The 144179-nt window shown below is 43.9% G+C and overlaps 1 protein-coding gene across 1 annotated transcript; it reads right to left on the bottom strand.

Annotated features, from left to right (window-relative positions):
• Positions 1-1078: 1078 nt before the first annotated feature.
• On the bottom strand, positions 1079-59601 carry LOC148515545 (neuronal growth regulator 1-like). Its single transcript, XM_088479861.1, has 7 exons — positions 59539-59601; positions 56076-56312; positions 20592-20861; positions 8335-8568; positions 4983-5240; positions 3858-4118; positions 1079-2801 (listed from the first exon to the last, which is right to left on the bottom strand). Exons 2-7 carry the CDS (start codon positions 56137-56139, stop codon positions 2704-2706), a joined length of 1185 nt encoding a protein of 394 aa, XP_088335987.1. The 5' UTR covers positions 56140-56312; positions 59539-59601; the 3' UTR covers positions 1079-2703.
• Positions 59602-144179: the final 84578 nt, after the last annotated feature.

Here is a 144179-nt window from a genome sequence, read left to right on the forward strand (position 1 = left end):
GGACTTTGTAGCGGCATTAGTTGCAGATGGGCGACCGCCAAAAGACGCCCATAATTGTTCATTAAGTACTGAAAGGAAACCATAATCAATTTTTTATTCTCACCTCTAATATGAATGAGGTTTTCCTGGCCGGATAATCCATGTTACATTAGCACACAAGGTGACAGGAAGGTAAGTAGGAGATATCTGTGTGATATAGTTTATGCACGCCCCTGCAACGGCGTTGAAACGCACTGGCACGAAAAAGTTGATTTTGGGGTGATTTGATGCAATTTTTTAACCCCAAAAAATGACATTAATTAGTCATTAGGCGGGGTGTCCAAGAGGTTCAGCACGTGTCCCGACATTTTAACCTTACTATAAAGATTTTCCTTTCCATCTTACACCCTCAGGGAGGTGACAATGGAAAAATGCGAATTCAGTCTGACTGATTCAGTGCGAGTTGCTAATTGGACTGCAAAATGAATTCGTTGTGCGAATTTGAAGAGAAAACAGCAACTTGCACCTCGCACCTCACAATTCACACCTAACTGGATTGACCCCACTAACCTTTACTGGTTGGATATTAATTGATTTACTTAATAAATCAATGCATTTTTCAATCAAAGTCAAGAATGCATCTCCTATTATATGACCTAATTCTTACTTTCAGGGCCTGATTCACTACGGTTCGCAATTCTGCTGCACCGTAGTTTCTAATTTCAGCGGTGCTATTTAAATGTTTGCATTCACATTGCGAACGCAGCCTGACATAAGGACACCCACTTCCCGTTACTCACATCCGTATACTAGGCACCATAGCGAAACATGATTAATGGGGCATTTGGTAAAATATGTGTATGTAGTTTTCTTCACTGACTTCTATGCAATACACTTATATAATGAGGCATAAGTTATTACTGTTACATACATTTGCTGGGCTCTCTGCATTGGATACAAAAATATACCACATGGAAAAGCTGCAATATTAATAGATCAGCTTCATCGTATATCTCTGGGCACCTAAAATAAACAACTTTTTGCAGACAATAAAAAAGTGTTTATTAAACATTTTATAATATTGTGTAGGACCCAATAAAGTAACCTGACTGGGAGCAGTCCACTTAAGTGTGTACTTTGGTGATCAGCCACCGGAAAAGCCTATTATATTGATTTGTACCATTCATTGCAGTCATATTATGTTTAATTGATTGTGCTAAATGGAAAACACAAGAACAATGTAATTTGTTCTTTTTAATATGTAATACTTTAATCCAAAATTTACAAACTTCTGGGTCCCCCGCTAGAGGAGAATTTGTGGTCCTTTATTAGAAAAAAATATTTATAAATTGTCAATTTCCAGACAAATCAAAGAAAACACATAAAATATTTCTATAGGTGGCACCTGGTCACCACCAAATTGCATAGGAAGTTTGCTTCAGCCTCCTCACGTTGTTGGAGAGGGTGCGTGGAATTGGGTTCCTTTGTTCACATACAGTATGGTGGACCTGCTAATAGACTGACAGTTTAGATTATTAGAGTAGCCCTGTGTTTGATTACTTCCCACTCGAAACGCCCCTATGGCCCTTCCCTATAGTTGGTTAAAGGTAAAGTTTGGCACCTAGCTGCCATGTAAAAAAATCAATGCCAACCTCCACAACAGGTCCCCAAACATTACCCAAATATGGTGTCTATGGTTCAACTTCCATACCCCCCTCCTGTTCTTCCTCTACCCGTGGACTGTCAGATCTTTTGCTCTAACATAACATATTTACTAGCTTGTTACCAATTGTGTTGTGCATTTTTACCATATCGTATCACTATGCTAACCTCTTTCTGGACATGAAGTGGTATATTTACTAAAGTGGGGGGTTTAGGAAGTGGAGTTGTTGCCCATAGCAACCAATCAGATTCTAGCTATTGTTTTCTAGAAATTGCTAGATAAATGATAAGTAGAATCTGATTTCTTGCTATGGGCAACATCTCCACTTCTATAAACCCGCACTTTAGCTGCTACATTAGTGATCCACAAATTGGGCACTATTACCCCCTTTAACTCCTTTCTGTCCCTCTCCCATATTCTGTTCCTCTCCCACATTATAAATGAGTCTCCTTATGCTGGGCATACACTCAGATATAATGTATGTCGGACTGACAGATATTTTATCTGAGAAGCTGAAACCATTAGATATCGTGACCAAACACTGTGAGATATTTCACAGTGTATGGACATAGTATCGAGGAAACATTTCCCTATTCCTCTCCTATGAAGAAACAGGGGAGATGAGGCTGACCATATCGCATCTATCGGACATGCTGGATGATTTCAGCATTTCCGACAGACCGATAATTACTGATCGGTTGTGCAATTAACAGGCCGACTAAATGCTTATCGGCTGATCGGGCCCATAATTGGACAGTGTACACACAGCATTACTTCATGCAATTCACACCATTTCCGAGTGTATGTGCCTGTTTGTATTTTTTGTAGCAATGTTTCAGATTGTATATTTATTTCTCTTGCCCTTTCAGCCTACCATACTGCTTGTCGTGCTGTTGTTTCCCAGTTTGCCTTACACTTTGTCATGTACGAAAATTATAAAAAAAAATGTACAAACTGTAGACTAACTTGTAAGGAATGTTATTGGGTTCTCTGAGCTGGAGAAACAATAAACCAAAGGAAGTGTTGGTGTCCCTGGGAATGTATGATGCAGATGCTGATCTTTAACACAAATAGGAAATCAAAGTCATGGATATCAGAACGGTCAAGGTCGCTGCTGCAAGTTCCGCCCGTTCTCCTCTGCTGTTGTCTCCTGCGACTTCTGAAAAAGAACGTAAGGAGAATGAGGAGGATGGTGAATGAAGGAATAAAGTCCCCCTAACCCTATTCATCATCTACAGCATTCCTACACAGTCTATGTATAGAAGTTTGGGAAGTGTTCATATGGAAACGCTCATTAGTACCACTAAGGAAATGGGAATGCTGGGAAACATAAAAATGTCACTTTGAGGTGTCATTATTGTTAAACCACCCATTAATTCATTGCAACTCTTACATTTTTCTCTTACTTTAAGTGTCAGGGTGGGTACACACCCGAATGACCGGCAATCGTGCCGATGTTCAGGGCATTTTGCCTTCACCCTGCAAAGCATGATTGCCGGTACACACTACATGATTTAATGAGCGACGGAGCGATTACTTGTTCCGACCTTCATTAATATGTATGGCACTGCATGTAATATGTGATTGACCGTGCAGCCTGGCCAATCACATGATAACACATGCAACTGTGGGAACGCGCACATCGGGCATACACACTGTACGATATGCCGGATTTGGCCAAACCTGAAAAATTGGGCCAATATCGTGTAAGTGTGTTGCCAGCCTTACAGTATGTCTTTAAATCCTGAGCAGAGCAGCTATAAGGACTAAAGTACTGTAGGGTACACACTCTGACAACGGATCAATCAGCAGGGGTCGGGGACAGTGTGTGGGGGCCCCCTAAGTGTGGGGGCCCCGGGAAGACCTCCCCAGCCACCCCACCTATAATCCAGCCTTGCCTCTACTATTTAGAAGATTTGATACATCTCCCCCATATGTCTTTCCAACTACTGTCCCATTTCTCTCCATCTATTTCCTTGCAGTTCTTTCCCAATGAAATCAGGCAGTGACAATGTGAGCGGAGAGATAAACGGCCATAACCAGCTATCACGTGCAACGATCTATACAGCGAATGCTCTCCTGCAATAGCTATTACTTTTCACACTGATTTTATAAAGCAGATATAGCATTATCACTAACTGTGAATCTAGGCTGCTCAGGTCTGTGTCTTGGCGACCATTGGATAACATGAGATTTGAAAAGGGGGCGACAATACCTTCTATAGTGATACTCTGTGTCATTGTGTCTGACCCATGCTTATTTTCAACTGTGCAGGTATAATTCCCATTATGTTCCTTCTCTGCCTTCAGGATGGTAATGTTACGGTTATCCTTTGAGAACACTACATTGAGTGTTGGCTTGTGCCATCTGTACGTAGGAGGGGGGTACCCATTGGCCTCGCAGGTCAGCGTCACAGTCTTCCCTTGTAGCGCTGCCATGGACGGCTTGACTATAATATTTGATATACTTGGCTTGGCTGAAAAAAAAAAATACAAAAATGTTAAGAATCATAAAACCGATCCATCACAGTTATTGGGAATAGACTGGCTTAGCTCAAATGTATGCTCATTTTGACAAACCAGATGTTCTGGTGGGAACTATCCTTAAAAATCGACACCCTTGCAATGTTTGACCTATCTATAAAGTCACGTGTCTGTACTTACTCCTCAGACACCCGGATGTAACACACGGGCTTCCATGTTTTATACTGTTGACTACGTAGGAAAGTCCATCATTAACTGACAATGCCTATTTTATTTGTAGAATTCCTGGGGGATCACAAAAAAACCCCACCACAGTTTGACTACATTCAGCACACAAAAGAAGCAAAGAGTTCTTTTCCCCTGTGTAGAATTTAGTTTTGGTGTTAGCTCCAGTAAAAGCATTTTGAGGGTTCCAGTGCTCACAGGTCAGCGAGAGAAGATAGCAGAGAGAAGATAGCAGAGAGGAGTAGGACTTGCAGTAGAATGGCTGAAGCATCATGATGGGCCCTTCAAACTCTGTACCCCAAGGCTCCTGCTAGACTTACTGTCTCGATAATTGCACTAATATCCCCATTCTCCTGCTTCCATAGAACTTCCCCATTCTCACACTGTCCTGTCCTCACTAACATAATCACAATAACGTACAGGTCATTGCTCCCTATCCAATAAGCACACTCATCTCTTGCCACTGTGATCTTACAAATGATCTGACTGGCTGCCTTTTGTCTATCTGCCCAATACCATACAGAGGGCACACAGACAAGCAGTAGATGGGGTATAGCACAATAAGGTGCTCAGATCCTACTCTAAAGAACCATGAAAATAAATTAATACCATCTGAAAGAGAAATTGTGTACCTTCTAGAGCTATGTCCTCTTCCACCGTAGCTTTCCCGTACTCGTTCTGCACTGTGCAGATGTATCTTCCAAGGTGGCTCTTTGTCATGTTCCAGACAGTAATAACTTTATTGCCTTGAGAGAATTTTACATTGGGTGATGGGGTGCTCCAGTTGTATGTAGGAGTAGGGTTACCATCCGCCTCACAACTAATTGTCACATTGTCCCCTTCCTTGTGCAAAGAAGGGTTCACTGCAATTTTAAATTTTTCAGGTTTGTCTGAAAATAATTGATAGAAGATGTTAATAAAAATATATAGTAGGTTCAACTTCAAACATGAGAAAAAAAATCAGTTTAAACAGTTTAAGGGGTCTATGCATGAATGATCACGTACCAGCTGCGATTATTATCTACCTAACTCGCTGGGGATATTTTAATTTTTAACAAAAATATCCCCGCTTTATACAACCGGAGAACTCGCAGGGAATGTTGTTGCGGTAACCACTGTCCCAGCGTGTTATATCCCCGTCATTTAGGAGAAGTCTTTCACAGTGTCAGCTTCCGGAGCCGGCCAGGGGCTGCAAAGGAAGAGAATGAAAGACCTCTCTCCTGCCTCTGGAGACCCCATAGGCTTACAGTAGTTTACACCATCTGAAGATGGTGTAAACTACTAGGGATGTGCACAGACCCCCGTGTTTTGGTTTTGGATCTGTATCTCCTTCAAGGTTTTGGATCTGGATTTGGTTTTGTAAACCACCCTCAAGTGTTTTGGTTTTGGATCTGGATTTTTAAGTAAAAATAGATAAAAAGTTTTAAAAATAGCTAATATAGTGTAATTTATGCAATCCAAAACCTGAAATTCGAATTTAAAATCCAAATTCCAAACCGCAAAAGGATCAGAACCGCAATCCGGATTTACCCAGACCTCCTCGGGAGATTAGAACCACGACTCGTACTCAACCGGATTCACGAAATTTGGTTGGATTCAGATTTCTGGAGAACCGAAATGCACATCTCTATAAACTACCGGGACTAAACTCTGAAAAGCTTTGCTTTTTGGAGTTTATTACATAGACTTAGATCATAGTCCCCATTGATAATAATGGGGATTGCGATCTGCAGCGCTAATTTAGTAATTAGCACTCTGCAGGAGATTTCTGTGAAATATCCTGCATTGTGCTTTTAGTACATAGGGACAATACATAAAATTATGGCTCCAGTTTCTGCGTAAATTTTATGTAAAAAATGGCTTGCTACATAGGCTCCTAAGTCACTGTTACTGTCTCCCCCATCATTACCCAACATCCCACATACAGATACCTACAATGTACAGTTACTGCTACTGTCTCTTCCATCATTACCCAACATCCCACATACAGATACCTACAATGTACAGTTACTGCTACCGTCTCTTCCATCATTACCCAACATCCCACATACAGATACCTACACTGCACAGATACTGTTACTGTCTCCCCCATCATTACCCAACATCCCACATACAGATACTTACACTGTACAGTCACTGTTACTGTCCCCATCATTATCCAACATCCCACATACAGATACTTACACTGTACAGTCACTGTTACTGTCCCCATCATTACCCAACATCCCACATACAGATACCTACAATGTACAGTTACTGCTACCGTCTCTTCCATCATTACCCAACATCCCACATACTGATACTTACACTGCACAGATACTGTTACTGTCTCCCCCATCATTATCCAACATCCCACATACAGATACTTACACTGTACAGTCACTGTTACTGCCCCATCATTACCCAACATCCCACATACAGATACTTACACTGCACAGTCACTGTTACTGTCCCCATCATTACCCAACATCCCACATACAGATACTTACACTGCAGAGTCACTGTTACTGCCCCATCATTACCCAACATCCCACATACAGATACTTACACTGCAGAGTCACTGTTACTGCCCCATCATTACCCAACATCCCACATACAGATACTTACACTGCACAGTCACTGTTACTGTCCCCAGGGCCGCAACTAGGGGGGGGCTGGAGGTGCACGTGCACCGGGTGAGCCGCTGTACCTGGTGCCAGTGACCTCCAGGGCGGCGCTGCAGAGAGGCTCCAAGCCGGACGTCCGCTGGTAATATTTATTACCAGCGGGCGCCCGGCTCCTTCTCTGCAGCGACGCGGTGTAGCCGGAGCCGGAGGCTGGAGTTCTCTCCCGAACTCCAGCTTCCGGCTCTCCCCACGGGCACTATGGGGGAGACGTCATGACATCTCCCCCATAGTTCCAAGGACCAGCCGGCGGACCGGACGAGACGCTGGATGCAGGAGCGGGGTTCAAGGTAAGTATTTTTTTTTTTAATAAGCTGCACTACAGGGGCATTATTATGGGGGCAGGGGCATTACCACAGGGGCATTACTATGGGGGCATAGGCAATAAGGGGCATTACTAATGGGGCATGAGCACTATAGGGGCATTACTATTGGGGCATGGGCACTACAGGGGCATTACCACAGGGGCATTACTGTGGGGGCATGAGCACTACAGGGGCATTACTGTAAGGGCACTACAGGGATATTACTATGGGGGCATGGGCAATACAGGGGCATTACTATTAGAGCATGGGCACTACAGGGGCATTACTATGAAAGCATGGGCACTACAGGGGCATTAATATGGGAGCATGGGCACTACAGGGGCATTACTGTATGGTGGGCACTACAGGGGCATTACTATGGGGGTATTAACATATGGGCATTACTATGGGGGCATTACAATATGGGCACTACTGCAGGGGGAATTACATGGGGGGCGCCAAATTACTGTCTTGCCCCTGGTGACAAAAATCCTAGTTTCGGCCCTGACTGTCCCCATCATTACCCAACATCCCACACAGATACTTACACTGCACAGTCACTGTTACTGTCCCCATCATTACCCAACATCCCACATACAGATACTTACACTGCACAGTCACTGCCCCATCATTACCCAACATCCCACATACATATACTTACACTGCACAGTTACTGTTACTGTCCCCATCATTACCCAACATCCCACATACAGATACTTACACTGCACAGTCACTGCCCCATCATTACCCAACATCCCACATACATATACTTACACTGTACAGTCACTGCTACTGTCCCCATCATTACCCAACATCCCACATACATATACTTACACTGTACAGTCACTGTTACTGTCCCCATCATTACCCAACATCCCACATACAGATACTTACACTGTACAGTCACTGTTACTGTCCCATCATTACCCAACATCCCACATACAGATACTTACACTGCACAGTCACTGTTACTGTCTCCCCCATCATTACCCAACATCCCACACACAGATACTTACACTGCACAGTCACTGTGACTGTCTTTGAAATCATATCAAAACTTTGTGCTCTACATTTATACTTTCCAGACATATTTCTTGATGCTGTGAATTTCTGCAGTTCTTTATACTCAGTGTTGTCTTTCTTGCAGGTCACTGTTGGTGGTGGGTATCCTGTAGCATTACAGTAGAAACTGTTTATCTGTCCTTCAATCCAAATCTGTTCACCTGGACAGTGTGCGAAGGAGGGCTCAGCTGGAGAAAAGTGACAATAGATGGGAACACCGTATCTACAGTAGTAAGTGCAATAAATACAAACTACTAAACTAGGTTTATTAGTTTTATAGGTTATATGGTACTAATATGAGGAACTATAGGGAGAGGTTATATGGAGTAATAGGAGGATATATAGGGAGAGGTTATATGGAATAATAGGAGAAACTACAGGGAAATGTTACATGGAGTAATAGGAGGAGATATAGGGAGAGGTTATATGGAGTAATAGGAGGAGAAATATGGAGAGGTTATATGGAGTAATAGGAGGAGATATAGGGAGAGGTTATATGGAGTAATAGGATGAGATATAGGGAGATGTGATATGGAGTAATAGGAGGAACTACAGGGAAATGTTATATGGAGTAATAGGAGGAGATATAGGGAGAGGCTATATGGAGTAATAGGAGGAGATATAGGGAGAGGTTATATGGAGTAATAGGAGGAGATATAGGGAGAGGTTATATGGAGTAATAGGAGGAGAAATAGGGAGAGGTTAAATGGAGTAATAGGAGGAGATATAGGGAGAGGTTATATGGAGTAATAGGATGAGATATAGGGAGAGGTGATATGGAGTAATAGGAGGAACTACAGGGAAATGTTATATGGAGTAATAGGAGGAGATATAGGGAGAGGTTATATGGAGTAATAGGAGGAGATATAGGGAGAGGTTATATGGTGTAATAGGAGGAGATATAGGGAGAGGTTATATGGAGTAATAGGAGGAGATATAGGGAGAGGTTATATGGAGTAATAGGATGAGATATAGGGAGAGGTTATATGGAGTAATAGGAGGAGATATAGGGAGAGGTTATGTGGATTAATAGGAGGAGATATAGGGAGAGGTTATATGATGTAATAGGAGGAGATAAAGGGAGAGGTTATATGTGGTAATAGGAGGAGATATAGGGAGAGGTTATATGGAGTAATAGGAGGAGATATAGGGAGAGGTTATATGGCGTAATAGGAGGAGATATAGGGAGAGGTTATATGGAGTAATAGGAGGAGATATAGGTAGAGGTTATATGGCATAATAGGAGGATATATAGGCAGAGGTTATATGGAGTATTAGGAGGAGATATAGGGAGAGGTTATATGGAATAATAGGAGGAACTACAGGGAAATGTTATATGGAGTAATAGGAGGAGTTATATAGAGAGGTTATATGGACTAATAGGAGGAGTTATAGGGAGAGGTTATATGGCGTAATAGGAGGAACTACAGGGAAATGTTATATGGAGTAATAGGAGGATATATAGGGAGAGGTTATATGGAGTAATAGGAGGAGAAATAGGGAGAGGTTATATGGAGTAATAGGATGAGATATAGGGAGATGTGATATGGAGTAATATGAGGAACTACAGGGAAATGTTATATGGAGTAATAGGAGGAGATATAGGGAGAGGTTATATGGAGTAATAGGAGGAGATATAGGGAGAGGTTATATGGAGTAATAGGAGGAGATATAGGGAGAGGTTATAATGCGTAATAGGAGGAGATATAGAGAGAGGTTATATGGAGTAATAAGAGGAGATATAGGGAGAGGTTATATGGAGTAATAGGAGGAGATATAGGGAGAGGTTATATGGAATAATAGGAGAAACTACAGGGAAATGTTACATGGAGTAATAGGAGGAGATATAGGGAGAGGTTATATGGAGTAATAGGAGGAGAAATATGGAGAGGTTATATGGAGTAATAGGAGGAGATATAGGGAGAGGTTATATGGAGTAATAGGATGAGATATAGGGAGATGTGATATGGAGTAATAGGAGGAACTACAGGGAAATGTTATATGGAGTAATAGGAGGAGATATAGGGAGAGGCTATATGGAGTAATAGGAGGAGATATAGGGAGAGGTTATATGGAGTAATAGGAGGAGATATAGGGAGAGGTTATATGGAGTAATAGGAGGAGAAATAGGGAGAGGTTAAATGGAGTAATAGGAGGAGATATAGGGAGAGGTTATATGGAGTAATAGGATGAGATATAGGGAGAGGTGATATGGAGTAATAGGAGGAACTACAGGGAAATGTTATATGGAGTAATAGGAGGAGATATAGGGAGAGGTTATATGGAGTAATAGGAGGAGATATAGGGAGAGGTTATATGGTGTAATAGGAGGAGATATAGGGAGAGGTTATATGGAGTAATAGGAGGAGATATAGGGAGAGGTTATATGGAGTAATAGGATGAGATATAGGGAGAGGTTATATGGAGTAATAGGAGGAGATATAGGGAGAGGTTATGTGGATTAATAGGAGGAGATATAGGGAGAGGTTATATGATGTAATAGGAGGAGATAAAGGGAGAGGTTATATGTGGTAATAGGAGGAGATATAGGGAGAGGTTATATGGAGTAATAGGAGGAGATATAGGGAGAGGTTATATGGCGTAATAGGAGGAGATATAGGGAGAGGTTATATGGAGTAATAGGAGGAGATATAGGTAGAGGTTATATGGCATAATAGGAGGATATATAGGCAGAGGTTATATGGAGTATTAGGAGGAGATATAGGGAGAGGTTATATGGAATAATAGGAGGAACTACAGGGAAATGTTATATGGAGTAATAGGAGGAGTTATATAGAGAGGTTATATGGACTAATAGGAGGAGTTATAGGGAGAGGTTATATGGCGTAATAGGAGGAACTACAGGGAAATGTTATATGGAGTAATAGGAGGATATATAGGGAGAGGTTATATGGAGTAATAGGAGGAGAAATAGGGAGAGGTTATATGGAGTAATAGGATGAGATATAGGGAGATGTGATATGGAGTAATATGAGGAACTACAGGGAAATGTTATATGGAGTAATAGGAGGAGATATAGGGAGAGGTTATATGGAGTAATAGGAGGAGATATAGGGAGAGGTTATATGGAGTAATAGGAGGAGATATAGGGAGAGGTTATAATGCGTAATAGGAGGAGATATAGAGAGAGGTTATATGGAGTAATAAGAGGAGATATAGGGAGAGGTTATATGGAGTAATAGGAGGAGATATAGGGAGAGGTTATATGGAATAATAGGAGAAACTACAGGGAAATGTTACATGGAGTAATAGGAGGAGATATAGGGAGAGGTTATATGGAGTAATAGGAGGAGAAATATGGAGAGGTTATATGGAGTAATAGGAGGAGATATAGGGAGAGGTTATATGGAGTAATAGGATGAGATATAGGGAGATGTGATATGGAGTAATAGGAGGAACTACAGGGAAATGTTATATGGAGTAATAGGAGGAGATATAGGGAGAGGCTATATGGAGTAATAGGAGGAGATATAGGGAGAGGTTATATGGAGTAATAGGAGGAGATATAGGGAGAGGTTATATGGAGTAATAGGAGGAGAAATAGGGAGAGGTTAAATGGAGTAATAGGAGGAGATATAGGGAGAGGTTATATGGAGTAATAGGATGAGATATAGGGAGAGGTGATATGGAGTAATAGGAGGAACTACAGGGAAATGTTATATGGAGTAATAGGAGGAGATATAGGGAGAGGTTATATGGAGTAATAGGAGGAGATATAGGGAGAGGTTATATGGTGTAATAGGAGGAGATATAGGGAGAGGTTATATGGAGTAATAGGAGGAGATATAGGGAGAGGTTATATGGAGTAATAGGATGAGATATAGGGAGAGGTTATATGGAGTAATAGGAGGAGATATAGGGAGAGGTTATGTGGATTAATAGGAGGAGATATAGGGAGAGGTTATATGATGTAATAGGAGGAGATAAAGGGAGAGGTTATATGTGGTAATAGGAGGAGATATAGGGAGAGGTTATATGGAGTAATAGGAGGAGATATAGGGAGAGGTTATATGGCGTAATAGGAGGAGATATAGGGAGAGGTTATATGGAGTAATAGGAGGAGATATAGGTAGAGGTTATATGGCATAATAGGAGGATATATAGGCAGAGGTTATATGGAGTATTAGGAGGAGATATAGGGAGAGGTTATATGGAATAATAGGAGGAACTACAGGGAAATGTTATATGGAGTAATAGGAGGAGTTATATAGAGAGGTTATATGGACTAATAGGAGGAGTTATAGGGAGAGGTTATATGGCGTAATAGGAGGAACTACAGGGAAATGTTATATGGAGTAATAGGAGGATATATAGGGAGAGGTTATATGGAGTAATAGGAGGAGAAATAGGGAGAGGTTATATGGAGTAATAGGATGAGATATAGGGAGATGTGATATGGAGTAATATGAGGAACTACAGGGAAATGTTATATGGAGTAATAGGAGGAGATATAGGGAGAGGTTATATGGAGTAATAGGAGGAGATATAGGGAGAGGTTATATGGAGTAATAGGAGGAGATATAGGGAGAGGTTATAATGCGTAATAGGAGGAGATATAGAGAGAGGTTATATGGAGTAATAAGAGGAGATATAGGGAGAGGTTATATGGAGTAATAGGAGGAGATATAGGGAGAGGTTATATGGAGTAATAGGAGGAGATATAGGGAGAGTTTATATGGAGTAATAGGGGGAGTTATAAGGAGAGGTTAAATGGTGTAATAGGAGGAGTTATAAGGAGAGGTTAAATGGTGTAATAGGAGGAGATATAGGGAGAAGTTATATGGAGTAATAGGAGGGGATATATTGACAGGTTATATAGAGTAATAGAATGAGATATAGGGAGAGTTTATATTGAGTTTATAGAAAGAAATGGTTTACTAAATTTATAAAAGAAAGCAATAGTGACATCCCAATATAAAATAATTTGTTGATAGAGACAACCTATTTATACAGTAATACAATAGTTGAAATAAAATGAACTCAAGTTTACTTGCAACTCATGAGACAATTCACTTGTCACTGGTCAACAGCTAAACCCCATATCAGGCTGCTATATAATATGAAAATAAAGAGATGTAAAGTGAGGATTGCCTGATTACACACAGATTGGCAGTGGGAATAATATATCACATCTACAGCCCTGAATCAGTATACCTTCTAATTGTAACAATATCCTATGACAAAACTGTTTACATAAAAACAGAAAATATGTGTTAGTTCTATCAATATTGGAACAACTTATACTAGAAAACATTTTTTCAAAGTCAAACAACTTGGACCGTAGCTAACGCCATTATAGCCTATAGTCTACAGTACACTTTGCAACGAGAAGTAGGAAAGGGATTCATAGATTCTCTTCCGGAACTCACCACTTGCAAATGTGCAGCAGCGCGGTGGACCCTTGGCAAATGAAAGTACAGTGATTGCTGATGCAATGACTTTTCTTTTACACATCTCAGGGACGAGCTCTTATTGGAGTCACTGTCCCTGCTGCAGGTGTAGTTTAATGCATGCCAGTGGAACTTAATTTCTTATTGCCACCAATAGTGCCGATAACAAAAAATAATTAACAGGTCAAAAAAGCCAGATAGTTAATAAATGGGCCCCTTAGTAATTAAGCAGCCTAAATAGCATAACTACCCGGTGAATGTTAAAATAACACATTGTATTCAACAACTATAATATATACCTAATAAAATGAAGCTATTTAATAGGGACTAAATAACACAATGAGGCATATCCAATTGGCAGCACATGAAATTTCAGCCAGGCGAAGGTTTGTCATATTCAATTAGCTGCAAAAATTTTAGCTGTTGTCATTTCAATAGGAATTAACTAGAGATGTGCGCCGACCCCCGTGTTTTGATTTTGGTTCTAAATCATCGTCATGTTTTTGTTTTGGTTTTGCCAAAACCACCGTCACATGTTTTGGTTTTGGATCTGTATTTTTAAAATAAATAAATAAATAAATAAAAACAGCTAAAATCACATAATATGGACCTGTTTTTGTTTCTACAGTATTATTAACCTCAATAACAATTTTGACCACCTCAAAATATTGTTTTCACCAATATAAGCCAAAGGCTGCAGCTAGCTGATTGGCTAAACTAAGGGACAGAGCAGCGGCACAAACACACCACAGTTTAAAAGTATATAGGACATCTATAAAACATTGTCACACAGCAGTAGCAGACAGGATGGCAGGTTAATAAACTATAGAAATGTCTATGCAAAAAGACAGTCATCAAAACCTCAAACAGCGCATAATGCAAGGAAAAGAGGTGCAAGATGGAATTGTCCCTCCCTTATGTTGTATATTAAAAAGGACATGCACAGTTTAACAAGCCAATCACGTCAATGACAGGGACTGCCACTTTTGTGGCTGAAGTGGTTGGTTTGCTTGGGCCCCCACAAAACAAGTTACCAATGGACTTTAGGCAGCAGTGTTGCTATTAATCTCTACACTGGTAAGGGGATGTAGTTCATTCACCGGTGCCCGGAATGCCGGCCGTCGGAATCCCTACCCGGGACTAAAGTAGGCATCGAAATCCTGACACCTATCTTCAGCCCACGACGAGATCCTGACAGCCTGTATCCCGAATGAAAGTAAGCGGGGCGTAGTAATCTAATAGAAGGAAAGAAAATTGATAAGTGGATGTGTGCGCTATTCAGCTGCTGGTAGGTAGTATCAAAAAGGAAAGTGTCCCCACACCTTCACCATAATATACTGTACATGCAAAGCAAAATATTGAAACCTCCTTTCTAGCGCTGGTAATACATTACAATCGCAGGTCTTCTCTGAGGGCGTAGTAATATGTTAGCTGCTGAGGGGGTGCATTATTTTTAGAGGCCCCAGGGTGAGATTAGGGTTAGACACCCCCCCAGGGAGGGTTAGGGTTAGGCTACGGGTAGTTGGTGGGGTCAGGCTTACACCCCCAGGGGAGATTAGGGTTAGACACCCCTCCCCCGGGAGGGTTAGGGTGCGGGAAGGGGGGGTTAGGGTTAGGCACCCCCGGGGGGACTTTAGGGATAGGCACCACCGGGGAGAGGTTAGGGTTAGGCACCACTAATTGTGAGTTAGGGTGAGGCGAGGGGTAGGGTTAGGGTACTACCTGTCAACATTGTCATCCTTCGGGCTTCTGGTGTCGGTATATGAACCAGTTATTCAGCCGCCGGGACTTCATATTCATTCCCTGGTAACATATCATTATCATCCACATCATCCTCCTCCTCACCCTCATCAGTGTTAATATAGCTGTTTCCTTCCCCGCTGTGTCACCCGGTGTGGGGAGGGATGCTGACTATGCGCGCCACCAAAAGAGGGCATGGCCTCGCAGGCAGGGCGTGGCCACATGGGTAGGGGGCATGGCCTCATGCCCTAACCCCCGTGGTCCCAACACCATGCTTATTACTGGGGGGCAGGGCGGGTGCAGAGATGATGATTGCCTTTTGTACAGTGCCGGCCGGCTCCCTCACAGTGTAAGGAGCCGAGTACTGCACTTAATTATACAGTGCATTGCCCGGCTCCTGTCACTGAGGGTGGTGTCTGCACCTTGGTGTCACCCCTCGGTGCAGTTCACACCACCCTTGTGATGTCACTGTGTTAATATCATCTTCACACAATATTAACTCAGCTGCTGGAATCCACTATTGCAGAGGTCTCTGCACTTTGATGTAATTGGCAGCAAAGGTCTTTCTCGTGGTATATGTAGTGCATTTTGATGAACATCATCTTTTCCACCTTTTGAGGAAGTAGCCTCCTATGCAAATCGCTGACAGTCTCCCGACTGTGCTGAAAACTCTTTCTGAGTACACACTGGATGGTGGGCAGCTTAAGGCCTCCAAATTGCAATTTTTTTTTACTTGCAGTAGTCAAAGGGACTATCTGACAAGTCTATTTGTACACTGTCATTAAAATAATAATCCAATATTCTATGGATGGTGACAATATCAGATTGCGTTATGGTAAATGTGTCACTAATTTGGGGCAATTATTTTTGATTTGAACAGATGTCAAAATGTTGTGTTGACTCATCCGCATCACCCGTGTGTCTTTTGGGAAAGCTCAGTTTTTTCCTGGTGATAGCAGTTGCCAGAGAAGGAGGAGACATTGTCATGTCATGTGCCACTTTAGCTAACAACTTGCTTGACAGAAGCTCTTTGCATCTCTTAAGATCTGTGTCAGTTGGAAAGAAACACATGATGTATGACTTAAACCTAGGATCAAGCATGATCGCCAAACTGTAGTGATCCAATTTGAAGATGTTGATGACCCTTGGATTCTGGCGAATCAAATAAAGGACTTGATCTACGAGTCAAACATACTTAGTGGAATTGTTTCATTTTATCTCCTCCTTCAGTTTCTCAAGGTGCTTTTCCAGAAGTCTGATTAGGGGAATCACTTTACTCAAGCTTGCAGTGTCTGAACTAACTTCACAGATAGCTACTTTGAATGGTTTCTGCTCCTTGCACAACTCAGAAAGTATTCTTTACTGCGCTGGTCTAAGGTACATTCCCCCTCCTCTCCCTATGTCATGGCTGGCCATGTAGGATTGGATGGCTTGTTGCTGTTCCTCCATTCGCTGAAGCAAATACTGAAGTATCCACATACATCTTAATTCCTAGCGCATTAAACAGCCCTTCTAGTCCCGCCATGCTATGGCATGCCTCGGTAGCGCCGGTCGTCTTTTCATGCAACCTTTTGTCTTCGAATTCATCTTATTTGCAAAGTGTGGCCAATAGGATGCACAGGCAATGAAAATGATATGTGGCATGCCTATATTCTGTGTGCAACTGCGGGTGTATCTGCATGCGAAATGCTACATTACAGTGTCACAGCTGCTGACACTGTAACATAGTATTTCACATGCAGATACACCCCCTTGCCTGTATATTCCCTATACTGACCCCCCTTTTTTTGTATTTTCCCTATAGTGACCCCCCTTTTTTGTTTATTCCCTGTAGTGACCCCTATTCTGTATTTTTCCTATAGTAACCCTTCTTGTTTGTATTTTCCTGACAGTGACCCCTTTTGTCTGTATTTCCCGTATAGTGACCCCCCTTCTCTGTATATTCCCTATAGTGACCTCCCTTGTCTGTATATTCCCTATAGTAACCCCTCTTTTCTGTATATGCCCTATAGTGACCCCTTGTCTGGATTTTTCCTATGGTGACCCCCCTTGTCTGTATATTCCCAAAATTGATCCCCCTCATCTGTATATTTCCTAGAATGACCTCTTCTTGTTTGTATTTTCCCTATAGTGACCCCTTTGTCTGTATTTACCCTATAGTGACCCCCTTTTCTTTATATTACCTATAGTGACCACTTGTCTGGTTATTCCCTATAGTGACCCCTTTTGTCTGTATACAGTATTTCCTATAGTGTCTCCTTGTCTGTATATTCCCTATAGTGACCCCCTTTGTCTGTATATTTCCTATAGTGACCCCCTTTGTCTGTATATTTCCTATAGTGTATCTTTGTCTGTATTTCACTATAGTGGCCCCCTTTGTCTGTATATTCCTTATAGTCAACCCATCTGGATGCTTTTTTATTTCTTTAAGATGCTCCTCATCACCCCCCTTCCCCCAGTCTGTAATTTCTGTAATGCTCCCCCTCCTTCTGCCTTTCTGTCCCTTGCAGGACTCCCCTTCCCTTATCCAGATTCCTTTACTGGTCCCTGGCTCCCCCCTGTAGTTTACTTACCAATGAAGAAGGGCCTTCCATTCTTATGCTGCCTATCAGAGAGGACCCTAGGAGTTGCTAGACTGACTCATCAGCACTTCCTGTGCGCAATGATGCTGGGAGTGAGTCATGGGTGCAGCTGCTGCAGTGACAGTCCAGTCACATGACTGCTTTGCTGAATGCTGGTGAAGACACTGAGGGGTATATTTACTAAAGTGCGGGCTTATAGAATTGGAGATGTTGTCCATAGCAACCAATCAAATTCTAGCTATTATCTTCTAGAAGGTGCTAGATAAATGATAAGTAGATTCTGATTGGTTTCTATGGGCAACATCTCCACTTCTATACCCACACTTTAGTAAATACTGTATACCCCTGGGACTGCACCTTGTAGGGAGATATGGCCCAGGAAAGGAAGGGGTAGATCTACTCCTGTGCAAAAGTATGGCAGTGGGGCCAGGTGTAGTCCTTCCGTGACCACAAGCCCCTGTACTGGCCCCAGTTGCGCAGGGATGTGCAGTCAGGGTAGGCAGGGGAGGCATATCCTCCCCTGTCATACTCCTAAGATTTGATATAAAAATGATTGGAATAATACAAAGAAGATATTTAAAACTTATAAACATTTTCTTTGTTTATTGTAATAATTTTTATAGTTAACACTCACCAATGTTATGGAGCTCACTGGGATTGCAGGCAGATGAGAGATGAGGCAGCAGCAGTTCAGCCTCACTTCTGTGTAGTCAGACAATGCTTGCAGAGATGGGGGCGGGACCACTCCACGAGTAGTATGCTGCACAGAGAGAGAGCTTATAGAGGCATGCCTCTATGGGGTGTGTGCTTTGAGCACTGATGGACACCTTGGATGTGTCATGTGACCAGGAAGTGCACTGCAATGTTTAAAGATCGGAGCTGTCAGCAGGAGCAAGAGAAGACACAGTGATGCAGGTAGGAGAATCAATGGATACTGAAGCTTAGTGTTGTGAGAAAAGAGTTAAAGTGGCCACACACATAGCAATATTTTACCCGATCTTGCCGATTCCGACACATTGGAACAACAGATCGTGTAAAATATCGCTGGTCGCACATCGCATCTTCAGATCTGCCGTGCAGTAGGGCAGATCTGACAATCTAGGAGGCGATGCACTGTGAAAGTCTGACTGCAGGAGAGATCGTTTGAAGATTGAACACCAAATTGTGTGCAGATAGTGTGCTGAGCTGCAGGGGAGAGTTTCAAGGGAAATCGTACACAAATCGTACACATCGGCTGATCGTGTGCAGATCACCATGTGTGTGGGCACCTTTACAGTGAGTAGGGGGTGAGACAGGCTCCCATCTCCATGTGTGCCTCCCCAGCCAATCACTTCACCGCACATCACTGCATTGCGCAGCCATTGTTACACCATTGACTATAGGGCACCATGCTTCAAGAAAGTTTGGGAACCACTGGCATATCCTAGTGTTACAATAATGAGACATAGATGCTACTCTGTAGAACTTTGGAGATAACTCATTTCTGGGTACTAAAATATCCATATTCAATGAAGATCAGAGACACGTGGCATGGTTTATTTAAGTTACGTTTTTCAAGATGGTTAGACATTTCGTAACAATTCAACTCAGAGGACAGCCTAAAACATATGTAGAGAGCACTGTAGAGCAATTTCTTATTTTACAGAAAGAATAGAAGCTCCTTGAGCACATTTCTAGCAAATGTTTTTGCAAGTAACCTTAGTAAGAGAATTCATAGGTACAGTAGAGCCACTCACAATTTATGTTTCAATCAATGATGTCCACAGTTTATTTCCATGATTGTGGAAATAGCAACGGGTGGCCAGTATCTGTCAAATTAGAACAGTGTGTTTCTGAGTTTATAGCAGGCAATATCAAGGGGTAAATTTACTAAAAGTCGATTTTAATTGATTTTGACCTAACCTGATGTGTTTTCAGAGGCTAAATCACACATTTAGTAACAGGATTTATTATTGATATTTAAGTGTTAGTAAATGTGCGATTTAGACCCTGAAACATATAAATTTAGATAGATTCAGTTCGATTTAAAATCGAACAAAATCAATTAAAATTGACCTTTAATAATGTACCCCCAAGAGTTATATAGTAAGTTTAGTACCTTGAATATTTTTTTTTAAATTACATAAAATAATATTTTTATGGAGATACAATTTAAACATGTATGTGATAAAAATCCTCATAATAACATAAAGTGAAATGGGATGTCCTGAATGACCAGATATTAACATGCTATGGGGTATATTTACTAAGCGGTTTGTTTGCATAGCCACCAAATTCCAGCAGTTTTGCCTGCAGTATTTAAAATAGTAAGAATATTGTGTGCAAAGCGATTGCATTTAGTATTATTGCCATTTTAAATCCTGCAGGCAAAACCGCTGAAATTCGCCAGTTTTGAAAACCCGCCCCTTAGTGATTATAGCCCTATGACTCAAGGGAGCAATGAGCTACAGGCTAATGTGATATTGCATTTATACTTACTCTGAATATACATCTTCTGTGGATTGCTTCGGGTTTTAAAAAGAGCTTGACATGTAAACTCCTTCTCATGCATGTCTTTGGTGACGTCCAGCAGGCAGGTGACCTCAGTGGAGTTTCCCTTAATTGACACACAATTATCAAATGTTACATTGCCCTTTATCTCCAGTTGTACATCCATATGGGCCATGTATGGTAATGTGCACGTGATGTTTGTGTACTCTTCTTCAATTATCTTCTTCTCAAAATGCAATGTGGGAATTGGCAGAATAGCTGAGGAGAGACAGAATTTCATTAAAATAATGTGTAATACGATTCAACGATTTGACATTGGATTTCAGTATGTCATTGCATCATTGTCTCACTGCGACTTACAGCAAAGTCTTTGCCATTTTCAGACCTCACCCAGCGCCTTTTTCAGAGTTGGACACATTTGTGTGACTCTGTATCTATTATCTAGTGTATGTGTGACTCTGTATCTATTATCTAGTGCATGTGTGACTCTGTATCTATTATCTAGTGCATGTGTGACTCTGTATCTATTATCTAGTGCATGTGTGACTCTGCATCTATTATCTAGTGCATGTGTGACTCTGCATCTATTATCTAGTGTATGTGTGACTCTGCATCTATTATCTAGTGCATGTGTGACTCTGTATCTATTATCTAGTGCATGTGTGACTCTGTATCTATTATCTAGTGCATGTGTGACTCTGTATCTATTATCTAGTGCATGTGTGACTCTGTATCTATTATCTAGTGCATGTGTGACTCTGTATCTATTATCTAGTGCATGTGTGACTCTGCATCTATTATCTAGTGCATGTGTGACTCTGCATCTATTATCTAGTGCATGTGTGACTCTGCATCTATTATCTAGTGCATGTGTGACTCTGTATCTATTATCTAGTGCATGTGTGACTCTGTATCTATTATCTAGTGCATGTGTGACTCTGCATCTATTATCTAGTGCATGTGTGACTCTGTATCTATTATCTAGTGCATGTGTGACTCTGTATCTATTATCTAGTGCATGTGTGACTCTGTATCTATTATCTAGTGCATGTGTGACTCTGTATCTATTATCTAGTGCATGTGTGACTCTGTATCTATTATCTAGTGCATGTGTGACTCTGCATCTATTATCTAGTGCATGTGTGACTCTGTATCTATTATCTAGTGCATGTGTGACTCTGCATCTATTATCTAGTGCATGTGTGACTCTGCATCTATTATCTAGTGCATGTGTGACTCTGTATCTATTATCTAGTGCATGTGCGACTCTGTATCTATTATCTAGTGCATGTGCGACTCTGTATCAATTATCTAGTGCATGTGCGACTCTGCATCTATTATCTAGTGCATGTGCGACTCTGCATCTATTATCTAGTGCATGTGCGACTCTGTATCTATTATCTAGTGTATGTGCGACTCTGTATCTATTATCTAGTGCATGTGCGACTCTGTATCTATTATCTAGTGCATGTGCGACTCTGCATCTATTATCTAGTGCATGTGTGACTCTGCATCTATTATCTAGTGCATGTGTGACTCTGCATCTATTATCTAGTGCATGTGTGACTCTGTATCTATTATCTAGTGCATGTGTGACTCTGCATCTAATATCTAGTGCATGTGTGACTCTGTATCTATTATCTAGTGCATGTGTGACTCTGCATCTATTATCTAGTGCATGTGTGACTCTGCATCTATTATCTAGTGCATGTGTGACTCTGTATCTATTATCTAGTGCATGTGTGACTCTGCATCTATTATCTAGTGCATGTGTGACTCTGCATCTATTATCTAGTGCATGTGTGACTCTGTATCTATTATCTAGTGCATGTGTGACTCTGTATCTATTATCTAGTGCATGTGTGACTCTGCATCTATTATCTAGTGCATGTGTGACTCTGCATCTATTATCTAGTGCATGTGTGACTCTGCATCTATTATCTAGTGCATGTGTGACTCTGCATCTATTATCTAGTGCATGTGTGACTCTGCATCTATTATCTAGTGCATGTGTGACTCTGCATCTATTATCTAGTGCATGTGTGACTCTGCATCTATTATCTAGTGCATTTGTGACTCTGTATCTATTATCTAGTGCATGTGTGACTCTGCATCTATTATCTAGTGCATGTGTGACTCTGTATCTATTATCTAGTGCATGTGTGACTCTTTGGGTTGGATTCAATTAGATGCAAAAAGACGCTTTTTGGCACATTCCAGCATATTGCGCTATTCAATTCCAGGACGTTTTCGCAGGAATGACAACTCCCTAGGCAAAAACAGGTGAAAAAGTTTCACCACGCAGAGGCAAAAGAAAATATGTGCAAACTCCCTATTTTGGACTAAAAATGTGGGGACTTGGTTCAGAACCCTTTGGGCACCCCCCTAATGACTAATTAGGCAAAAAAAAATATATCTTAATTTCCCCCCAAAAAAGACATGTTATTTTGGGGTGAAAATTTAAAAAGCGTTTGAAAATGGGTATAAAGTACAGTGTCTGGTATTTTGGAGGGCTGTATGCATGGGACAAATGTTTTTAGGTTTGCAGGTGGCTGCAGCTGGTGTTTTTTTTTAAGTTTTTAAAAATGCACTTTGACACAAAATTATACTAGTACCCATTTTAATGTACCCCAAAATTAAATCCAACGATTAATTTTACCATAAACATTTGGTAAAAATTATTTTTCCACACTTTTGCAAATATGCATATAACAGCCATTTGACTCAATTTAAGAAATCAAAATACTTTTATTAGGGCTGTTAATATACTTCTATATTGGTTTCCATGGTAAGTTAGGCTTTTTATGGGGTACAGACTGATTTCCCCTAAATATATGCTGTACTTTTCGCTAGTTTCGCCATTCGCGCATCTGCGTTTTTGTCTGTTTTGCAATTGAATAGGGCGAAAAGCAGGAACGCGCATGATCAAAGTATGCAAAATATTTGCATCCAAACAGGCGAATGAGGCAAAAAGATTGCAGTGGTGAATGCATTTCGCCTGCCGCAACTTTTCATCTCTAATTGATTCCTGCCCTTTATCTGTAATCTGCTGCATGTGTGACTCTGCGTACAGTATGTGACCCTCTGTATTTGAATACATGTTAAGTGAAATTTTCTTTTGTGAAGGAATTGGTGTGAAAGGCTATTTATTACTTACCACATACTAGTAACTCTCTCTCACTATCTTTGTCTTGTGATATATGACTATGCTCTTAATTTTAGATCATAGGATCCCGTTGTTTTAAGTGCCCTGTATCCCCTAAACCTTTAATCTGGATTTGGTTGGACACAAACGGAGTAGCAAAATACATCCAAAATAAAAGTAACATTTTTGTGACCTATTCTGAGTTGATCGCATCCGCAAGTCTGTGACTTTGGCTCCCTCCCTTCACATACCAGGGTCAGATGGCTTCACTGTGAAGACTGAAAATGCTGAAAATTACAGTAGACAATGGAATCACAGTACAGTACATGGTCGGAGAGAGCAGATAATAATTACTCAAGTGGATTGGAGCATCTGAAAAGCAAAGCAGACGCAAATAGGGATTTTTTGTTAATGAAAACACTTATACGTGCAGACTTCCCCTACTCAAACTGAGGGCCCGATTCAGAAATGGACACAATGACAATCCTGATTGGGTGCCGGTTTGCGAGCTGTGATTGCCTCACAGCCGCCACCATATATAAAATGCCACTGGCTTTCTAACAATTCTCCATGGCTACTGCTGTTACTCGAGCCCCTCTCTTTCCGGTGACTCTGAGTTGATGCTGCAGCTAGATAGAAGATGGCACAACTATGTGACTGGGACATCAGGAGGAGGGGCAAGGCCAGTGAGCCACTGGCGCTGTGTCCACCTGGCTAGCTGTGCCAGCTGAACAAAGTGAATGCACTAAACCTGGTACCACATAGTCCCTGACCTTGCCCTGTCCAGCCAGCCTTCCCTGCCCTGTTCCCCCTAGTCCAGCCAGCCTTCCCTGCCCTGTTCCCCCTAGTCCAGCCAGCCTTCCCTGCCGTGCCCCCTCCCCCCAGTCCAGCCAGCCTTCCCTGCCCTGTGCCTCCACCTTTAGTTCAGCCTTCCCTGCCCTGTCTCCCCCTAGCCCAGCCAGCCTTCTCTGCCCTGTGCCTCCCCCCTAGTCCAGCCAGCCAGCCTTCTCTGTCGTGTTCCCCTCCCCCCAGTCCAGCCAGCCTTCTCTGCTACTCCACCTTTAGTCCAGCCTTCCCTGCCCTGTCTTCCCCTAGTCCAGCCAGCCTTCTCTGCCCTGTGCCTCCCCCCTAGCCCAGCCAGCCTTCTGTGCCCTCTCCTCCACTAGTCCTGCCAGCTTTCTCTGCCCTGTGTATTCCCCTCTAATCCAGCCATCCTTCCCTGCCCCCCAGTCCAGACAGCCTTGCCTGCCCTGTGTCCCATAGTCCAGGCAGCCTTCCCTGTCCTGTGCCCCCCCCATTAAGGTCCAGCTTTCCCTGCCCTGTGTGCCACCCCCCCCAACCATGTCTAGCCATCCTTGTGCCCCCAATTGGTACAGCTCTCTCTCTCCTGCACTTCCCCTTCTTTCTGGCTTTTTATGTGAGTCTGGCTTTTTCAATGTATTTTATGTGGATTTGGCTATTTCAATGTATATAGGGGCATATGTATCAAAGCTTGAAGTGAGATAACATTGTGAAATATATATAACCAACCAATCAGCTCCAAACTATCACTTCTTAAACACAGCCTGCAAAATGTAAGTTAGAAGCTGATTGGTTGGTGATATATATCTCACAATTTTATCTCACATCAAGCTTTGATACATATGCCCCATAATGTGGATCTGGCTTTTTCAGTATATTTTATATGAATCTGGCTTTTTAAGTGTATTTTTATGTGAATCCTGCTTTTTGAGTGTATTTTATGTGGATCTGGCTTTTTTGATGCACTATATGTGGATCTTGCTACTTCGATGTGTATTTTATGTGGTCCTGGCTTTAAGGGTGAATGCAATTGAGTACTACAGTATTTGCAGCAATTTAAGCTCAAAGGTAATCAGACTGTTATTCTAGAGATATATACAGCAGAATATTGTTTGCAGCAACCTCATTTTTTATTGTGAAGAATTTGGATGGATTGATTGCCTTCACATTTAATGTATCCAGTAAAGTGTTATCTTTATTCTGCCAGATAAGACATATATTGTATACACAAAAGAAATTTGAGACCACAAAAAACTTTATAGGATTACTAGCTGGAGTACCCAACGTTGCCTGGGATTTTAAGAATGTTTGTTTACACACCATCCTCCCCCCAACCTCTTCTTAGGCAGGCCTCACGAAAAGTGTTACAAACTTCCCCATCAACAGTCCTAAGGTCTTCAAAGGAAGTAGGACCTGTAACAGTGTAAAGCAAACTTTGGAGATAAAAGCATTAAAAATTTGTAGGATTTACAGTGTAAACACGGCCAAGAGCTTCTGTTGCGACTCCCTGTTTTCTGCGCAGAAAAACTTTGGGAGAAGCATTTTATGTGTAATATTTTGGCAGCTCACAGTACAGCAGGGTCCTTGCAAAGTCATCATTTTGACACAGTTGAAAGAAAGAAGTAAATGTTGTTGCGTAATTTGGTATAGTCAGAGAGCTGAGAAAGCTGCAAAGCCTGATAAAGCTCTCTTCGATAATAAACATTAAGATCATGACAAAACATGACAACACATAACGCTTGCTCTATGGCCCTACCCATAGGCTGTGAGGCCCCACAATGAGCGTCCAGCAAAAATTGTGGTTTTAAATTAATTAAAAATTAACAGTAATTTGATTTAAAAATGTTTTAGTTGCCTCCGCCGTGTTTTAATACGCTCGTATGTAAAATGTCATGATTTTCGCTTGTAAACTGTGGATTTGTATAGAAAGACAGTAGTACAGAAGGACAAATTTTCACTTTGATATAGCAGAGAAGATAGAAAAGAAAACATAATACAGTAGATAAGCTAAATCCTTTTGTAATTCCGTACCTGACCTGTAGAGGGCAAATGCTATTCAAAAATTGTGGTTTTTAATTAATTAAAAAGTAACAGTAATTCATTTTAATTTAGTAGAGAATATAGAAAAGAAAAAAAAGTAGATAAGCCAAATCCTTTTGTAATTTATTTATCAGGCGTACACATATTCCGCAACGCTTTACAGAGATTATTCAGCCATTCACATCAGTCCCTGCCCCAGTGGAGCTTACAATCTATATTCCCTACCACATGCTCACACACACATAGGGTTAATATTAATAATACTGGTTTGGTTAATAACCTACCAGTATATTTTTGGAGTGTGGGAGGAAACCGGAGGAAACCCACGCAAGCACATGGAGAATATACAAACTCCACACAGTTGGGGCAATAGTGGGAATTGAACCCACGACCTCAGTGCTGTGAGGCAGTAATGCTAACCATTACACCATCTGTGCTGCCCTAATTCCATACCTGACCTGTAGAGGGCGAATGCTATGCAAAAATTGTGTTTTTTCTTTAATAAAAAATTAACAGTAATTAATTTAGATTTCAAATTTTTTTAGTTGCCTCCGTCGTGTTTTAATACGCTCGTATGTAAAATTTCACGATCATGGCTTGTAAACTGTGGATTTATATAGAAAGACAGAAGGACAATATTTGCTTTTATATAGTAGATGATAGAAGTACGTGACAAGACACAAATGATTTAAAATAATAGATTATCAGTATAGGAAATAAAGTGCATCATATTCAATGGTAATAAAAAGAAAGCAAGAAGATACAACACAAAAGGTTATCCCTTCCAGAAAGTATAGATTTTGACGTGAATACAGAGTTCCCGGACACACAATTGTCATTTTATATTAATATTTCACCGTGTGTTGATGTAATATTAATAAATTATAAATAAAAGTTATATTTTAATAATATTTTTAGATGAGTGCACCAAAACACTATTCTTTTTGAGTATAATTGATATATGTGATATACAGTAGTAGGTAGCACCCCTCCAGAGGTATGATGATTCTAATGAATGTAATAATCCAATCAAATTAACTGGTGGGCAAATACATTAACTAGTGCGGCTATTGCCCTTTGGTTCTAAAAATACCTTAAATAATGCAGACCTGTGTTATTGGAAATGACAAATCCTGAGGAGAGTCCTAGCTGGGTAAGTCATTTTGTTATGATAGCTCTGATTTTTTTTTAACAAGTTGAAACTGGAATGCCTCCTAATGAAGCCGGTGATAAAGAGAGTAGCCTGCCTGTGAATGAGCTGGTTGTGTGTTAGATACTGCTCTCTCCTCTTCTAGAGACCACTCTCCATCTGTCCCTACTACTAAAGTAGCATCTAGATGCCCTTCACCGAATGGACCCTGACGTCATCAGTTACTATCCATGTGGACTGTCCACGTGGATCCCCCAGTAGTAGTGCACCCAGTAGTGCCCCTTACGCAGTGCCCCCAGTAGTGCCCCTTATGCAGTGCACCCAGTAGTGCTCCTTATGCAGTTCCCCCAGTAGTGCCCCTAATGCAGTACCCCCAGTAGTTCCCCTTATGCAGTGCCCCTTAGACAGTGCCCCTAGTAGTGCCCCTTATACAGTGCCCTCACACATAAAACACACAGAACACAAAACTATACTTACCCGAATCCTCGCTCCTGTGCCTGCCGCCGTCCACCGGCCCTGGGTGCAGCAACCAATAAGAATCTGCCTGACTTTTTTTGGCTACTAAAACAAGCACACTGCCACCGAGTAGTACACTCACTGTCAAACAGTGTGTTTGCTTTACTGTATTTTGCTGCGGACTGCACTAACCAGGACGGAGGCTGGCGCCCCCCCCTCCCCACTCGCTGCCGGGCCCGACAGCCAGTGTCACGTCCCCATGCCCCCTTCTGCCGGCACCCCCTAGCCACCGCGGGGTCTGCAGGGACCGTTGCTATGCCACTGCATTTAATCTTTTGTTTGACCAGTGCCACTTGTCCACTTATCTGTGGCTAAGTGGATAGTGGGTACAGTGTCATTTTCTATGCCAAGACCTATTGTTTTTTTTAACGTCCCATTACATGTGAGGAATTGCTATGCCCACTCTTCCCCAACATGCCCATCCCTGCTCCCTAGAAGTAGTCCAGCTTGCCCTTTTTTGGTATTGAACCTGCTGCAGCTCATATTTCTGAAGAACTCAATCCATACAGTTTTATTAAATAATGTACACTAGAAGCTGCTCATTCTGATCTATTTAGTGCTCTATTGTAAGCAGAAGGAGTTGCAGTCAGCTCAGTTTGGTTTCAGATAGCAGTAGGATTCCTGTACCTATATTGGTTGGTCTGCACAGAGAGGTAAGACATGACGGAGGGTGGAGGAATTGACCTAATGTCACAGAATACACACATGAAAAGCAGGCACACAATGCGTACAATAAATTCTAATTCTCCTGTAAAGCTTACCTATATTGTTCCATATGTCCCCCTTTTTGTATATGTGCCCAACCTTGCCTCATCCCTACCCATTTTCTGCCCTGCACCATTTTTCTCCATGGTCTCTGCTGACAGCTGTTCTCCCAGGTCCACGTATACATGGCCTTTACCTTGCAGCCCTTTTCTCGTGTCTGCTGTCTGCTGCCTCCTCACCACCCTGTTGTTTTTCTTGTCTCCACCATATGTCTCCACCAGCTTGCCTCATGCTTGCTCTCTTTCTCTTTCTCAAAGTCAGGCGATATGGGCCTGACCCTGAGTGGGACTCAAACTGTAGGCAATGCCGATGTTCATATAGTTTAGCAATTACTGCTACTGCGCATGTGCGGAAATTTCAGAAAACCATGATGGGGAATGTATTCCCCTGAGTGTACGCACAAAGTAACTATTGTGATCAGCTCAGATGGTATCAAAAATCGAGCAGCAAAGCGAAGGGCATTCCTGGGTGGTGAGAGGTGGCCTGAAGTAAATGCAAAAAACATAGATGCGTATGACTCATATATCTCACAAGTATGTAACAGCCTTTATAGGGTTCAAGTGTCAAATTTGTTGACCAAGGCTATTTAACCATTGCATAACTACAGCTTATTGAAATTAGTTCCTGTGCCTAATTTGTTGCCCTTCAGTATTTCATACCCAAAATCTTGTTGGTCATGCAAGTGGGCCATTTGTAAGCAACCACGCTCTTTGGTTTCAGGAAAAAAAAGTGAATAAGAAGCTGGAGCACGAATAAGAAGTGAATAAGAAGCTGGAGCACGAATAAGAAGTGAATAAGAAGCTGGAGCACTAATAATAAGTGAAAAAGAAGCTGGAGCACTAATAATAACTGAATAAGAAGCTGGAGCATGAATAATAAGTGAATAAAAAGCTGGAGCACGAATAAGAAGTGAATAAGAAACTGGAGCACGAATAAGAAGTTGGAGCACGAATGAGAAGTGAATAAGAAGCTGCAGCACAATTAAGAAGTGAATAAGAAGCTGGAGCATGAATAAGAAGTGAATAAGAAGATGTAGCATAAATAAGAAGTGAATAAGAAGCTGGAGCATGAATAAGAATTGAATAAGAATCTGGATCACGAATAAAAAGTGAATAAGAAGCTGGAGCAGGAATAAAAAGTGAATAAGAAGCTGGAGCACTAATAAAAAGTGAAGTAGAAGCTGGAGCACTAATAATAAGTGAATAAGAGGCTGGAGCACTAATAATAGGTGAATAAGAAGCTGGAGCACTAAAAATAACTGAATAAGAAGCTGGAGCACGAATAAGAAGTGAATAAGAAACTGGAGCATGACTAAGAAGTGAAAAAGAAGCTGGAGCACTAATAATAAGTGAATAAGAAGCTGGAGCATGAAAAATAAGTGAATAAGAAGCTGGAGCACGACTAAGAAGTGAAAAAGAAGCTGGAGCACTAATAAAAGGGGAATAAGAAGCTGGAGTACTAATAATAACTGAATAAGAAGCTGGAGCATGAATAATAAGTGAATAAGAAGCTGGAGCACGAATAAGAAATGAATAAGAAACTGGAGCATGAATAGGAAGTGAATAAGAAGCTGGAGCATGACTAAGAAGTGAAAAAGAAGCTGGAGCACTAATAATAAGTGAATAAGAAGCTGGAGTACTAATAATAACTGAATAAGAAGCTGGAGCATGAGTAATAAGTGAATAAGAAGCTGGAGCACGAATAAGAAATGAATAAGAAGCTGGAGCATGAATAATAAGTGAAAAAGAAGCTGGAGCACGAATAAGAAATGAATAAGAAACTGGAGCAAGAATAGGAAGTGAATAAGAAGCTGGAAACTAATAATAAGTGAATAAAAAGCAGGATTACTAACAAGAAGTGAATAAGAAGCTTGAGCAGGAATAAGAAGCTGAAGCATGAATAATAAATGAATAAGAAGCTGGAGCATGAATTAGAAGTGAATAAAGCTGGAGCACGAATAAGAAGTGAATAAGAAGCTGGAGCATGAATAAGAAGCTGAAGCATGAATAATAAATGAATAAGAAGCTGGAGCATGAATTAGAAGTGAATAAAGCTGGAGCACGAATAAGAAGTGAATAAGAAGCTGAAGCACGAATAAGAAGTGAATAAGAAGCTGGAGCACGAATAAAAAGTGAATAAGAAGCTGGAGCAGGAATAAAAAGTGAATAAGAAGCTGGAGCACTAATAAAAAGTGAAGTAGAAGCTGGAGCACTAATAATAAGTGAATAAGAGGCTGGAGCACTAATAATAGGTGAATAAGAAGCTGGAGCACTAAAAATAACTGAATAAGAAGCTGGAGCACGAATAAGAAGTGAATAAGAAACTGGAGCATGACTAAGAAGTGAAAAAGAAGCTGGAGCACTAATAATAAGTGACTAAGAAGCTGGAGCATGAAAAATAAGTGAATTAGAAGCTGGAGCACGACTAAGAAGTGAAAAAGAAGCTGGAGCACTAATAAAAGGGGAATAAGAAGCTGGAGTACTCATAATAACTGAATAAGAAGCTGGAGCATGAATAATAAGTGAATAAGAAGCTGGAGCACGAATAAGAAATGAATAAGAAACTGGAGCATGAATAGGAAGTGAATAAGAAGCTGGAGCATGACTAAGAAGTGAAAAAGAAGCTGGAGCACTAATAATAAGTGAATAAGAAGCTGGAGTACTAATAATAACTGAATAAGAAGCTGGAGCATGAGTAATAAGTGAATAAGAAGCTGGAGCACGAATAAGAAATGAATAAGAAGCTGGAGCATGAATAATAAGTGAATAAGAAGCTGGAGCACGAATAAGAAATGAATAAGAAACTGGAGCAAGAATAGGAAGTGAATAAGAAGCTGGAGAACTAATAATAAGTGAATAAAAAGCAGGAGTACTAACAAGAAGTGAATAAGAAGCTTGAGCAGGAATAAGAAGTTAAGAAGAAGCTGGAGCATGAATAAGAAGCTGAAGCATGAATAATAAGTGAATAAGAAGCTGGAGCATGAATTAGAAGTGAATAAAGCTGGAGCACGAATAATAAGTCAATAAGAGGCTGAAGTACTAATAACAAGTGAATAAGTAGCTGTAGCTGGAATAAGTAGTGAATAAGAAGCTGGAGCACAAATAAGAAGCTGGAGCACAAATAATAAGTGAATAAGAAGTTGGAGCACAAATAAGAAGTGAATAAGAAGCTGGAGCATGAAACAGAAGTGAATAAGAAACTGGATCATGAATAAGAAGTGAAGAAGAAGATGGAGTACTAATAAGAAGTGAATAAGAGGCTGGAGCATGAATGATAAGTGAATAAGAAGCTGGAGCATGAATAAGAAGTGAATAAGAAGTTGGAGCATGAATAAGAAGCTGGAGCATGAATAAGAAACTGGAGAATGAATAAGAAGTGAATAAGAAGCTGGAGCATGAATAACAAGTGAATAAAAAGTTGGAGCACGAATAAGAAGTGAATGATAAGCTGGAGCTCGAATAAGAAGTGAATAAGAAGCTGGAGCATGAATAAGAAGTGAATTAGAAGCTGGAGTATGAATGAGAAGTGAATTAAGAAGGTGGAGCCCGATTAAGAAGTGAATAAGAAGCTGGAGCATGAATAAGAAGTGAATAAGAAGCTGGAACATGAATAAGAAGTGAATAAGAAGCTGGAACATGAATAAGAATTTAATAAGAATCTGGAGTACGAATAAAAAGTGAATAAGAAGCTTGAGCAGGAATAAAAAGTGAATAAGAAGCTGGAGTAGGAATAAAAAGTGAATAAGAAGCTGGAGCAGGAATAAAAAGTGAATAAGAAGCTGGAGCTGGAATAAAAAGTGAATAAGAAGCTGGAGCACGAATAAGAAGTGAATTAGAAGCTGGAGCATGACTAATAAGTGAATAAGAAGCTGGAGTACGAATAATAACTGAATAAGAAGCTGGAGCATGAAAAATAAGTGAATAAGAAACTGGAGCACGAATAAGAAATGAATAAGAAACTGGAGCATGAGTAAGAAGTGAATAAGAAGCTGGAGCACTAATAATAAGTGAATAAAAAGCAGGAGTACTAACAAGAAGTGAATAAGAAGCTGGATCATGAATAAGAAGTGAATAAGAAGCTGGAGCACGAATAAGAAGTGAATAAGAAGCTTGAACATGAATAATAAGTGAATAAGAAGCTGGAGCAGGAATAAAAAGTGAATAAGAAGCTGGAGCACGAATAAAAAGTGAAATAGAAGCTGGAGCACGAATAAAAAGTGAATAAGAAGCTGGAGCACGAATAAGAATTGAATAAGAAGCTGGAGTACTAATAAGAAGTGAATAAGAAGCTGGAGTTTGAATAAAAAGTAAATAAGAAGCTGGAGCATGAATAAGAAGTGAATAAGAAGCTGGCGCATAAAAAAGAAGTGAAGAAGAAGCTGGAGAACAAATAGGAAGTGAATAAGCAGCTGCAGCACTTATTAGAAGTGAAAAAGAAGCTGAAGCACGAACAAGAAATGAATAAGAAGCTGGAGCACAAATAAGAAGTGATTAAGAAGCTGCAGCACAATGAAGAAGTGAATAAGGAGCTGGAGCATGAATAAGAAGTGAATTAGAAGCCGGAGCACGAATAAGAATTGAATAAGAAGTTGGAGCACGAATGAGAAGTGAATAAGAAGCTGGAGCATGAATAAGAAACTGGAGAATGAATAAGAAGTGAATAAGAAGCTGGAGCATGAATAACAAGTGAATAAAAAGTTGGAGCACGAATAAGAAGTGAATGATAAGCTGGAGGACGAATAAGAAGTGAATAAGAAGCTGGAGCATGAATAAGAAGTGAATTAGAAGGTGGAGTATGAATGAGAAGTGAAAAAAGAAGCTGGAGCCCGATTAAGAAGTGAATAAGAAGCTGGAGCATGAATAAGAAGTGAATAAGAAGCTGGAACATGAATAAGAAGTGAATAAGAAGCTGGAACATGAATAAGAATTGAATAAGAATCTGGAGTATGAATAAAAAGTGAATAAGAAGCTTGAGCAGGAATAAAAAGTGAATAAGAAGCTGGAGTAGGAATAAAAAGTGAATAAGAAGCTGGAGCAGGAATAAGAAGTGAATAAGAAGCTGGAGCATGAATAACAAGTGAATAAAAAGTTGGAGCACGAATAAGAAGTGAATGATAAGCTGGAGGACGAATAAGAAGTGAATAAGAAGCTGGAGCATGAATAAGAAGTGAATTAGAAGGTGGAGTATGAATGAGAAGTGAAATAAGAAGCTGGAGCCCGATTAAGAAGTGAATAAGAAGCTGGAGCATGAATAAGAAGTGAATAAGAAGCTGGAACATGAATAAGAAGTGAATAAGAAGCTGGAACATGAATAAGAATTGAATAAGAATCTGGAGTATGAATAAAAAGTGAATAAGAAGCTTGAGCAGGAATAAAAAGTGAATAAGAAGCTGGAGTAGGAATAAAAAGTGAATAAGAAGCTGGAGCAGGAATAAAAAGTGAATAAGATGCTGGAGCAGGAATAAAAAGTGAACAAGAAGCTGGAGCACGAATTAGAAGTGAATTAGAAGCTGGAGCACGACTAATAAGTGAATAAGAAGCTGGAGTACGAATAATAAATGAATAAGAAGCTGGAGCATGAATAATAAGTGAATAAGAAACTGGAGCACGAATAAGAAATGAATAAGAAACTGGAGCATGAATAAGAAGTGAATAAGAAGCTGGAGCACTAATAATAAGTGAATAAAAAGCAGGAGTACTAACAAGAAGTGAATAAGAAGCTGGATCATGAATAAGAAGTGAATAAGAAGCTGGAGCACGAATAAGAAGTGAATAAGCAGCTGGAGCACAAATAAGAAGTGAATAAGAAGCTGGAGCACTAATAAGAAGTGAATGAGAAGCTGGAGAATGAATAAGAAGTGAATAAGAAAGTGGAGAACGAATAAGAAGTGAATAAGAAAGTGGAGCACGAATAAGAAGTGAATAAGAAGCTGGAGCACGATTAAGAAGAGAAAAAGAATCTGGAGCACAAATAAAAAGTTGAATAAGAAGCTTGAGCATGAATAGGAAGCTGGAGGATGAATAAGAAGTGAATAAAAAGCTGGAGTACTAATAAAACGTGAATAAGAAGCTGTAGCAGGAATAAGAAGTGAATAAGAAGCTGGAGCTCGAATAAGAAGCTGGAGCATGAAAAAGAAGTGAATAAGAAGCTTGAGCATGAATAATAAGTGAATAAGAAGCTGGAGCAGGAATAAAAAGTGAATAAGAAGCTGGAGCACGAATAAGAAGTGAAATAGAAGCTGGAGCACGAATAAAAAGTGAATAAGAAGCTGGAGCACGAATAAGAATTGAATAAGAAGCTGGAGTACTAATAAGAAGTGAATAAGAAGTTGGAGTTTGAATAAGAAGTAAATAAGAAGCTGGAGCATGAATAAGAAGTGAATAAGAAGCTGGCGCACAAAAAAGAAGTGAAGAAGAAGCTGGAGAACAAATAGGAAGTGAATAAGCAGCTGCAGCACTTATAAGAAGTGAAAAAGAAGCTGAAGCACGAACAAGAAATGAATAAGAAGCTGGAGCACAAATAAGAAGTGATTAAGAAGCTGCAGCACAATGAAGAAGTGAATAAGGAGCTGGAGCATGAATAAGAAGTGAATTAGAAGCCGGAGCACGAATAAGAATTGAATAAGAAGTTGGAGCTTGAATGAGAAGTGAATAATAAGCTGGAGCTCGATTAAGAAGTTAATAAGAAGTTGGAGCATGAATAAGAATTGAATAAGAAACTGGAGTACGAATAAAAAGTGAATAAGAAGCTTGAGCAGGAATAAGAAGTGAATTTGAAGCTGGAGCACGAATAAAAAGTAAATAAGAAGCTGGAGCATGAATAAGAAATGAATAAGAAGCTGGAGCACGAATAAGAAGCTGGAGCAGGAATAAAAAGTAAATAAGAAGCTGGAGCACGAATAAGAAGTGAATTAGAAGCTGGAGCATGAATAAAAAGTGAATAAGAAGCTGGAGCACGAATAAGAAGTGAATAAAAAGCTGGAGCACTAATAATAAGTGAATAAGAAGCTGGAATACTAATAAGAAGTGAGTAAGAAGCTGGAGCAGGGATAAGAAGTGAATAAGATGCTGGAGCACGAATAAGAAGCTGGAGCACTGATAATAAGTGAATAAGAAGCTGGAATACTAATAAGAATTGAGTAAGAAGCAGGAGCAGGGATAAAAAGTGAATAAGACGCTGGAGCACGAATAAGAAGCTGGAGCACGAATAAGAAGTGAATTAGAAGCTGGAGCACTAATAATAAGTGAGTAAGAAGCTGGAGTACTAATAATAAGTTAATAAGAATCTGGACCACGAATAAGAAGAGAATAAGGAGCTGGAGCACGAATAAGAAGTGAATAAGAAGATGGAGCACGAATGAGAAGTGAATAACGAGCTGGAGCACGAATAAGAAGTGAATAAAAAGCTGGAGCACGAATAATAAGTGAATAAGAAGCTGGAGTACTAATAAGAAGTGAAAAAGAAGCTGGAGCACTAATAAGAAGTGAATAAGAAGCTGGACATGAATAAGAAGCTGGAGCAGGAATAAGAAGTGAATAGGAAGCTGGATCATGAATAAGAAGAGAATAAGAAGCTGGAGCACTAATAATAAGTGAATAAGAAGCTGGAGTACTAATAAAAAGTGAAAAAGAAGCTGGAGCAGGAATAAGAAGTGAATAGAAAGCTGGAGCACTAACAAGAAGTGAATAATAAGCTGGAGCAGGAATAAGAAGTGAATAGAAAGCTGGAGCATGAATAAGAAGCTGGAGCATGAATAATAAGTGAATAAGAACCTGGAATACTAATAAGAAGTGAGTAAGAAGCTGGAGCAGGGATAAGAAGTGAATAAGAGGCTGGAGCACAAAAAAGAAGTAAATAAGAAGCTGGAGCACGAATAACAAGCTGGAGCACGAATAAAAAGTGAATAAGAAGCTTGAGCAGGAATAAGAAGTGAATTTGAAGCTGAAGCATGAATAAGATGTAAATAAGAAGCTGCAGCATGAATAAGAAATGAATAAGAAGCTGGAGCACGAAAATGAAGCTGGAGCAGGAATAAAAAGTGAATAAGAAGCTGGAGCACGAATAAGAAGTGAATTGAAGCTGGAGCACAAATAAAAAGTGAATAAGAAGCTGGAGCACGAATAAGAAGTGAATAAGAAGCTGGAGCACGAATAAGAAGTGAATAAGAAGCTGGAACACGAATAAGAAGTGATTAAAAAGCTGGAGCACTAATAATAAGTGAATAAGAAGCTGGAATACTAATAAGAAGTGAGTAAGAAGCTGGAGCAGGGATAAGAAGTGAATAAGATGCTGGAGCACGAATTAGAAGCTGGAGCACTGATAATAAGTGAATAAGAAGCTGGAATACTAATAAGAAGTGAGAAAGAAGCAGGAGCAGGGATAAAAAGTGAATAAGACGCTGGAGCACGAATAAGAAGCTGGAGCACAAATAATAAGTGAATAAGAAGTTGGAGCACAAATAAGAAGTGAATAAGAAGCTGGAGCATGAAACAGAAGTGAATAAGAAACTGGATCATGAATAAGAAGTGAAGAAGAAGATGGAGTACTAATAAGAAGTGAATAAGAGGCTGGAGCATGAATGATAAGTGAATAAGAAGCTGGAGCATGAATAAGAAGCTGGAGCATGAATAAGAAGTGAATAAGAAGTTGGAGCATGAATAAGAAGCTGGAGCATGAATAAGAAACTGGAGAATGAATAAGAAGTGAATAAGAAGCTGGAGCATGAATAACAAGTGAATAAAAAGTTGGAGCACGAATAAGAAGTGAATGATAAGCTGGAGCACGAATAAGAAGTGAATAAGAAGCTGGAGCATGAATAAGAAGTGAATTAGAAGCTGGAGTATGAATGAGAAGTGAATTAAGAAGCTGGAGCCCGATTAAGAAGTGAATAAGAAGCTGGAGCATGAATAAGAAGTGAATAAGAAGCTGGAACATGAATAAGAAGTGAATAAGAAGCTGGAACATGAATAAGAATTGAATAAGAATCTGGAGTACGAATAAAAAGTGAATAAGAAGCTTGAGCAGGAATAAAAAGTGAATAAGAAGCTGGAGTAGGAATAAAAAGTGAATAAGAAGCTGGAGCAGGAATAAAAAGTGAATAAGAAGCTGGAGCAGGAATAAAAAGTGAATAAGAAGCTGGAGCACGAATAAGAAGTGAATTAGAAGCTGGAGCACGACTAATAAGTGAATAAGAAGCTGGAATACGAATAATAACTGAATAAGAAGCTGGAGCATGAATAATAAGTGAATAAGAAACTGGAGCACGAATAAGAAGTGAATAAGAAGCTGGAGCACGAATAAGAAGTGAATAAGCAGCTGGAGCACAAATAAGAAGTGAATAAGAAGCTGGAGCACTAATAAGAAGTGAATGAGAAGCTGGAGCATGAATAAGAAGTGAATAAGAAAGTGGAGAACGAATAAGAAGTGAATAAGAGAGTGTAGCACGAATAAGAAGTGAATAAGAAGCTGGAGCACGATTAAGAAGAGAATAAGAATCTGGAGCATGAATAATAAGTGAATAAGAAGTGAATAAGAAGCTGGAACATGAATAAGAATTGAATAAGAAGCTGGAGCACAAATAAAAAGTTGAATAAGAAGCTTGAGCATGAATAGGAAGCTGGAGGACGAATAAGAAGTGAATAAAAAGCTGGAGTACTAATAAAAAGTGAATAAGAAGCTGTAGCAGGAATAAGAAGTGAATAAGAAGCTGGAGCACGAATAAGAAGCTGGAGCATGAAAAAGAAGTGAATAAGAAGCTTGAGCATGAATAATAAGTGAATAAGAAGCTGGAGCAGGAATAAAAAGTGAATAAGAAGCTGGAGCACGAATAAGAAGTGAAATAGAAGCTGGAGCACGAATAAAAAGTGAATAAGAAGCTGGAGCACGAATAAGAATTGAATAAGAAGCTGGAGTACTAATAAGAAGTGAATAAGAAGCTGGAGTTTGAATAAGAAGTAAATAAGAAGCTGGAGCATGAATAAGAAGTGAATAAGAAGCTGGCACACAAAAAAGAAGTGAAGAAGAAGCTGGAGAACAAATAGGAAGTGAATAAGCAGCTGCAGCACTTATAAGAAGTGAAAAAGAAGCTGAAACACGAACAAGAAATGAATAAGAAGCTGGAGCACAAATAAGAAGTGATTAAGAAGCTGCAGCACAATGAAGAAGTGAATAAGGAGCTGGAGCATGAATAAGAAGTGAATTAGAAGCCGGAGCACGAATAAGAATTGAATAAGAAGTTGGAGCACGAATGAGAAGTGAATAAGAAGCTGGAGCTCGATTAAGAAGTGAATAAGAAGTTGGAGCATGAATAAGAATTGAATAAGAAACTGGAGTACGAATAAAATGTGAATAAGAAGCTTGAGCAGGAATAAGAAGTGAATTTGAAGCTGGAGCACGAATAAAAAGTAAATAAGAAGCTGGAGCATGAATAAGAAATGAATAAGAAGCTGGAGCACGAATAAGAAGCTGGAGCAGGAATAAAAAGTAAATAAGAAGCTGGAGCACGAATAAGAAGAGAATTAGAAGCTGGAGCATGAAAAAAAAGTGAATAAGAAGCTGGAGCACGAATAAGAAGTGAATAAGAAGCTGGAGCATGAATAAGAAGTGAATAAGAAGCTGGAGCACGAATAAGAAGTGAATAAAAAGCTGGAGCACTAATAATAAGTGAATAAGAAGCTGGAATACTAATAAGAAGTGAGTAAGAAGCTGGAGCAGGGATAAGAAGTGAATAAGATGCTGGAGCACGAATAAGAAGCTGGAGCTCTGATAATAAGTGAATAAGAAGCTGGAATACTAATAAGAAGTGAGTAAGAAGCAGGAGCAGGGATAAAAAGTGAATAAGACGCTGGAGCACGAATAAGAAGCTGGAGCACGAATAAGAAGTGAATAAGAAGCTGGAGCACTAATAATAAGTGAGTAAGAAGCTGGAGTACTAATAATAAGTTAATAAGAATCTGGACCACGAATAAGAAGAGAATAAGGAGCTGGAGCACGAATAAGAAGTGAATAAGAAGATGGAGCACGAATGAGAAGTGAATAAGGAGCTGGAGCACGAATAAGAAGTGAATAAAAAGCTGGAGCACGAATAATAAGTGAATAAGAAGCTGGAGTACTAATAAGAAGTGAATAAGAAGCTGGAGCACTAATAAGAAGTGAATAAGAAGCTGGACATGAATAAGAAGCTGGAGCATGAATAAGAAGTGAATAGGAAGCTGGATCATGAATAAGAAGAGAATAAGAAGCTGGAGCACTAATAATAAGTGAATAAGAAGCTGGAGTACTAATAAAAAGTGAAAAAGAAGCTGGAGCAGGAATAAGAAGTGAATAGAAAGCTGGAGCACTAACAAGAAGTGAATAATAAGCTGGAGCAGGAATAAGAAGTGAATAGAAAGCTGGAGCATGAATAAGAAGCTGGAGCATGAATAATAAGTGAATAAGAACCTGGAATACTAATAAGAAGTGAGTAAGAAGCTGGAGCAGGGATAAGAAGTGAATAAGAGGCTGGAGCACAAAAAAGAAGTAAATAAGAAGCTGGAGCACGAATAAGAAGCTGGAGCACGAATAAAAAGTGAATAAGAAGCTTGAGCAGGAATAAGAAGTGAATTTGAAGCTGAAGCACGAATAAGACGTAAATAAGAAGCTGGAGCATGAATAATAAATGAATAAGAAGCTGGAGCACGAATATGAAGCTGGAGCAGGAATAAAAAGTGAATAAGAAGCTGGAGCACGAATAAGAAGTGAATTAGAAGCTGGAGCACTAATAAAAAGTGAATAAGAAGCTGGAGCACGAATAAGAAGTGAATAAGAAGCTGGAGCACGAATAAGAAGTGAATAAGAAGCTGGAACACGAATAAGAAGTGAATAAAAAGCTGGAGCACTAATAATAAGTGAATAAGAAGCTGGAATACTAATAAGAAGTGAGTAAGAAGCTGGAGCAGGGATAAGAAGTGAATAAGATGCTGGAGCACGAATTAGAAGCTGGAGCACTGATAATAAGTGAATAAGAAGCTGGAATACTAATAAGAAGTGAGTAAGAAGCAGGAGCAGGGATAAAAAGTGAATAAGACGCTGGAGCACGAATAAGAAGCTGGAGCACGAATAAGAAGTGATTTAGAAGCTGGAGCACTAATAATAAGTGAGTAAGAAGCTGGAGTACTAATAATAAGTTAATAAGAATCTGGACCACGAATAAGAAGTGAATAAGGAGCTGGAGCACGAATAAGAAGTGAATAAGAAGATGGAGCACGAATAAGAAGTGAATAAGGAGCTGGAGCACGAATAAGAAGTGAATAAAAAGCTGGAGCACGAATAATAAGTGAATAAGAAGCTGGAGTACTAATAAGAAGTGAATAAGAAGCTGGAGCACTAATAAGAAGTGAATATGAAGCTTTGACATGAATAAGAAGCTGGATCATGAATAAGAAGAGAATAAGAAGCTGGAGCACTAATAATAAGTGAATAAGAAGCTGGAGTACTAATAAAAAGTGAAAAAGAAGCTGGAGCAGGAATAAGAAGTGAATAGAAAGCTGGAGCACTAACAAGAAGTGAATAATAAGCTGGAGCAGGAATAAGAAGTGAATAGAAAGCTGGAGCATGAATAAGAAGCTGGAGCATGAATAGTAAGTGAATAAGAACCTGGAATACTAATAAGAAGTGAGTAAGAAGCTGGTGCAGGGATAAGAAGTGAATAAGAGGCTGGAGCACAAAAAGAAGTAAATAAGAAGCTGGAGCTCGAATAAGAAGTGAATAAGAAGCTGGAACACTAATTAGAAGTGAATGAGAAGTTGTAGCACGAATAAGAAGTGAATAAGAAGCTGTAGCACGATTAAGAAGTGAAGAAGAAGCTTGGCCACGAGTAAGAAGTGAATAAGAAGTTGGAACATGAATGTGAATTGAATTAAAAGCTGGATCACAAATAAGAGTTTTATAAGAAACTGGTGCACGAATAAGAAACTGGAACATGATTAAGAAGCTGGAGCACTAAAGTACAGTGAAATAGAAGCAGGAATATGAATGCAAAGAGAATAAGAAGCAGGATCACGAATAAGAAGTGAATAAGGAGCTGAAGCACGAGTAAAAAGTGAATAAGAAACTGGAGCACGAATAAGAAGTGAATAAGAAGATAACTTCAGCCTCATACTACTCACACTGTTACTCCATATAAACTCTCCCTATGGGCTCTATTTATTATCATTACTATTACTCAAATAAAGTGAAAAAGGGTGTATTCACACCCTTTTCACATTATTTTAGTATCACCTATAGTTATTACAGGGCATTTGGAGTAGAATTCGGAAAATTCTACTCCAACCCCTAAGTATCACTTATTTTTAGTAATCAGATCGCATTTCCCATAATTGTAATGGGAAATGTGATCTGGCCAAAGTTACTAAAAAGAAATTGTAAAAAAATATCGGGGAAAGCCCTGTGATAATAACGCCACCTGAAGGTGGCGTTATCCAGGGTCTCCCCCGGTTACCGGCCTCCTACTCTGCTCTAATGGGGAGAGCAGAGGTGGGAGTCGGTTCCAGTAATCAGCTGTGTGGTCTAAACAGACCGCAAGCTGATTACTGTAAAAAAAAAAGAAAAAAAATTGTTAAAGCATTTTTTTTACTTACCTGACTCCAGGGACTGGTGATCGGGCCTCCATTGATGTTTCCCCTCCGATCAGCTGGTCTTCCATAGTGCACTGCGGCCCGGTCATCAGGTCATCAGGTCCCAGTGCAGTATAGGAGATCACTTGATCGGAGGCATGGAGGACATCACCGGAGGACCGGATCATGCAGGCAAGTGTAATTAAGGGAGAGGGGGGGTCGCGGGGGGGTCCGCAATTGCGGGGAGCGGGGCTTAGAACCAGGGGGCAGAGCTTAGTGTCGGGGGGTAGCAGCGGCGGCCGTTCGGCGCATGCGCAGGCACTTTGTCAAGGTATTTTTTTTCGAAAATACCGTGACTTGTGTGCGGAGGGGATTCGCAGGGACAGAGCTTTCTCGCAAGCTCTGTCCCTGCAAGGGATTTGTAGTAAATCCCTGTGAAATTGCCTGAATTCGCAAAGCGAATTCAGTCGATAATATCACACAACAATCTGCATTCAATATACGGATTGTAGTAAATAGAACCCTATGAAAGAGCATATATTTCTATAATATCAGACAAGCTGAATTTACTGTAGTTGTTCCAGTTCAATAAATGTGCTGGGTTGGCTTCTGCAGCACATATTGTGCTTCATTCAGAGGCGGCCGTATGGTCTACGACCGCACGGCTGCCTCAATGTTTGTCCAGTGCGCATGCGCACGAGGGAGCCGGCTCCTTCGTGCGCATGCGTGAGACCCGCTATGACCGACAGCGCCGGTCATAGCGGGTCTCTTTCCAAAGGGGGCGAGCAGTCGATGTTGATTGACAGCTCACCCCGTTTGCAAGGCGGGCCGGAGGGGTGGCAGCCCAAACGGAGGCATTCCCATGGGAACGCCTGCCATTTGGGGGAGGCTCCACTGACATCACTAGTGATGTCAGTGGAGAGCTTCCGGCTTTGACAGAGCCAGAAGCTCTCTGGGGCTTACAACAAGTGAGATCCTACCCTAGGGTCTCGTCGTAAGCCCTGATGGTCGCGATGGTCTTTGACCATCGCGACCATCACCCTAGCGGTCGTTAGAGCTGTGGGTGTAAACCCACAGCCTAATGACCGAAACAGAGGCGGCTGGTCAGGATGCAAGCGGACGCCCAGTTTCTAGGCGACCGTTAGCATCCTCTGACCGCCTCTGAATGAGGGCCATTGTGTCACAGCATCTTAGTGCACTGCTGGGCAGGGAGTTTCCCCAATCTCACCCCAGTATATTCCAGAAAACTCCCCATAAGATTACAGCATAGAAAAAAACAGAGCAGGTGCACCATACAACCATTTCATAATTATACATCATATACAATGTTTTTGGCATAAATTTTGCCAAAGTTATGAGCTTAACCAACAATGTCAAGGTAACCTCATCGTGTAAGTCCCTAACATTATAGGGGTTCATGCCTGGGGCGTGGGGCACCCCCAAACTTGCTCAGCCAAACCACCCCAGGGCATCACACAAATGAAATATAGCAGTAAAGTATTTAGGTGACTGAAAGTAGCTTAGTTTAGTGTTAGAAAACTCCCCAGAAGAGGAAAAATGATTCAAGTGTTCGCACTGAAGTACAGAGGTGAGAAGCACCTACATTAGTTAACATATATGCACCATCACCACACATACTACAGAAAGGGGTGTTGCATAAACTTATACTAGTTAATTGTATGTAGGTCAGGGAAACCCTGTATCTCCTCCGACAGCATCTCCTTTCTTCACACCTTAGGATTTAAGCAGCAGAGCCTATTTTGCATACCTGCCATTGGTCATGCCCAGAGGCGGGCTGGGCTGGGGGGCAGGGTGCCACAGGGCCATCTCTTCCATTGGGCTTGTTGGGCAGTTGCCCAAGGGCCCTAAGCTTGTAGGGGCCCACCAACCCGTCCCCTGCAGCCGCGGCCAGTTGGTAAATTTGTGATATTTTTATAAGCCAGCCGCCTGTGCACTGTATTCTGATCTGACCTTCCCCACCCCATCCCTCCCCCAGTGATGAGTACTCACCTCAGTCCCAGTTTCACTTCATCCGCTGGCTTCAGACCAGTCAGACAGAGTCTCTCTGCATGTGTGGGAGGTCTGATGGGCATGCAGGGGGGTTTAATTTTATTGACAATTTAAAAAAAAAATTTCCCGTGAATGGGTGGGTAGGGGCCCCAGTGCATTGCTTTGCCCAGGGCCCACACTACTGTTAAGACAACCCTGGGGTGCCATGTGCCCCCCGGGCCACAGCGCCATATACCATCCCGGGCCGCGGGCAGTCTGTGTCTCTGTGACACAGCTGCACCGCGTGTGTAGCGCTGACCGGACGCTGTGCCCACTGCCAGAGCCGCTCCATCTTCCGGCTCCTGCAGTGGGTAATGGGAGAGATGTCGTGATGTCTCTCCCATAATGCAGAGCGGGCCGGCCCGGGAGGACAGACGGAGGAGCGGATGGCGGCGGCTGGAGCAGGAGCGGGGATTCAGGTAAGTGTTTTTTTTTTTATTTTATTACGTGTGTGTGTGTGTCTGCTGGGGGGGGCAGCAGAAACACACACTGGAGGCACTACAAGGCACTACAAGGGGGCACCACTACTGGAGGCACTACAAGGGGAGGACCACTACTGGGATCACTACAAGGGGAGGACTACTACTGGGGTCACTACAAGGGGAGGACCACTACTGGGATCACTACAAGGGGAGGACTACTACTGGGGTCACTACAAGGGGGGGACTACTACTGAGGTCACTACAAGGGGGGACTACTACTGGGGTCACTACAAGGGGGGGACTACTACTGGGGGCAATACAAGGAGGGGGGGCTACTATTGGGGGCACTACAAGGCGAGGACTACTCCTGGGGGCAATATAAGGGGGGCTACTACTAGGGCACAACAAGGGGGGACTACTACTGGGGGCACTACAAGGGGGGTACTACTCCTGGGGGCAATACAAAGGGGGCTACTACTATGGCACTACAAGGGGGGGACTACTACTAGGGTCACTACAAGGGGGGGACTACTACTAGGGGCACTACAAGGGGGGGACAACTACTAGGGGCACTGCATTGGGGGACAACTACTAGGTGCACTGCATGGTGGGGACCTCCACTGGGGGCACTACAAGGGGGGGACTACTACTAGGGGCACTACAAGGGGGGGACTATCACTAGGGGCACTACATATAGGGGGGCTACCACTGGGGGCACTGTATAGGGGGGAACTACCACTGGGGGCACTGCATCGGGGGACCACTACTGGGGCTCTATATAAAGGGCAATACTGGGGGTACTGCATAGGGGGGCACTACAACGGGGCTACTATTTAAAGGGCACTGCATAAGGGGTACCACTATTGGCACTGCATGGGGGGGACTACTACTGGGGGCACTGCATAGGGGTACCACTACTGGGGGCACTGCATAGGGGGGACTACTATTGGGGGCACTATATAAGGGACTTACTACTTGGGGCAGAAGGGGCACTACACAGGGGGGAACCACTACTGGGAGCACTGCATAGGGGGATTACTACTGGGGGCACTACTGGAGACCTGGATAAGAGTACGGAGTGGTGTGATTATCGGTAAATCAGGGCCACTGTCTTGTATGACAGCAATTTTGTGATACAATGAGGCAAGATTTAACCATAACCAAAAGTAAACAATAATACAGAAAATATGGTAAATTAACTCCCTTCTACCCTCTGTTTGTCTTGTGTGCCCTTAAAAATCAGGCTGGTAGTTGCAACAAGCTGGCAACTGCCTGAACCACAGGCAAGGGCTCAATTGGAACTTTATGGGCCCTATAAAAATGTGAACTTTATGGGCCCTATAGCAATATTCTGTTACCAAAGCTAAATTTATGGAACTTTATGGGCCCTATAACAATTGGAACTTTATGGGCCCTATAGCAATATTCTGTTACCGGAATTGGTATGAAATACCGCCGGCCACATGGCCGGTGGTTCGATTCCCGGCAGCGGCAGCCCGACATCAGCAGAGATCCCGGCAGCGGAAGCCCGACAGCGCTGGAAATCCCGATCGTGGATAGGTAAGTATTGTATAACCTAACCTAACCCCCCTAACCCTAACCCTCCTTAGGGGTGCCTAACCCTAACCTCCCCCCCAAGTGCCTAACCCTAATCCCCCCTCTAGGTGCCTAACCCTAACCACCCCCTTCCCCACTGCCTAAACCTAAGTCCCCCGGGGGGGTGCCTAACCCTAAGTCCCCCCCCGGGGTGCCCGGCATTTCACCCTTGCCGCGATATGACAGTCGGGAAGCCGGCTGCCGGTATTTAGGCAGTCGGCTTCCCGATTGCATACCTTGTTACCAAAGGTAACTTTATGGAACTTTATGGGCCCTATAAAAATTGGAACTTTATGGGCCCTATAGCAATATTCTATTACCAAAGGTAAGTTTATGTAACTTTATGGGCCCTATAAAAATTGGAACTTTATGGGCCCTATAGCAATATTCTATTACCAAAGGTAAACAATGGAGGCTTGTTTCACAGGTGTTTCAATCAAATGTAGTTAGAGGCTGCGTAACCTCTCCCACAGCTTCAGATGTCACAAAGATCTGGATAAGAAACATGGGTCACTCCAGTCAACAGCCATCAACATGTTTTGACTCTCTTTGTCAAGGTAGGGCCCCTTCAAAATGTTGCTCTGGGGCCCATAAAGTTCTAGTTACAAATGAGACAGGCCAGTGATCAATATCATTTTGATTAAGAAATGTTACTAGATAAAATGAATAGAGGTACAACCAGTCTGGGGCCCTTATCTCTTCAGGAAGTATACATTGTTTTTAAATATCTATGTACAATGAATTTTATGTATAAACAAAGCTGACATTTAAAAGTATCTCTTTAACAGTGTCACAATTCCCCTCAACACTGTACCCTGTAGCCAGTCTGCCTTGGGTAACCAATGCCACTATCTTTAAAGGAGCCTAATTACATCTTTATTATGAGGAATGACAGACAAGCCTAGCAGGAATTCCACAGGGTTTACACTAAAGGGTTAACCCAGGGAGGGATTCAAACCTTCTCTAATGTATAATAATCATGGCCCCTATTGTCCAGACCCCTTACCTCTCCCAACCTAATGGAGCCAGCCACAGCAGGAACTCATGATGGAAGATGTAACAACCTTTGAGAGAGAGAGAAAATGGAGAAGTTGCCCAAAGCAGTCAATCAGCTTGTAGCTATCATTTATCTAGCACAATCTATAAAGTGACAGAGGCTGATTGGTTGCTATGGGTTACCTTCACTTTATCTCTCTCAAAGGTTTGATACATCTCCCCCATAGTCTGTGAATAAGCCTGGTAAGTGTCACATCCATTTAGAGTAGTACCAGGTAATCACCAGGGGCACACTACATCGCTAGGCATGGGGTAAAAAGGACAGGGTCCAGCAGGTTAATGTGACAATGACAACTCTATAACTGCACTCAGGGTCATTTTCTACAAATGCAAGACAAATTGTGGATACAGCTTATTGTGACCACAGCTCGGGGTAACAGAATACATTCTTATGAGAGCTTCCAATAAGAATAGCAGCCAATAACTACTGCTCAATGGTGACTTAAGAGCACTGCTGACTCTGGGCCCTACAAGAGCCATGGACTCCCACTTAACATAATTTTACCTATATCTGAATACACACATTTCTTTAATATCCACACACTGTTCTTGATGCTGAGTTGTACTCACACAATGTATTCTTATAAAAAACAAACAAACCATTGGTTACTAACAGGTGTATCTGAGTCTGTGTGCGGGTCTGCATCTGTTCCATACCTGGCGACTGTTCAGTAGGGCAGTCAGGTGGGAGGTGTGGCGCAGCCAAGTGGGTGCTGCAGGGTTTGTTGTGGCTATGCCCTTGCTGTACAAAGCCATGATTCTTGACATTGTAAAGTGGGTGTGGGACCACAATGGAGTGATTCAGTACAAATCAAATCATAAGACTGTCTGGACTACTCACTTCACTGTAGAAGTGGTCCGGGGTGGCCAACCAGGCAACGATTGCAGGAGACTTACCTACTCTTCCTGTGGATTCAGGAAAGCCACCCGAGATTCGGGAGTCTCCTGGACGTAGCGGGAAGGTAGGAAAGTATGTTCTGATCATAATTATGTGAACACGCCATTACAGTGTTCCGTCTTTGTTAAACTATCTTTTCTCACCCCTGACCAGTCATAAGCAGGGACAAGTATGAGCAACTGTGTATATTTTATAGAGTTGTGTGCTGACCCCCGTATTTTGGTTTTGATTTTGGATCTGGATTCATTTTTGTGTGTTGGTTTTGGTTTTGCAAAACCACCCTCACATGTTTTAGTTTTGGATCTGTATATTTAAAAAACATTTTTTTTATATAAATAGCTACTGTAAATCATATCATTTTTACCAGTTTTTATTTCTACAGTATTATTAACCCCAATGACGTAAATTTTAAGTAATTTCCAGTCAATTTTGACCCCCTCACAGCTCACAATATTGTTCACCAATATTGAGCAAAGACTGGCTGGCTAAACTAAGCAGCAGAACAATGGTACAAACACATTGCAGATTAAAAGACTATGGGCCCTATTTACTACAATCCCCATTTCAAATGCGGTTGTACACCGTAGTGTGATATTTTCGCCTAAATTCGCATTGCGGATTTAGGAATTATCACAGGAATTTATCAAAAATCCCTCGCAGAGTCAGAGCTTGCTATAAAGCTCTGTCCCTGCGAATCCCCTCCGCAGTATTCTCACTGTACGTTTTGCAAAAAAGGTGTCCGCACATGTGCCGCCGACTCACCATATTTCCCATTACCAGTATAGGAAATGCTATCTGCATGCTAAAAATATGCAAATAGAGTAATTTTTCATGAAAACTGCTCTAATTGCCCTTTAATAAATTTATGTGATACTAAAATAATGTGAAAAAGGTGTGACAATACCCGTTATCACATTTTTTGTAAAGATAATATTGATAAATAGCACATTTATGAAACATTGTGACACAGCAGTGGTAGACAGACTGGCAGATAAATAAACTATATGACCTCGTAGAAAGAATATTTTTATTAACCAATAACTAGATCAGACAGAGGCCGAGAAAAGTACATTGAAATGCAGGTGGAGTATGTGGTGGAAGTCAGGTAAAACAATGATTGATTGATTGATTGAAAAAAATATATATTTGAGACATGGCATTGCGAGAGCTGTTTTGCAGCAACTGAGAAGAGAGAAGGCCATAACAGAATACAATGTTAGTAGTCAAGGATTCCTGACAAGTGTTGCAAGAAAACATGACCATGCTACCCTCCCCCTCCTACCTCCATCCTAATTGGAATATTTGTATGGAATACCTTCATAAAAGGAGAGCGCTATTTGATTAATTGGAATTTAAATATTCAATTTATTGAAATTAGTAAACTTCACAGAAATCCTTAAAATAGAAACAGCAGCAATAGTATAAAATTCAATTAATAGTATGATATAAAATTAAATTATAAATGCAGTATTCCAGGATAATATTTCAAAATTGTCACATTACTTAATAATCCTACAAACTTGTTAATAAGGAGATATTTCTTGCACATAGGTGCTTTCTGACAGATATCAACATATGTTGGTTATTGGTTCCTTTTCACAGCTTGTTAACCACTTAAATGACAATTTTTTTTTCCAAAAGCCACTCCAAAATTGTTATTTTTTTTTATGACTGAATTAGGTCAAGAACGTTCTTTTAAAACTTATCCAACACGATTTTATAGAAAAAAATATATTTTTAAACACCTTATACCTTAAAAATAGCAATTTTTATGGTATACTGTAATGATGGCCATTGACAGCTGTGGACCCTCACACACCCCTGCATAACCCCCTTGAACCCCGTCGCATACAAGCTGGACACCGGATCCCCAACTATGCCGCCGCACCCCGAGGTATTCTAAATGCTGAAAAAATTCAATATCTGACATGCTCCTGGTTCCGAGCATTTAGGATATGGGAAATTCTCGACATATATATATATATATATATATATATATATATATATATATACATATATTTATATACATACACACATATATATATATTTATATACATACACACATATATATATATATATATATATACATACACACATATATATATACTGTATATACAGTCAGGTGCATAAATATTGGGACATTGACAGAATTTTCATATTTTGGCCTCTATTCACCACGCCAATGGCTTTGAAATGAAACAATCAAGATGTGCTTTAACTGCAGACTTTCAGATTTAATTTGAGGGTAATTACATCCAAATCAGATGAACGGTGTAGGAATTGCAACAGTTTCTATATGTGCCTCCCACTTTTTAAGGGGCCAAAAGTAATGGGACAAACTAAACAATCCTAAATCTAACTTTCACTTTTTAATATTTTGTTGCAAATCCTTTGCAGGCAATTACAGCCTGAAGTCTGGAACGCATAGACATCACCAGACACTGGGTTTCATCACTGGTGATGCTCTGCCAGGCCTCTACTGCAAATGTCTTCAGTTCCTGCTTATTCTTGGGGCATTTTCCCTTCAGTTTTGTCTTCATCAAGTGAAATGCATGCTCAATTGGATTCAGGTCAGGGGATTGACTTGGCCATTGCATAACATTCCACTTTTTAGCCTTAAAAAACTCTTTGGTTGCTTTTGTAGTATGTTTCGGGTCATTGTCCATCTGCACAGTGAAGCGCCGTCCAATGAGTTCTGAAGCATTTGACTGAATATGAGCATATAATATTGCCCAAAACACTTCAGAATTCATTTTGTCAGCAGTCACATCATCAATAAATACAAGGGAACCAGTTCCATTGGCAGCCATACATGCCCACGCCATGACACTACCACCACCATGCTTTACTGATGAGGTGGTATGTTTTGGATCATGAGCAGTTCCTTTCCTTCTCTTCTCTTCCCATCACTCTGGTACAAGTTGATCTTTGTCTCATCTGTCCATAGGATCTTGTTCCAGAACTGTAATGGCTTTTTTAGATGTTGTTTGGCAAACTCTAATCTGGTCTTCCTGTTTTTGTGGCTCACCAATGGTTTACATCTTGTGGTGAACCCTCTATATTCACTCTTGTGAAGTCTTCTCTTGATTGTTGACTTTGACACATATATACCTACCTCCTGGAGAGTGTTCTTGATTTGGCCAACTGTTGTGAAGGGGTTTTTCTTCACCAGGGAAATAATTCTTCTGTCATCCACCACAGTTGTTTCAGTGGTCTTCCGGGTCTTTTGGTGTTGCTGAGCTCTCCGGTGCGTTCTTTCTTTTTAAGAATGTTCCAAACAGTTGATTTGGCCACACCTAATGTTTTTGCTATCGCTCTGATGGGTTTGTTTTGATTTTTCATCCTAATGATGGCTTGCTTCACTGATAGTGACAGCTCTTTGGATCTCATATTGAGAGTCGACAGCAACTGATTCCAAATGCAAATGTCACACCTAGAATCAACTCCAGACCTTTTACCTGCTTAATTGATAATGAAATAACGAGGGAATAGCCCACACCTGTCCATGAAATAGCTTTTGAGTTGATAGTCCCATTACTTTTGGCCCCTTAAAAAGTGGGAGGCACATATAGAATTCGTTGTAGTTCCTACACCGTTCACCTGATTTGGATGTAATTACCCTCAAATTAAATCTGAAAGTCTGCAGTTAAAGCACATCTTGTTTGTTTCATTTCAAAGCCATTGTGGTGGTGAATAGAGGCCACAATATGAAAATTCTTTCAATGTCCCAATATTTATGCACCTGACTGTATATATAAATACACGGCCAGATAAAATGTCTATCAGATCGACAGACATTTTATCTGGCAGCCTGCCAGCCGCAGATGTCGCCGCATACACTGAGATTTCTCTCACAGTGTATCAGCCCGACATCTGTGCTCCGCCCCGGGGAAGGAGACATTTCCCTGTTCCTTCCATGGGAAGGAACACAGGAAATGTCTGTCTGTCGACCGCGGCTGGGCATACACTGCCCGATGCGGCTGACAGTTTACCGGTAAATATCGCATCGGACGGGCATGCTGGACAATCCGGCATGCCTGGCCGAGCAATATTTAACCCTCGGTCGCCTCCCCACACGCTACAATTATCGGGGCGATCGCCCCGATAATTGTAGCTTGTATGGCCAGCTTTAGAAATTTCCTTATTTTCGAAAGAAAAACACTGTTTTTTTCAATGAAGATAACATTCAATTATTCAGAAATACACTCTATACATTGTTAATGTGGTAAATGACTATACTAGCTATACTAGCTGTTTTTTAAAGGAATATCTACATATTGTAGGTGTATAGAGGCCCATTTCCAGCAACCATCACTCCAGTGTTCTAATGGTACATTGTGTTTGCTAAGCGCGTTAGAAGACTAATGGATGATTAGAAAACCCTTGAGAACCCTTGTGCAATTATGTTAGCACAGCTGAAAATGGGTTTGCTCATTAGAGAAGCTATAAAACTGGCCTTCCTTTGAGCTAAAACAGAAAAATTATTTGGACGCTAGTCTATCTGGTGACAATAATTACTAGTGAAACTGCAGCCTTCTAAAGGGTATTGCTCCCTTTAAATAATACAATCAGAAAAAAACTTCAACAAAGAAGAGAAGGCACTATTAACTAGTAGGAATAAAATATTCAATTTATTAAATTAAATAATTAAAAATAAATAACACATTTCACATATAAGAGTAATAATACATTTGTATATCCACAATATAAACCTGAATTTTAGCACAACACTTCCAATATATAGATATTTATATCAATACTTTATTCAGTACTAAATATTCTAGTGCAAACAATTCAAGCTTTTTATAAATATTTTTGTTCACAGACATATATGATCACTTTTCCAACCGCTTATTAAGATGGCTTTTAGCAGTTAGCATGCTTATAATTTGTTGCAAAGGAAAAAAGAAAAAGGCCTTTCTTATATTAAAAATAGTCACTTTGTAACCATAGGCTCGTAAAATCCTTTCATCTGGTTATTGATTTATGTATTTACCATTTAAAATACTGCACTTCATAACCCAGATACAATTTATTTTCTATATATTGGAAAACAAATTGAATATTTTATTCTTACTAGTTAATAGTGCCTTCTCTTCTTTGTTGAAGTTTTTTTCTTCCTTTGAGCTAGTTGAGTACCTGGAGCATCACATTTGTGGGTTTGATTATACTCTCCAAATGGCCAGAAAAAGAGAACTTTCATGTGAAACCTGATAGTCTACTCCCTTCAGAGAACAGCACAAACAGGCTCTAACAAGAGTAGAAAGAGAAGTGGGAGGCCCCAGTACACAACTGTGCAAGAAGACAAGTACATTAGAGTCTTTAGTTTGAGAAATAAATGCCTCACAAGTCCTCAACTGGCAGCTTAATTAAATGGCGCCCGCAAAACGCCAGTGTCAATGTCTGTAGTGAAGAGGCAACTCCGGGATGCTGGCCTTCTAGGCAGAGTGGCAAAGAAAAATCCTTATCTGAGACTGGCCAATAAAAGGAAAAGATTAATATGGGCAAAAGAACACAGACATTGGACAGAGGAAGATTGGAAAAAGTGTTATGGACAGAAAAATCGAAGTTTGAGGTGTTTGGATCACACAGAAGAACATTTGTGAGATGCAGAACAAGTGAAACGATCCTGGAAGAGTGCCTGATGCCATCTGTCAAGCATGGTGGAGGTAAAGTGATGGTCTGGGGCTGCTTTGGTGCTTTTAAAGTGGGAGATTTGTACAAGGTAAAAGGGATTTTGAATAAGGAAGGCTATCACTCCATATTGCAACGCCATGCCCTACCCTGTGGACAGCGCTTGATTGGAGCCAATTTCCACCTCCAACAGGACAATGACCCAAAGCACACCTCCAAATTATGCAAGAACTATTTAGGGAAGAAGCAGGCAGCTTGTATTCTGTCTGTAATGGAGTGGCCAGCGCAGTCACCAGATCTCAACCCCATTGAGCTGTTGTGGGAGCAGCTTGACCGTATGGTATGCAAGAAGTGCCCATCAAGCCTATCCAACTTGTGGGAGGTGCTTCAGGAAGCGTGGGGTGACATTTCTTCAGATTACCTCAACAAATTAACAGCTAGAATGCCAAAGGTCTGCAATGCTGTAATTACTGCAAAAAAGAGCATTCTTTGACAAAAGCAAAGTTTGAAGCCGTGCTGGGATAGAAGGGGTGGGAGCGGCCGGGGGCATAGTGCAGCAGCCGCACCAGGATGGAAGGGGTGGGAGTGGCCGGGGACACAGCGCGGCTGTTTCTTCTCTATTGTATCAAGCCAGGCAGCCGCGCCGGGATGGAAGGGGTGGAAGCGGCCGGGGACAGAGCTGGCGGAGGTCATGGTCAGGCCGGCTGTCGGGTATGGGAAGCTGCGCCGGGAGGGGGTTCTTGCCAGCAGCAGCTGTGGCTATCGAGAGCATTCTTCCATTGAAAACAGGCTGCCGAAAGGGGGTCCCGCTGGCTGCCCGATCACTGTGGCCAGCAGTGATCGGGACACACTGGCGGGGAATCTGAGGAAGCAGAGGGACTAGCAGGTCCCTCTGACATAGGCATTGTCGTTGGGCCATTTGAATCTGATGTACTACATTTTGTAATAAGATCATTGTTTACAACCAGTGTTTGGCACTAATACATTACCTTATTGAGTATATGCAACATTTTAGATTATTTCTAGTGCCCTCTTTCTCTATTGTTTTGATATTATTGTTAGGCATCAGACTAACAGGGTGCCAATTAGAAGGTGCTGCTTCTATCTAATTCACCAATACTGTTCAGATTTAATATTAAGCGCACTCTAGGGGCATTTTTTGTATATATACAAGCTGCACATATACAAACTGCACACCTCTAGTATTTTACTGTATGCAAATGGGCCCAGGTCTAACTGATGGTCGAGACCATTGGATTTACATTTTTATTAGCATATAGAGTAAGCCTCCTTACCTTATGCACATTAAAAACACAGCAAAACTTATCAACCAAACCACATATTTTGCAATTAAATAACAGGAGGTCACAACGTTGTCACAGAGTTAAAATGTCAGATTTCTTTTTTTTCCACCTTCACATTGAGAACACGGCCTTAGGCTGGCAAATAACTGCTCATTGCACCTAGTAATAATATCAAGAGAACAAGTTCTACATACAGTAGCATACTGTAACACTACATACATATGCAGAAATGGAATAGTAAGAACTAAATAGTACACTGTGCCTTTAAATCAATAAGTCTTAATAATGATTATGTTACAGTATGTCAGCGTTTAAGAACATGCTTTATCTCGTTGGTGCTCTTTTATCACAAATAATATGCTGCATTGCGAGCTCCGCTTATCATATAGAACTGCCATGCCAGGTCTAGTTATGGCTGCATCGAAGATATCATCATTTTCCTCTTTCTCACTAGAATCGGCTATTAAAAACAAAGTTATTACTGTACATTAAAATGAAACTTACCGTTAGCTTTAAAAGCCTGTAATACCAATAAATTGACGAGAGCCCAGGAAATAGAGAACTCCATTGGAAAGCAGAAGCTTATATATCAGTGCAGCAAGATGAGTGGTTTTCGTAGTAAGTGTGAAGCTCTCTCCGTTATTACAAACTTTGACAAAACAATAGCTGGAAGGAAGTCGGCTGGTAGAAGATGCACTGCACACTTTTTTTTTTTTCCCAGAGAGCTTTCAGATTCTTTTACTGCAGGACAGAATGGGAGAGAGACTTAGTAATGTAGAAAGCGACTTAATATGACATAAGTCAAGTGCTGGGATTTAAAAGTGCGACACTTTCACTGAAGAAGGAAGTAGTTAGTGGTGTTACGGTATATTATAAATAAGTATAGTAATTATATAAAGCGCTTTTCTCCAATAGGGCTCAAGGTGCTTAACACATAGTTAGAAAATAATACAGAGTTTTATATTTTAAAAAAAAAATGCAGAAACCATGAACATAATATAGAGGTTTAGTTTTGCATGAAATACAGAAACCATGAAGATGATACAACGGTGTGGCAGCCATTTTGGGTCATCAGTTGCAAGGACTATTCACCCCCCCCCCCCCCCCACGAGGATCTAGGCCAATTAGGAACACATTAAAGGTTTATTCTAAAAAGTTTCTTTAGAATTTATATTGCGCTAAGGGTCGCAGAGATGCTCAGCTTGCTCTATTGCAAGGGAGAATGATAACGTTAACAGGTCATCTGCAGGGGGTGTAGGAAAACATCTCACGCAGTTCAACTGCGATAGTATGCTAATCCATTGCGATCGCTATGCCGCTGCTGCACTACATAAGGACACCCACCTTACCTTACACACATCCATAATGTTTAGCAAGACTGCGGAACCATCGGTACCATTGAGTACCATCGCAGCCTCACGCACACTTGCACAAGCCCTGACCTTACTCAGAAATTGCTAACTTCCATGCACGCTATTAGGCCTCAGGCTGCGAAGGGCATCACAGTGGCTAATTTATGCACGCCCCTGCAACGCTGTTCAAATGCACTGACGCACCTGCGTTCGGCCGACCACCCCCCCCCCCATTACCACCCACAAACGGCACTTCCTGTCAATCACTCTGCGATGGGTTTACGCAGGCCCGATTGCAAAGGCTTGTTCGCGTACATGCATGCACAGTACGTAACAATCGGCCAATTGCATGCGTATTAGCAACTGTGTTCCTTCAGGCCCAAAGTCCACATGCATGTGTTTGGTAGATACACAGAAATTTGCAGCAGCGTGATAAGCGCCAACAGCAACTGGAGCCGAGGGGGGTGGTGGGGGCACCCAAATTTAATTATGTATTCCCCCCTCCCATAAAATCGTTACAATGCCCCTGCATGGAGGGGCCGGGATTCCTCTAATCTGATTTTTTACATAAAGTGTCTATTTTTAAGTTGAGTCCACTGTAAAAAAAAATCTGTACAATTAATTGCTTACTCTCCCACATACTAATATTACAAACAAAGGGGTCTATTTGTCAAATAACCCTGAAAAAAACTATTTCCATGGCAATAGAAAATATTTTTGGGGACCGTGCATTAAAAAAAAATAACTATGGCAGTTGAGTGGTGCTCAGCTCCATGGTGATACAAGCTGGTAGAAGCTAAAAGGAACTTATTGTATCGCCGGCCAGTCGGGTCCCTTCTGAGCACGTGTGACCTAGAATTGCCAGGACACACATGCACACTGCACCTGGAGATTGGTCTGATACTACAAGGTACATGTTCTGTAAAATTTTTAAATCTAAATAAAAAATAAAAAGTTGAAAAATTTAAAAAGTGCAAATAGAAAAAAAATACTTTATTACAAGCAGGTGGCAAAGCATAGGAAGACATTTGGCGATGAATGTACCGCTCCTGTTCTTAATAAATACTATGATACCATGCAATGTCTGCTGCTAGCGATACATGGCGATGCCCATCACATAGCGATACATGGCGATGCCCATCACATCTTATGGGCTGTGATAAATAATGAGAATTCCTGAATCCAATGAAAATGCCCATTTTTGCTGGATTTAGGGCTTTTCACACTTTAGTAAATAGGCCCCTAGCTGTTCTTCTGTAGTTTAGTATCCTGGCATTGACATCCTAGATATATATGTATATATATATATATATATATATATATATATAAAGTGTATATATATATATATATATATATATATATATATACACAAGCTATGGGAGAAATTGACCTATTGAACATGACAAAGGGAAGTCAACAATAGAGATGACAGGACTCAGGTTCATGTGCAACTCCTGTTTTGTCAATTATTATTGGTAGATATGAGACTAACCTCTTCTCTATATATGCACAATTTATAACTGGTTGTTTTGTTTAGCCTTTGCTGTAATTGGGCTAAAATAGTCAAGTTATACAATGCGTCTGAGTGTGCCCCTCAGGAGAAAAGTGAGTGATCAAGTGACGGGTGAATTATATAGATTCATAGCAGTAGAATTATATGGAGTAATAGGAGGAGATATAGCGAGAGGTTATATGGAGTAATAGGAGATGTAGGGAGAGGTTATATGGAGTAATAGGATGAGATATAAGGAGAGGTTATATGGAGTAATAGGCGGAGATATAGGGAGAGGTTATATGGAGTAATAGGCGGAGATATAGGGAGAGGTTATATGGAGTAATAGGAGGAGATATAGGGAGAGGTTATATGGAGTAATAGGAGGAGATATAAGGAGATGTTATATGGAGTAATAGGAGGAGATATAGGGAGAGGTTATATGGAGTAATAGGAGGAGATATAGGGAGAGGTTATATGGAGTAATAGGAGGGGATATAGGGAGAGGTTATATAGAGTAATAGGAGGAGATATAAGGAGAGGTTATATGGAGTAGTAGGAGGAGATATAGAGAGAGGTTATATGGAGTAATAGGAGGAGATATAGGGAGAGGTTATATGGAGTAATAGGAGGAGATATAGGGAGAGGTTATATGGAGTAATAGGAGGTGATATAGGGAGAGGTTATATGGAGTAATAGGAGGAGATATAGAGAGAGGTTATATGGAGTAATAGGAGGAGATATAAGGAGATGTTATATGGAGTAATAGGAGGAGATATAGGGAGAGGTTATATGGAGTAATAGGAGGAAATATAAGGAGATGTTATATGGAGTAATAGGAGGAAATATAAGGAGATGTTATATGGAGTAATAGGAGGAGATATAGGGAGAGGTTATATGGAGTAATAGGAGGAGATATAGGGAGAGGTTATATGGAGTAATAGGAGGAGATATAAGGAGATGTTATATGGAGTAATAGGAGGAGATATAGGGAGAGGTTATATGGAGTAATAGGCGGAGATATAGGGAAAGGTTTGTTTTTGATGGAGTCATAGGAGAGGTTATAGAATTTCATGTACCACATGGAGAGATGACAGTAAGCAGAGTGACAGAAACACGTTACCTTTCAGCTGGAACACATTACAGTACATGCAGTTGTTTCCTCCTCTCCATGTCTTGTGAAATCCCAGCATGGAATATTTGCTAGTGTTTTCCTCCTAGTATCCAACGCTCCCAGCCTCCAGAATTCCCAGCAGTTTTGTATTTTCAAGCACTCCCTACGCGAAGCAGACAGATTAAAATCAGTATATAAACCAGATTGTATATAGAGGTGAATTTACTCTCCCAGAGTCTCCTACACTCGATTCTTCTGAACTGTTGGTCTCAGAAAAAAATCTACATAAAATAACAGAAACTTAAGTGTCACACCACAATCTTTCTTCAGCCGTTCTGATTAAAGAATGTTTTATTCCCCTATAACGCTATGTACCATGTAGATAGAGTCCAGCTTTCAATCCAAAAACAGCAAAATTCAAAAACAAAGTTGGCTCATAGACAAGTTTAGAAAGAGAATGATGCGGCACTTTTTGCATGCGCAAATGTACGCACGTGCCCTTTTACCAATGTATCATGAAAATATCCCCGGGACAGCTGAGTAACACTGGGCTGGGTCCGTAAGGGTTAACCTACCTCTTCGTCAGACCAGTCTCTGTGGCTTAGAAACTTAAGGCCCCCATTTATTAACGAAGCATAACCCCTTTAGCGCTCACTAAAGGGGTTATACCACCCTTTCTGGATTTAACAAACAGCGGTAATCTAAGATTAGTGCTGTGCATCAAGCATCACTCTCGCCATCTTTTAATGAGAGCGATGCAGGCCCCATTACTGGCAATGTAGAACCGACAGTGCCTTTCCGGCTTCAGCGAAGCCTTCCAGGCACTGCCGGGTCCCCAGGTCATGCACATGCTCAGACGGACTGTCGCGCATGTGCATAACACTGGAGCCTTGTTGCTGGCAGTGTTAGGTTGCCAGCAGCCCAACGAAGGACCTCGCAGAGGAGGAGGAATTTGCAGAACCTTGCTGGAGGGCTAAGTATGGGTAAATACCAGTAAATTGTTTGTGTGTATCACAATGAAATGTGTTTACCATCGTTGATTAATGGGGGCCTAAAACCAGAGCTGTAACTAGACTTTTTGGTGCCCTGTGCCCCACTCCATTTTTTAAATTGGGACATAAGATAGTGCACCTGAAAAAGGGTCATGGTCTCATGGGAAAGGCCAGGGAAGAGATAGGGGAGGCCGGGAGATGCTGGGGATAAAAGAAGAGGAAGCTACAACTGAGAATGATATTAAACAGGAAAATTGACAGGCCCAAAAACAGCGCCCCCTGCCCTGCAGTGCCCTGTGCCATGGCACTGGTCGCACTACCCCTATCTGATCAATGACAAACACCTCAGTTAGAATCAGACCCATCCCAGTAATGTTTACAGAGAAGAGTTAATAATAACACAGCCGTCAACATTGTATGACCAAAATCCATTAAAAATATTTTGTAGTATCCCCCCTTACCTATCCACTTCTGGTAGATATTTCTAATGACATTATATTATGTAATGTATTATTTGCACGTGTCAATAATAGATTATTCATTTTAAAACTTTTTTTTATTAAGAATTGTGAATTGTTGATATTAGTTAAGTGTGAACTCTTAACTTTCAGTCATAGATTTATCTTCTATATCATCTAGACCTTTCACCTAAAAGAATATTGTAGGCATATTTTAAAGTATGTACCTTATTAATATTTATAGTTAGTTTATTTTTTTATAATTCGTATTGTGAGTGCAAGAGCATGGATGGCGTGGTGCCAAATAGTGTTATATCATGGGCCAAATTCAATTAGAGGCAAAAAGTCTGTTGCCAGACTTTTTGCCAACATTGGAGGTTTTGAGTGCGAAAAAGTATCGCGCTCGTCCCCGTTTATCCCCATATTCAATTACAATTAGTCGAAAACAGGAGCCAGTGAAAACGAAGTGAGCGAAAGTGTTGTAAATTTTAGGGAAATCAGCCTGACACCCCCCCTAAAGATGCTGTGACATGGGGGTTCACTATGGGTACCTCCGAATAGCCCTGCTGAAGGTATTTTGTGTCTTTAAATGGTCTCAATAGGTGCTGTTTAGCGTCTTTGAATAAGTGATGAAGAATAGCATTTAGCAAATTTTGGGGGGAAAAATGAATAGTCCCAGCAAATTTGGGGTACATGAAAATAGGTGCAAGCATATTTTAAAGTGGCCAATGTGAACTTATAAAAATTGTGAAAAATCCACCTGCCGCAACCACCTGCAATAAAAAAAAACACCTGTGGCATACTTGGGGACCCCCTCTGCATCTATTTCGCTAGTTTAGAAGTTTGTCCCCCAACTTTGTTTTTTTTTGCCCCAAAACAAAAGTACTTTTTTTGGGGTGTACTGGATTATTTTTTGACACAGTTTACCTTTGGGAGACAGTCCAAGGTGTGCTGGGTGGTTTCTTTAAGTATGTACCCCAAAACCCCAATTCTGCACTTTTTCCCAACACCTATTCATAGATGATACTTTTTCGCAGGGCTTGAACCATTGACTTTCCTCACCAGTGAAAAGTCGGAAGGATTGAATAAGAGAAAAGTCCAGATTGGCAAAAATCACGTCATCGGCGAAAAAGTATCGCAGATGTCGGCTTTTCGCCGGAAATTGAATATGGCCCTATATCTCCAAGCAAGGGGGTATTTGGAAAATCTCTTGATTTTCATCAAGTATCAAAATAGCTAGAGTATAAAGGTGCTGTAATACAGTATACATGTGTGACATAAACACCTCTTTCTGCTGAAATAGCGCAGTAGGGGCAACTAAAACATATGCCTATAGCGCACACAAAAATAGTGTGTGGTGTGTTTTAAGCTATAGTACTTTACTGTAATCATTACTGGAAAATGTCTCTTTTTTGGATGTTTTTTTTTAATGTGAAGAATTTGCATAATAGAATTGGTTTAAAATGTTACATTATTTTATTGTTTAATAGCAACTGAATTTTTTCTGTTTGCAAAGTCTCATTTCAGCAGGAAACCACAATGTGCATATTTGTGATATTATAGTAGATAAAGGATAAGCACCTGTAATAGAATTAAAAGAAGACATAAAACAACAGCCTTTAAGCCAAAGTGAACTTAAGTATATAGAACTCAAACATCATATCATGGGTGGGCTGGCTACTGCCTGTAGTCCTTGTTACAATGTAACAAATGATTCCTTGTCACCATAATAAAATACTGATCAAATGCATTCTCCATGAAGGCACCTTTTTGTGGCCCCAAATCAAACATCTCCCCTTCCCTCTACCCATACCTAACATAAACCACACACACACACACACAGGTATGTACATACTGTGCCTGCACACACAGTCACCCTTATAGTTGATCGTGTTACGTTGCTGATGACTGTCAGCATCCATGCAGTACTGGCTCCTACGAGTGCCACTCTGTCCTCAGCTACTGACAGATGCGATCTTATGACATAACATCACAGCATGCCTTAAAATGTCTGCTGAGCAGTATAACAGTCTGCTCTGTGCAGCTTCCGAGCACCGTTGAAAAAAACAATGACCGTGATTCTAATGGGTGGTCAGGTGCACACCCGGACCATCTCAGTAATCAAGAAACCTGAGGTAGATGGAGTATGTATGTAGTTGAAGGCAGGTAATGGAAAGGTTGATTCGTAGTAAATTTAATTACATTTTTTGACTCCGAAGCCAATTTATGAGGTAGGAGGGCAGAGAAGAGGAGAGCATGAGTGAGCAATAGGTCCCATACTTTGCACACAAAATCAATTTGGTGGTTCAGAATATGTTTTAAGGGGCATGTAGGAGATGCTCTCTTTGGCCGTTAACATTTCTGGATGTTTTCGGCATTCAGCAACTGCATGTCGAAGATTTCAGCCCTGGATAGACACAGCAGCCCCTAGATAGACACAGCAGCCCCTGCCCTTGGATGAACACAGCAGGTCCTGGATGGACACAGCAGCCTCTGCCCCTAGATGGACACCGCAGCCCCTGCCCCTGGATGGACACAGCAGCCCTTGCCCCTGGATAGACAGAGCAACCAGTGGATTGAAACAGCAGACCCTGCCGCTGGATGGACACAGCAGCCCCTTCCCCTGGATGGACACAGCAACCCCTGGATGGACACAGCAGCCCCTGCCCTGGATGTAGATAGCAGCCCCTGGAGGACACAGCAGCCCCTGGATGGACACAGAACAACCCTGACAAACAAGCCCTCCCTGGATGGGAATTAGCAAGGAAATGGCGCTGATCACCGTGGGGAGGGACTTATATACAATCCAAAATCCGTGAGAATCCGACAGCGGAAGGATGACTCTACAAATGCCTTTCCTCGCTTCTATTAGCATTAAGCATACAAGAAAGGATGAAAGCAGAAAATACGGAATCGATTCACAAAGAACCGGTAATGTGATAAAACTCATAGGGCCAAATGTAATAGGGTGAGAGTTTAGAAAAGTGAGAGTTTCTGACACTTTTTAAACTTTGCCAATGTAATAGAGTCCAAAAACAAAGTAACAGAGCGAACTTGCATGTTTTTTTAGACTTAAAAACCTCTCATGATTTAAAATCTCATTCAGATGTTTTCCCATTTTGAAGATAAAACTCAACCAATGTGAGAGTTTACTGCTAAACTCTCACATTTTCTAAACTCTCACCCTATTACATTTGGCCCATAGAATTGTTTGCAAATAATATTTTTCAGTCATCTTTTCCTCTTACCCCGAGGGCACACTTTTGCTAAGGATGCACTTGCAACACTGACATCTAAATAGGAATGTCTAGGGCCTTGTCACAGCCCTGAATTGCCTGAAATGTGCCTATCATGGTTCAACTGGTCTTGTTTTGTACCTTAAATCTAAACATTTTTATTTTTAAGGTCTTTTTATCTCATCATTATTTTCATACTATGGTATATTGTGTCATAATTTTTTCCACAATGGCTGCCGGATAAAACCTCCCTGCAGTTTGGTGCACTATGTCAAGACTATGCTACTGTCCATTTATATATTACCCATGTCTTTGCAGAAACTGGGCCCGGCATTCTCCACCTCATTAAGGGGTCTATTCACTAAGACATGGAGAGAGATAAAATGGAGAAGGGTGCCAGCCAGGGGCATATCTATAATGGGTGCAAGGTGTGCGATGCACACGGGCCCCTGGGTCCAGGAGGGCCTCGCACAGCACACCCTGCACCCATATGGTTACCTAACTCTCCGGACTCTCACGTCGGCGCTGGTGTCCGGCGCTGAAAAAGCGACTGGAAAATGGCCGTGGTGGCCATTTTCCCGTCGTTTGAGCATGCGCAGTACAGGGAAAATGGCCGCCGTGGCCATTTTCCCGATGCTCTGCGCATAGTTTATAGACTCTGGGCGCACTCTAGTGCCCAGAGTCTATAACTCCGGCACTGGCCGCGCACAGCTCAGTGCGCTGCCGGCTGCCGGGCAGAGAGGAGGGGGCCCGTGTCGGAGACTGCACACGGGCCCCCTCCTCTCTAGAAATGCCCCTGGCGCCAGCCAATTAGCTCCTAACTGTTATTTTTCAAACACAGCCTGTAAACTGACAGGAGCTGAGTGGCTGGGACTTATCTTTCTCCATTTTCTCTATCTCCAAGGCTTAGTGAATAGACCCCTAAATTGTTTAGCAGTGCTCCTCAGAGTGCTGTAGGAACATGTGGTCTGTTGTCATGGGCATATTTCATTATTGAGAACCGCCAGCAATTTACATATCTAATTATTTATTTTTGTTTATAGTGGTGCCTAGGAAAAACCTGCTACAGTACATTCTGCCTCAGCAGTGAGTCAGGTAACTGTCTCAGCCATAGCTAGTGTTACTTCTTCCCCATGGCAGCTGGTGTACAGCATGGGAACCTCCCCTGCTTTCCTGAGCTGCTGATTTATTATTTATGTCAGCTCTAATGAAATATATAAAGCCAGAACATTTTTAATGTACTCAGGTCAAGGAGAGTAGTCAGAATGTAGAGACTCTTGCCAAGGAATTTGTAAAAAAAATATCTGGTCCAACCTTATCTGTATAACATGTAAACTGAAACTGGTGCTCTGTTCATCCCTAGTTGCACAAAAGTGAGTGGTGTAATATTATTTTAATAATAAAAGATTTCCATGGACATTATACTGAAAAATTGGGACAGAGATTTTCCACAGAGTGTCACATGCAATTAAGGCAGCCCCTCTCTCTCTCTCTAATCTAGTGTAATGGCCAGGCTGATCTGTGCAGTATTAGAGTAGAAAATGACAGAACATTTTTTTTAATGGAAGGTGCATTCTAAAGTGGTAGAAGGTTGGACTGGTTTTTGACATTTGTATTTTTGCACAGTACATAATATTATATTTGTCTGCCTTTGCCCCAGCTGTCCTGCACCTGTGGGCTACAGTGTCACATGTGGGAGAGGAGAGGGGGAGTTGGTGGATCACTCTCACTGTTGCTCTGCATAGCATTTGTATGGAGTTTACACAATAATACCCCTTTAAACACCAAAGTCCTAGGTCTGACTCTGGTTTTGGTACACGTCTCCAACCCGGAACAGACCCGGGACAGACCCCTTTTACACCGCGGCACCGACCTGTGCTATACCCGGGGCGGCACTGTTCACATCGGAGCCGTCTCTGCAGTGACTCTTGGATATGATGTCATCTCCAAGCGCCACTGAAGCTGGCTACCCTGGAGCTGGGTCTGCAGTGACCCGGCTTTTCCGGCGTTGCACTGCAGTGGGACGCTTTGAGATGATGTCATTTCCAAGCGCAACTGAAGACGGCTAATCAGGCAGCATGCCACTGCAGGGTAACTCCCCATGGCCAACCCTGCAAGCTACCAAAGTTGGATCCCCAGACCCAGGTAGATCCGTTTACACTGACGAAAATCCTGGGTTGATGCGCGTTCACATGCATCAACCCAGGATTTTCAGGTCGGTGTAAAAAGGGTATAAGAGGGAGAGTTTGGGGGCAGTCCAGCATCTCCAGGAGTGTTGGCCACGCAACCAAATGAATTAAAACAGGGGCATGCCAGGGGCATGCCATGAGGCATGCGGAGAACAGGGCGGAGAACCTAGAAGCGGCACCGTCACTGTCCTGGTGGCACCTGTATTTGGCTTGCAGGGTATCTGGAACTCATTCTTAGGATTCTCAAGGTACTCAGTTTCTTCCTAGTCCTGGTGGTCTAGTCCCCTCATCATGATGTCACGGTATGCAATCGGGAAGCCGACTGCCTTAATACCGGCAGCCGGCTTCCCGACTGTCATATCCTGGCGAGGGTGAAATGCCGGGCGTCTAGATGTAGACTCCCAGCATTTCCCCGACGCCGGGAGACCGGCGCCCGGCATCCCGATCGTAGTGATGCCGGGCGCCGCGAGCGGACAGCCGCGGGGGGGAGGGTTAGGTTTAGGCCACCCGGGGGGGACTTAGGGTTAGGCTAGGGGGAGTGAGGGTTGGGGTTAGGCTCCCCCGGGGGGGACTTAGGGTTAGGCACCCTCCCCGGGGGACTTAGGTTTAGGCAGCAGGGAAGGGGGTGGTTAGGGTTAGACACTTAGAGGGGGGGTTAGGGTTAGGCACCCCTAAGTAGGGTTAGGGTTAGGGGGTTAGGTTAGGTTAGACAATACTTACCTATCCACGATCGGGATTTCCAGCGCTGTCGGCCTTCCGCTGCCGGGAACTCTGCTGATGTCGGGCTGCCGGGAATTGGTATTTCATACCAATTCCTGATGTCACATGTGCAGGGGGCAGGGCCAGCAAAGGGCGCCGTATAATCCTTCTACGGCCCTGATTCACAGATACTCTGTTACCGAGGGTCAGTAAATTCTTGGCTAAAATTGCTATGGACAGAACACAAATTAGTAAATTCAGTCTCATTTCTTATAGAGAATGGATGAAAGCACTGCTCGTCATAAACCATGTTTGTGGAGACCTCTTTAAAAACTTGTAAATCCTGTAAATTACTAGATAACATGTCAGTGATATCTAACAGGCCCAATATTTATCCAATACACCTAATGTATATCCACATGGAATAAATATAACGTAACCATGGAGAAGATGTATCCATGGAGGAGGAGATGTATCAAGCAGTGTGAAGAGTGGAGAAGTAGACCAGTGGGTAAGTTGTCCATAACAATCAATCAGCTACTACCTATCATTTTATAGAATGTAGTATATTTGATAAATGCTATATTTAAGCTGTTTGGTAGCTTTGGGCAACTTATCCTCTGATCCACTTCTTCTCTCTTTACACTGCTTGATACATCTCCCCCCATGTTTCCTATGTATGTGTGTGTTGGGACTATGGCCCTCATTCAGACCCGGACGCAAGTGACCGTTCGTACGTTCGGCGTACGTAAAAAAATATTTAAATTCAAGCACACGCTCGTATTTTCGCACGCAGACAAACATCCTCCCCAAACTCAAGCGACCCCTCCTCTAACTAACGAGCGTGCCAAATAGCGAGCGTACATCCCCGAAGTGGCTTGAAGGGAACGCACGCACTAGTACTACCCGGAAGTTGGACTGTCAGATTTCGATTAACTGCTCGTTTATTCTGCCTACCTCCCTCAATCGTATCATGCCAATCAATATATCAAATCGCTTAATTGTTTTTTGTTTTTGTTTTTTTAACACAATGCAGTAAACTTTATTCATGTCCGTGTTTGTGTTTACCTGCAGAATACGTACGGCTTAAACATTCGCTTTTAATTGTCAAAATACATGTTAGCCTCAATTAAATAATTGTTCTATTTGTTTTTCAGCCCGCATATTTCCCGGAGTCCATTTCTTTATGTAAATTTGCTTACGCATGTCACTGCATCAAGCCTATCATAAGTCTCAACAGATTTCTGGCCCTGTCGAACACATGACTCATACACTAACCAATAGAATTGCTCCTGTTAATTACCCAAATACATTAGCCAATCATAAAATTTTGGTGCACTTTATCAAAAATGATTTTTAAGAAAAACACCATTGCCATCATGAGAGCCTCCGCATTCACCAGGCGCGAGCTGCTGGTGCTTAAGGAGGTGATGGATAGGCGGATCACCAGCCAGCCTCCACCCATCACCAACTGCGAGAAGCGTTCCGCATATGCGGTGGTACGGGCCCGCCTGCGCTCCTTCGGCTCACGCCCCCAGATCGGGCAGCTGGAGCGCAGGTGGTCGGACCTGCAATGGCGGATGCCCCGCTTGCTGGCATGCTTTCGCATGCAGATCGCAGAAAGTAAGTTTTATGGATTGTGGTTTTCATGTTTGTCTTTGTGGCCCTAACTGCGTGTGCATGTTTTCCCTGTATTTCATATTTATTCATTCTCCTCATATCTGCATTGCCATGTTTTCCCTGTATTTCATATTTATTCATTCTCCTCATATCTGCATGGCCATGTTTTCCCTGTATTTCATATTTATTCATTCTCCTCATATCTGCATGGCCATGTTTTCCCTGTATTTCATATTTATTCATTCTCCTCATATCTGCATGGCCATGTTTTCCCTGTATTTCATATTTATTCATTCTCCTCATATCTGCATGGCCATGTTTTCCCTGTATTTCATATTTATTCATTCTCCTCATATCTGCATGGCCATGTTTTCCCTGTATTTCATATTTATTCATTCTCCTCATATCTGCATGGCCATGTTTTCCCTGTATTTCATATTTATTCATTCTCCTCATATCTGCATGGCCATGTTTTCCCTGTATTTCATATTTATTCATTCTCCTCATATCTGCATTTTTGGTTTTTTTGGGGGGGGATTGGAAATTGTTTTGTGGCGCGGATTTGTGTTGAAACTAACCACAATTTGTTTCACATCTTTTAGGGGCCCAGCGAAGACTACGCCGTCAGCGTCCGGCCAGACGGCGCTCACGGCCACTCTCCCCAACCCCCAGCCAACACTCCAACTCCAGTAATTCCCCTATTCCCCACTCCTCCCCAGCCTTCCTAGACCCTCAGCCTGAAATTTCGGGCCTCCTTCCCCTTCGTCCCAATTCCCCCTCTCCTCCAACCACCCCTCTTAGAATGACCCCCTCCCCGGAGTAGGTCATTACCCCGCCCCGATCTTTGGGGAATGGAGCCACCTCCGAGGAGGACGATGGAGGGCCTTCCGTAGCTGGCATTGGATCTTCCGGTATGTTTTTCTTTGCGGTTTTTTATCGACACAAACTGTTTGTATGTAATCATGTGTGGTTCCTTTTTTTGGGGTTTTTGGCTACACTTTTGGGGATTTGGGCGATTGCCTTTACCTGTTACTGCTGTTTTCCACATACACATATCACACCTGTCGGAATTTGTACATAGGCCTTGGAATTTTGGCCTACACCTTTTTAGTTTGATGTGTTTTAATGCTGTTTATTTTTTAATTTTTTTGTGGAGTTTGGTTTTGGCTTGTTTTTTAATGTGGTTTCACTATTGTTGTATTAATCCCCACACTTTTCTCACCCACAGAGGAACAGAGGCGTCGGGCCGAATTATCCGCCTGTGTGGCCCGGATGCGCCACAATATAATCGGGGTGCTGGTGGTCCTTGACCGTATGTCGGTCCTCCTTAGGGATTAGTTTTTTTTTTTGTCCCATTATGTAAATAAATTGTTATTTTTGAAGTAACGTTCTGGCACATTCGTTTTTTCAAAAACACAGATTGTTTACCCTGACATAAGTAGACTGTTCCTGCAAGGATTTCCATTTTTTAACACTAAGAGTGTGTGTTGTATTTTTATGTAAAACAGCCACAAGAAACACCTAACAGTAACAATCTCATTTCCCTTTTTTGGTGTAGTCACAATTAGATATTTCTACATTTTACAGGTTCCTAGTTGGTGTGCAAGCTGCTTAGGCCAATCTTACGAAGCAAAATGATTGTACAGGCTTCCTTTTGGTGTTGGTTTGGATCCTGAAAAAAAATTACATTTTAGCTCAACTGGCATCAGTACTGGATTACCCCTTGGTCAAATGTAATGTGTGTGAACCTGGTTACACTTGCTGGTAACGTTCCAAAAAAGGTACAACATTTCACTCTCAAAACATTTATTCTCAACATAACTGAAAAATCAAAGTGGTCACTCACAAACAAAACACACAGTGATAATCTCAAATACAACACATACCAAAAAAACCACATCAAAAAACAAAAAATCAAGAACTGGTTGACGAAGGACCATGCCAACATGATTCCACAAATATGGCGTTGCAATATGGGTTCCAGAATATATCCCCAAAATGTCCACATACAGGTTTTGTAAGGGTAGCAGGAAGTAGTCATCGTTGGAGTGCCAAAGATTATGTTAAAAAAACAGAAGATGGAGAAAAAAAAAAAATTAGATGTTCTCAAACAAACCCAACCACATTAGGTATCAACACTGTTGTTTTTTCAATAATTACCTAAAAAATCTGGCCACCACATCATCGCGTATGGCCCCCCCACATACTGACCTCCGACCAACCTCGGGGGGGCCATCCTCAGGTAAGGCATCCTCTGGCTGCATTGGGACACCACTCCTTATGGCAATGTTGTGAAATATCCCACACAGGACCACAATTTTCGAAACCATATCCGGCAAATACATGAGCTCGCCACCAGAGCGGTGGAGGCATCTGAATCGGCCTTTTAAAAGGCCGATACAGCGCTCCACCACTTGCCTGGTGGCTGTAAGTGCGGAATTATACTCACTTTGTGGCCCTGGTGTGGGAGCCAAATAAGGAGTGAGCAGCCAGGGCGTGCAAGGGTAGCCACTGTCTCCTGTGAAAAAGAATAGTCAACATCAGGCTCACTCTGTATGAAGCTTAACATTGTTATGTACTAAAGGTCTTCACTTACCCAGAAGCCACACATCACCAGCTTGTAGGTTGGTTAATTTGTGCCATATCCCTGATTGCCGGATGACGAAGGAGTCATGTGCACTTCCTGGTAATTTTGCATTCAGGGACAGGATCTGGAGGGAGGCATCACATACCACCATTACATTGAGGGAGTGATAGTGTTTCCGGTTTCTAAATATTGCCTCCAGCCGTGCTGGAGGCTGAAGTGGTATGTGAGTACCATCCACAACCCCTATGATGTGTGGGAAGCCAGCTATTTGGTAAAAATTGGCCTTAGCCACACTAACGGCACCCATATCCAAAGGCATTTTAATAAAATGATGGAGGTGCTTGAAAAGTGCCTCCAACTCTGCCCTCAGGATCCGGCAAAAGGAGGATTGTGAGATGCCCACCACTATTCCCACCGTTGTTTGGAATGATCCTGAGGCACAGAAATGTAACACCGCCATAAATTGCGTAAGTGGTGGTATTGCTGTAGGACTGTCAATTTGCCGCTCAAGATCACTCTCTATTAATGAGAGAGTGTCTATGATGATTTTTGGAGGAAGACGGTAGCATCTTAAAACCTCATCATCGGGCATTCCTAAAAGTGTAACACGTGTTCGAAATATCTGGGGCCTTGCACGCCTACGATGCCTACGCCTGGGACGAGATTGAGGTTGGTCGGCTTCCGGGAGGAGGGCCAGAACAATCCGACCCATATCAACCTGAAATGGCAACATTGGAATATCAGGCTTTTTACCCCACCCAGAAAAAAACATTTTTACTTAGCTTGAAAATACCATCCATTGATGCTTACATGCCGGGGTATTGTCATGATATGTTGAAACTGGAAATAATCACAACATAAATATACATCATTTTATGCTGGCCATGTCATTTTCAAAAATGTAAGCAAGAAAAAACAGAAAAGGGGACACACACACATTTGGCCAAAGAGCAAAACGACGTTGCGCACACTACGTCAAATTGAGGCCAAATGTAAGCAACAAATGCTCCCGAAAAAACACAAACAATTTTAAGGGATGAATAAACATTTCACAAAGCGCTAATTAGTTTGCAAATACAAGTCACAATAGTAAGTAGTAAAAATGCGCTAATTAGTTCGCAAATACAAGTCACAATAGTAAGTAGTAAAAATGCGCTAATTAGTTCGCAAATACAAGTCACAATAGTAAGTAGTAAAAATGCGCTAATTAGTTCGCAAATACAAGTCACAATAGTAAGTAGTAAAAATGCGCTAATTAGTTCGCAAATACAAGTCACAATAGTAAGTAGTAAAAATGCGCTAATTAGTTCGCAAATACAAGTCACAATAGTAAGTAGTAAAAATGCGCTAATTAGTTCGCAAATACAAGTTACAACAACGCCGCGTAAATAAAAAATAAAAAAACACAGATTTCGAATTTGCAAAAACAAACGTTACATGTGTAAGGCCAACCAAAGTTGCGTAAAGACAAACAAGAACATTTCCAAAACAGTTTAACAAATGAACTTACCAAGAGATAATATATAAGAATCTGGAACAAAATGTCTTTGGGGCAGAGCCAAAATAAAACCTAAGAGAGATGAAATGACGGGAAAAACTTATTAGAAAAATCGTCACCAGAATAAGAGACAAATTGACCCAAAGTTAGACTTCCACAAACTTACCAAAACTGGAAACGACCAAAAAAATTAAAAGGGAAAAAAAACGAACGGAAATCAAAAAAAGAATAAATCCAAAAAAAATACTTCAAAAAACGCTAACTCCTACACCAGCCAACAATCATCTCCAACCAACGTAACCTCCAACATTCAAAAAACGCCACCTCGAATCGAGACGCCCCAAGCCATAAATAGTGTTTCGTTTCCCGCACAAATTAAGGAGGGATCATAGGAACGCACAATCAATGATGCGGGCGCAAAATAAGGACGCATGTATAAATACGTCACGAGACAAAAACACAATTCTGGTGTATTTCTTGTTTGAAGCTCACACATGGCTACAGACCAGGGAAACAATGGATAACAGTCAGGCGGTAAGTATTTCATGCATTTTGACTCAATGATTAATTAGAAACATAATATTGTGCAAGTTGTGAAGTTGAGAATTCTGCAAATTTACACAAATAGGTGAGGAGGATGACATGGAAGAGGCTGCTGGGCCCAGTATTCCGGGCAAAGCTGCCAAAAAGAAAAGGCAGCCACAATTCACAAGAAAGGAGATGGAGGTTTTGATTCAGAAGTGTGTGGACATCCTGCCACAGGCAGACAGGAATATGAGTGCTAGCCAGAAGTGGAGAATGTGGGAAGAGGTAGCCGTGGATGTCAATAGGGTGGGTGATTATGTCCGTCTAGTCCGGGATGTCAAACGGCGGTAAGTAAACACTTGACCACCCTAAAACCAAAAACAAAATCAAATAAAAAGTAATGGTTCCTTTTTCACCCACAGATGGGGCGACTTCAAATATCGCCTGAAACAAAAAATGGCGGACAGGGCTAGGCATGCAAGGGGGACAGGTGGAGGTCCCACCCCTGTGTCATTGGAGTTGACGGATTTAGAAGAGCTGGCACAGGGATGTGTGCAGGCTGTGGAGGTGTTTGGCGTGTCCAACATGGATACGGACATGCCAGACTTTGCGGCTCCTCATGTTGTCCCAGGTAAATGTTGTGATGTCACCAACTCTGAAATGTTATTGTGCCAATATGTAGATTCTAATGTGACTCTTTTCTCATTTTTCCAACAGAGACACAGGCGGATGAGTCTGCTCCAGAGGGGAGCCTTGGCCGCAGAATTTCGGCTGGCTCTGCAGGGGAGGAACCAGTACATCCGGCTGAGGACCCTGCAGAAGCCAGTCCAGGGCAATCCCCCTCGCAGGCAGTGTCCCTCCTCACAGAACTCAATTTTAAATCGGATTTCCATACGGAGATTCTGCAGAGGATGGACGCCAGTCTGGTACGGATGGCTGAGGCCCTGGAGCAAAATGCTGTGGCCAACGTGACCATTGGTCAGGCCCTGGCGGAAAATACCAGGGCCAACATCCGCATCGCCACTGCCCTGGAGCAGCTCGTTCGCCAGCACATGGTGGAGCCGACCTCCCTTCCTGCCGGAACATCAGGATCCTCCACCTCTGGCACAACATCAGCCAATCCGCCAAATGTGCCTAGCCCTGTGCCTAGTCCAGAGGCCACAACATCTGCCTCTGGACAGGCCAGCCCGATGACATCCCGGACCCGGTCTGGCGCCCTCCCTCCCCCAGCCAAACGGCCGAAAAAACGGTGACACCATTGGCTACTTTTCCCACACTCCTTCTGTGCTTGCCTCATATTCCTTTCTGGCCAAAACTTCCCTCTCCTTTCTTGTGAATTGTTTTTAATTTTTGCATTTTCGTTTACCCAAAAATTATTGTTTGCACAATTAATAAATATTGTGGAATGAACACTGCCAAAAATGTTTGAGTTAAATATGTGTATTTATTTTTTGTGGGATACCAATAAATTTTCCACAAATGTACGACTTTGTATTCTAACATTATTGTAAAAATGGGTTACATTTAATCCGGGCCCACAAGCCAACAACGTTCAAACTAAAAAATTACACATTGAAAAAAAAGGGCTCGTTAAGGAACGTTTAAAACATTACCTAAGGAGGAAAAATCACCTTGCAAACACAAAATGAGGCATCAAACCTAAACATGATGACATTATTGTTACAATAGTCCAAAAAGAACACATTGCGGCCAAAATACACCCCCTCAAATGTACGCTAATTGATTGTGTAATCCAGACATTAGCAGCTATGATTTCCACCTGCGTTCGGTTTTGTGCTATCCAAAAAAACTGCTTTCCAAAAACATACCAAGCCGGTTTTCAATCCAACACTAATTGAGTTTCTGACAAGCCGTGATTAATCGATGCTACATCGTGGAGTGCCGGGACGGAGGAGAAGGCCATCGCCACTGTGGTCAAGTTATCCAGCCCCTAAGCTGTGCGAGCATTTTGAAGGGAAAGAGGATCATCCAGTGACGTATGAGTTGGTACGAACACATTTGACGTTCGCATTTGGTAATGTACGCCCAAAAAACGCCTCGCCACGCCTGCGTTTTTCAATCTCCTCCCCCGGCAATACCCCAAAACGCCCTGTTCTGTCAATCACATTTGACATGTCACTTCCTGTACGCTATTTGACGAACGAGACAAAAAAGAATCGCAATCTGCCATACGCACATGCGCAGTGTAACACCGACGCATGCGCGGTTACTCAACATCGGAACGCAACGAGCGTACTGCTGTTAACGAACGGCTCTGAATGAGGGCCTATGTTATGTTTTAAATTAGTTGTACAGTACCTCTGTTTTACCAGAGAGAGGTGCAGTTCTTGTGGACTTTGGGCCTGATTTAGAGCCGGACGCAATTTGCGGACGGTCGTTCAGGAAAAGGGGGTGGCTATTCAAATTAACCGTTCGCTCTTTGCGGTCTGTTCACGCCTCTATGTCCGAACGAGCGAACAAAACTTGCGGTCGTTTTTTTAAAAAGTACGCCCCCTGGCCGCTCGCATCCTACGTCATGTCCGCTATTTATTAGATTAATCGAGTACATCGACCAGCGTATGAACTGCTCGCTATTCTTGTGGTTGGTTTTTGCTACCACAATCTTGCGAGCAGTTCTGGCTATAAAATAACCCAGTGACGTGGTCAATGACGCTGCTGTTTTAATTATGCACACCCATAAAAGGCCCGTTTTGACCTTTAAGCACGCCTGCGATCAGATCTCCACTCCCCGTTTTCAAGCACCTTCCCCTGTTACCACCCACATACGCCTTATTCTGTCACTCAAATTATCAGGCATTCGCTATTTTGCGAGCACAAGAATTTCGACCGCAATGACTGGTTCGCGCATGCGTATAATGATCCGTACGCATGCGCAGTTGGGCAAACATCGCTCGGAGCAAACGAGCGGCCGCTTACGAGCGGCTCTGAATCAGGCCCTTTGTCATTTGCACCTTACAGTACCTGTACGACGTTGAGAGGGATGCACTAACATAATGCTCCACTTACCGCCGGACACCGGAATTATCCTGATCGCATATGCACTAAGATCAGTGCAGCAAAGAACAGCTCTTCCGATAAGAGCTGTCCTTTGCGATCTCTCCTGCACAGAAGACTTCCGGGTTTATGACCCGGGAGTCCACATGCGCATGCGCAGTGTAACGCGCCGGCCGCGGGGCATGCTGGGAGGGATCCGATCAGATCCCTCACAGCAGCGCGATGCGGTAGAAGTCCATAGGCTTCTATAGGGTAATGACAGCAATAGCTGATGTTACCTTCCGCATCACAGCCCGGCGGACAGGACAATGATGCATACGGAAAATGCCGTAAAACCCAGGAAATGGGGTTTTTGACGCATTTTTCTTTTAGTGCATCCCGGCCCTAGGGGTATATATTTTATCAATGTTCGATTTTGAATTCGATTTTATAGCTCACCTGAAATCAAATCAAATGGAATGTAGAAATCCCTCATCAATCCCTCATTTACTAAAATTTGATTTGGTGTTCGATTTCCAATCGAATATTAGTAAATGTGGGATTTGTTTGTTGGTCGATGTACAAGTAACGATGAAATGCAGATGTTCGATTTTGAGTGGGATTCGATTCTTTATTCGATTTGACATTTGTTTTTGCCTTTAGTAAATCTCTAAAGACAAAATCGAAAGCAAATTGAGGGGTAAATTTACTAAGATTCGAGATGGTCCAGATTTTCAATGAGATTAATCTCGCTGCAACTCGTCAATACTCGGGTAATTTAATCACTTTTTATCTCTCAAATTTACCAATAGGCGATTTAAGGCAAATTGAGTTGGTCGATGGTGAAGCAGAACAAGATATTTCTCCCAAGTATCTCGTTTTGCAGGAGATTACTCACCCGAGATTGCAGAGTTTTCTCTCTTCCTAACTCTCCCGAGCAAGCAAACTGCAGATATCATTGAGATATGTGCAAGCTGCTTGTGTATTTTACCTTTAAAAAACGGGTTAAATTATGTAAAAAATTACATAGGGTCCTTGTCAGCCTGTCCTGGTACCTAAAATTATGCGGAACAAAATGAGTAGGGTTCCACCGTAATTTAGGAACCAGCACCAGGCTGCAGGGCCAGTCCTGGTTTTAAATATAAGGGGGGAAAATTGCATAGGGGTCCCCCTATATTTAAAACTAGCACTGGACCAAACCGACCTGGGTGTAATGCTACAGCGAGGAGACCCTATTACCGGGTTTCCAGGGCCAAAGCATTCTCACCCCAAGCCGGTCAGGCCAAGCCAGGGATCTCAGGGGAGGTGGGGACCCCCTAAAAAAGGGGTCCTCCTCTCCCGAAACCCCAGACTTGGTTTGAAGCCAGGGGCTCTTCCCCGCACCCCTGGGCTGTAGGTAAGGGGGTAATAATGTGTAAAATTAAAGAAAACTATTGTATTTTACAGTGGAACTACAGGTGCCAGCATGCCTGCCCTTTGGCACTTGTGGAACTACAAGTGCCAGCAGGCGGCTGGCACCCATACCTCCACTGTAAAATAAATCATTAAATAAAGACATAACACACACACACACCTTAGATCAGTGTTGGCTAACCTTGACACTCCAGCTGTTATGGAACTACATAACCCAGCATGCACTGCTACAGTTTTGCTATTAGGGCATGCTAAAACTGTGGCAGGGCATGCTGGGATATATAGTTCCACAACAGCTGGAGTGTCAAGGTTAGCCAACACTGTCTTAGATAGTACAAATTTAATACACACATACCTCAATCACACATACTTACCTGTACCAGCCAGCCGATCCACTTGTCCCAAGTAGAAATCCATGTGCATGGCCCTGCAAAAAAGATCCTATACTCACCTACATCCTGGCACTGCTCTCTGTTGCATCCACGATCTTATTAAAACAAAAAAACGACTTACCCGAACCAAGCCGAACAGATGTAAATATATGCTGTTACATATACTTACACCTCACGAAATGACGGATGACCAAAGTCATCTGAAATTTCTCACGGGCTGCTAGCCAATCAGAGGGCGCTTCACATGTAGCAGCTGCTCATTGCTTGGGACCCACGTGGTTCCCAGGCAATGAGCGGCCACTACATGTGAAGCAGCCTCTAATTGACTGGCGAGACGTGAGAATTCTCTTGACGTCCCGTCAGATGGCATTCGCAAAGGAAAATTGTACTAAATACGGTGTGTGTGTATTGTTTATATTTAACTATTTATTTTACAATGGGGGTACGGGTGCTGGCTACCTGCTGGCACTTGTAGTTCCACAAGTGCCAAAGGGCAGGCATGCTGGCACCTGTAGTTCCAATGTAAAATACAATAGTTTACTTCAATTTAACACTTTATTACCCCCGTACCCACAGCCCAGGGGTGCGGGGAAGAGCTCCGGGTTTTAGACCAAGCCTGGGGTTTTGGGAGAGGGGTGGACCACTTTTTTAGGGGGTCCCCACCTCCCCTGAGATCCCCAACTTGGCCTGACCGGCTTGGGGTGAGAATGCTTTGGCCCTGGAGACTCAGTAGTAGGGTCGTCTGGCTGTGGCATTACACACTGGTAGCTTTGGGTCCGGTGCTGGTTTTAAATATAGGGGGACCCCTATGCAATTTGTTTCTCCCTATATTTAAAACCAGGACTGGCCCTGCAGCCTGGTGCTGGTTCCTAAATTATGGTGGAACCCTACTCATTTTGTTCCCCGTAATTTTAGGTTCCAGGACAGGCTGACAAGTCCGGGACTGGTAATGCTTTTGGAGGGGACCCTACTTAATTTTTTTTTAAATGATTTAACCCGTGTTTAACTAATTAAAGGCAGAAACATACACAAATCACAATGATTTGTGTATATTTTAGGCTAACTCGCAGCTCAGGAGGTGGAGAGTTTGAAAAGAGTTCGCAGTCATCTCACCCGAGCTTGTCATCCCGATTCTTGGTAAATTTGAGAGATGTATATTTTAGGTGAAAAGTACTTCCGATTTGGCCCGATGGTGAGTTGATTCAAGTTAGCTATCTCCCCCGAGTTTTACGAGTGAGAAGAGAGACATCTCTTTCTAACTCACCCGACTTTACCTTTAGTAAATTTGCGAGATGAAAATCAACCCTAAAATCACCCTAAAAACTTTTGCTATCGGCGCTAACAATAATATACTGCAAATTTATGTGTGTGCAGCAAATAAAACAAAGGGGATTTTGTCATGATTTGATCAAAGCATTTAAGCCTGCAGCCCAGCATCAAGGGACCCCATTTTTCTGCAGGTCCCTAACACTAGCATATATGCCTAGCACATCATTACATTGCAGTTAAATGTACTCACCTCCTAGATACAAAGGGACACATCTATACAGGGGCTGGCTGTTAGCCACACCCAACTAGGCCTTTTATAGCCTTAATTGAAAGCTGCAATGATGCTTTGATAAAAGCTGCCATGATTGAAAGCTGCCATAATAGCACAAGGCAAAATTTTGAAACTAAACAGAAAAAAAATAAGCCCGCGCTCGGTTTTACCCATATCATACATGGTACCAGCAGCATGGCAATATTAATGCCATATATGTATACAAAACAGAAAAACTTTTGCTACCGGCGCTAACAATAATATACTGCAAATTTATGTGTGTGCAGCAAATAAAACAAAGGGGATTTTGTCATGATTTGATCAAAGCATTTAAGCCTGCAGCCCAGCATCAAGGGACCCCATTTTTCTGCAGGTCCCTAACACTAGCATATATGCCCAGCACATCATTACATTGAAGTTAAATGTACTCACCTCCTAGATACAGAGGGACACATCTATACAGGGGCTGGCTGTTAGCCACACCCAACTAGGCCTTTTATAGCCTTAATTGAAAGCTGCCATGATGCTTTGATAAAAGCTGCCATGATTGAAAGCTGCCATGATAGCACAAGGCAAAATTTTGAAACAAAACAGAAAAAAAATAAGCCCGTGCTCGGTTTTAGCCATATCATACATGGTACCAGCAGCATGGCAATATTAATGCCATATATGTATACAAAACAGAAAAACTTTTGCTACCGGCGCTAACAATAATACACTGCAAATTTATATGTGTGCAGCAAATAAAACAAAGGGGATTTTGTCATGATTTGATCAAAGCATTTAAGCCTGCAGCCCAGCATCAAGGGACCCCATTTTTCTGCAGGTCCCTAACACTAGCATATATGCCTAGCACATCATTACATTGCAGTTAAATGTACTCACCTCCTAGATACATAGGGACACATCTATACAGGGGCTGGATGTTAGCCACACCCAACTAGGCCTTTTATAGCCTTAATTAAAAGCTGCCATGATTGAAAGCTGCCATGATAGCACAAGGCAAAATTTTGAAACAAAACAGAAAAGAAATAAGCCCGCGCTCGGTTTTAGCCATATCATACATGGTACCAGCAGCATGGCTATATTAATGCCATAAATGTATACAAAACAGAAAAACTTTTGCTACCGGCGCTAACAATAATATACTGCAAGGCGCTAAAGTCTCAGATGGGCACACGGTCGCAGGGCACAAGTGGGAAGGCAGCTGAGGAATCTGCTCAGATCCATTTCGCAACCCTGGGCCTCCTTCTCTTAGGAGGACATCTGCAGTTGGCATTGGTTCCCACAAACAAACTCCAAAAACGTTCAGGTTTCCGAGTTTGTTGAATACTAGGCAGCCCCATCAGGCCCCTAATAATGAATGGGTCCATTACAAAAAAAATGCAGAAACTAGTGAAACTAGTGTTTCTATATGTGTAATGGACCCATAACGGATCATGAATAGGCAATAGCACCACAGTCTCTGAACAGTAAACTGAACAACAGGCCTAGGGCCTGATTCAGACCCGTTCGCTATCTGCGTACGCTCGCTGCATGCGTATGCAAATTTGTCAAAGTGATGCCACGGGAAGTGAACGCTCGCCAAGGCATAAGCACGCCCACCATGTCTTAGCGAGCGGCCACTTTGTGTATGCGTATGCTCAATCGCACAGGCAGAGCCGCCCACCAGCACCACGTCATCTCCAAGAAGTGTATTAAACATTGGTACATCGAGCACCATCGGATGTTAACGCAGTGCTTGTGGTAGCTTTACCCTACCGCAAGCATTGCGAGGAAATCAGTGTAAAAAAAAGGCAAGTGACGTGTACTATGACGCTGCCTATTAATTATGCACATCTCTAAAATGGCGTTGAAACACTCAGGCATGCCTGCGTTCGCATCTCCAACCCCCGTTATTAGTCTCCTGCCCCTGTTACCACCCACAAATGGCCTCTCCTGTCACTCATTACCCTGGGCTGCCTTTGCTGGTCGAGCGAGAGGGATGTGATCGCAGCGTGTAGATCGCGTACGCGCAGAATGAAGCGTGCGCATGCGCGTACACAGAACATCGGGCCGCTTGCGAACGCACAGCGCGAGCGAGCAGTTCTGAATCAGGCCCCTAATACAGAAGAAGCAAAACACTCACAATAACAGGGGATTAGCAGAAACATGTGGATGATGAAAACTTCATGCTGGAAGATGCAGACAAATGATGATCTTGAATCATGGTAACAGCCAGGACCAGAATAACCAGGAATAGAACACTGCTTTGCAGAATATCAAAAACACAGGGCACAAGCTCAGACTGGCTGACACAGCAGAACACAGGCCCTGATTCAGAGCCGGTCGCTCTGACAGAGCGCTCGCTCTGAATCAGGGCCGGTCTTTTTTTTTTTTTTAGAATGACCTCCTGGCCGCTCGCATAGCTGTGGGTGACCATCCACAACTATAGCGAGCAGCCAGGAAGATGGTCGCGATGGTCAAGACCATCGCGACCATCGGGCTTGCGACGAGACCCTTGTGGTAGGGTCTCATTGCCGCAATCCCCAGAGAGATTTCGGCTCTAACAGAGCCGGAATCTCTCCACTGACATCACGTGATGTCAGTGGGGCCGCCCCCAGACAGTAGGCATGCTCATGGGAACGCCTCCATCAGGGCAGCCACCCCCCCCGGCCCGCCCACCAAAGGGGGCATGCTGTCACTCAACATCGACAGCATGCCCCTTTGGTACGAGACCCGGAGCAACGGATTGCCCATCGCTATCCGGGTCTCGCGCATGCGCACGATGGAGCCGGCTCCGTCGTGCGCATGCGCTCTGGGCCACCATCGACCCGGTTGTGGGTCTGAATCAGGCCCACAACAAGGTGCACAGTTTGGGCAGGAACATAAAGTCAGAGAAGCAGGTACAGGTGATCACAAATGGAAAGGAGATTAAGGGGTATATTTACTAATGTTCGATTTTGATTTTTGAGTGATTTGACATTCAGGAGTAAATTTACTAAGAATCGAGATTGGTCAAGATGTCAATCTCGGGTGATTTGGGTAAAACCGAGCGCGGGCTTATTTCTTTTTTGTTTGTTTCAAAATTTTGCCTTGTGCTATCATGGCAGCTTTCAATTAAGGCTATAAAAGGCCTAGTTGAGTGTGGCTAACAGCCAGCCCCTGTATAGATGTGTCCCTCTGTATCTAGGAGGTGAGTACATTTAACTTCAATGTAATGATGTGCTGGGCATATATGCTAGTGTTAGGGACCTGCAGAAAAATGGGGTCCCTTGATACTGGGCTGCAGGCTTAAATTCTTTGATCAAATCATGACAAAATCCCCTTTGTTTATTTACTGCACACACATAGATTTGTAGTATAATATTGTTAGCGCCGATAGCAAAAGTTTTTCTGTTTTGTATACATTTATGGCATTAATATTGCCATGCTGCTGGTACCATGTATGATATGGGTAAAACCGAGCGCGGGCTTATTTCTTTTCTGTTTTGTTTAAAAATTTTGCCTTGTGCTATCATGGCAGCTTTCAATCATGGCAGCTTTTATCAAAGCATATTTGTGTGGTACCTGCAAATATTAAGTGCCACCTGAATGTATCTACGGTATACCACAGCAGATAATGAATATATCAGCTGTGGTCCTCTGTTTTTGACCACAAAAGCAGCCCCCATAGGTTTATATGCAAAATTTACCAAGCAGCTTGGCCCTGGCAGTGAACGCCATCTTCAGATGGCATTAGTCATTGTAGTCTATGGAGTACGGATCACAAAGAGTCTCTCCCTGGCAATGGCCATTCATGCATGCGTGTTCTGCTGCCCGAACATGTGCAGTAGTTCAATAAGGTCTTGATGGTCCCGAAGGTGAAGTGATCACTTCACATCTAACACATTGCAGGGACAGGCTCCTATCAGAGCTCCTGTCCATGCATACAGTACTGTATGTATTTTAATACATTTGGTGTTACTTCATTTCTTATTGCTACAATAAGAAATTAAAATTATTGGGTCTAAAACCCGATAATTTATAAATAGTCCATTATATGCTGGACCTGACACTGTTATTGTTTTTGCTGTGATTCATCTACAGCCTTGGGGCAACACTATTCTTTGCAACCATGTGTTTTTGCAGAAATAAACCCTTAAGGTGGGAACATACTGCAAATATATATCTGCAGATTGAGTGATCTATAGATATATTTGTAGATGATGGTCGTTCATATACACAGAACGACTATCATCTTCCATGCAGCTGTAGGTCCCGCTGGCCGGTGGCGGAGCGGGGGTGGTCTGCCCCCTTCCCCGCAGGTGCCGCTGCATGTGTACAGACAATCAGCTGAAATTATGTGTGTGCAGGTGTTGATATTGCAGAGTTATGTATTCTCACACCAGCACGTGACTTAAACTATGAACTACCCAGTTACTTAATCAGTAGTGTTGGTTTATTGATAGATACAGTATAGTATAGTAGGTACAGCTGTACTCACTGTTACATTTACACTGGTAATAGAGTGGAGCTTAAATGGAGCAGGGTTATATAGAGCTCACCAGCCGGTGAGTGTATGCTGCTTGTAGGTATGGTGCAGGATGCTGGAATAGCTTTAATTACGGATATTATTTAGGTTATCTTTAAAAGCTTAGGATAGGAGACTTCTGTCACCCACCATGTCACTCTCACACAGTAAAAAACATGGTCATTACTTATCTCGGCAGCCATCTTGGAACAGGACATGAAGCCTCCCTGGCAGAGCTTAAAGTGGTCCTACAGAAGTGGTGGAACTCATCCCCCCACCCCCCTTGGTGCATCTTCAATAAAGGGACAGTGTGCCCATATGGCGCATGCTGGAAAAGGGGGTGTGGTCTCAAAAGAAAGGGGCATGGCCACACAATAGTATTCCAAATTCAAATTATGCCACACAGTAGCACAGTTTTATCCACATTACACCACACATAGTTCCCCTGATTCACATTACACCACATACAGTAGTAGTGTCCCTTATTCATGTTATGTTACACAGTAGTGCCCTTTATACACAATGCCCATAGTAGTAGTTACCCCTTATGCAGTGGCCACTGTAGTGGTGCCCCTTATGCAGTGGCCACTGTAGTGGTGCCCCTTATGCAGTGGCCAATGTAGTGGTGCCCGTATTAATACTGTACACATAATGTTGACAGTAGTCATGCCACTTATACAATGCTCACAGCAGTAGTGCCCCGTATGCAGTGGGCACTGTAGTGGTACCCCTTAAGCAATGCCCCCAGTATTGGTGCCCCTTATGCAGTGCCCCCAGTTGTGGTACTGCCCCTTATGCAATGCCCCTAGTAGTGGTGCCCCTTATACAGTGCCCCAGTAGTGGCACTGCCCCTTATGCAGTGCCCACAGTGGTAGTGCTCCTTATACAGTGCCCACAGTGGTAGTGACCCTTTTGCAGAGCCCACAGTAGTGGTGCCCCTTATGCAGTGCCCCAGTAGTAATGCCTCCAGTAGTAGTGCCCTAATATTAATGCCCCCTGTAGCAGTGCCCCCTGTAGCAGTGTCCCACATAGCAATGCCCCAAGTAGTAGTGCCCCCAACATTAATGCCCCCAGGAGTAGTGCACCCATTAGTAATGCCCCCAATAGTAATACCCCCAATAGTAATGCCCCAGTAGCAATGCCCCCTGTAGTAGTGCCCCAATAGTAATGCCCCCAGTAGTAGTGCCCCCAATATTAATGCCCCCAATAGTAATGCCCCAGTAGTAATGCCCCCTGTAATAATGACCCCAATAGTAATGCCCCCTGTAGTATTGCCACATACGCACAAAAAAAAAACAACACAATACTTACCTTAAGCCCCACTCCTGCATCTGCGGCGCTGTGGGGAAGTAGCCGGGAGCCCGCTGGAAGCAAAATCTCAGCGGGTGCCCGGCAAATGGAGCCTTCCTGCGGGGCCAGGCTGAGGTGGGCCGGATGAGGCGGAACTGGTTCCATCTCCAAATAGAAGTGACAGAACACAGTTCCGCTTCTTTCCGGCCCACTTTAACCCCTGCTCCCTGGAGGGACAGGAAGACTGGAGTCTGCACAGTAGCGCACTCCTCTTTCAACAGCAAGATGGTGTCGCACATGTGCAGAAGACCAAACTGCGGCCATCTTTGTAAGGTACTGATGCTTCCCTTAAGGAGGATCATGGAGACTGTGCAATAGTACACTCCATTTTTCAACAGCTATTCAGGCTGCAGGTAGCTATTCTAGGCACCCTGCAAGCCAAATGCAGGTGCCATGGGGCAGCAATAGTGTCACACCCTAGATGCTGGCCAGACAATATATACCAAATCTCTTCTCTACTGTCAGCAAGGATATGTGTTATTGTTTTACCAGGGCTGCATGAAGCCACATTGTTCCGCCAATTCACTGAGCTTCCTGAGGGTTACACTATGGCACAGTGCCCAGATCTGAGATAGCGCACATATACAATCATCACACCAACACATTCTGCACAAAACTAATATGTTCCAGGAAATGTTTTCTTATGTTACATTAGGTGGTTTCTATTTTATTACTTTCTTTTCTCCTGAGAATGCTTGAGAAGATCTTGAGTGATATTAATCACATGCAGATAATAGTCCACGGAGCAACATTCATCCATCAACATTCATGTGAACGTGTGGCCTTAATATAAATTAATCTCACTTCAAACATCCCCTCGTCTGATCAAACATGTGTCAAACATCAACATCAACTATCAGACACCCAAAATTGTCCCAGTGGGAATAAAACGTATGGTTAATAGATTGCTCACGTCCTCAGTGGTAGCCTTAACTGTGTACACAAAGGGCCTGATTCAGCATGGAACGCAATTGTAACCGTGTACGCAGATCGACCAATGGTTGCGTACTGCAGTGCATGTGTGCCGCGATCGCACTGCGATTACAGATGCAAACCGGAATCCATTGCAGAGTGAGTGACAGGCAGTGAGCATTTGTAGGTGGTGACGGGGGAGTGGTTGGAGAAACACAGATAGTCCTGTCCGTTGGAGCACCGTTGCATGGACGTGCATAAATTAGCCACTGCGATTGCATACGCAGCTTGTGTACTCACTGTGTACAAGACTTGCAGTTTCTGAGACAGGTTAGAGGTGCTGTAATTGCGTATGATGAGCCGATGTTCCTCAAATGGGACCAATGTATACGCAGGACAGCGAGGTATTACGGATGTGAGAAGACAGCAGTGAGCGTCTCTATGCTGGCTGAGTGGCTGCAGACATTAGCATATCTTTGCAGCTGCATTGCGTGCGATTACGTAGACGCGATTGCAATAGCGATCTGTGCTGAATCAGGTGCAATGTTTTTAAATCCCATGGCTGCTGTGAGCTGATACCAGCAGCCAACAGTTATCCACACAGTACAGCCAGAAGCTTACTACTGCTGCTCCCCCAGAGGCTCCATACATTTGGCTAATTATAGAGCAAGCAAAGTGGTAGCCGGCTACCATCAACAGGGCCGTAGGGAGGGTGGTGCGGCCGGTGCCTCCGCACAGGGCGGAAGCCTCCAGGGTCACCGGCCACACACACTTCCCGGCGCCGGAGGTCTGAAGGAAGAGACCTCCGGCAGTGGTGAGCGGTGCAGAAGAACAACGGTGGAAGATCCCGCCCATCCTCCGTCACCTGGATGGCAAGGTAAGCTCTTATGAGGAGGAGGGGGCGGGGGGAGCGAGAGGGGCGGCAGTGCTGCACAGGGCGCACTGCCATCCAGATACGGCACTGACCATCAGCATGGGCTAAGAACTGTGTATTTAAAGTTGTCAACCATCAGAATATTTAAGAAAGCTGCTGGATCAAACTTACTGCCCCATATCATATAGGGATAATGTACGCTTACACCTTTCTGCTTTCATATATACAATCCAACTTGCTATTTGATCTGCTCATCCATAGACATTTTTTAATGATTGTGTATGATACAGGATATACAGCACTGTGCAAATTTTTTAGGCAGGTGTAGAAAAAATGCTGAAAAGTAAGAATGCTTTCAGAAATAGAAGTGTTAATAGTTTATTTTTAGCAATTTACAAAATGAAAAGTGAATGAACAGAAGAGAAGTCTGAATAAAATCAATATTTAGTGTGACCACCCTTTGCTTTCAAAACAGCATCAATTCTTCTAGGTACACTTGCACACAGTTGTTGTAGGAACTCAGCAGGGAGGTTGTTCCAAACATCTTGGAGAACTAACCACAGATCTACTATGGATGTAGGATTGCTCAAATTCTTCATGTAATCCCAGACAGACTCAATGATATTGAGATCAGGGCTCTGTGGGGGCCATTTCATCACTTCCAGGACTCCTTGTTCTTCTTTACACTGAAGATAGCTCTTAATGACATTGGCTGTATGTTTGGGGTCGTTGTCCTGCTGCAGAATACATTTGGAGCCAGATAAGCAGAGAAAATAAATTAAATGCCTAGAGTGGTGCACTTTGAATAGATATCTAAAATATAACTTTCATTATTCTTTAATTAATATTTGCATGAGACAAACTAAGCAGCGAAAATTAAAATGAATAGAAAGTGAAAAAGTAATGAATTCAGTGAATTAAAATATGCGACGCCCCCTTTGTGCTTCTTCAAAAGAACTTGAACAGCACACCTTGAGACCTGGTTGGGTATGACATCCCGGCTGTCGGAATGCCGCTGGTCAGAATACCAATGACGGCATCCCGACAGCCAGAATCCTGACACCCATAGCAACGAACTGTGTTTTCCTAACCCCTACCCTAACCCTCCCTGCGCAGTGCCTAACTCTAACCTCCCCCCAGTGTCTACGCCTAACCTCCACCTCCCTACACCCTAAACCTAACACCCCCTCCCCAGTGCCTAAATCTTACCTCCCTCCCTATTGCCTAAACTTAACCTCCCCATCCCCGCACCCTAATCCTAACACTCCCACCCCAAAGGCCTAACCCTCCTCCTAATGCCTAAACGTAACCCCGCACCCTAACCTCCCCCTAACACCCCGATACTTACCTTCAAGATGCCGATGGTCGGGATGCTGGTGCCGGGATCCCGACCTGTCGTGATTTTGGCGCTGGTATTTAGACCATCAGCATCCCATGCTCTGAGATGCCGACTACATCCCCTTGAAACTCAGTCTGCTTTGAAATCTTTGCCTGAGAGACCTTGCTGATGCAGTATAACTACCTTGTGTCTTGTTGCTGTGCTCAGTCTTGCCATGGTGTATGACCTGTGACATTAAACTATCTTCCACAACCTCACCTTTGTAGCAGAGTTTGGCTGTTCCTCGCCCAGTTTTGAGCCTCTTACACAGCTGTTTCTGTTTCAGTTAATGACTGTGTTTCAACCTACATATGAAAATGATGATCATTCTCACCTGTTTGGTATGATTGGTTAATCATACACCTGACTATAATCCTACAAAATCAAAGGGTGGTCACACCAAATATTAATTTGATTTAGATTTCTCTTCTGTTTATTCACTTTGCATTTTGTTAATTAATAAAAATAAACTATTAACACTTCTATTTTTTTAAAGCATTTTTACTTTGCAGCATTTTTTCAAGAATTAAGTATACATAATGGGCCTGTGGATCTAACAAAAATCCCACACAGAGACATTCTTTTCAGCTAGACGCAGCTGTGAGGATATCATTGGATACATCTATTTGTGGTTTATATGGGAGCTGTGGGGATTTGGATACAATCATTGCTACTGTTGTGGCAGTTTAGACATGCTTAAATATTGTTACATGTTTTATTGGGGATGCAGTCAGGATACTGGTGGGCGCTATCCCGCCTGCAGATATCCCGACACATCCCAACAAGGGACTAAAGATAGGCGTCGAAATCCCGACACCTATCATTAGCCCCACTACGGAATTCCGACACCTGGCATACCGAACGAAGGTATGCTGAGTGTATTAGCGTCTAGCCGTGGGGGGGAGGGTTTGGTTTAGGGACCCCCGGGGGGACTTAGGGTTAGGCACCCCCTGGGATGGTTAGGGTTAGAGTAGGGGAAGGGGCGGTTAGGGTTAGGCACTAACGGGGGGCAGTTAGGGTTAGGCACTAGGTGGGGAGGTTAGGGTCAGACACGCCTAAGACAGGGTTAGGGGAGGAGAGGGGAGGGTTAGGGTACTTACCTTCAGCTGTCAGGATTTCAACCTGCCGGGCTGCAGCTGTCGGTATTTGATCTGGCGGCTAAACAGCTGCCGGCATTACATACCGATTCCATTTTATTGTATTGATATGATTTCATTTAATTTTCACAGCGATGTTTTTATAATTAATTGCTTTCTCTTTTTGGTTTGCCACCATTTTAACAGCTGCATGAAGTGAAATATTGAATTAAAGGGTTTCCCTTTAAACACCTCCAGTTACTATATATCTTTTGGTTCTAGCATTTTTTCCAAACCTGCCTAAAACTTTTGCACAGTATTGTATGAAATGCACAGTTCTCTAAATATGGAACTATACAAAAAAAGTAAATGGTTATGAATTTAAAATGAGAAAAAGACCTATAATTATCATAAACATCTGCTTTAATGTTTTGTTTTTAATTATATGTTTTATCTGTTGTTGTTTTTTTACATTTGTTTTTATGATATGTGTTTTGTTATTAGATATTAAATTTGTTACTTGTTCTCTTTTTACCTCAAACTCAGTTTTTTTTTATTTCAATCTGAGCTAATAATATTCCCACCAGTAAACACCTGCAATTTAACTGCTAAAACACAACAATATACCTGCCTCTGTGTAATCTCACTCAGAGCTGCTGTTTAGTACCCACATCCAATCACTATCCAAAATCTTGTAACCTTTCCAGAATACTAATATATCTCATACAAGATGCTGGAAATACTTTGCACACGATATCCCGCATTGATTATTGCAATCCTATTCTTACATGTTTCCCTCCCTAAGAAGACTTTCATAAATTCTCAGAGCGCATATATTGCACGGATGTGCGCCGACCCCATGCTTTGGTTTTGGATCTGTATCTCCTTTGTGTTTTGGATCTAAATTTGGTTTTGGCAAAGCTGCCCTTGCGTGTTTTGGTTTTGGTTTTGGATCTGTATTTTTTTCTAAAAAATCATAAAAACAGCTAAAATTACATATTTGGGGCCTGTTTTTGTTCCTACAGTATTATTAACCTCAATAACATTAATTTCCACTCGTTTCCAGTCAATTTTGACCACCTCACAACTTACAATATTGATTTCATGCAGTTTAGTCCGAAAGGTTGCATCCAAGTAACTGGCTGAGTAAGCTAAGCAACAGCAGTGCTCGGCACTAACATGTGGAAGTTCAGCTTCCAACATGGCAAGGAGTGGTACTGAAGTGGTAGACAGGATGGCAGTTTAATAAACTTTACGACCCCATAGGAAGTTTAAAAACCAAGAATGTTTTCATTAATCAAGAACTAGGGCAGAGGCTCGAGGGAGTTGGAATATGTTTAAGGACTAAAGTCAGGGAAAGGACGGAAGGATTGATTAGTTTTTAAATTATTTATTTTAATATGTTGATTCTTAAAAATGTTTTATGAGGAAAGATCAATGTAGGAAAAGGTTCAAAAAATATTTATGAATGAAGATCAATGTAGAAATAAGTTCTTCAGTTCATGAAAGACATCTTTGATCTGGAAGAGGTTTTATATACAACTAATCAAAATGTGGTGGCCTTACTTGTGGAGGTGCTGCTAGTACACACTGTAACATATGTTTACTTTGTGCTCAGGGAGGTTGTTAGAGATAATGGGACCAAGACTGTTTACATCAGAGGAAAGCAGCCTGTAGCTCTCCAGCTGAACTAGAACTCCCAGCATCCATGATGTTTGCTGGGCCTACTGGAAGTTATTTCGGATGGCATGCCTTAGTTTACTTCAGCTTGCTGTATGCACTGTATGTAATTTCTGGACATATTTGGCATTTAGCAACCAAATGTAGAAGATTTCAGTGGCTGTGACAGTTCAACTTCCAACATTGCACATCAGGAAACAAATGTTTTTATTATTCAAGAGGCCTATGGGAGTTGGAGTATGTATGTAGTTGAAGGTAGGGAAAGGAAGGGTTGATTAGTAGTAAATTTAATTTACTTTTTTTGATTATGAAGCAAATTTATGAAGGAGGAGTGGAGGGGAAGATGCATTTACAAACAATATTAAATCATTCACCTCAGTCCTTGACCCAAAAGAATCATTGAGCACTACACCTGCTGCTGCTGCTGCTTCTGGGAATGGATCTTCATTCCAGTAGTAGTTTAAAAAAAACAATTGACTGTTAAACAATCCTTTGCAAGGGGGAGCAAGTATGACAGCAGTCACCCAGTTGCACAGCGGATCACTGACCCACTAACATCTATGCTGGTATTAGATGTGCATCCAATATCTTCCAGTAATGCAGTGGGTTTTAGTTTTAGACAGTTAATTGAGGTCTTGTGTCCCCACCAAATCCCATCTAGATTCCACTTCACTAGAAAAGCAATTCCCAGTCTGTACAGTGACGTTAAAAAAAAATTAAATAGTGTCCTCCAAAATGCTTTTGTACCCACTGTCTACTTAAACACAGATATGTGGACAAGCGGAACAGAGCAAATGCATGATTACGTGACTGTAACACCCACTGAGTGGGTGCATTGCCTTCAGCAGCACCATCTAAGAAACAGCAGCTCATTCAGAGGCAGGCTACTCTGTGTATCACCGGATTCACTAAGAGGCATACCGCTGACAACCTTTTAGAAAAACTCAGGGAAGTCATTGCAAAATGGCTTACCCAGCTTGGACTTTCCTCAGTATTCGTACTTTCTGACAACACCACCAATATTGTGAGAGCATTACAGCTGGGTGAATTCCAACACATTCCATGTTTTTCTCATGCAATCAACTTGGTGGTGGAATTTTTTTTTTTTTAATGACAGGGCCATGCAGGAGATGCTCCCTATGGCTCAAAAAATATCTGAACAATTTCGCCATTCAGCAGGCGCATGTAGAAGATTGCAGGACCTGCAAGAAATGTTTAATTTGCCCGGCCACCAGCTGAAGCTAGAGGTAGTTACAAGGTGGAACTCCACCCTTTATATGCTTCAGTGGATGGAGGAACAGCAAAAAGCCATCCAAAGCTACACAGTGAATTATGACATAGGAAGAGGAGGGGGAATGCACCTTACTCAAGCTCAGTGGAAAAAACTTTCCGTGTTGTGCAAAGTGCTGAAACCCTTCGAAGTAGTCACCTGTGAAGTGAGTTCAGATACTGCCAGCTTGAGTCAGGTAATTCCCCTAATTAGACTGTTAGAAAAGCAACTTGAGAAACTGAAGGACGAGCTGAAACTAAGCGATTCTGCAGAGTACGTTAGAATTGTAGATCAAGTCCTTTATTCGTGTCACCAGGAATTAAGGGTTGTCAGGACCTTCCAATCGGATCAATACATATTGGCAACTGTACTCGATCCAAGGTTTAAGTCATACTTCGTGTCTTTCTTCCCAATGGACACAGATCTGAAGAGCTGCAAAGACCAGTTGGTAAGCAAATTGTAAGCTCAAGTGGCATGTGATGCAGCGATGGCTTCTCCTTCAGTTTCTCCAGCATGCGTGGCTGCCAAGGGATAAACTAAACTTTCCCAAAAGACCCACTGGTGATGCAGGTGAGTCAACACAACCAAGTTTTGACATCTGGTTTGGTCTAAAAGAATTGCCTACAATTAAATTAATGAGACCTCTTCCGTGACTCCATCTGATATGTTCACCATTCAAAGAATGGTAGAGGACTATTTTTAATGATAGCATCCAAATAGGCATGCCAGACAGTCTGTTTGACTACTAGCAGGAAAATAAGGCAATTTGTAGGCCCTTGCACAAACTGGCTTTGCTTTACTAGAGCTGCCCACCTTCCAGTGTGTACTCCGAAAGAATTTTCAGCACAGCCACCTGTGCTGAAAACCAACAATCCAATCACTTCATGATAGAAGATATTGTTGATGAAGATATTTTCTGTAAAGCGCTGCGGAATATGTGTGCGCTATATAAATAACTGGTAATAAATAAATAAATAAAGATGTTGGTGGTAAGGATGGCAGGTGCTTGGATCTAGCAGAGAGAAGGGAGCTGGATGATGCTGGACTGCTTGTTGGTATTTATTTATACAAAGTTTCTGAATTTTGAAAAAACTTTTTTGATGGATGTGCTGCAGATGAAGTAACGGGGATGAGGTTCCTAGATGGTTAAGGTTCCTTTCTCTACTTATTCTGCCTTTACAAAAGGTACAGATGGCTTGACAATTGTTGACAATGGGCTTTTCCTTATCATGGGCAACAACTGTCTCTTCCACTGGTGCCTGATTTACACAAACAACATCCTTATCAACATCATCAACATCCTTATTAGCGTCAGCTATAGAAAATATCCTCCTCTTCCTGGTGCACTTCCACAGAAGCATCCTCGTTTTATATGTCAGCATGTTCACTTGTGCTAAAATCATCATAATAGGCAGAACCACCAGTCATAACTAAATGCCAAGGACTTAGCCTTTCCTTGCCACTTTGTCTAGTGAAAGACATATTGCCAATTTTATGTCTTACTGCAGCTAACTTTCCCTTTAATGTTTTTTTTTTACCACTGAAAAAGATTGCTTCTTTGATTTTAGATGCCCTGACTTAAGCCCTATATGCCCTTCAGCATCAGCTTTAGTATGATGTGAAGACTCACTTGTATTGTCATGACTGGTGGCACTGGCAGCAGCTCCAGCACTAATATGTGGTTTCTGCTCTTCTCTCAACTGATCAGTCTCCATATCAACAAACACGAATGAAGTGGGGTACAGCACACATATCAATTTGTACCAATTTTAAATATTACACTGCGGTATCAATGACTGACAGTGTCATAATATTTTTTATGAATAGAAAAGAATAACACACTGCGCTACCACTTACAGTGTCACAAGATTTTTTTATGAGTAAAACACTGTGCTACCACTTACAGTGTCACAATATTTTTTATGAATAAGAAAAGAATAACACACTGAGCTATGACTTATAATGTCACAATATGTGGATGATAAACTGCGGTCTGGCTGGCAGTGTCACTAAACAATAATAGCGTAGCTAGCACTCACAAAAAAAAATATATATATATTTATTTTTAATTTTTTGTGGAATGATAACTTTATTTAACTTTTATTTTTTTTACACTGGGGAAGAGCACCCCTGGATGTGGCAGCATCCCCTTGATGAACAACACAGCTCCCCTTTATGGACCATAAAGCACCCCTGTGGAGTGTGGCTGGACCACCTGCAGAGTCACAAATACGTGGATGATAAACTGCAGTCTGGTCGGCAGTGTTACTGAACAATAATAGGGTAGCTAGCACACACAAACAAAAAATTATTTTCAATTTTTTATTTTTTGTTTAATGGTAATTATTAATTTGAATTAACTTTTTATTTTTTTTTTACACTGGGGAAGAGCACCCCTGGATGACACAGCATCCCTTTACGTACTGCAGTCCTAGTCCCTTGATGGACAGGACAACACTGCTGCAACCCTTTATGTCCTGCAGCCCCTTTCTCCGGTGTTAGGAATCCACTGCGGCGAGATGGATACTTAATCATTGGGGTCCGTATGGTCCCTGATGATAAATAGGACCCTAAGTCTGTGACTCAAGCTCATAATATTTTTGGCCCTATTTAACATAATTCGCAATGAAAATGTGGATTGTGGTGTGATATTTTCGCCTAAATTGGCAATGCAAATTTAGGAAATATCACAAGAATGTATAGACATTCTCAAGTAGGTACAGAGCTTGTGAGAAAGCCCTGTCCCTGCGAATCCCCTCCGTACACTTCTCACTTCATTTTTCGCAAGAAATACAGTGAGAGTGTCTCTGCGCATTGACCCCCCCTGCTTCTGCCTGTCTTAACATGGCTCTCTGGAACTGGTGCCCGGCTGCCTCCTGTCCTGTCTCCACTGTGCCTGCCCTGGCTCCTCCTGCTGCTGCCCGGCTCCTGCTGCTGCCCACCTCCTGCTGCTGCCCGCCTCCTGCTGCTGCCTGTAACCTCACCTGACATCACTGTGCCCAATCCCCACTGATTCTTCACCCCCTGCCACCGCCGCTGCACTCCCTGCTGCCACTGCAACTGCTCCACTATCACCACCACCCGTTGCCTCCCCGTTGTAAAAAAGAGAATAACAACACTTTCCTGCACCGCGGAGCTAAGCGGTGACCTCCTCTTGTGAGTGGCAGATCAGCTGATGCTACAATCAGCTTAGATGCAGGAAAGTGCTGGCATCCTAGCTGATTGCAACATCTGCCAGGTCAGAGGAGGTGACTGACCGCCGGTCGCAGTGCAGGTAAGTGTTTGGGTTTTTTTTGTTATAAACTTTTTTTTTTTTTTAAAGGATTAGCCTGTGATCTATTTAGACCACAAAGCTGATCACAGGGGTCGGCTCCAGTCTCTGCTCTGAAAGAGTCGGGGAACCGGGGGAAAGCCCTGATAACACCATATGACCACAGACCATCCCGGTTTTTTTTTACAATTGTTGTTTAGTAAATCTCATGCAAATCGCATTTCCCATTACAAGTATGGAAAATGCGATCTGCATAATTAAAATAAGTGAATTGAAGGGATTCTAGTAGTTTTTCTCGAAAACTACTCCAGTTTCCCTTTAATACATTTATGTGATACTAAAATAATCTGAAAAGGGTGTAAAAAGAACCTTTTTTACAATTTTCTTGTAAAAATAATATAGATAAATAGGGCCCTTTAGCTTTTGTGGATCTCTTCGGTGGGTTAACAGCTCATCAGATAAACACGGTTATTCATATTATATTGTGTTTATCATCCTTCATTGCACATACACTAATAAAATGTAAGCTCTTGTGAGCAGGGTCCTCGCTCCTCATATGTGTCATCTCTTCCTCTCAAGTCCAGTGACTCAACCATTTGCTATTTGCTATAATTATGTCTACACTGGTAGTTATGTATATATGTTATTTTGTTTATTTACCCTGTTTTATATCTTTATGCTGCAATAATTTGTGGCATCTAAAAAATGCTGCTAATAATAATTTACTAGTTTTTTATATAGTGCATGTATTGGCGTATCTATAATGGGTGCAGGGTATGGAGTGCACATGGATCCTTGGGTCCAGGGGGCCCACACCGCACACACTACACCCATGTTTAATATTTATCTCTCCGGCAACCCACGTCGGCGCTGCAGTAGCAGCGCAAATCACCGGAGAAATGATGCGGTGGCCATTTTCCCGGATATTTGCATATGCACAGTAGAGGTGTCTCCTGACCAATGCCATAGTCTACTGCACCACAGAGAGGAGGGGGTCCGCACGGATAGTCTGCACATGGGGCCTTCCTTGCTTAAACTGCATGCATGTATATTCTGCTGCGCTTTTGCAGAGCATATTTGGCCATTCACATCAGTCCCTGCCCCCGTGGAGCTTATATATTCCCTACCACACACACATTGTTTGTCAGGAGACAATTAACCTACCATAAAAACCATATTTTTGGGTTGTGGGAGGAAACCTGAGTACCCAGTGGAAACCCACACAAGCACAGGGAGCATATACCAAGTCCACATGGTTAAGGTCATGGTGGGAATCGGATCCAAGACCTCATTGCTGTGAGGCAGTAATGCTAACCATTACGCCAACTGTGCTTCCCAATAATAACAGCTTTCCAAACTGTGATGAACGTAGCTAGTAGCTACGACTATTGTGGAATAAGTTGTAGTTACAGCAGTTTTAGTGAAGCCTACAGTTGACTAGTTCTTTTCTCTTTCTCTGATCTGGGATTGGGATTTTCCTGGGAATTATCTCATTTTCACCGGAGCAATTTGAAGCCTGAATTCATTTTTTCCCCATCCCCTACTGACAGCAGCCTTCTCCTTCCAGATACTTTGAAGGCTTGGTGGGGCAAGTTTTTTACAAATCTATAGAGATTTGTACATTTTTTTTAACCCAAGATTCCACCTCTTTGTCATAGCTGACCAAAAATGTTGGCATCCTGGACCTTATTTCTTTACCTCTAATATATTTCTGCAAAATGTTTGTCTTTCTGTGTAAGACATCTAGCGATAGCTGCTCTCTTCTCTTTCTGAAACTATGATCGACTTTCTCATATATATGGTATGTGTCTACAAATCTGACTTTGCAATAGACCATCTGATTACTGACGCAAGTGATCACCTACTCACTGGATTTTAGCTGTATATTATTCTACCTATGCAATCAATATCACTTTGTGGAGAAGTCTAAAAGCTATCTACAAGCAACATCTTACTAAAATACACTTGTTATAATTAATATTAAAGTAAAGATATATCATGCTATGTCACATATTTTTGTGCTAATCATTGATCAGGGATGTAGTTACGTTGCCGACGGACAGGATGTCGGCTGTTGAAATCCCAGCATCGGAATCCCGACCCGGGACTAAAACATAGGCAACTTAATTCCGACACCTGTTGAGATACTGATACCGGAATCCTGACAGCTGGCATCCCGAACACAAGTATAGCGGGGCCAGGTTAGGTGCTAGCTGTGTGGGGGAAGGATTAGGGGTAGGTTCCGGAGAGAAGGAAGTTAGGGTTAGGCAACGGATAAGGGGGGTTAGGTTTAGGCACCATTGGGGGGGGGGGGGTTAGGAATAGGCACTAATGGGGGAGGGTTAGGTTCATGCACCAAGGGGAAAGGGTTAGGTTCAGGCACTAACGGGGAGGGTTAGGGAGCGGAGTAGAGAGGGATAGGGTTAGGGTGCAAGAAAGGAGGGTTAGGGTTAGAGGCAGAAGGGTGGAGAGTTAGCATAGTTACGTACCCCTGTCGGGATACTGGGCACCGGGATGCCACTGTTGGTATTTTGACAGCTGGCATCCCGACTGCCGGTATTTCATACCCAAACCCATTGATCATTATCTCAAATTTTCCACTTCAAATAAAAGTATTATTTTGACTACATTTCTGTTTGTGCACTGAATCCATTTTTTTTGTTTACAATTAATTGCCATATAACCTATCTTGTGACAATTTTAACACTTGAATTTTGTTAATTTCCCAATTGGATGAGAGTCGCGAGGAGATAGCCGCAGGTGGGAGCCACGACAGCTACATCCAGGGAACAACTACTATACCGCTTCTACAACATTCGGAAGTTATAGGTGTTGAACCTGGGAGAGTACTGACACCGTTATAGATATCTGCTGTGTTCTGCAAAAACATCTTTGAGGTCCCTGCAGTTCCGGTAAGCCAGGGGTGGGGAACCTCCGGCCCGCAGGCTGTATACGGCCCGCAAGGTGAAATCATCCGGCCGGCTGTCAGCGGCAGCAGCAGAATCAGCGTAGTGTATCGGCTGTCATCAGCGGCAGGTAGCACAGCGGGGGAGAGGGGATGTCAGGATTGTCATCGGCGGCTGGTAGTCAATGGCAGCCCTGACACACCCCTTCCCCCCGCTGCGCTATCAGCGGCGGCAGGTAGCACAGCGGGGGGAGGATGTGTGTGTCAGGGCTGTCATCGGTTATCAGTGGCGGGAGGTAGCACAGCGGGGGGAGGGTATGTGTGTCAGGGCTGTCATCGGCTATCAGCGGCGGGAGGTAGCGCAGCGGCGGAGGGTGTCAGGGCTGTCATCGGCTATCAGCGGCGGGAGGTAGTGCAGCGGTGGAGGGTGTCAGGGCTGTCATCGGGTGAATTAGTGCAGGGGCTCTGTCCCTATCAGCGGCGGCAGGTAGCACAGGGGGGGGATCAGGGTGTCATGGCTGTCATTGAGTGGCATGCAGGGCTCTCTCCCCATCAGCGGCGACAGGCAGGCAGCACACAAGGGGGGGGGGAATCAGGACTGTCATATGGCTGCCATTGAGCTGGTTAGTGCTGGGGCGTGCAGGGTCTCACCCTAACAGCGCGGGCAAGCAGGCAGTGGTGGCACAGCAGGGGGTGTGTACAGTCAGTGCTGTCATCAGACTGGTTAGGACTGAGAGGACCCCAGGGCTGCCTTATCAATCTGTCTTTCACACATCCATAGGGACTGCCCCTCCAGACTCTGCCTGGCAACATACCAAAGAGAAGCAGTTACTTACAGCCATCGCATTAAGGGTGAGTTAATAACGTTTTTAACCAAATGTAGGAGGCAAATTTTAAGTTAATAATTTTGTATGGCCCCCGAATGATTTTCTGAAAATCAAAATGGCCCTTTGCAGAAAAAAGGTTCCCCACCCCTGCGGTAAGCTATACCCACACACTTAATTACCTGCATATGTGTTTGGGATTTTTTAAAAAGATTCTATTTTAAATAAAGACATTTTTTATGGTTACTACGTATACTTGTCCTTGCTTGGATTGATTGGCATATACATTTTCAGATTAACACTTGGGGCTCTATTTATTAACATTATTTTTACTAAAATAAAGTGAAAAAGGGTGTTTTCACACCCTTTTCACATTATTTTAGTATCACCTATAGTTATTACAGGGCAATTGGAGTAGAATTAGTAAAATTCTACTCCAACCCCCAGTATCACTAATTTTTAGTAAAGCAGATCGCATTTCCCATAATTGTAATGGGAAATGTGATCCGACCTAAGTTACTAAAAATAAATTGTAAAAAAATACCGGGGGAAGCCCTGTGATAATAACGCCACCTGGAGGTGACGTTGTCCAGGGTCTCCCCCGGTTACCGTGCTCCCACTCTGCTCTAACGGGGAGAGCAGAGGCGGGAGCCGGTACCAGTAATCAGCTATGTGGTCTAAACAGACCGCAAGCTGATTACTGTAAAAAAAAGAAAAAAAAAATTAAACATTTTTTTTTTCACTTACCTGAATCCAGGGACCGGTGATCGGGCCTCCGGTGATGGCTCCTCTCCGGTCAGCTGGTCTCCCACAGTGCACTGGGGCCCGGTCATCAGGTGATCGGGCCCCAGTGCAGTATGGGAGATCACCTGATCGGGAAGCCCGGAGAAGATCACCGGAGGCCAGGAGGATGCAGGTAAGTGTAATGAAGGGAGGGGGGGTCACGGGGGGGGAGGGGGGGTCGCGATCGTGGGGGCGGGGCTTAGTGCCGGGGGCGGGGCTTAGCGTTGGTGGGGGGGTAGTAGCAGTGGTCGGTCGGCGCATGCGCGGGCTCTTAGTCGCGGTATTTTTTCCGAAAATACCGCGACTAGAGTGCGGATGGGATCCGCAGGGACAGAGCTTTATCGCAAGCTCTGTCCCTGCAAGGGATTTATAGTAAATCCCTGTGATATTGCCTGAATTCGCAATGCGAATTCACTCGGTAATATCACACTACAATCCGCATTCAATATGCGGATTGTAGTAAATAAAGCCCTTGGACTGATAAATTTCCTTTGAACAGCTGGAGGACGAATTTTCATCTTTATTTCTCTTTTTTCTGTGGGAACATGTTTTCCTTATATGAAGAGTGAGAGATAATTTTATTCTGAAAAGGAACTAATATATTCACTGGTGATTGAGCCATATTAGTTTACTGATATATTATTGCAACATTGTACTGTGGTGAAAATGAATAGATTATCTAAGAATATTGGACATTTAAATTTCAGTGCTGCGGGACTGACACGTTGTGGGTTTTTTTCAGATTTGGGAATATAACGCTTACATTGGAGGCCGTACTCTGGTGGCGAATCTGAAGCTAGCATGAAATTAGTGCTAATTTTATTGGTGGGCCAGATAGTGGCGTCTATAGATGCACAAAGCGGTATTACAGCATCTAAGATGTTCTCCCACTGGGTGCCTCAACCCTTGCACATTCACACATGAATGTACACCAGGGAAGGACTTTCTAGCTGTGTTTGCATAAAGTCGCAGACGTGTGACCGCCAATAGACGCAGACCAGGACTCCTCTGCAGTGGAGGAACTCCCGTGGACAATGGAGTCATTTGCCGCCGGGCGCCAGCCCTGAAGGGGGCACCCGACTCCATTTTCACCCTGCCCATTCTGCTCCTCCTCCATGACCTGCTGCTGCCGGAGTGCTCTATAATCACGGACGTAACGTAGCATGTGACCGCTGCGACCCGGCTGAGCCCATGCGTGCACGCAGGGGGGTTTTCTGAGTAACCAGAAACCCCCCTGTCCACCGAATAAGTAAGTGTAGTGCAGACCGCAGTGAGTGCGGTTCGCACTACACAGTAACAAACACACCGCCGGCAGCGGTGGCAATGTGTTTGTTTTAGCAACCAATGAGAGTCAGACAGACTATCATTGGCTGCTGCATCCACGGATGGAGCTGGACTGGAGCTCACTCATGAGCTCCGCCTTCTGGCACCCGCATTGGTGAAGGGAGAGATGTCATGATGTCATGACGTTTCTCCCATAGTGCCGAGCGGGAGGACAGAGGAGCGGACGGTGGCGGAAGCAGGAACAAGGATTTAGGTAAGTAATCTGTGTGTGTCTGTCTTGTGTTACAGTATATATGTAAGGGGCACTGCATAGGGGGGACTTACTACTGGAAGCAGTACATAGGGGGTTCCCACTACTGGGGGCACTGTATGTGGAGCACTTTAAAAAGGGTCACTACTGGAGGCACTGCATAGGGGGACCACTAATGGGGTCACTACATAGGGGGGCACTGCAAAAGGGGCACTACTGAGGGCACTGTATAAGGGGCACTACTGGGGACACTGCATAGGGGGACCACTACTGGGGGCACTACATAGGGGGGCACTGTATATGGGGCACTACTGGGGGCACTGTATAAGGGGCACTACAGGGGGCACTGAATAAGGGGCACTACTGGGGGCACTCTATAGGAGGCAATACTGGGGACACTACATAGGGGTACCGCTGCTGGGGCCACTGTATAAGGGGCACTGCATCGGGGGACCACTATTGGGGAGACTACATAGGGGGGCACTGTATATGGGGCACTACTGGGGGCACTGTATAAGGGGCACTACTGAGGGCACTGTACAAGAGGAACTGCATAGGGGGGCGGGGCCGCAAAGGGCAGGTATAGGTGCTGGGGGATCATAAATTTTCATTTGTGGGGGGGGGTACCAATATTTATCTTGCCTCCGGACAACTGGGATGAAGTTATGCCACTGCTCCTCTGTGTGTGTCTCAGGATCAGCCCCTAAGTGTGTAGCATACAAAGTACATGGCACATAACTTTTTAATAAAAATCCAAATTCACACAACATGTGCACATTTCTTACCATCATTGTAAGAATTATCTTCTTACATAACTTTCTTATAGATATTAGAGGATGTGTGTCTACAAGTTTAATAAGGAACACTTGCAGCAGTACATCACATTCCATTCCCAGGAAAGATGCATAAAGTCACCCATAGTTTTATTATTTTACAAACCACTCTTAAGCTTAACTTAAATAATAAATAAGACACAGACAACTGCATAGATTGGAAAAAAGAGGTCACAGCCAAATTTATTAAGATCGAAATAGAGTTTGAATTAATCCTGGTGGCAGAAAAGCAGTGCTACCTCGGTCTACAGCTCATAATAATTGTTTATTTACCAAAAATGGGGTGGAGTTTCTGCCCCGTGCGCAAGCCATCCTGAGTAGTACCACCTCCCCTTAACTAGCACAGTGCTGGTCCCTCCCTAGGATGGAGACCTGGTCCTACCCTAAAGTAGTAACCGACTTGCCTCTCTCAAAGGGGGAATGCTAGCCAAGCTCTGCTGTGCTAAATTTAGCTGCCGAGGAGCACTGCTTTCCGCCTGCTGCACCTCTCCTGCTGGAAGAAACATATAATACATTCCAACGAATAATTATTGGTACAAACCAATTTCTCAATATGCCGAGTGAGTGGGTGGGATCACAAACTCCTCCAGCCGTAATATACCACTGCTAAACCCCACCTCAATGGGGCAGCTAATAGGCTACAGTTAATGACTGACAACTGACTACTACCAATTATACTTTTTCAACAAAAAAACAGCTCTAACTAATACTGCTACAAATAAAAAACAGGGTGCTTATATTTTCTCAAGCTTATTCAAGCATTCAAATATTTTGACTTTGCGGCATGCCCTCATTTTCAGCACTCTGGGGTGATGCTGGGCTGCCAGACTCTCCTCTTTACTGTGCAGATGCATCTTTTTACCCTCTGCTCTGCAATCCCCCTCCCCATTCCCCATGGGACACTGTGGCCCGTGGGTGGGAAGGCAGGACCAGGGGCGTATCTATAATGGGTGCAGGGTGTGCGGGGAACACGGGCCCCTGGGTCCAGTGGGGCCCCACACCGCACACCCTACACCCATAATCTTACTTACCTCTCCGGAGTCCCACATAGGCACAGTTGTCGTGGCGGCCATTTTCCTGTCGTTTGCGCATGCGCAGTACAGGAAAAATGGCCGCCGCAGCCATTTTCCCGGTGACCTGTGCATACACTATAGACTCTGGGCACACTCTAGTGCCCAGAGTCTATAACTCCGGCGCTGGCCGCGCACACCTCAGATTTAAAATCCTAATTCCGAACTGCAAAAAGATCAGAACCGCGACCAAGATTTACCCGGATCACCTCAGGAGATTAGAACCATGACTCAGATTTACCTAGGTTCACAAAATTCGGGTGGATTCGGATTTCTGGAGAACCGAACAGCAAATCTCTAGTTACAATGAATTGATATAATGATATAATAATGATATAATAAATATAATAAAGACATATTACATTTTCAAGACAGAATTTTGCTTTGTATTGTGTTTGGCCGGTAAATTTTCACCAGCCAAGATTTGGTCTTCAGTGATCCCAGTCCTACCCCCACCATATTATACAGCAGAATGACTTATATAGTATAAATGCCATGTAATGGACAGGACTGTGCAACAGAATGGGAACTCAAAGGTTGGATCAGCAGAACTCTTCTCCTGGCCTGTCCTGCTGGGAAACTTGATTTATGTAAAATGTTCATTTATGTCTATTTAGGTGGTTCGATGTTGGATACAAGCTACGGGGCTAAAATAAAATAGATATTGGATTTGCTCCAGTATATTTCAAACAAACCCAAACAAGGCAACAAGTATTTTTATCTGGACGCTGTGTTCTGTTTCACTAACTACTGCTGGGAATCCTACCAGATTCTCTGTATTACTTGGAAACTGTTGTGGGTGACTCATCGTCATGTGATGTAAATTTTCTTAAGATTTACAGAACTCCTGCATTTCAGACAGCTGAAGAAGGTGCGGCTTACCTTGTCATTGGGGGACTGAGGCGTGAAGGGCCCGCCAGTAAATCGGGAAACGCCCACTGCAGAGAAGTAAAATAACATTTTATGCATACTTGCCTACTTTTGAAATAAGATTTTAGGGAACCTGTGAAAGTAACACCTAAGTAAAGTGGGCGTTTACTGCTACACCTGAGAGGAGTGTCATAACATTGATTTACTTCCAAATGTAAATGAGCCACAAAGCAGTTAGTAAGATTCAGTGGCGTTTCCAGAGGTAGGGCTGCAGCGCAGTCAAAAATTCAAATAGGGGAGCCACACCAACTGTCACTCCAAACACTGCAGTGGAATTTCAAGTTCAACTTCAAAGCGACACTGTTTGATGGGCACCCTCATGTCCCTGACTCCCTTAGAGCAGTGATTCCCAACATCGGTCCTCAAGGCACACTAACAGTCCTGGTTTTAGTGATATCCATGATTGTGCACAGATGGTTAAATCAATATATCTGAGGTACTAATTAATTCACTTGTGCTCAAGTATGGCTATCCCTAAAACCTGGACTGTTAGTGCGCCTTGAGGACCGTGGTTGGGAACCTCTGCCTTATGGGGGGTATCCACTTAGCGATTTAAACAAGCAATTGCACGTTAACAATGTCGTTATCGTGCAATCGCTTGCAAATCGCACATGCATCGGGCATGTTTTGGACGGAAGCGACCCGCGATGCGCGTGCCCGCGGGTCTCTTCCGACATCGCCAGTACATGCAGGTCAACCTGACGATCTCGTCAGGTTCTGCATGTGCAGGGATGAGGGATGTGCCGGGACTGAACGAGTGAACGTTCAGTCTAGGCACATCACTAGCTATACAAACGACAGCACGATTGCAATGTCGCAATCATGCTCTCGTTTGTATATCGCTAAGTGGATACCCCCCATTAGAGTAAATACTGGCCAAGCTAGTTTTTTGATAGGCAGTCAGCAAAACATTGGCCCTCATTCAGAGCCGCTCGTTAGCGGCAGTACGCTCGTTCCGAGCGATGTTTGCACATCTGCGCATGCGTACGGTTTTTAGTACGCATGCGCGAACGAGTCAGTGCGGCCAAAAATCGTTTGTACGCTATATAGCGAGTGCCTGCTATTTTGAGTGACAGAATGAGGCGTATGTGGGTGGTAACAGGGGAAGGTGCTTGAAAATGGGGAGTGGAGATCCGAACGCAGGCGTGCTTAAAGGTCAAAACGGGCGTATTATGGGTGTGCATAATTAATACAGCAGCGTCATTGACCACGTCACTGGGTTATTTTATAGCCAGAACTGCTCGCAAATTTGTGGTAGCAAACACCAACCACAAGAATAGCGAGCAGTTCATACGCTGGTCGATGTACTCGATTAATCTAATAAATAGCGGACATGACGTATGGTGCGAGCGGCCAGGGGGCGTTTTTAACAAATAAACGAGCGTATGTTTTGCTCGCTCGTTCAGACTTAGAGGTGTGAACAGACTGCAATTTGCGAACGGATCATTTGAATAGCCACCCCTTGTTTTTGAACGAACGACCGCAAATAGCGAACGGCTCTGAATGAGGGCCATTGTTTTTATTCTTTATAGATACTGTGTTTATAGATACTGGGTTTATAGATACTGTGTTTATAGATACTGGGTTTATAGATACTGTGTTTAAAAAATCTAACACTAACGGTCAGTAGGTCAAGGGTCACCTCATTAGTATTACACTGCACAACAATGAAAATGTTTCCGATGTGAAAATAATTGATGTCAGCATGCAAAGAATGAATTTGACATTTAAAACTCTCAGTTAGCTCTGAGTTCCGAGATATATGATTATGAGGATGTAGGGGTATTCCTAGTAAAATGAGCAGAATGGAGAGAATCTTACCAGCAATCTGCGTTCCGCGCAGAAGGGGCGGGGCCTAATGACCCAATTACATGAATCAGTTATTTGTCCCCTCCCCTATTCAAATATATGCGATTCACGGGATTACCCACACAAGATAACTGTGGTGCACTGAGTGACAAGCATAGTGAGCGATTCCACCAAGACATTTCAGCAATGGTACAAAGATATCAGGGTAGGTGATTCACTACTGTTGGACAGTGACAAGAGATGCCCCAGAAGAGGAGTACAAGCGACAAGCAAAGAGAAAACACCCCCACGAATAGACCACTATATTAGATAGTACTTTCGTATGCTGTATGTTTGTTTCGTATGCTGTATGTCTGTTTCGTATGCTGTATGTTTGTTTTGTATGCTGTATGTCTGTTTCGTATGCTGTATGTTTGTTTTGTATGCTGTATGTTTGTTTCATTTTGTGTTTTTATTTGTGATTGATTGAATTAAAACAATTGTTATTTATTTTCTATCAAGAAAATATCAGATTATTTTAAAATAGCTTTTCACTATGACTATATTACTAATGTACATACAGTATAGTGCAAGTAGTGTAGCTCAAAAAATAGAGCTAGTAAAAACATTCTGAAATCATTTTAGTTTTTCTTGACCTCAAATTAGTAATGTATGACTATTTTCAGAAAGTAAACAAATTAAAAGTATTAATTTGTTGTACAGTGTTGTCTGCACAGTGCGTCGCAGTCCGTGGGCAGTTTGTTTTCTCTACCCCTCCAAAAAAAAATCTAACACTAACGGTCAGTAGGTCAAGGACCACCGCCTTAATACTATCTGCGCAGTGCGTCGCAGTGCGTGGGCAGTTTGTTTTCTATACCCCCCCCCAAAAAAAATTTGTAACTGCTGAAAAAACTTCAGCCCGTGATACTGTGTTTAAAACGTCTAACACTAACAGTCAGTAGGTCAAGGGCCACCGCCTTAATATTAAAAAATATTATGCACGGCACAGGGACAGCTTCAGGGGAGAGGGACAGTCCAGGGGCCCACCTGTAACAATTCTTCTTTCTGCCCACTACTGGCACATCACGCAGGGAAAGAGAGAAGACTGCTTAGGCTCAGCGGCAGCAGTCTCCTCTCTCTCACTGCCCAATGTGCCACTGTGGCTGCGCTGCTACCTAAGGGGTGTGCGGCGCATACAATGCAGGTCCCGTGTGTATACATAAGGCCATGCAGCCTTTAGAAGCCCCTCATTCCTATCATGTATTTTACAAGCACAATTTTAAACAGTCTTGTATTGCCTGGCTGATTATTGACTAAGGCTTTGTCCATCCAGATTCTTCATTCTCCAACCCATCAACATTGACCAGGGGTGGATTGGGCCACCAGGAAAGCAGGAAATGTCCCGCTGGGCCGTTCCCATCCCCCCAATGCCAGACCAGCTCACACTGCCTGCCGGCCCGGGCTGAATCGTATGCAGCGATTCCAATATTTGCGTCCACTGTGGAACGCAAACCAGAACCTGTCATCTCCTCTGGCTAACAGCACCCGGTAAGTGTGGTAAGATATATTTCCCCTTCAGATTTGGTACCTGGAAGTGACATAAGTGAGGGTGGAAGTGCAGTTTTCTGCTCATACTGTCCACCAAAAGAAGAAAGTTGTCCCTCGCGGGCTCACTCTGCTCGCCATGCTTCGGGCTTGGTAATTATATTCTACCTCTATACCCATGTGGACGGTAGGGAATGACGTTGGACAGTAAATTATGACGTCAGGGTCAATCTACGGAAGAGGATCTAGCTATAACCTTAGCCAGAGCAGCAGCTGCTTTTACCACATTGAAGAGGCCTTGGGCGGCATCATTGGCGGGCTGGGAGCGAGAGCAGGCACGCATGTGTGCAACCCCGCAGACATGGTCACACTGGTCCACTATGGATCCCAGGACCCAGGAAAGGTGTTGTTGCAGTAGGAGGGTGGCTGGAGGATGGCACCACCTGGAGCAACCCAGTATGAGTGGGACATGGACATTAAAGAGGTGAGCAGGTTCCCACAGCCAGGGGGGAGAAGGAGTGGGAGGGAGAAGAAATTATGGCACAGAGCATTTTATTTGTTTACAGCAGTAAGTAAACTTAAATGTCTAACCCTGCAGCCACCTCACAGCTGTCATCCATGCCTGCCCAATCACCCACTCTCCATGTCACCCTCTACCTCCCCATGGTACCCTCTGACTTCTCCTGTCACCCACTATCTTCCCATCACCCTCTTCCTCTCCTCGCCATCCACTATCTCCCTGTCACCCTCTGCCTCTCCCTATCACATGCTATCCTCTGTCATCCTACCATCCACAGACTTCCCCTGTCATTTTCTGTATCTCCCTATCACATGCTATCCCCTGTCACCCTACCACCCACTGACTTCCCAGTCATCTTCTGCCTCTCCCTATCACATGCTATCCCCTGTCATCCTGCCACCCACTGACTTCCCCTGTCACCCTCTGCCTCTCCCTATCACAGGCTATCCCCTGTCACTCTACCACCCACTGACTTCCCCGTCACACTCTGCCTCTCCCTATCACATGCTATCCCCTGTCACCCTACCACCCACTGACTTCCCCTGTCACCCTTTGCCTCTCCCTATCACATGCTATCCCCTGTCATCCAAACACCCACTGACTTCCCCTAACACCCTCTGCCTCTCCCTATCACATACTATCCCCTGTCACCCTACCACCCACAGACTTCCCCTGTCAACTTCTGCCTCTCCCTATCACATACTATCACCTGTCATCCTGCCACCCACTGACTTCCCAGTCGTCCTCTGCATTTCCCTATCACAGGCTATCCCCTGTCATCCTACCACCCACTGACTTCCCCTATTACCCTCTGCCTCTCCCTATCACAGGTTATCCCCTGTCACCCTACCACCCACTGACTTCCCTCGTCATCTTCTGCCTCTCCTTATCACATGCTATCCTGTCACCCTACCACCCACTGACTTCCCCTGTCACCCTCTGCCTCTCCCTATCACATGCTATCCCCTGTCACCCTACCACGCACTGACATCCCCTGTCACCCTCTGCCTCTCCCTATCACATGCTATCCCCTGTCACCATACCACCCACTGACTTCCCCTGTCATCTTCTGTCTCTCCCTATCACAGGCTATCCCCTGTCACCCTACCACCCACCAACTTCCCTGTCACCTTCTGCCTCTCCCTATCACATGCTATCCCCTGTCACCCTACCACTCACTGAATTCCCCTTTCACCCTCTGCCTCTCCCTATCACATGCTATCCCCTGTCATCATACCACCCACTGACTTCCCCTGTCATCTTCTGTCTCTCCCTATCACATGCTATCCCGTTACCCTCTGCCTCTCCCTATCACATGCTATCCCCTGTCACCCTACCACCCACTGACTTCCCCTGTCACCCTCTGCCTCTCCCTATCACATGCTATCCCCTGTCACCCTACCACCCACTGACTTCCCCTGTCACCCTCTGGCTCTCCCTATCACAGGCTATCCCCTGTCACCCTACCACCCACTGACTTCCCCTATCACCCTCTGCCTCTCCCTATCACAGGTTATCCCCTGTCACCCTACCAACCACTGACTTCCCTCGTCATCTTCTGCCTCTACTTATGACATGCTATCCTCTGTCACCCTACCACCCACTTACTTCCCCTGTCACCCTCTGCCTCTCCCTATCACATGCTATCCCCTGTCACCATACCACCCACTGACTTCCCCTGTCATCTTCTGTCTCTCCGTATCACATGCTGTCCCCTGTCACCCTACCACCCACTGACTTCCCCTGTCACGCTCTGCCTCTCCCTATCACATACTATCCCCTGTCACCACACCACCCACTGACGTCCCCTGTCACCCTCTGCCTCTCCCTATCACATGCTGTCCCCTGCCACCCTACCACACACTGACTTCCCCTGTCCCCCTCTGCCTCTCCCTATCACATGCTATCCCCTGTCACCATACCACCCACTGACTTCCCCTGTTATCTTCTGTCTCTCCGTATCACATGCTGTCCCCTGTCACCCTACCACCCACTGACTTCCCCTGTCACGCTCTGCCTCTCCCTATCACATACTATCCCCTGTCACCATACCACCCACTGACGTCCCCTGTCACCCTCTGCCTCTCCCTATCACATGCTGTCCCCTGCCACCCTACCACACACTGACTTCCCCTGTCCCCCTCTGCCTCTCCCTATCACATGCTATCCCTGTCACCCTACCACCCACTGACTTCCCCTGTCACCCTCTGCCTCTCCCTATCACATACCATCCCATCATCCTACCACCCACTGACTTCCCAGTCATCTTCTGCCTCTCCCTATCACATGCTATTCCCTGTTACCCTACCACCCACTGACTTCCCTCATCATCTTCTGCCTCTCCCTACCACATGCTATCCTCTGTCACCCTACCAACCACTGACTTCCCCTATCACCCTCTGCCTCTCCCTATCACATGCAATCCCCTGTCACCATACCACCCACTGACTTCCCCTGTCATCTTCTGTCTTTCCCTATCACAGGCTATCCCCTGTCACCCTACCACCCACCAACTTCCCTGTCACCTTCTGCCTCTCCCTATCACATACTATCCCCTGTCACCCTACCACCCACTGACTTCCCCGTCGCCCTCTGCCTTTCCCTATCACAGGCTATCCCCTGTCAGCCTACCACCAACTGACTTCCCTCGTCATCTTCTGCCTCTCCTTATCACATGCTATCCTGTCACCCTACCACCCACTGACTTCCCCTGTCACCCTCTGCCTCTCCCTATCACATGCTATCCCCTGTCACCCTACCACGCACTGACATCCCCTGTCACCCTCTGCCTCTCCCTATCACATGCTATCCCCTGTCACCATACCACCCACTGACTTCCCCTGTCATCTTCTGTCTCTCCCTATCACAGGCTATCCCCTGTCACCCTACCACCCACCAACTTCCCTGTCACCTTCTGCCTCTCCCTATCACATGCTATCCCCTGTCACCCTACCACTCACTGAATTCCCCTTTCACCCTCTGCCTCTCCCTATCACATGCTATCCCCTGTCATCATACCACCCACTGACTTCCCCTGTCATCTTCTGTCTCTCCCTATCACATGCTATCCCGTTACCCTCTGCCTCTCCCTATCACATGCTATCCCCTGTCACCCTACCACCCACTGACTTCCCCTGTCACCCTCTGCCTCTCCCTATCACATGCTATCCCCTGTCACCCTACCACCCACTGACTTCCCCTGTCACCCTCTGGCTCTCCCTATCACAGGCTATCCCCTGTCACCCTACCACCCACTGACTTCCCCTATCACCCTCTGCCTCTCCCTATCACAGGTTATCCCCTGTCACCCTACCAACCACTGACTTCCCTCGTCATCTTCTGCCTCTACTTATGACATGCTATCCTCTGTCACCCTACCACCCACTTACTTCCCCTGTCACCCTCTGCCTCTCCCTATCACATGCTATCCCCTGTCACCATACCACCCACTGACTTCCCCTGTCATCTTCTGTCTCTCCGTATCACATGCTGTCCCCTGTCACCCTACCACCCACTGACTTCCCCTGTCACGCTCTGCCTCTCCCTATCACATACTATCCCCTGTCACCACACCACCCACTGACGTCCCCTGTCACCCTCTGCCTCTCCCTATCACATGCTGTCCCCTGCCACCCTACCACACACTGACTTCCCCTTTCCCCCTCTGCCTCTCCCTATCACATGCTATCCCCTGTCACCATACCACCCACTGACTTCCCCTGTTATCTTCTGTCTCTCCGTATCACATGCTGTCCCCTGTCACCCTACCACCCACTGACTTCCCCTGTCACGCTCTGCCTCTCCCTATCACATACTATCCCCTGTCACCATACCACCCACTGACGTCCCCTGTCACCCTCTGCCTCTCCCTATCACATGCTGTCCCCTGCCACCCTACCACACACTGACTTCCCCTGTCCCCCTCTGCCTCTCCCTATCACATGCTATCCCTGTCACCCTACCACCCACTGACTTCCCCTGTCACCCTCTGCCTCTCCCTATCACATACCATCCCATCATCCTACCACCCACTGACTTCCCAGTCATCTTCTGCCTCTCCCTATCACATGCTATTCCCTGTTACCCTACCACCCACTGACTTCCCTCATCATCTTCTGCCTCTCCCTACCACATGCTATCCTCTGTCACCCTACCAACCACTGACTTCCCCTATCACCCTCTGCCTCTCCCTATCACATGCAATCCCCTGTCACCATACCACCCACTGACTTCCCCTGTCATCTTCTGTCTTTCCCTATCACAGGCTATCCCCTGTCACCCTACCACCCACCAACTTCCCTGTCACCTTCTGCCTCTCCCTATCACATACTATCCCCTGTCACCCTACCACCCACTGACTTCCCCGTCGCCCTCTGCCTTTCCCTATCACAGGCTATCCCCTGTCAGCCTACCACCCACTGACTTCCCCTATCACCCTCTGCCTCTCCCTATCACAGGTTATCCCCTGTCACCCTACCACCAACTGACTTCACTCGTCATCTTCTGCCTCTCCTTATCACTTGCTATCCTCTGTCACTCTACCACCCACTGACTTCCCCTGTCATCTTCTGTCTCTCCCTATCACATGCTTTCCCCTGTCATCCTACCACCCACTGACTTCCTCTGTCACCCTCTGCCTCTCCCTATCACATGCTATCCCCTGTCACCCAACCACGCACTGACTTCGCCTGTCACCCTCTGCCTCTCCCTATCACATGCTATCCTCTATCACCATACCACCCACTGACTTCCCCTATCATCTTCTGTCTCTCCCTATCACATGCTATCCCCTGTCACCCTCTGCCTCTCCCTATCACATGCTATCCCCTGTCACCCTCTGCCTCTCCCTATCACATGCTATCTCCTGTCACCCTACCACCCACTGACTTCCCCTGTCACCCTCTGCCTCTCCCTATTACATGCTATCCCCTGTCACCATACCACCCACTGACTTCCCCTGTCACCCTCTGCCTCTCCCTATCACATGCTATCCTCTGTCACCCTACCACCCACTGACTTCCCCTGTCACCCTCTGCCTCTCCCTATCACATGCTATCCCCTGTCACCCTACCACTCACTGACTTCCCCTGTCACCCTCTGCCTCTCCCTATCACAGGCTATCCCCTGTCACCCTACCACCCACTGACTTCCCCTATCACCCTCTGCCTCTCCCTATCACAAGTTATCCCCTGTCACCCTATCACCCACTGACTTCCCTCGTCATCTTCTGCCTCTCCTTATCACAAGCTATCCTCTGTCACCCTACCACCCACTTACTTACCATGACACTCTCTGCCTCTCCCTATCACATGCTATCCCGTCACCCTACCACGCACTGACTTCCCCTGTCACCCTCTCCCTCTCCCTATCACATGCTATCCCCCTGTCACCATACCACCCACTGACTTCCCCTGTCATCTTCTGTTTCTCCCTATCACATGCTATCCCCTGTCACGCTACCACCCAATGACTTCCCCTGTCATGCTCTGCCTCTCCCTATCACATGCTATCCCCTGTCACCCTACCACCCACTGACTTCCCCTGTCACCCTCTGCCTCTCCCTATCACATGCTATCCCCTGTCACCCTACCACCCACTGACTTCCCCTGTCACCCTCTGCCGCTCCCTATCACATGCTATCCCCTGTCACCCTACCACCCACTGACTTCCCCTGTCACCCTCTGACTCTCCCTATCACATGCTATCACCTGTCACCATACCACCCACTGACTTCCTCTCTCATCTTCTGTCTCTCCCTATCACATGCTATCCCCTCACCCTACCACCCACTGAATTCCCCTGTCACCCTCTGCCTCTCCCTATCACATGCTATCCCTGTCACCCTACAACCCACTGACATCCCCTGTCACCTTCTGCCTCTCCATATTACATGCTATCCCCTCACCCTACCACCCACTGACTTCCCCTGTCACCCTCTGTCTCTTCCTATCACATGCTATCCCCTGTCACCATACCACCCACTGACTTCCCCTGTCACCCTCTGCCTCTCACTATCACATGCTATCCCCTGTCACCCTACCACCCACTGACTTCCCCTGTCACCCTCTGCCTCTCCCTATCACATGCTATCCTCTGTCACCCTACCACCCACTGCCTTCCCCTGTCATCCTCTGCCTGTCCCTATCACATGCTATCCCCTGTCACCATACCACCCACTGACTTCCCCTGTCATCTTCAGGCTCTCCCTATCACATGCTATCCCCTGTCACCCTACCACCCACTGACTTCCCTGTCACCTTCTGCCCCTCCCTATCACATGCTATCCCCTGTCATCCTACCACCCACTGACTTCCCCTGTCACCTTCTGCCTCTCCCTATCACATGCTATCCCCTGTCACCCTACCACCCACTGACTTCCCCTATCACCCTCTGCCTCTCCCTATCACATGCTATCCCCTTTCAACATACCACCCACTGAATTCCCCTGTCACCCTCTGCCTCTCCCTATCACATGCTATCCCTGTCACCCTACCACCCACTGACGTCCCCTGTCACCTTCTGCCTCTCCCTATTACATGCTATCCCCTCACCCTACCACCCACTGACTTCCCCTGTCACCCTCTGTCTCTTCCTATCACATGCTATCCCCTGTCACCATACCACCCACTGACTTCCCCTGTCACCCTCTGCCTCTCACTATCACATGCTATCCCCTGTCACCCTACCACGCACTGACTTCCCCTGTCACCCTCTGCCTCTCCCTATCACATGCTATCCCCTGTCACCCTACCACCCACTGACTTCCCCTGTCATCCTCTGCCTGTCCCTATCACATGCTATCCCCTGTCACCATACCACCCACTGACTTCCCTGTCACCTTCTGCCCCTCCCTATCATATGCTATCCCCTGTCATCCTACCACCCACTGACTTCCCCTGTCACCTTCTGCCTCTTCCTATCACATGCTATCCCCTGTCACCCTACCACCCACTGACTTCCCCTATCACCCTCTGCCTCTCCCTATCACATGCTATCCCCTTTCAACATACCACCCACTGACTTCCCCTGTCATCTTCTGTCTCTCCCTATCACAGGCTATCCCCTGTCACCCTACCACCAACTGACTTCCCCGTCACCCTCTGCCTCTCCCTATCTCAGGCTATCCCCTGTCACCCTACCACCCATCTACTTCCCTGTCACCTTCTGTCTCTCCCTATCACATACTATCCCCTGTCACCCTCTGCCTCTCCCTATCACATGCTATCCCCTGTCACCCTACCACCCACTGACTTCCCCTATCACCCTCTGCCTCTCCCTATCACATGCTATCCCCTGTCACCATACCTCCCACTGACTTCCCCTGTCACCCTCTGCCTCTCCCTATCACAGGCTATCCCCTGCAACAATACCACCCATTGACTTCCCCTATCACCCTCTGCCTCTCCCTATCACATTTTATCCCCTGTCACCCTACCACCAACTGACTTCCCTCATCATCTTCTGCCTCTCCTTATCACATGCTATCCTCTGTCACCCTAACACCCACTTACTTCCCCTGTCACCCTCTGCCTCTCCCTATCACATGCTATCCCCTGTCACCCTACCACGCACTGACTTCCCCTGTCACCCTCTGCCTCTCCCTATCACATGCTATCCCCTGTCACCCTAACACCCACTGACTTCCCCTGTCACCCTCTGCCTCTCCTTATCACATGCTATCCCCTGTCACCATACCACCCACTGACTTCCCCTGTCACCCTCTGCCTCTCCCTATCACATGCTATCCCCTGTCACCCTACCATGCACTGACTTCCCCTGTCACCCTCTGCCTCTCCCTATCACATGCTATCCCCTGTCACCCTACCACCCACAGACTTCCCCTGTCACCCTCTGCCTCTCACTATCACATGCTATCACCTGTCACCATACCACCCACTGACTTCCCCTGTCATCTTCTGTCTCTCCCTATCACATGCTATCCCCTCACCCTACCACCCACTGAATTCCCCTGTCACCCTCTGCCTCTCCCTATCACATGCTATCCCTGTCACCCTACCACCCACTGACTTTCCCTGTCACCTTCTGCCTCTCCCTATTACATGCTATCCCCTCACCCTACCACCCACTGACTTCCCCTGTCACCCTCTGCCTCTTCCTATCACATGCTATCCCCTGTCACCATACCACCCACTGACTTCCCCTGTCATCTTCTATCTCTCCCTATCACAGGCTATCCCCTGTCTCCCTACCACCCACCTACTTCCCTGTCACCTTCTGCCTCTCCCTTTCACATACTATCCCCTGTCACCCTCTGCCTCTCCCTATCACATGCTATCCCCTGTCACCCTATCACCCACTGACTTCCCCTGTCACCTTCTGCCTCTCCCTATCACATGCTATCCCCTGTCACCCTATCACCCACTGACTTCCCCTGTCACCTTCTGCCTCTCCCTATCACATGCTATCCCCTGTCATCCTACCACCCACTGACTTCCCCTGTCACCCTCTGCTTCTCCCTATCACATGCTATCCCCTCACCCTACCACCCACTGACTTCCCCTGTCACCCTCTGCCTCTCCCTATCACATGCTATCCCCTGTCACCCTATCACCCACTGACTTCCCCTGTCACCTTCTGCCTCTCCCTATCACATGCTATCCCCTGTCATCCTACCACCCACTGACTTCCCCTGTCACCTTCTGCCTCTCCCTATCACATGCTATCCCCTGTCACCCTACCACCCCCTGACTTCCCCTGTCACCTTCTGCCTCTCCCTATCACAGGCTATCCCCTGTCATCCTACCACCCACTGACTTCCCCTGTCACCTTCTGCCTCTCCCTATCACAGGCTATCCCCTGTCACGCTACCACCCACTGACTTCCCCTGTCACCCTCTGCCTCTCCCTATCACAGGCTATCCCCTTTCACCCTCTGCCTCTCCCTATCACATGCTATCCCCTGTCACCCTACCACCCTCTGACTTCCCCTGTCACCTTCTGCCTCTCCTTATCACATGCTATCCTCTGTCACCCTCTGCCTCTCCCTATCACAGGCTATCCCCTGTCATCCTACCACCCACTGACTTCCCCTGTCACCTTCTGCCTCTTCCTATCACATGCTATCCCCTGTCACCCTACCACCCACTGACTTCCCCTATAATCTTCTGCCTCTCCCTATCACATGCTATCCTCTGTCACCCTACCACCCACTGACTTCCCCTGTCACCCTCTGCCTCGCCCTATCACATGCTATCCCCTGTCACCCTACCACCCACTGACTTCCCCTGTCACCTTCTGCCTCTCCCTATCACATGCTATCCCCTGTCACCATACCACCCACTGACTTCCCCTGTCACCTTCTGCCTCTCCCTATCACATGCTATACTCTGTCACCCTCTGACTTCCCCTGTTACCTTCTGATTTCCCCTGTCACCCACTATCTTCCAGTTACCCTCTGACTTACCCAGGCACCCACTGCTTCTCCCCAGGGCCAGATTAAGCCTTCGGGGGGCCCGGGGCACTAAAGACAGGGGGGCCCTCTCCCTCTTGTCAGCACCGCCCCCATCTGGCTGTGCTCGCTGTGTCTGTCCCCCAGCACCTCCATGACTCAGCAGCTCAGGTCCTGCCTGCACTCCTACAGCAGAGGCAGACTCTGGAGCCTCCTCTTGGTATGGATGAATCTAGACTTTCCTTTTATAGGGAAGGGTGGTTTAAGAATTAAATTTGCCTACTTCCACTTTCAATCCCAACTCTTTTGGGCCTTGCACCTCTCTACACTGCATTCGGACACAGGCTGAGCACACCTACTGAGTGGGATGCAGGTCTGTGTGCTATACGTTACACTGTGCAGCTGGGTATTGCCGTCACCGTTGCTGCAGTTACTGGCACTATACGGTGTGTCCGCAGTACATCTGGTCAGTAATGTGTGAGGAGAACTGTAGCACAGACCTTGTTATGCATGGTGTGCAGGGAGACTGGCTGTGAGCTACACACTGGTCAGCACTAGGAGATGGGCACACATCTATGTAATCTGACTGCCCTGGAAAATAGTATGTTTTGTGTATATTCTATCAGCGGCTTTTGCATCTCAGTGGTTAGATCTCTGTGCGCAATACCATAACTCTACGTATTACACCAGGTCTGCCTTATGGATGTCCCGCAGAGGGTAATGCACCAGGATGCCCATGCATGTAAGGGAAATGCCTGTAGTGCCAGCGGCCCCGCTGTCCTCTGTATCTGTAGTACAGTCGCTGGATGAAAACATCACACACTGACCTGATTAGGACCATCTGCAACTCCGTTCCCCAGTGCTTCCTCTTGGTACCTCTTATCGTGGCAGCACTGGACTTACAGCTGTACAGCTGCCACATAAGGAACACTTTAATTCATAACTATAAAATCGCTGCAGAAGCTGCAACATCCATGATGGTGGCTTTGTTCTTATCCACAAGCTAATACTCCTCCACTCCCTCCTATACATCACAGACCCATATTTCTGCAGTGGGTAACTTATTTTTATTCTTGTATCATAAAGTTGACTCCTTACCTATTACTGCCTCTGGTCTGGGCTGTTACTGAACAATGCATGCACCTCCAGGCTCTGTCTCTCCTCCTACTGGCTCTGCCCCCATTCCTGCTCCTCACTCCCCTAACTACTGTGCTGGGGCTGGCGGGTCTCACCGCTAGGGTGGAGCGGACTGTGGACACCACAGCACAGACAGTGTAGAATCCCTAGGACTGTCTGCAGACAGTCAGGTGAATGCAGAGGCAGCCTGTCTCCCCTCCTCGCCAGACGTGACATGCAGGGAGCAGGGCAGATCAATGTACTAGTAGGGTTTGTCTCCTAGAGTACCGGGAAGAGGGGCTGTACCACTCGCAAGCCCCTCTTCCGTCCGCTGTATGACATTACGTGTGCGGCTGTGCACGTGTCCACCTCTCCCTTGGATCTGTCCTTGCCTATCTGGCAGCACGGGGACTGATTCTTCTCATCTCCAGCCTCCGCCAATGCTGCAGACTGTGGAGGCTGGAGACAGCAGCACCAGAGCTGGGGCAGAGCAGCTCTGGCTGGGGGGCCCCCTGAGAGAGGGGGGCCCGGGGGTACTCGCCCCCTATGCCCCCCCCTTAATCCAGCTCTGCTTCTCCCCAGTCACCAACTGCCTTTCCCGGCTGAGCTTCGGGATCTCCGTACTTGTCTTGGCACAGCATGTTGGGGAGAGAAGCTGCATACTTTTCCCTCTTCCCCAGGGACTTAAATAACCCACCTACCCCACCCCCTGCCCCAGAACCATACACCCTAACCCCCGTGCCCAGAGACATACACTATACATTCTACCCCCTGCCCTAGACATATAAAGTACCTAACTCACCCAATGTGTTTTCTTTTTTTCCTGTGGGGGCCATTGTGTATAATTTTTTCCTTTGGGGGCTAATGTGTTTTTTTTTCCTATTGAGGTTAGCGTGTTTGGGTTTTATTTTTTCTATGGAGGACAATGTGTTTTATTGTTTTCTGTAGGGGCCAATGTGTTTATTTTGTTTTTCTGTGGGGGCCAATGTGTTTTTTTTTCCTATTGTGGGGCAATGTGTTTTATTTTTCCATGTGGGAGCCAATGTCTTTTTTTTTCCTATTAGTTCTAATATTTTTTTATTATTATTTCCTGTAGAGGACAATTGGCCGCAAATCTGCTGATCATGTCCATACACTAGCAATCTACAGCCCCAATCTATCTGTGTAAAGGCCCCCAAACATCAGGAATCGATTGTGGCAATTCTGCAATTTGCAATCGATTCTGTATAAAAATCTGCAATGTATGGGTTTCACAGGTCGCAGATTGCAACCAAAAAGTGATTGGAATTGTTAAATCGGATTGTTCAACATGTTGGATTTCACAGATGGATTGGGGCTGTAGATTGCTAGTGTATGGACATGATCAGCAGATTTGCAGACCGTTACTAGTAAAATGATGGCTCTTTCAAGATGGCAGATCTGTATTTGCTGAAGATGATCTGCAAATCACTGAAAAAGATCTGTAATGTATAGGCGCAGATTGCTAGATTGGGAAATCCTACCATGGGGAATAAATCTTCAAATTGTTCAATTGTGGTTTTTAGATTGCTGATGTATGGGGGCCTTTACAGTATACCGCCTAGCTGCAATGATTAGTGACAGTTTCTGCAATACCATCAGCATCACCCTTGTTATTTATCTTGTGATTGTGCACTCTAACTATAAATGTGTATTGTTGGAACTTATGTAATGAGGAAAAGCTATTTATGTCACTTTTCTTGATTAAACAAAACTGAGAAATAGTTTCTTTGAATAAATAAAGATCAATTGAAAAATATGAGATATGGTAAGAACTTACCCTTGTTATCTCTATTTCTACAAAGTCCATAGGGTTCCACAGGATACCTTGGGGTATAGGCGATGGCGGCAGACATCGGGCTCCTCCGAGGTAAAGTTTTCAGCCTCCCAGGATGCACTGGGGTCCCTCTCCTATTCCCCGCCCCCGAGCCAAGGCAAATCAGTTACATAACAAGACATAGGCCAGAGGAGGAGAAGAAAGAGATTGAAGAAAGTTCTGGAACACACAAGAATCACATTCTCACCAGAAGGAGATGGAAAAACTGGTGAGCAAAGCCCATCTGCAGTACAGGTGCGACAGGGCGGGAGTCCTGTGGAACCCTATGGACTTCGTAGAAATAGAGATAACAAGGGTAAGTTCTTACCATATCTCATATTTTCTACTTCAGGGTCCATAGGGTATCCACAGGATACCTTGGGGATGTATCCTTTAAGGGTGAGGATGCTCCTGTGCTGAAAGGAGAATCCGCCGCCCGAAGGAAGCATCCTGAGAGGCGAAGGTGTCAAATGCATAATACCTCACAAAGGTATGGACAGAAGACCACGTGGCTGCCTTGCAAAGCCGAACAGCAGAGGCACCACGGCGAGCTGCCCACGAAGGACCCACAGACCTACAGTAGTGGAATGAGCTTTAACAGAGGATGGAACAGGAAGGTCTTCCTGAATGTAAGCCTCAGAAATTGCCATGCAAATCCATCCTGCTAAAGTTTGCTTAGTGGCAGGCCAACCCTTCTTACAGAAATCATAGAGGACATACAAGGAGTCCGACTTCCTAAATGAATTGGTACGTTCAACATAAATCTTTAGAGCACGTACCACATGCAAGGAGGCCTCACCAGCCGAGAGGTCTGGTGAATTAAAGGCCTGCACAATGATTTCCTTGTTATTGTGGAAACTAGATACCACCTTAGGTAGGAAACCAGGGTGAGTGCGAAGCACAGCCTTGTCCCTATGAAAAATTAGAAAGGGAGGTTGACATGAGAGAGCCCCCAATTCTGAGACCCTTCTAGCCGAAGCAAAGGCCAGAAGAAATACAGTCTTAGCTGTAAGCCATTTTAAATCCACTGAGCCCAGTGGTTCAAATGGTGGTCCTTGGAGAGCCCTCAGGACCATAGCCAAATCCCAAGGAGCCACTAGTGGAACAAAGGGAGGCTGAATACGAAGTACAAAAAAAATATAGCAAAAAGTGCTGCGCTTATCAATTTTGTGATGTTTGGAATATTGTGAATTGAACAAAAGCTAGATCCCTTGTTATTTTAACCATCAATTGATAATTAATTCTGAGTCAGGCTAAGATAAAATAGTTTACTAATAAGTTCAACATGTGATTAAGGATACATAAATGGTTACAATAGAAATAAGCACATTAATAAAAATATAAATGAAGTTGTACAAAAAATATTGCACTGAAAGATTCCAATGACAACTTATGGTGGTATATGTCCTTATCCCAGAAGTGTGGTCAATGCAGGTCTGCAGCCTAATTATGATAGACAGGTGGCTTGCGTTGTAGCCTCTGACACTTAACATAAAAATACATTTATAATGACGGTAAATGTACATGCATATTTGTTGGCAAGTGCCAGATAGTGTTTTTGTCCGATATTTTGTCAATTAGAGTGACTCACGTGCCGATGTCTTGATGAAAGTCAATTTTGAAAAAATAAATGGAAATGAAAATAAAGTAAAGTCTCAAGCGGCGTCCCGCTTGTAAATAGTACAGTAGGTATTTAAAGGATTCCGTTGGTGCACATGCCGCGGTGTGAGGGGTCAGATATTGTACTTGGGCTGCGGGCTATCGGTGTGAGTGATGTCAGGTGCTCCGGACTTGGCTCAGTCTCCGATTACGAATACGAAGTACACCTTGCAGAAAGGTGCGGACATTAGCAATCCTACACTGAAACCACACTGACAGGGCAGAAACTTGCACCTTCAGAGAAGCAAGGCGAAGACCGTGATCTAAGCCCGCCTGTAGGAAAGCCAACACCCTGGATATCCTGAACACCTGAGGATCATAGCCTCTAGGGCGACATCATTCAAAAAAATATGCGATACTTGGTGGTAAATTCTTGCAGACGCAGGCTTCCAAGCTCTGAGCATGGTGTTAACTACAGAGCTGGAAAAACCCCTGGACCTTAAGAGAGCAGTCTCAACAGCCACGCCGTCAAAGACAGATGACTCAGGTCCGGGTAATGGCAAGGACCCTGAGTCAACAGGTCCGGATGTTGTGGCAACAGCATCGGAGTGTCTACGGAGAGACTCTGAAGATCTGAGTACCAGTGACGTCTGGGCCACGCTGGAGCTATCAACAAGAGCGTGCCGCCTTCTTGCTTGAATTCGAGGAAGAAGGCAGAACGGAAAGAAGAGGTACGCAAACTGGAAGGTCCACTGGACCGACAGAGCGTCCACCAGAAGAGCCTCCATGTCTGTTGTTCTTGACCCGTACACAGGCAGCTTGTTGTTGTGTCGGGAGGCCATGAGGTCTATCTCCGGAAGGCCCCACTTGTCCACTAGGAGTTGAAACACCACCTGGTGAAATTACCATTCTCCTGGATGCACATCTTGACGGCTGAGAACGTCTGCTTCCCAGTTGAGGACTCCCAGTATGAACTCCGCCGAGATGGCAGGGAGATTGCCCTCTGCCCAAGTCAGGATGCGGGACACCTCTGTCAGTGCCGTCTGACTTCGGGTTCCTCCTTGGCGGTTTATGTAAGCCACCATGGTGGCGTTGTCTGATTGTACCTGCACGGATTTTCCGTGGAGAACATGTTTTGCTTGCTGGAGAGGTTTGAATACCGCCTGACGTTCCAAGATATTTATTGGAAGCGCAGATTCTGCTGGAGTCCACCTGCCCTGGAACAGGTGTGGACCCGTCACTGCTCCCCAGCCTCGGAGACTGGCGTCCATTGTCAGAAGGACCCAGTTTGCCACCCAAAAGGGGCATCCCTTGTGCACGTGAGTTGTCTGCAGCCACCAGCCAGAGCCAGACATACCCCTGGAGAAAGCACCATGGTCTGTGTCTTTATCCGATGGGGCAATCCATTCCATCTGGAGAGGATCAATTTCTGCAGAGGTCTGGAGTGAAACTGAGCATATTCCACCATGTCGAACAATGATACCATGGAGCCCAGTAACCTCATCACCGAGTGAACAGACACCCCACGGCTCTGAAGGCAACTGCGTACCTTTGCCTGTAATGCAGAGATCTTTTCCTCCGTCACAAAGATCCTCTGTTGTTGAGAGTCCAACAGGGCCCCGAGATGGAGCATCCTCTGTGAGGGAACCAGGGTGGATTTCTTCCAGTTTATCAACCAGCCGTGATTCTGCAACACAGATATTGTAAGTTGCAGATGGTGCTAGAGGATCTCTGGAGACCCTGCTAACAACAGAAGGTCATCCAGATAAGGTAACAAGCGGACCCCCTGCATTCGCAGGTGGGCTGCCATGACCGCCATGACTTTGGTAAAGACAAGAGGCGCTGTGGCCAGACCAAAGTGCAGTGCCTGGAACTGAAAATGTTGGTCGAGCACTGCAAACCTGAGGAATTGTTGGTGTGCTAAGATAATAGGGACATGCAGGTAGGCGTCCTGAATGTCCAATGACGCCATGAAATCCCCAAGCTCCATTGCCAGAATAATGGAAAGCAGGGTCTCCATCCTGAACCAAGGAACCCTCAAGGACTTGTTGAGGGATTTGAGGTTGAGGATGGGTTGGTAAGACCCATTGGGTTTGTGCACCAGAAAGAGATTGGAATAGAAACCCGTGCCCCTCTGGGATAACGGAACAGGCACTATAACTCCAGCCTGGAGCATAGAGTACAACACCTTTTGGAGTTCCAGGGCCTTGTCGTGATCTGCCGGAAGGCCTGTGGTGAAAAACCAGCTGGGAGGCCTTTGCCGGAAGAGGGCATACCCCCGAGAGACCACCTCGTGTACCCAAGTCTCCTTGGTAGTCAGGTACCAGCACTGGGCGAACTGAAGCAGGTGGCCTCCAGCTCTGGGGTCCCCCAAGGGGAGGCTCGTCCCATCAGGTTGAAGGCTTATCGTCCAACTTGGGAGTAGGACGTCTTGTGCTTCAAGCCTGCTTCTTTGGCTTGGCAGTATTTCCTGTTACCCGACTGTCTAGGAAAGGACTAAATCTTGGACCTACCCTGGGCCCTATAAGGCTGAAAGGACGAAGTACCAGACCCTGATGGGACTGTAGCCGATGGCAAACATGCAGATTTAGCTGCTGCCAGAGTCGCCACAATTTTGTCCAGGTCAGGACCAAACAGGACCTGTCCATTAAAGGGCAAGCATTCCAATCCATTCTTGGAATCTGTGTCCGCTTTCCAAGAGCGCAACCACATGGAGCGGCAATCTGATACTGCAGCCGAGGAGATTATGGAAGTGAGGAGACCTATATCTTAGGCTGCCTCATTGATGTTTCTGGCTGAGTCTCTGAGATTGCCCACTATCTCTACCTGTTCAGGGGAGGAGTCAGTGTCCAGAGACACCTCCAAGGTGTCCGCCCACCGCTCCATGGCTCTGGCCACCCAGTACACGGCCATAGCTGGTCTGGAAGCCCCTCCAGCAAGGGAATAATGGATTTTAGGCATATTTCCACCTTGCGATCCGTAACAATCCTTTAAGGAGGACATGGAGGGCATGGGCTATGTAGCTCTCCTCACTAGGCGTGTAACATGAGAATCCACCTTTGGAGGTGTTTCCCATTTCGAAAAATAATTATCTGCAAATGGGTATGCAAAGGCCAAGCATTTTTGAGGCTGGAACCGATTTTACGCGGATTTTTCCACGCCTCCTCTAAATGATCCACTAACTGACCAGATAGAGGAAATACAGTGGCATCTCCCTTAACATCCTTAAAGGCGTATTCAGATTTGGCCACAAGGGGATCCTCATCCTCAATCACCAAGGCCGCACGGACTGCCCGTATACGGTCGGGGATATAGACTTTAGACTCCACCTCCTTTGCACGAAGGGGCTCTTGGTCTGAAAAGTCAATAATTTCACCATCATCAGACGTCATGTTATCATCATCATCATCATCATCATACTAAGCCGTAGCACAGCATCTGTTCTCCTTCTGCACACCCGCTGCTCTGCTATGCAGAGCAGCGGTTTGTGCTCTCCGAAACTTCCCCCCCACCGCGGGACGCTGCGGCTCGCGGGTGGGACAGCGTAACAGTCCCATAAAAACTGGACTGTTCCGCTGGATTCGGGACAGTTGGGAGGTATGATAACACATCCTTACACCACCTTAAGAGGTATCACACAACCAATCAGCATCTGCCTATAATTTTATAGAATGTACTTGATAAATATTTCCTAAAAGCTGCTCCACTCATTTAATTACTTGATACATTAACCTTATAATTGCAAATAACAAGCTCTATGCGAACACTAAAATCACAGATACAATCTGACATACAGAATGGTAATTATTGCATGTAGACAGCCATTTTGGAATTTGCTCTGGATGTATTATGTATAGATGCTGGCACCTGCATGATAGATGGAAAAGAATAACATGTATATAGTGTACATTTGTGATATTGTCTTGGTCACACGTATCCAGTCAGCTCAGTGCAAGTAACTAGTACTGTAAATCCAAATGACCCCTTATCCGCTCCTTCTGGCACTATCTGCTGAGACCATCTAGCAGTAGAGGAAAAACCCTGTGTGCTTCCTGCTTATTCCGATAGCACTTTCTAGCTCACATTCCTGCAGGTCCATCCCTGCTAGTGAGAGATTAGGACTGGAATGCACTGACAGTCCCCCTGGAGGATAGTGACTCTGGTCTATCTGCAGTGCAGGTACTGGGCGTAGATGACAGGGAAGTTATTATAGTAGGGTTGGATTTTAGTGTGACCTAACCCTGTGTTTTACATGCCCCAGGCTCCTCTGTATTTCCTCTACTCTCTATTACATCTGTCAGCAGCTAGTCTGACATATCTGACGGATTTGTGACCACTTTAGAGCCACCTCTTTCTATAAATACTTTTTTTAAATTTATTTATGGGATAAATGATTGATCAGGTTAAGGGTACACTTTTATGACATGTTGCTTTTGTGCCTGTATGTAAAGCTTGTTATATTATATTGCTTGGAAATTCAATAAAATGCGCTTTTCAACATTGAAACAATAATGTATCCCAATGAAAGTATAGGATGAGGCCATCTCATAGCTGGGGGGGAAATCAAGAGAGTTGGTGAAAATGCCCATGTTGTGCCGGAAGCAGTATGAATCATGCGGCCGGCGGTTCATATCCCGGCAGCGGCAGTCCGACAGAGGAGGAAATCCCGATCATCCCCAGGTAAGTATAAACTAACCTAATTTTACCCCCTAACCCTAACCCTCCTTTAGGGTGCCTAACCCTAACCTCCCACCTGTGCCTAACCCTAATCCCCCCTCTAAATGCCTAAACCTAACCCCCCCTTCCCTGCCGCCTAAACCTAAGTCCCCCTGTGGGTGCCTAACCCTAACCTCCCCCCAGGGGTGCCTAACCCTAACCCTCCCTCCCCCTAGCCTAACCCTAACCTCCCGGTGGGTGCCTAACTCTAAGTCCCCCCACGGGGGTGCCTAACCTAAACCACCCACCCCGCGCGGCTGTCTGCGCCCGGCGCCCCTTCGATCGGGTCTCCCGGCGTTGGTAAAATGACAGGCATCTAGATTTAGATGCCTGCCATTTAACCCTCACCGATATTAAGTAGTCCAGAAGCCGGTGGTCGGCATTCCGTCCGTCGGCTTCATAAATGTATACCGTTGTGCCCTCTCTAGCCCTATAACTCATAACCATGCTCTGCTAAATGTCCTTGAAATATTGTAATTTTTAATTGAACTGCACAGGAATTGGGAGTGCTCTTCATAAAAAACTCAGCAAAATGCTCATTATTGTAACGAGGAACTTCACACTACAACATGTACGGCATGCTTACTCTTCCTGGCTTCTCTTATTGGGCACATCCGGAGGTTCTAGGCTGTATCCTCAAAACTCCAGTACATTTCATTGGCTACACATATTTCTATGGGCTGGATCATTCCACAGGTGCTGCTCCATCTTTTTCCAGACCCTTTGCCAGCCATGGTTCTACAGTAACTCTACAGAAGATATCGTTCCGTCATTCATTACATTGTGTAGTGTGTGCCGGCAATCTGTAATGCTTCGGGGCAAAGGGCCCCAACCATCTGCACCATTGCCGGTTGTTGTAATGTGTACCCACCTTTAGAAGCAGCTCACAGGAAGGATCATCAGCGCCTACAGTCCTCCTGACCACACACACACACACCAAATGAGCCTGTTATACTAACCGACAGCACTCTGAACCTCATTCAGAGTCGGTCGTTGCGGACGCACGGTCATACGCCACCGATGTTCGCTAAACTGCGCCTGCATAAAGTTCGCAATGCGCGTGCGCAAACTAGCTGTTACGATCAGAAATTTCTCTCTCCTTGAACACAGCCAGGTCGTTAGTTTGAGTGACAGATTGAACCGTTTGTGGGTGGTAACAGGGGAAGGTGCTTGAAAACGGGGGAGTGGAGATCCGAATGCAGGCGTGCCTAATTATGCGAACGGCGTTTAATGGGAGTGCATAATTAACAAAGTAGTGCCATGGCACACGTGACATGGGAGGTTTGTACACATCGTAGTGCTTAAGAGAGGGTATGGTCAACCTTAAGCTCTACAACCAGCTCCGATGGTTCCCGATGGTCGCGATTAATCCTTATATCCCAGGAGATGACGTGTGTTGTGAACAAGAAGGGGGCGTGCTTTAGTCTTACGGCCGCTTCTTACCCTCGGTCGTTCAGCTAATGATCTCATCTTAGGACTGCAACTTGTGATCGCTTCATTTGCATATTCTGCCCCTTTCCCCTACGACCGTGCGGCTGCAACGACCGACTCTGAATGAGGTCCTCTGTACCTTATAGCCACGCCCCCTATTTGCTAAAGTAACGGTCACCAAGGCGGCTGTGTCTACAACAAGAAGCCTGTAAACGACTGTGTGAGGTGTATTGATACCCCTAAGTCTATATACCCAAAATGTTGCTGTTTTGCGCTACATGTCGTATAAGAAATAATTGCTTTCCTATCCAATTGTGGTTCCAAAGCACAAAAAGTTATATTGCAATAAAAAGAAAGTTACACACTTTGATCTAACACAATTAGCGCAAAAAGCAAGTAAATACAAAGGTACAAACCAATACATACGCGTGCGCACTGGTCCCAGTATGCAATATTTCAATCCTGAATCTGCGGTCACCGTCACCCAAGGATATGGAGAAGTGACTGACTACTGCCCCAGCTCACAAGCCTATATTCGGTACAGGTTTCAGAGACAACAAAGGCACAGAATAACAGATGCTCATTGGTTCTTGCTTCAGGTCACTCCGTTTATTGGTTAGTTCATATGGTATCACTGGGGATATGTCCCAGATCTTCAGATGTTGCTTTGTATGGTTTTCCCACCAAAGAACTAAAAGCAAACACTACATACAGAGATGCATTCTAACCTATAATTCATATCTTGCGAATGCATGCTGCGATCTCCTTGCCGATAGAACCGGAGATCTGCAAATAAACAGGGATTTAGAATGGTACCAAACATGACATGTCTAATAGTTCTATACTTTAAATACCATATACATACATTTCACAACATAATTATATGCTACTAAAACCTCTAATATTACGTTTAATGTGAAGGAACCTTTTTATACATATGCGTTCGCATATGTGCGTTCGTGTAATGTTCGTATGTATGTATGTGAGTACGCATGTGAGTGTCTATGTGTATGCATGTGGATACACATACGAGCGTCTATGTGTATGCATATACGTTTATGTGTGTGTTATGTGCATCAGAGTATGTGTAATGGATATATATATATATATATATATATATATATCCACAACTTTTATCCATTTCTGGTATATTTTAATATTTAGACATCGCCTGAACCAAATTCTAAGGTGTCATTTATAAAAAAGGTTTATTTCTAAGCAGGGAGAGACCCACAGCTGTTATGATGTTGCCACCTAGTCTGGTAGCTTGTGACAGGCTTATCTTTACTTAATTAGAGTGTAGATGTCAGTTCCTATGAACCAAAACAGTATTGAACAAAAGGTATACAATTGTTAACGATTTGCAGGTTCCTGACAATGATTCTTAACTTTGCATTTAGAACCCTTCTCTGATCATACCACTATCTGTGTTACATTTTAATTATTTGTTACAGACATATTGTATTAGCAAAACACTCACAGACATACACATTAAAGCCTGTTTTCCACACTCTGACTAAACCTTGTAGTAATATAAATATATATTTGTGCGTATCGGAAATGCGCTGATGCAGAGTAGCATCCAAGCAATTCAGACCATAGACAGGGGGTGGGTGCAGGGGGAGGTGGGTCCTGGAGATGCTCGGACCCCATAGCAGCACACCCACGGTAGCTATGCCCCTGGTGCTCCATATATTTTAAATCTTTTCCTTGCAATACTGTTTATTAGATTTATTTATAGACTCCACTGTTTTGTATATCTCCACACAAACACTGAGATTCTGACACATACGTATGCATTCTTTGTGGTTTGCAAACAACTTTCATTTTCTTTCCCATACTGTATATGGACTAAGGACCTGATTCATTATGGAACATAACTGCGAATGATATAGCGATTAAACACGCAGCTCAACTGTAATAGTATGCTAATCCATTGCGATCGCAATGCTGTCGCTACACTACATAAGGTCGCCCACTTTACCTTACACACATCCGTAATGTTTAGCAAGACTGCATTACCGAGTACAATGGAGTACCATCGCAGCCTCACGCACACTTGCACAAGCTCTGACCTTACTCAGAAATTGCTATATTCATTGCACGCTATGAGACCTCAGGCTGCGTAGAGCATCGCAGTGGATAATTTACGCACGCCTCTGCTATGGCGTTTAAATGCACTGGCACGCCTGCTTTCGGCCAGCCACCCACGTCACCACCTACAAATGACACTTCCTATTAATCACACTGCAATGGGTCTGCATAGTCACTGCAATCGCAGTCCCGATCGCAATAGCTAGTTCGCACACGCGCACTACGATGCATATACATGCGCAGTATGCAACAATCGGCCGATTGCATGCATATTAGAAACTGCGTTCCTTGCCGAATCAGGCCCTAAATCTGTGCACAGACAACAACTTTTCCATGCTTAATGGTAGCCTTAACATGTGCAAACATCAGTGGCGTCACTTAAAGGGTGCGAGCTACACCAGGTGACACCATCCGGGTGGGTGACCCCTAAATAGCAGAGCTGCTCTGCTATTTTGGTGTCACCCCCCTTCGATGGTGTCCCCGAGTGGTGAGCAGCATGCGCGCGCCATCCATCCTATAGATTGTAAGCTTGCGAGCAGCCTTCCTACCTATATATTTGTCTATTACCCAGTTTTGTTCTATTCATGTTTCCAATTGTAAAGCACAACGGAATATGAAGGGCTATATAGGAAACTGTTAATAAATAAATTAAATAAATACAATTCTGCACATCTCTGTGCTTGGAGTGGCTGGGTGCTTCCCAGCTGCTCCCGGAGTGCTGAGAAAACCCTCAGCATGAGGACAACGGGGGGCGTCACATGCGGTCATGCCTCCAAAATTGGACAAACTAAGAGGCATGGCCTCGCAAGCACAAGGCTATGCCCCCATTCATGAGTGTGAGCCTTCAAGCTTGACTGATCTGGAGATGCGGCACCAGGTGTCACCACACCCAGTGACGCCTCTGACAAACATTCACTTCATAAGCATTTTCTAAACAGCCAACAACAGGCTTACTTAACTCAGGAGACATGGCACTATGATGACCAGTATGAGTCACAGTAATTAAATTCTGGACCATACCCAACTTTCAGGCTGCCCCCTCACTCAGGAAGTGGGCAGCAGCAAAAGGCTGCAAGCAGGATGCGAAAGACCACTAAAGATAGGTAAGTATGCACCCAACTCTGGCAGGGCCGGGCTAACAATGGGACGGGTGGAGCTGCATCTCCAGGCCTCCTATTAAAATAGGCCCACCGCCCACAGATCCTGCTGTATGCTGCTGGAAACAGCAAAAGTGTTTTTTCAGCCTGCCCTGCCAGCAGCGGCTACGTGACATGCCTCCCACTCAAACTGAGAACACACCCGGCTTTTACCAGCCGGGCAGCCCAGAATTCAAATACCGGGCAATGCGGGCATAGTACTATTATATATAGCGGTGCAGTAGAAGGCTTCAAGCCCTCCCTGCGCCGCACAGTTTCTAGGTGACTACTCTGCGCTGTGTGACGGCCATCAACCACCGAACTCCTAGCCTGATTCAGACCCACTCGCGAGCACATTGCACTCGCAAGCGGGTCGATGGTGGCCCAGTGCGCATGGCTGTACTTTTACTAAGATGATGTAAAATAAAATCAATATTTTCATGAAAGAACTTATGAAGTCTGGTGAGTGCACCCCTACCCTTTGGATTTAGTTTTAGCAAGGTGTTTACCTTGCTTGGGTCAGCTACCCCAGCATTTGGATCTTATTGACATGAGTGTGGACAATTTGTGCTTATATATATGTATGTATATATATATATATATATATATTTGTGTGTGTGTGTGCATGGAGGACTCACCATTATAAAATTAGTGGGTCCCAGGGGATGCACTTTACAGCCAATCGCTACCTGCTGATGACGACGACAACAAACGCCATCTCCCCATGACACACTACAACTTATACTAGCATGCTGTATACACCGCTCCAGTAGATTTTTCTCATGTGTACCCTGCCCTCCTTATTCTGCTAAATGTGCAAGAGACGCCCACTTTCAGCTTCTTCAGATACTGTAATCCTGCTTTGTGCGTCTTTAGAAGCTACCATCAATACTAGCCTCATGGTAGGTGGAGAATCTCCAACAGACTATGGTCTCCAATATTTATTATTGATAAAGAATCTAAGGGCCTGATTCAGAGCCAGACGCTCTGACCAGAGCGCTCGCTCTGAATCAGGGCCGGCCTACCTAAAATTGGAGCAGCCTCCTGGCCGCTCGCATAGCTGTGGGTGACCACCCACAGCTTATTCGAGCGGCCAAAAAGATGGTCGCGATGGTCAAGACCATCGCGACCATCGGTCTTGCCATGAGACCCTTGCGGTAGAGTCTCGTTGGCCGCAAGCCCGGAGTGCTTTTGGCTCTATCATTATTAGTCACACCCCCCACGGTGCTGATCTCATCCCCTGCAGTGGCCCTTCATGATTTCAGCTCCAGGCCCCATGTACTGTAGGCCTTAATCTGGCACTGAACTGTGGGCATTGATGTGGGTTGAGGTAAATGGCTGGGGAGGCACTGGCAGGGGCTGGCTGACAACTTTTAGCCTGGGGGTAGACACAAGTAAGTGGCCCGTTTTTCCACCAGTGCATTGCAATGGGGAAAGGCACATGATAATAGCCTCTGTAGGTGTGGTTTGTATAATGTGGGTGTGCTTTAACTAGTCAATGAAATATTTGAAAAATTGTTATGTCAAAGAGCTATAAACAAATACAACGACCAGCCCCATCAGTGATCACCACAAAACGCTCAAAGCACTCTAGTGCCGGATATACAATGCATGAACCATTCTACTTACCAATATACAATACAGGAACCATTCCTACCGGAAATCCCGACAGCGGCAGCCCGAACAGGATGAAAATCTCGATAATCCCCAGGTAAGTATTCACTAACCTATTCCCCCCCCCTAACCCTCCATTAGGGGTGCCTAACCCTAACCCCCCCGCCTCCAGTGCCTAACCCTAATCCCCCCTCTAAGTGCCTAAACCTAACCCCCCCTTCCCTGCTTCCTAAACCTAAGTCCCAGGGGGGGTGCCTAACCCTATCCTCCCTCCCCCTAGCCTAACCCTAACCTCACGGGGTGGTGCCTAACCCTAAGTCCCCCTGGAGCCCTAAACCTAACCCCTCCCCCCCGCGGCTGTCTGCAGCGGAGCCCGGCATCACTACGATCGGGATGCCGGGCGCCGGTCTCCCGGCATCGGTAAAATTACAGGCATCTAGATGTAGACGCCGGTCATTTACCCCTCGCTGGGATTAAGCAGTCGGGAAGTCAGATTAGGTCCGCCGGCTTCCCGACTGCATACCATTCCTGCCATTATACAATGCAGGGCAGTGCTTAAAGTGGTCCTTCTACACAAGGACTGCATTACCTTTTGAAAAAACTCCTGGTATAGGAGAGAAACGTGTCAAGGAAGGATCACAGTGGACTGCTTTCTACTTTATTATCCCCTTTCCAACCTTGTGTGATTAGACAAAATGCAAAGAGAAAAATACATCTGCACACATAAATTAGATATTGTCAAATGGTTAAATTGGCCCCATATAATGATATGTAACAATATTACAATATTAATAATGGGGGTGCTGCCATTAAACAAAAAGTGTTATATTATTACTGAAGGAAAGAGAGAAGGTTTGTCATAGAAATGGTGCACAAACTAAGTTAATATGATAAAATAATACTTTATTAGGTATACATTAAGATATTCCAATAGGAATAGACTTCAGCGAAATAAGGTTAAAAAATAATAGATACTATTTATGTGGCTATTAGTAATGAAAAAGTGAAATAAAATCATGAAAAAACCCCTGCCGTGTGAATTAATTTCTTATTAGTCTTATTAATAGATTCCCATGTTCAGAAAAAGGAGAGGAGTGTAAAGATGGCCACACACTAGACCAACTTGCATCCAACCAGCCAACTAGTTGATTGGTTGGAATGAAAATCTGGTAACGTATGGGAGTAAATGATGATCAGCAATTTGCTCCTAAATGCCAGAAAACAGATGACAATGGTCGGTCAGAAAAGTTTGTTAAATGTTTGATCTAAACAATTTGTTCAAACAACAGTTTTTGTAAATTTTCCGGCATTTGGGAGCAAATTGCTGGTTGTCATTTGCTTTCATACCTTACCAGATTTTCATTCCAACCAATCAACTAGTTGGCTGGTTGGATGTAAGTTGGTCTAGTGTGTGGCCAGCTTAAGTGTAAATTCTTACACAACTTCTTTGGTAGTTAATTGGTACTGGTGTCTCGTTAATATATTATTCAAAATTGAGAATCTATGAGGATTTATCAAATAGATTTTCCAACAGTATCTAATAATTTAATTGATACGGATTTATTATCAGATTCTCCTCACAAAGTCAATATCCTACTATATATAATAGCAATATTCATCCATCTGTAATTTGTTCTACTGACTGTTTCAGTTTATCAGACATAAAAACTGAAACACTGTTGTCAGTTGTTACTATTGCTATAAATCCATACACATAGACCCAGATACCTCCACTCTAAATGTCCTGTAACTGGACAAGCATATATTTGTTAAATACTAGTGCATAGGATATGCACTTCTCGTAGTGCTGACAGATCTGATCTAATTATTTAAACAGAATATCGGGCTTAATTGCCAGTATTAAAACAGTCAGAGGTGCCGCACATTCATATAGTCACAATGTAACCTATTGTCCTTTAAGTGGACACATAATCAATTATTAAGTATTAGTACATAAAGGAACGCATTTCTCAAGGTACTGATTAATTTGACCTGGTCGCAAATAACACATGTACAAAGTATCAAATTTAATTGTTGGTATTGAACGGTCAGGTATGCCGTGCGTTCATATAGTCACACAGTGATATAATGTCCTGTAACTGGACAGTTAGTGAAATGAGCTCCTATTAAATCTAGGTATTATATACGAGACATGGGTAACACACAGCGGGTGTAACGTCGATGCGCGTTTCGCTGTTAAGCTTTGTCACAGGCAAGACGATTGCCTCCACTGCCCTCTAATATATTCATAATCAAGGACCAATAGCATCGCATACTCTGGTCATGTGGTCTCATAGACCAATCCGATAACAGTTTACAAGTCTGCCATGTTATCAGCAGTTCAACCACTTAAAGCTGCGGTTTTAAGGATGGGGAAAGTTTGTCATTAGAAATGCAGTTAGTTATGGAAACTGTAGCCAAAGCTATACCCTTGTATATATTATTCATTAGATAAAGTGTGTCCTCCTTCATATAGCAGGTAAAGTATAAAAAACGATAATCAGTTAAAAATATATTGATTGCCTAAACGCATAATATAAATCCTGACACTATTATAAATTAATTAAATAGATTAAGTGTAATAAAATTCAATAAATATATAACACATAAAAATTACAGTGACATAAATGTGACTACATATAAATAATACTAAAAATTATCCCTTCATAAATTGGTGTTGTAAATAAATTGATTCATAAATATGATTGGTCACTGTGCCATAAACAAATAAATAAATAAAAGTAATAATTTGTGTATGATTATTATAGCAATAAAATGTGATATATAAAAAGTGAGAAGAAAATCATTATATGTGAAGTACTAATGTATAATCATCAGAATGTGAATAAAGTGAGATATAAAGTGTAGTGATTGAAGAATGTATATTCCTACATGATATATAAATTATTAATGTAGGAGTGAAAAACACCCTACAAGTACCAATTAACTATCAAAGAAGTTGTGTAAGAATTTACACTTACACTCCTCTCCTTTTTCTGAACATGGGAATCTATTAATAAGACTAATAAGAAATTAATTCACACGGCAGGGGTTTTTTCATGATTTTATTTCACTTTTTCATTACTAATAGCCACATAAATAGTATCTATTATTTTTCAACCTTGTGTGATACCAGTAACATTTACCATCATCTCCACCAGTGCTTGTACCTGTGTCAGCTGTTACTGAGGCATTCATTGCACGTACCATCCCCCTTACCCCACACCACTCCGACCAGCAGTGCGGTGTGCTGCACCAGCAGCCGGACTTTGTTTTCTCCCTTCACACGCTGGAGTCGGCAGCCGCTGGAGCGGCGCAACCTTGGGGTCCACAGCAGTGCGGTGTGCTGCACTAGCAGCCGGACTTTGGCCCTGATTCAGACCCGGACGCAAGTGGCCATTCGTACGTTCGGCGTACGTAAAAAAATATGTAAATTCAAGCACTCGCTCGTATTTTCGAACGCAACCAAACATCCTCCCCAAACTCTACCGACCCCTCCTCTAACTAACGAGCGTGCCAAATAGCGAGCGTACATCCCCAAAGTGGCTTGAAGGGAACGCAGGCACAAGTACAAACCGGAAGTGGGACTGTCAGATGTCGATTACCTGCTCCTTTTGACTGCCTACCTCCCTCAATCGTATCATGCCAATCAATATATCAATTAGCTTAATTGTTTTGTTTTTTTTTAGTTCACAATGCAATAAACTTTAATCTTGTCCGTGTTTGTGTTTACCACAGAATACGTACGGCTTAAACATTCGCTTTTATTTGTCAAAATACATGTTAGAGCCAATTAAACAATTGTTTTATTTGTTTTTAACCACACATATTTTCCTGGGTTCATTTCTTTATTTAAATTTGCTTACACATGTCACTGCATCAAGCCTATCATAACTCTCAAGAGATTTCTGGCCCTGTCGAACACATGACTCATACACTAACCAATAGAATTGGTCCTGTTAATTACCCAAATACATTAGCCAATCAAATTTATTTTTGGGTCTTTATTAAAAATTATTTTTAACAAATACACCATTGCCATCATGAGAGCCTCGGCATTCACCAGGTGTGAGCTGCTGGTGTTAACCGAGGTGATGGATAGGCGGATCACCAGCCAGCCTCCACCCATCACAAATCGCGGGAAGCGTTCCGCATATGCGGAGGTACGTGGCCGCCTGCGTTCCTTCGGCTCACGCCGCCAGATCGGCCAGCTGGAGCACAGGTGGTCGGACCTGCAACGGCGGACGCCCCGCTTGCTGGCATGCTTTCGCATGCAGATCGCTGACAGTAAGTTTTTGGGACTGTGGTTTTCATGTTTATCTTTGTGGCCCTAACTGCGTGTGCATGTTTTCATGTATGTCCTATTTATTCTTTGTCCTCATATCTGCATGGCCATGTTTTCATGTATGTCCTATTTATTCATTGTACTCATATCTGCATGGCCATGTTTTCATGTATGTCCTATTTATTCATTGTACTCATATCTGCATGGCCATGTTTTCATGTATGTCCTATTTATTCATTGTACTCATATCTGCATGGCCATGTTTTCATGTATGTCCTATTTATTCATTGCACTCATATCTGCATGGCCATGTTTTCATGTATGTCTTATTTATTCATTGTACTCATATCTGCATGGCCATGTTTTCATGTATGTCCTATTTATTCATTGTACTCATATCTGCATGGCCATGTTTTCATGTATGTCCTATTTATTCATTGTACTCATATCTGCATGGCCATGTTTTCAGGTATGTCCTATTTATTCATTGTACTCATATCTGCATGGCTATGTTTTCAGATTTGTGTTGTCATAAATTAGTGTTTTACTCGGTTTTGTTTGAAACTAACCACAATTGTTTCACATCTTTTAGGGGCACAGCGAAGACTACGGCGTCATCGCCATCCAAGACGGCGCTCTCGCCCACTCTCCCCAACCCCAAGCCAACCCTCCACACCCCAAAATTCCCCTATTTCCCCCTCCTCCCCAGCCTGCCCAGACCCTGTGGAGGATATTTCGGGGCTCCTTCCCCTCCATCCCAATTCCCCCTCTCCTCCAACCACCCCTCTTCTAACTACCCCCTCCCCTGAATCCCAAATCACCCCGCCAAGCTCTTTGGGGAATGGATGCACCTCCGAGGAGGACGAGGGAGTGGCTTCAGGAGCGGCCGTTATTTTGAACGGTATGGTTTTTTTTTGGTTTATTTTTTGGCAAAAACTGTTTGGATGTAATCATGTGTCGTTCCCTTTTTTTGTGTTTTTATGCCGAATTTTTGGGAGTTTTCGGGTTGTCTTTACCTGTTACTGCTGATTTCACCATACACATATCACACCTGTCTGAATCTGATTTTTGGACTTGTACTTTTGGGGTAGACCATTTTGGGGGCTTGGTTTTTTCGGTGTAATTCTGCTTTGGGCCACAATATTTACATTTTTGGGTAGCTTGGTTTGGCTTGTTTTCTAATGTGGTTTCATTATTGATGTATTAATCCCCACACTTTTCTAACCCACAGAGGAACAGAGGCGTATGGCTGAATTAGCCGGATGTGTGGGGCGTATGCGGGAACACGTCATCGGGCTGCTGGTGGTCCTTGACCATATGTCGGTCCTCCTTAGGAACCAGTTTTAATTTTTTTTTTGACAAAAGATAAATAAATTAATATTTTAAAATTAACGTTCTGTCTCATTCCTTGTTTCCAAATCAGAGATTGTTTACACTGACATAAGTAGACTCTTCCAGCAAGGATTTCCAATTATTGTCACTAAGATTGTGTGTTGTATTTTTTAGGAAAACAGGCACAAGAAACACCTAACAGTAACAATCTGATTGGCCTTTTTTGGTGTTGTACAAATTATATATTACTACATTTTACATGTTCCTATTTGGGGGGCAAGCTGCTTAGGCTGATATTACGAAGCCAACTGATTGTACAGGATTCCTTTGGGTGTTGGTTTGGACCCAGAAAACATCTTACATTTTAGCTCAACTTGCGTCATTACAGGCTTACCCCTTAGGCCAATGTAACATGTGTGAACCTGGTTACACTTGCTTGTAATGGGCAAAAAAAGGTACAAAATTACACTCTCAAGACATTTATTCACAACATAACTAAAATAACAAAGTGTTCACTCACAAACAAAACACACAGTGATAATCATAAATACAACACATACAAAAAACTTTAAAAAAACACACGAAAAATCAAGAACTGGTTGACGAAGGACCATGCCAACATGATTCCACAAATGTGGCGTTGCAATATGGGTTCCATAATATATTCCCAAAGTTTCTACATGAAGGTTTTTTTAGGGTAGCAGGAAGTAGTCATCGTTGGAGTCCCAAAGATTATGAAAACAAACAGAAGATGGAGAAAAAAATCTAAATAATTAGATGTTCTCCAACAATCCGTACCACATTGTGTCTAAACACTGTTGTTTTGCCGATAATGACCTAAAATATCTGGCCACCACATCATCGCGTATGGCCCCCCCACATACTGACCTCCGACCAACCTCGGGGGGGCCATCCTCAGGTAAGGCATCCTCTGGCTGCATTGGGACACCACTCCTTATGGGGATGTTGTGAAATATCCCACACAGGACCACAATTTTCGAAACCATATCCGGCAAATACATGAGCTCGCCACCAGAGCGGTGGAAGCATCTGAATCGGCCTTTTAAAAGGCCGATACAGCGCTCCACCACTTGCCTGGTGGCTGTAAGTGTGGCATTAAAATTACTTTGTGGCCCTGGTGTTGGAGCCAAATAAGGAGTGAGCAGCCAGGGCGTGCAAGGGTAGCCACTGTCTCCTGTGAAAAAGAAGTGACAACATCAGGATCACTGTGTATCAAGCTTAACATTGTTATGTACTAAAGGTCTCCACTTACCCAGAAGCCACGCATCACCAGCTTGTAGGTTGGTTAATTTGTGCCATATCCCTGATTGCCGGATGACGAAGGAGTCATGTGCACTTCCTGGTAATTTTGCATTCAGGGACAGGATCTGGAGGGAGGCATCACATACCACCATTACATTCAGGGAGTGATAGTGTTTACGGTTGCGAAATATGGCCTCCAGCCGTGCTGGAGGCTGAAGTGGTATGTGAGTACCATCCACAACCCCTATGATGTGTGGGAAGCCAGCTATTTGGTAAAAATTGGCCTTGGCCACACTAAGGGCACCCATATCCAAAGGCATTTGAATAAAATGATGGAGGTGCTTGAAAAGTGCCTCCATCACTGCCCTCAGGATCCGGGAAAAGGAGGATTGGGAGATGCCCGCCACTATTCCCACCGTTGTTTGAAACGATCCTGAGGCACAGAAATGTAACACCGCCATAAATTGCGTAAGTGGTGGTATTGCTGTAGGACTGTCAATTTGCAGCTCAAGATCACTCTCTATTAATGAGAGAGTGTCTATGATGATTTGGGGAGGAAGACGGTAGCGTCTTAAAACCTCATCATCGGGCATTCCAAAAAGGGTGACGTGTTCGAAATATCTGGGGCCTTGCACGCCTACGATGCCTACGCCTGGGCCGAGATTGAGGTTGGTCGGCTTCCGGGAGCATGGCCAGAACAATCCGACCCAGATCAACCTGAAATGGCAAGATTTGAATGTAAGGCTTTTGAACCCCCCAAATAAATAGATTTTTACTTAGCTTGATGATACCATCCATTGATGCTTACATGCCGGGGTATTGTCATGATACGTGCAAACTGTAAATAATCACAATATAAAAATACAACAATTTATGCTGGGCATTTCTGTTTCAAAATTGGGTGCAAGACAAAACATAAAAGGGGAGAAACACACATTTGCCCAAAGAGCAAAACGACATTGCGCAGACTACCTCAAATTGGGGCCAAATGTAATCAACAAATGCTAAAGGGAAAACACAACAAATTTAACGGGTATAAATAAGCAGTTACAAATGCGCTAATTAGTTCGCAAATACCAGTCACAATAGAAACAGTTTAAAATGCGCTAATTAGTTCGCAAATACCAGACACAATAGAAACAGTTAAAAATGCGCTAATTAGTTCGCAAATACCAGACACAATAGAAACAGTTAAAAATGCGCTAATTAGTTCGCAAATACAAGTACAAAAATACGCAGATAGAAAAACACGAAATTTTAGAAACATTTCAGACTAATAAAAACAAAGGTTACAACTGTAAGGTCAAACAAAGTTGCGTAAATACAAACATGAACATTTAATAACCAAGTGAAAAAATAAACTTACCAATAGATAATATATAAGTTTCTGGATCAAAAGGTCGTTGGGGCAGAGCCAAAAAAAAACCTAACAAAGATGAAATTACGAAAAAATAACGTTCAAAAAATCTGGAAAAGAAAGAGACACAAAATGAACAAAAGTTAGACTGCCAAAAACTTACCAAATAAAGAAACGCCAAAAACAAAACCACCAGAAAAAATGCGAACGGAAAAAAATTAAACAAATTTAGCAAACAAAAACAACTCCCACCAACGCCAACTCCAAAACCCGCCAACAATCAACTCCGACCAATGTAACCTCCAACAATCAACAAACGCTACCTCGACTCGAGACGCCCCAAGCCATAAACAGTGTTTAGTTTCCCGCACAAATTAAGGAGGGATCATAGGAACGCACAATCAATGATGCGGCCGAAAAATAAGGACGCATGTATAAATACGTCACGAGCCAAACAAAAAGTTCTGGTGTATTTCTTGTTTGGAGCTAAGACATGGCTACAGACCAGGGAAACAATGGGCAACAGTCTGGCGGTAACTATTTCAGGCATTTGGAAACAATGATTAATTTGAAACATAATATAGTGCAAGTTGTGAAGTTTACAATTCTCAACATTTAAACAAATAGGTGAGGAGGATGACATGGAAGAGGCTGCTGGGCCCAGTATTCCGGCCAAAGCTGGCAAAAAGAAAAGGCAGCCACAATTCACAAGAAAGGAGATGGAGGTTTTGGTTCAGAAGTGTGTGGACATCCTGCCACAGGCAGACAGGAATATGAGTGCAAGCCAGAAGTGGAGAATGTGGGAGGAGGTAGCCGTTGCTGTCAATAGGGTGGGTGATTTTGTCCGTCTAGTCCGGGATGTCAAACGGCGGTAAGTAAAAACTTGACCACCCAAAAAAACTGGGGGAAAGAATGCATGAATAATGGCTACTTTTTCACCAACAGATGGCAAGACTTCAAATATCGCCTGAAACAAAAAATGGCTGACAGGGCTAGGCATGCAAGGGGGACAGGTGGGGGTCCCACCCCTGTGTCATTGGAGTTGAATGATTTAGAAGAGCTGGCACAGGGGTGTGTGCAGGCTGTGGAGGTGTTTGTCGTGTTCAACATGGATACGGACATGCCAGACTTTGCGGCTCCTCATGTTGTCCAAGGTAAATATTGTGATGTCACCAACTCTGAAATGTTAATGTGCCAATATGTAGATTCTAATGTGACTCTTTTCTCATTTTACCAACAGAGACACAGGCGGATGAGTCTGCTCCAGAGGGGAGCCTTGGCCGCAGAATTTCTGCAGGCTCTGCAGGGGAGGAACCAGTACATCCGGCTGAGGACCCTGCAGAAGCCAGTCCTGGGCAATCCCCCTCGCAGGCAGTGTCCCTCCTCACAGAACTCAATTTTAAATCGGATTTCCATACGGAGATTCTGCAGAGGATGGACGCCAGTCTGGTACAGGTGGCTGAGGCCCTGGAGCAAAATGCTGCGGCCAACGTGACCATTGGTCAGGCCCTGGCGGAAAATACCAGGGCCAACATCCGCATCGCCAATGCCCTGGAGCAGCTCGTTCGCCAGCACATGGTGGAGCCGACCTCCCTTCCTGCCGAAACATCAGGATCCTCCACCTCTGGCACAACATCAGCCAATCCTCCAAATGTGCCTAGCCCTGTGCCTAGTCCAGAGGCCACAACATCTGCCTCTGGACAGGCCAGCCCGATGACATCCCGGACCCGGTCTGGCGCCCAACCTCCCCCTGCCAAACGGGGGAAAAAACGTTGACAGCACTGGTTACTTTTCCCACACTCCTTCTGTGCTTGCCCCATATTCCTTTCTGCCCAAAACTTCCCTCTCCTTTCTTGTGAATTGTTTTTAATTTTTAGCTTTACGTTTCAATAACTTTTATGTTTGCACAATTATTAAAATTTTTGCAATGAACACTGCAAAAAATGTTTGTGTAAAAAATGTGCATGAAATTGATTTTTTATATCAATAAATTTGCCAAAAATGTACGACTTTGTATTCTGACATTATTGTAAAAATGGTTTACATTTAATCCTGGCTCACAAGGCAAAAACGCGCACCACCAACATTTTACATGTGAAAAAAAAAGGGCTCTTTAAGGAACGTTTTAAAATTTACATAAGGATGCAAATTCACCAGGCAAAAGCAAAATGGCCAAAAAAACACAAACATGATGTCATTATTGTTACAATAGGCCAAAAACCAAATATTAACCCAAAAATAAACCCCCACAAATGTACACAAATTGATTGTGTAATCCTGACATTAG

Source organism: Taudactylus pleione, unplaced genomic scaffold (genome assembly GCF_031769625.1).
Source record: "Taudactylus pleione unplaced genomic scaffold, aTauple2 ptg000248l, whole genome shotgun sequence".
NCBI classification, from domain to species: domain Eukaryota; kingdom Metazoa; phylum Chordata; class Amphibia; order Anura; family Myobatrachidae; genus Taudactylus; species Taudactylus pleione.

Excerpts from the sequence above, each read along its gene's own strand:
- LOC148515545 (XM_088479861.1), bottom strand. The coding sequence starts at position 56,139 with ATGGAGTTCTCTATTTCCTGGGCTCTCGTCAATTTATTGGTATTACAG. Across the intron at positions 8,569-20,591 it reads ACAGAAGATGTATATTCAGA|CTGAGCCCTCCTTCGCACAC; the intron begins GTAAGTATAAAT and ends ACTTTTCTCCAG. Across the intron at positions 5,241-8,334 it reads AGTCACAGTGACTGTGCAGT|ACAAACCTGAAAAATTTAAA; the intron begins GTAAGTATCTGT and ends AATTATTTTCAG.